General features: G+C 47.9%; 2 protein-coding genes and 3 long non-coding RNA genes across 6 annotated transcripts; 4 read left to right on the top strand and 1 right to left on the bottom strand.

Moving 5' to 3' along the window:
- The first annotated feature begins 2,128 nt into the window (after positions 1 to 2,128).
- LOC138843833 (uncharacterized) lies at positions 2,129 to 5,365 on the top strand. Its single transcript, XR_011378857.2, has 2 exons — positions 2,129 to 2,457; positions 4,828 to 5,365. It is a non-coding gene; the product is annotated as an uncharacterized LOC138843833 (long non-coding RNA).
- Positions 5,366 to 19,270: 13,905 nt separating this feature from the next.
- MEDAG (mesenteric estrogen dependent adipogenesis) lies at positions 19,271 to 43,294 on the top strand. Its single transcript, XM_002720574.6, has 5 exons — positions 19,271 to 19,991; positions 35,577 to 35,686; positions 38,753 to 38,865; positions 40,095 to 40,380; positions 42,249 to 43,294. Exons 1-5 carry the CDS (start codon positions 19,711 to 19,713, stop codon positions 42,371 to 42,373), a joined length of 915 nt encoding a protein of 304 aa, XP_002720620.3. The 5' UTR covers positions 19,271 to 19,710; the 3' UTR covers positions 42,374 to 43,294.
- Positions 42,750 to 49,866, bottom strand: LOC103352079 (uncharacterized). Its single transcript, XR_007913753.3, has 2 exons — positions 49,676 to 49,866; positions 42,750 to 43,647 (listed from the first exon to the last, which is right to left on the bottom strand). It is a non-coding gene; the product is annotated as an uncharacterized LOC103352079 (long non-coding RNA).
- Positions 49,867 to 50,725: 859 nt separating this feature from the next.
- TEX26 (testis expressed 26) lies at positions 50,726 to 94,812 on the top strand. Of its 2 annotated transcripts, none has more exons than XM_008273525.5 (7): positions 50,726 to 50,924; positions 59,494 to 59,575; positions 63,494 to 63,659; positions 64,577 to 64,733; positions 84,683 to 84,859; positions 86,519 to 86,680; positions 94,160 to 94,812. In XM_008273525.5, the coding sequence occupies exons 1-7, from the start codon at positions 50,864 to 50,866 to the stop codon at positions 94,219 to 94,221; spliced, it is 867 nt and encodes a 288-aa protein (XP_008271747.2). In that variant the 5' UTR covers positions 50,726 to 50,863; the 3' UTR covers positions 94,222 to 94,812. The 2 variants fall into 2 exon arrangements, with proteins under 2 accessions (XP_008271747.2, XP_002720654.2); XM_002720608.6 differs by having other exon boundaries at positions 59,491 to 59,575.
- A 28,235-nt stretch (positions 94,813 to 123,047) lies between these two features.
- LOC149124641 (uncharacterized) lies at positions 123,048 to 135,723 on the top strand. The gene is made up of 2 exons (XR_016213747.1): positions 123,048 to 123,212; positions 135,607 to 135,723. It is a non-coding gene; the product is annotated as an uncharacterized LOC149124641 (long non-coding RNA).
- Positions 135,724 to 137,829: the final 2,106 nt, after the last annotated feature.

Raw genomic sequence — 137,829 nt, 5'->3', positions numbered from 1 at the left:
GTGTCAGAACTTCAGTTTTAGGAAGCTTCCTATTCCTTCTTTAAATGTTGCTCTGCTCCCCCCTCTCAATTTTCGCCTTTGAGGACTCTTAAAGTTGGCTGCCCGGCCCCCTGAGTGGGCAGTGTGCATTCCTTACTTCTCATTCTTCCACTCTATTTAATTTTTTAAAATCCCTGGGAGGTTTCCCCCATTACCACTCGCATATTTGTCGCACGCACTGACTTCAGTGTCAGCAGTGGTATACGCTGACACCATCGCACAGACTGCTGGTAACACAGGTGGACGTGGCTGCCTCTTTCTGTCCGGCTCCATTCACGGGGACAGTCAGGAGGAATACGCCTACCGGGGTGACTGTGTTCTTTCCGGAACAAGCGCTGGCTCCTTGGGCCTGCCCCACCTACCAGGCGGCCAATCGCAGGCAGTCAGCCGATCAGAACACGCGCAAATAAGGCAAAGGCAGAGCTTCCCAGTGATCCTATATCAGACTGCCACCACGGAGCCTTCTGAACCTCTTCTGGTTCCGAGCGCCGCCCCGTGCACGCGTCATGCATCGCGCAGATAAGCTCTCTCACGTTCACCTTGTCTAACGTGTTTTCTTGGAACAGAGCTGGCATGTCTGAACTCAGTACGTTATCACACTACCACTGATGCTGTCGATCCAGTCCCTCTACTTCCTCAAGGTCTCTCCGATGACTTAGCAAGGTGGGTCCCCATAGCGCGGACCAAGATGTTTCAGACATGTGGTGGGCGCAATGATGCTGAGTTCCAGCTGTGGGGGAGCTGCTGCTCCATGGTCCCTGGATATGGGATTCTCCTGCCTGGGGGCATGGCCAGAGGCCTGCAGGGTGAGGGGCCTGTCTGTCTCAGGGCAGTGTGGTGGGGCATGGCTGAGTACAAAGGATGGCTGAGGTTTTGCTGGGTGTGAGATCTTCCTGGGGTCTTTGAGGTAGCTTCTTCGGGGATTTATATCACTTCAAAACTTGACAGGATGTGGATTTTCTTCTCTCCTGGGTATATGTGTGCTTGTGTAAGGCTGGCTTAAGGGTGCCCCCACCTTACCCAGATAACTGATTCAGAGATGAAAGATGTTTTCTCTCTTTATAGAAGTGAGCACTCATCATAGTGATTTGAGTAAGAGAGTTAAACAGGGATTTCTTTTTTTACTTTTTAGACCAGCTGTCATTAGTCAGGCAACATTTTAACAAGTCAAAAATTTGCTTAGGGGAGGGGCCAGCGTTGTGGCACAGGTGTTGGGCCGCTGCTTGATGCTGATTGCTATACTGGAGCACCAGTTAGGATCTTGGCTGTCTGCTTCCAGCCCAGCCTTCTGCTAAAGCTCCTGCCTGGGAAGGCTGGCCCAAGTGCTTGGGTCCTGCCACCCATCGGGAGACCTGAATGGAGTTCCCTGCTCTTGGCTTCGATCTGGTCCAAACCTTGCTGTTGCAGCCATTTAGGGAGTGAACCAGCAGAAGAAAGGTCGATCTTTGTCTTTCTTCCTCTCTCTCTGTTGCTCTTTCAAATAAAAAACTAATTTAAAAAAATTGCTTAAACTATCTAGCCATTTTTTAGAGTGAAGCTGTGGATTATGTCAATGATTCTGTTAATTATCTTACTTTTTCAGAGGCCTGTCACACTGGTCTACTCATACTTCCAATTTTCCCCAATATTCAGAATTTTCTAGCCCCTGAGAGGATCAAATGGATTCCAGGCAATACTATCGGTTGATTCTAGCTTCAAATCCATCTAACTTTCTACTAGAGAATCCATCCAGGAGGTTCCAGGAAATTTCACTCCCATCCCTGGGGGTGTGCCATGTGGTCTAGGCTGAGCCAATCAGTGCCTTCCACTTATTAGAACACAGACAGTGGTGACAGAGGCGGCTCCTGGTTTGCAGCCACAGCTCCAGGATGTGGGGGAGAAGAGGTGTGAGCAGGTGGCCAGGTGGCTTTTCTATTCAGTGTCCTCAGGATTTCTCCTGGATGTTTCTCTTTTCCTTGTAGTGAATTTATTAGGAAAATTAACTTTTTAGGATATGACTAGCAAATATTTTTGTTCTAATGTGCCCTTTGACCTTGATTAAGGCATTTCTTTCTTTCTTTCTTTCTTTCTTTTTTTTTTTTTTTGACAGGCAGAGTGGACAGTGAGAGAGACAGAAGAGACAAAGGTCTTCCTTTGCCGTTGGTTCACCCTCCAATGGCCGCCGCGGCTGGTGCGCTGTGGCCGGCGCACCGTGCCTATCTGAAGGCAGGAGCCAGGTGCTTCTCCTGGTCTCCCATGGGGTGCAGGGCCCAAGCACTTGGGCCATCCTCCACTGCACTCCCTGGCCACAGCAGAGAGCTGGCCTGGAAGAGGGGCAACCGGGACAGAATCCGGCGCCCCGACTGGGACTAGAACCTGGTGTGCTGGTGCCACAAGACGGAGGATTAGCCTACTGAGCTGCGGCGCCGGCCAATTAAGGTATTTCTTGATCATGTATAAACTGAACAAATTTTAAACAGCAGAACGTGTCCATAATTCCTTAGCTCTTATAGATGGATGCTGTTCTTAGGTGTAAGTATGTGAAATTTTTAGTGTCTGGGTCCTTTAACTTAATGTTTTCAAGGTTTGTGCACATTAGAGCAGGGTGCAAACATATCAGTCCTTTGATAGCAAAATAATCTCCATTGTTTTGATACCACCATACTTTACAGGTGAAGGCCATACGTAGATTTGAGACACCATCATATTGTAGAGTAACGGGGGGATTACTGACGGAAGATCACCGTGTGGCAATCTAACCTCAACTGTAGTTGCCCAGGGATTGAAACTAACAGAAGAGATGACTAAGAGATTAACTCATTACATCTAAGAGAAACCTACAAGGGGCCCTGCAGTGTGACTCAGCAGGTTAAGATGCTGTCAGGGTGCTGGTGTCTGATAGCACAGTACCTGTTCAAGTCTGGCTGCTCTGCTTCTGGTCTGGTTTGGGGTTAATGTGCTTGAGAAGGCAACAGAAGATGGCCCAAGTACTGTAACCCCTGCCACCCAAGTGGATGGATGAGCCCCTCCACTCCAACTCACATGGAGTTTCCAGCTCCTACTTCAGCCTGACCCAGTCCTGGCTCTTCCAGGTTTGAGGGGGAGTGAACAAGCAGGTACAAGATGTCTCTCTCCCTCTGTGTGCGTGTGTGTGTGTTGTGTGTGTGTATGTGTCTCCCCTCCTTCCTATCCTATTGCTCTGCCTTTCAAGTTAATAAATAAGTCTTAAAGATTTGTTTGTTTATTTATTTATATGAAAGGTAGAGTTACTGAGAGGAAGACACACGCACACATAGAAAGAGAGAGAGATCGTCCATCCACTGGTTCATTCCCCAAATGGCCACATGGCCAGGACTGAGCCAGGCCCAAAGCCAGAAGCCAGGAACTTTATCTAGGTCTCTCTTGTGGGTGGCAGGGTTCCAAGTACTTGGGCCACCTGCCACTGCTTTTCCAGGCACATTATCAGAGAGCTGGATTGGAAGTGGAGAAGCTATAACTCAAACTGGCATACATATTGGATGCCAGGGTCTCAAATGGTAGCTTAGCCCACTGTACCCCAACACTGGCCCTAGTGAATCTTAAAAAAATAAACTTCAGAGACTTAAATTCATGGATTGATGGGCAAAAATTGTTTTCTAAGTTTAAGAACTCAGCAAGGTTCCATTTACGCTTTTCTTGTCCTGATCAAGATGCAGAGAGAAGGTTAGAAATGCATTGTGGGTGCATTTTGGAGGTCAAGTTTAGGGAAAGCCAGCCTTGAGTGGTGGAAAGGGCAAATGTTTTGCAGGGAGACAGTGCAGGTTCAAATCCTATTTATGATTTATGAAATGCTTAATCTTGCTGGGATTCATTTCCCTCACTTGGAAAAATAATCATATTTAAGTTCCTAGGGCCAGACATGTAGAAAATGGTAGCTGTTATCTTGTACTTCTTCCATAAGTAGGACAAACTTGGACTCATTAAAAAAGTGTTGTCACGCTTATTTCTCGCTTTTCTTGAAAGGAAAAAATGACATGCCTCTTCAGACTCAATAGCTCAGAAAGGAAAAAGAAAATGAGCACATGGTACTTTCCAGAGAACCAAGATTTCTTACTCAAAATTCAATCATAGCCGCATAATGAGGGTGGGGCACTGCCTTCTTGGATCTCTTATTGCTAAATTTACTAGCTTTCATCTGAGAAAATGAGGGAGGCTTGGGCTCACCTCCTTGAATACCACTGCAGATGTCTCATGCCCCTGATAATGTCCTGTGCGACCTTGAAGAGACTAACAATAAGAGAGATGGACGCCAGTGGAACGCTCAGCACATTCTCTGCATCCTTTCACAAACTTTCAGGACAGTTTCTTCATTCTTCACTCGTAAACTTGGTGCTGCTTCCTCTCCGGCCATATTTGAATCCCCACAATAACGTGATTTATTCACCTGTAGGACCAGAGGAAGAGGGAAAATGGCGGAATACGGCTGGCTAGCTCTCACCAGCGCCCCCTCTGGCCACTCCAGCAATGGCGCCCTGGTGAACAAGGCTTGGGAGCGGGTACAGCCAGAGCCTGGAATATCAGGCTAGAGCTTGGTGGCTTCTGACCCATTTCCTATATGTGCTGTTCTGATCAGAGTAACAGTGAAAGTCTGCAAATACTGTGCAATAGAAGTGGTGTCTTGGGTAACACTAACAAGTTTGGCATGAGGTTTATGGAGAACCAAACCTGCTTAGAGAATGCCAAATTTTTTCAGCCGAAATGCTTGATAATTAACCACTTTTTATTTGTTAAGTTAAAACCTGAGTTTCGCTTTTCTGATTTTTTTGACAGTATAGAAGGCCGAGGCTGTGGTACTCCCGAGTGTGATGTGTCACTGCTACACTCAAGTTTCACCGTCCCCAGTGCCTGGCTGCCCTGACTTAGGAACTGAGTGCAGCTGTCAGTCACTCAGAATCAGAGCCACTCGAGCTGAGCACATTCACTTCTCCAGGTCATGGGAGAACTCAGAGCTTGACCTTGGGCGTCTCGCTCCTCTTACACCTGATGTTGAATTTGGTCGTATTCGTGTACACTGCTGAAGTGCTTGATGCTTCTCAAGAGGTGTTTCTTCACCCCACAAGAAGCAGAGGAGATTTCATGGTCCTCACATTGTACAGGAGAACGCTGGTGTCAAAAGAAATGGATGGGTTTTCTTTCATAGACCCTTTACCGACTTGGATAATAACCGGTTTATAGAATCACTGAGTCTGCAGGAGGTACCACACATTAGATTCACGCTGCAAAATAAATTTGAGTTACATTCAATTTTCAAGTGTAAAAATGACATCGTAAATTTGTTGGAAGACATTAAAAAAGAATATTGCCATAACTGGGGGAGGTGGTGGAAGACTTTATAGCTAGGACTGCCAATGGGAAAGTCATAACGGATACTGTTGCTGGGTGTGAGTACTTGAAGCACCTGTTCTCATGCACACACTCACAGAACCACCAACTAGTGAAAAATACAGCAAATGTAAACTAAAAAAAATTAATATATTTAATATGCAAATAACTTTTTTTTGACAGGCAGAGTGGACAGTGAGAGAGACAGACAGAGAGAAAGGTCTTCCTTTTTGCTGTTGGTTCACCCTCCAATGGCCGCTGCGGCCCACACACTGTGGCCGGCACACCGCACTGATCCGATGGCAGGAGCCAGGTGCTTATCCTGGTCTCCCATGGGGTGCAGGGCCCAAGCACTTGGGCCATCCTCCACTGCACTCCCTGGCCACAGCAGAGAGCTGGCCTGGAAGAGGGGCACCGAGACAGAATCCAGTGCCCTGACTGGGACTAGAACCCGGTGTGCTGGCGCCGCAAGGCAGAGGATTAGCCTAGTGAGCTGCAGCACCAGCCCAAATAACTCTTACAAACCAATAATTAAAAGATTAATCCATATGCTGACAACAGACATAAGTAACAAGTTCACATTGGAAAAAATAAAAATGGCCACTAAACATAAAGAAATACATTTTTAAAGCTTTATTTTATTTATTTGAAAACCAGAGTGATGGGGGAGGAGAGAGAGAGAGAGAGTGAGAGAGATTTTGCATCTGCTGGTTCACTCCCCAAATGGCCACAGTGGCTAAGACTGGACCAGGCCAAAGCCAGGAGCCAGGAACTCCATCTGGGTCTCTCACACAGGTGTAAGGGACCCAAGCACTTGGGCCATCTTCTGCTGCATTCCCCGGAGAAGCTGCTCAGAGCTGGGTCAGAAATAAAGCAGCTGTGATTCTAACAGGTGTTCTGATATGGATGTTGGCATCACAGGCACTGGTTTAACCTGCTACACCACAATGTCGACCCCAAGAAATATTTTTAACTTTCATGGCAACAAAATGAAAATAAGAAAACAGCAATAAAAGTCTCCTGTGTGATGGAAAAAAAGTGAAACAATGCAAGTCCTCAGTGCTGGCCAGGACTTGGGTAACTCAGCCCCTTGGTGCCACTCCTGGGAACTGGGGCATTTTGCTCCAAAATGCAGGAGAAAGAGCTTGGCATCTGAGCCTGTCTAGGCTTGAATCCTCAGCAAGTAACTGGACAAGCTGCCAAAGACCTAAGCGCAAAAAAATGTAAATGGTAGCATTTAGTTCATAACAGTGAAAAAGGAGAAACAGCTTAAAATACTGACAATATAGGCTCATATATTAACCCATAGAAAGAAAGAATACCAATACTATGAATAAGTTGTTGTAATTTTACTTAAGAAAGATGTGTATATGTGTATATGTGTGTGTGTATACAGTCATTATGTATGTGCAGTGATGTGTGTGTAAACACACCAGTTGTGCTGCCAGTCATTTAAAATATAGCATATACAATCACATACACAACTTGGCAATACTCAATAACAAACAACTGTGTTACTGGTGAATGTGTTTACTATACTTTCTCTTACTATTTCTTAAATATTTTTTTATTGGAGAGGCAGAAAGAGAAAGAGAGAGGAACAGAGAACTTTCATTTGTCAATTCACTCACCAAATATCCACAGTGGCCCAGGGCTGGGCTGGGCTGGGCTGGGGCTGAAGCTGAAGTCAAGAGCCAGGAGCTTACTCCAGGCCTCCCATATGGGTGGCAGGAACCCAATCATTCAAACTAGCACTGCTTCCTTCCAGGGTCTGCAGTTATAGGAAGCTGGGATCAGGAGGGGGAGTCAGGACTCAAATCCAGAAACTCTGATATAGGACATGGGTATCTTAACCGGCATCCTAACCATTAGGCCTGACGCCTGCCTCTATCCTTATTTTAGTGTTTTTCTCCTACTTATACAGAAAGTGTTTCTTGTAAAACAATACACCATGTTACACCAGCAGCAGCCTGAACATCCCTTGTTGACTAAATTTCTTGATTGTGTCACTTGATTTCATCCTGTGTTTTGCTTAATTGTGGCCATGGGAGGAGCAGGCTCTACCATATGTAAATGCCGTGTAGCCCAGTATGCCGTAGCCTCTATGTATACATTAGCTTCATGTGAGTCTGCTCCATGGTGTTCTTAATGGTGAAACTCCCTAACAACACAGCTCCGGAATAGACCCCCATCTTTGAGTGATGCATAATTGTAGACAGGTAGATGGATAAATAGGGCCAGGCACTGTTCTCATGCTTTACATAAACAGCTGAGTTAACCCCCATGAAGTGGGTACTGTCACAGACTTCATCAATGAAGGGCTGAGGCTGAGAAAGGGAGGCACTTGCCTAACGTTACACATTGGCTTCAAGGAGGTAGGATTCAGAACCAGGCACTGCGGCCTCAAAGTCCCTGGTTTCACGCAAACAACACTGTGCCAGAGGACAGAGTGCAATGCTCTCTCCATGCCCTCTGCTTTGCCTGGATGGAGAGAGGCCGGGGGACACCTGAGGTCCCACCTTCAGCACTCATCTCTTCATGGTAGGATCAGAGAGGGGGCTTTTGTTCATTAGTTGAAACAAATTAAAGCAGCAGTTTCTGCACTTAACACCAATCACTTGGTGGTAAAACACAGAAGTCTTGTTAAAGTGGCAAAGTTGAGCGAATGTTCGTTTTTCCCCTGGTTCCCCTGTTTAGGAAACTCACAGGTTAAGATAGGGTGAAGGGAGGGCAGCTTAGCTTTCCCAGGGCCTGCTCTCTGCCAAGCCCTTGATTGTGAAGCCTCATAAACAAGCAAAATATGTGCAGGGAGTTCTGTTGTTGTGTTTTTCATTCCATGTCTTCTGGAACATTCTGTGCCTGTCATGTGTTTGCCTCTAGAGGGATAACTGTGCGAGGCCCAGCATTCCAAAGCGCTGAGTCCGGAGCACGAGTTCAGGTCCCTGGTGTGATGGCTACCCTTCTCGCTGCTCTGTCGGCCCTGCATTGCCAATCCTTGTCATTTTTGCTTAGGGTTTGTTCAAAATCCCCAAGGATATCGGTGTGAGGAAAATGTGCAGATTTTTTTTTTTTTCTTACTCAGATCACTTTAGCTCTTGAGATGGTAACCAATGCCAAGGGAACTGGAAATACTACAGTGTTTCCTGGTGATAAATCAGCACACTTTGAGAAGGGTAACAGGGGTGTGTCTCCTGAAGTCTGGCCAGCTTTGTACCCCCCAAGGTGGACCTGACTGGACTCCTCAGTACAGTAGGAGTGAGGATGGTGGTGATGATGGCTGTTAGGGTTTTCCGAGTGTTGGTGCTGTGCCCCCTGCCTTGTGCAAAATGGACTGCACACAGTCCTCTGTGTACTGCCCCAACAGACTTTACGGGTGGGACGGGAGGGCATGCCCACTTGGGGCAGAACCTACTGGCTCAGTGGCCAGGTGCTAGCGCAGAGCTCCTAAGGGGCCGTACTGGGACCTGATTCACTCTGTCCAAGTTGAAAGTGTGTGCCTGACCATTCAAGTCAGAGTCCAAGGCCAGGGATAATTGAGCGTTTGGAAAGTGGGGGTCCATTTCCCCCTCTTTTTCTAGCCTTGGAAAGCACTAGAGACAAAGACTAAATCCGTGTTTGTGGAATAAATGAACAGAGAGCCACCACCCACATGACAAAGGGTGTGGACAATAGAAAAATGCTCATGATGTAAAATCACTTTTAATTATTTAATTTAGTGGAGGGCTGGGAGGAAGAGGGGCTGGGTTTTGGGGGTGATTTTGATCTGGAGTTTCTGGAAAGGTGGGGGTAGGGTAGGTACTCTAGGACCTGAGTGTTGCTTAGAGAACAGGAGCAGCTTATCTAGATCCTGGTCTGGATCCCAGAGCAGGGACTGATACGCTTTTTCTGGAAAGAACCATGCAGTGGATATTTTAGGCTTTGAGGGCCAAGAAGTCGGTGTTGCACTCAGCCTGCTGTTGTGGCACGGAAGCTGCCATGTGCAAATGCACGACTATGACTGTGTGTCAATAAAACTTTATTTTTATGGACGTGGAAATGTGGTAGTTTTTTATGTAGGTCATAACGTATAACTGTTTTTTTTTTTTTTAATTTTTGCCGATTCTTTAAAAATGTGTAGCAAATTCTTCATTGTGGTCAAACACAAGCAGCCCCACTGCTGCTCTAGGGGCCAGACAGATGGGAGAGGCAACTTTTCCATCTTTCACGTCTCATTGGCTTAGCCACGGCTACCGTCACTAGGCTGTGTATCCCAAAAATTCATATGCTGAAAGCAAGCCACCAGGGTATTAGCACTAGGAGGTGGGGTCTTTGGGAAGTGATTAGGTCATGAGGGGGGGGTCTTCCTGATGGCATTAGTGCTCTTAGGAAAGAGCCTAGAAGGAAAGGAGTCTCATCCCCTTCGGGCACGTGAGCTCACAGCTAGAAGGTTCTATCACTGAAGCAGAGAGTGAGCCCTCAACAGACACCACATATTCTAACCCTTGATCTTGGACTTCCCAGCCTCTAGGACTGTGAGCAATTACTCTCTGTGATTTACAACTTACTTAAATCTAAAGAGGTGCACGGAGGCACCTGGGGCCTCTACTTCCCTTCCATAAAATGGGACTGTGAGTAGTGCTGAGCCCGGAGGATTAAGTGAGATCATCCGCTGAAGGTGCTTCAATGTCACCCAGTGTCAGACACATAGAAGCCCTCACTAAATACTAGCCGTGGTCATCATTGTCATGCTTGATTCCCTCACTGGAGTGTGGCAGGCCGTGGAACCCCAACAACAGCTGGGCCCATTTGTTTCTTCCAGGAACAGCAATGATGCTGAGGGCATTACAGGGTTCCCTGGGTTTATCTCCTAGACCCCCCCCCCCACCCAGGTCCAGAGTGGGTGTCTTTTCTGCAGCCTGTGTCGCTGAGAGCCATTCTTCACGCTGTGTTCTTTCATCATGAGACTGTCAGTCAGGTACAGCCACGAGAGGAGACACGGGAGAGACCTGGGCGAATGGCCTTTATTACACTCACGTCCTAGAGACAGGAGGCATGGCGCCCCACACTGGGCCACGCGGAAAGACACCAGCATGGTCAACAGGCAGGAGCAAGGTGAAGTCTTAGGCCATGGCCTTTATTGGCATTTCCATGGGAAAGCTGCTTTGAGCAATTCTGATCAGGGCTTTGGGCTCCCACGGCTGCCCTGGGATGATTAAGGCCAAGAAACAGCATCTCCTGGAGGTGGGGGTTGCCCTGCACTGGCCAGCCATAGGAAGCCTGGCTTCCTGTTGGGTAATTTGCATATCAAAGGCACGCTCCGCAGATAAAGGCTGAGTCCCATAGGAATCTGCCAGCCCAGCCAGAAAACATCTTTCAAGATGTCAACATATTGTAATAGACAGGTCTTCAAAAACTGTAAACCCTTGTATATAGAAACTTGAAAAATCCTTACAGTATCCCCCCTTGAATGAGATTTCTCCTGCATCCAACTTCATTTAAGCTTCTGGAGTAGCCCTTGGTTGCTTGCTTGAGGCAATCAACAGATCTGTTCCTGGGCTACAAGACTCCCAACCCCGACGCTCACCTGCAGTATCTGCCTGTGCTGCTGCCCCACCCCCTCCCCCACAATGCTGCGAACCCCTGGTAGCTTGACTCTGAGACCCCTGGAGATGGGGAAGAGGCTTTAAGCACCTGTGAGTCCGAGCACCCAGCCCAGCATTCAGTTCGTGTCTGTAAAGCCGAAGGGCACCCCGTGTCCACACTTGATTCTCAGCCGCCGACTCGCTCTTCCCCGTGTCATTTGCACTTCCTGTCCCCATGAGCCAGATGCTCCCAGCTGCGGCCACATCCTGACCCACATTGGCCTCAGTGCCCCAATCGCTGAGTGCCCCACCAGCAATTAGAGGCTGAACCAAAGTGCCCGGGGAACATACGTAACCGGGTGCGAACGGCTGGCGTGGGCCGGCTTCCGGAGGCAGCCTGCCACGGCCAAGAGTGTTGATTTGAGCAGTGAGCTCAGAGTCACAGAGCCAGAGCCCAGTGAGGCAGGCACAGCGGTGAGGAAGTAAAATTTTCCATTCCCGTTCAACCGTGACTCAGGTTGTCAGGAAGCAGTGCAGTAACCATGGGCTTGAACTCTAGAGGAGATGGCTTTGCAGATCTGGCCTTTCCCGTCCCCATATGTTCCTGCTTGGGCTTTCACAAGGCTTCAGCAGTTATCACTGCAGAAAAAAAGGGGGGAATCAGGAGCATGTTCTGTATATTTTGTTTCTTTATTTAATAATACTCAATAGTCCTTATTTACGCCAGGCGCTGTTCTAAGAACAGAGACTGGATGCTGCCTTTCCTTCATTCAGCAAGAAGAACTTGGACATCGTTGATGAAACCTCATTGTGCTTGGCGTTAAAAGGCACAGGTGGAGCTTTTCTCTGTCTCTCCTGTGGCTCTAGTGGGGAAGGCAGATGAGGAAGTCAATGACACATCGCTCGCATCCATGATGTGATAAGGGCGGGCACAGTGTGTGTCACCGGGCCCATGAGACTGGGAGGAAGGACTTCTAGCACAGCCACGTGGAGGTGACATTCACACTGTGTCTGCAAAGGGGAGGCAGGCTCTGCAGGGCGAGAAGGGGGCCTCGGAGCAGGAACAGCCTATGCCCAGCCTTCAGGGCAAGCCAGCCGCCTCCCCCAAGCCTTGAGCCCGGCTGTATCTGAGCATGAGCCGGGTCTCGGTGAGCTGGGGCTGCTGTCTTGAAGCAGCAGAGACTGGGTAGCTTAAGAAACACAAGTTTTGTTCCCTCCAGCTCTGGAAGCTTGGAAGTCCACGGCCAAGGTGCGGGTTTGGTTTCCCGTGAGGGCTCTCTTCCTGGCTAGCAGTTGGCTGCCTCCCACTGCATCCTCTGGGGACCATTCATCTGCGCTTGCACACTCCTGGACTCCCTTCCTCTTCTCCCAGGGATCCAGTCCTGTGTGCTCAGGGCCCCAACCCTGTCACCTCATTTCACCGGAATGACTTCCCTAAAGCATCTCCCAATACGGTCACATGTGGTGGCACTGGGGTCAGGGCTCCAGTGTATGGATTTTGAGGACACCACGGAGTCACGGGACATGGAGAGGAGGTACGTGAGGCTGGGATAGTGGCTACTGAGAGAAGCCTGAGGTTTGCAGAAGGCAGAGTCAGCAGGTGGAGGTGGCCAGTTGGGTAGGAGCATTGGGGTGGAGGGGCGGTGGACGCAGTGGGAGGAGGTGAGAGCGGCCAGGATGCCTTTAAAGTTCTGTGTGCAGGGCTGGAGACGCCTGCCTGGGATGAGGAGCTCAGGAGAAGGAGCCAGCAAGGTAGGAGGGAGACAGTGGGAAACCATGAGGGGAGACTGAGCAGGGAGTTTGGTCTAATGGGCAGAGACACTGAGAAGCAACCTGGCCTAGAGCTGGAAACTCAGATCTCAGCAGCTCTTTGGCCTAGAGATCTGGCCAAAGCCAACCAGGGAAACGGAAGGTAGCCAAGGACGGAGCTCTGGGACTCTGGCCAAGGAGTGGCCTGAGAACAGAGAAGATGGCCATGAGAAGCGAGGGAACTGGCACAACTGGACGAGGAGTGCCAGTGTACCAGGCACTGTCTTAGATGTTGTGTGTGGGCTGCTGTCTTACGGAAGTCCCCTGGTGCAAACACGGAGCAAACTCCTCAACTGTCCTCACCAGGCACCAGGCACAGCTTGGAGTGCTTTGCAGTAGCTTGGTCAATCCTCGCCTCCCCCCCAGCTCCCACCACCAGCCCCACTAAGGAAACTGAGGCACACAGCACTGTTGCGTTCAAGCTCATGGGTGATAAGGCACCAAAGTCCATTGCTCAGTTCCACTTCTCTCTGCATTGCACTGACTTCAGAGATGAGAAAATGAAGGATCAGAGAGTTTGAGAAACTTGCTTAGGATGGCACATTAGCAAATGTCAGAGTCAGGCTTTTTTTTTTTTTTTTTTTTTTTTTTTTTTTTTTTTTGACAGGCAGAGTGGACAGTGAGAGAGAGAGAGAGACAGACAAAGAGAAAGGTCTTCCTTTTTCCATTGGTTCACCCCCCAATGGCTGCCGCAGCCGGCGCACCCCACTGATCCAAAGCCAGGAGCCAGATGCTTCTCCTGGTCTCCCATGGGGTGCAGGGCCCAAGCACTTGGGCCATCCTCTACTGCACTCCCGGGCCACAGCAGAGAGCTGGACTGGAAGAAGAGCAACCGGGACAGAATCCGGCGCCCCAACCGGGACTAGAACCTGGGGTGCCGGCGCCGCAGGCGGAGGATTAGCCTAGTGATCCGCGACACCGGCCTCAGAGTCAGGCCTTAAACTCTATAACCATTGCAGGTGTCCCCACATTATCTGGCTTTTTCGCAAGCTAAGGCAGGAGAGCATGGCAGGGAGCAGTGTGGTCAGGGCCATCAAAGCAGAACATGTCAGGTGGAATTGGCCACAGAGGTCACGGAGCAGTTTGTAAGGTCAGCTGCAGTGAGCCGTGGGCCAAGGTCAAGGTGTAAAGTCTTGAGGAGTGAGTGGCAGGAAGGAACTTAACAAGATTCTTTCAGGAAGGTTGACTAAAGACAGAGAAGAGAGATGCGAACATGGCTAAACAGAGAGGTGGAACATAACGATCTTTCGAGAACTCGTTTTAAGAAACCTGCAGCTAAGTGTGTGCTGGTAGAAAATCCAAGTATGGCGGTAGCAGTGGTGTATACTGATGTCCTGTCTGTGTGCGTTTGGTAAATGTGTCATGATCTCCACATGTGACCAACTTTGAACCTGCACAGCTGAGAAACACAGCCCATGAGCTGTGGGGTCTCCACAGCAGGGGCACCTGGGGATGGCACATCCTCATCGTGTCTTGTTCTAATTGCCAGCATAACTATGGACTCACCAAGGAGGGGCTGCTTTGCTATTAGCAGTCTGTAAAACTGAATGGCTACAGCACAGCTAAACTGAACCTCACTTGTGACCCAAGAACTACAAATAGAAATAGCTATGAAGCCTCCTACTCTGATACCAAAATTTAAAGCCACAGGAATTCCCTGCCAGAGAAAAGACGAACTGGTAGGATTATTTTGGAAAACAACACACTTTATGTGTTCCTAGAACCTTGCTCATTCTCATAGCACTTGTCCATTTCAGAGAGTTTGGATACGGAAGAAAGCTGAAGTGCAAAGATGTTCACTGCAGTGTTGTTTATAATGAAAAAAAAAAAAAAAACCTGTAAATGATCTACATGTTCAAAGTGAAAATATATCTAGACAAATAACGGTGCAGCCATTTGATGGAAAATTACTAGTTTACAATATGATTTACAAAAACAAAACAGTTTTAGAAACGTGATGTACATATAGTGAGAAATGAAAGCAAGTTGTGTAAACAAACAAATCAGCAATTTCAAAAAGATCTTCATTGGCAGTGTTGTGTTTGCCTGGTGGCTACTTTGATAATGAACAAGAAACTGAACCTGAAAACATCTCTGAGGCTGAATGTGGAGGAGCAGTGGCTGACATGACATGGAACACTATTTTTTTTTTCTGTTCACTATTTCGTGTCTTTCTCTGGCATTCTGGTCGTGCATAAATTTTCCATAAAGAAATGCAGGTGTTCTGCTGAAAATGCATCAGCCGAATCCTCTGGGTAACCACCAAGAAAGCATGTTTAAAATGCTTTTATTATGCCTGACATCGTTTTTCTGCACAAAACAGTACACATTCATTTGGAAAATACAAAAAAAACCACAAAAACTTGTAAAATTGGAGAACAATGAAGAAGCCAAGAAAACCTCACTTCATTCTTGTACACAGATAAGAAATGTTGGTACTTTACTGGGGGGGGGGGGGACCTGATTCTGACAGCAGTGACTGCCATGCTAATCGTAAACAAGTGCATCTAACTCTGACTTAGAACTGTGATGTGACAGCTTTACCTCCCAACGAGGCCTAATTGTGGCTAGACAACGCGGTGTAAGGATGACCAGCAGTTGCTGAGTTTGCTTGAGTGGGGGCTCGGACGGGGCTCTGAATGCCCTTACTGGACCTTACTTCTTGGAGAAGCAATTTTGTGGCTCTTATCAGTGACTCAGAGGCACGTTATAAGCAAAGTCTAATGAGATACCAGCCTGCTACTTGCCCGTGGTGCACGTAGAGTAAGAAGACGATGGATCCCGGCCTTCCTCCCTGTGGTTTGAGGATGAGCGCATCCTCTCGTCATTCACCTCTGTCTCTCCAGCACAGCCTTGGCCCTGGGACACAGTACATGATCCATAAATGTGTGTTGCAATATGCTAGTGGCCTGGGTTCAAACTCCTATCCTATCACTTTTTTCAAAAAAATATTTATTTATTTATTTGGAAGTCAGAGTTACACAGAGAGAGAAGGAGGGGCAGAGAGAGAGAAGTTTTCCATCCGCTGGCTCACTCCCCAGTTGACCGCAATGGCTGGAGCCGCGAGGATCCGAAGCCAGGAGCCGGGAGCTTCTTCTGGGTCTCCCACATGGGTGCAGGGGCTCAAGGACTTGGGCCATCTTCTACTGCTTTCCCAGGCCATAGCAGAGAGCTGGATCAGAAGAGGAGCAGCCGGGACTTGAACTGGCACCCATATGGGATGCTGGTGCTTCAGGCCATGGCGCCGGCCCCACCCTATCACTTCTTGGCTAGAGGATCCTATCCAGTCCCCTGGCTTCAATCCCCATCTCAGAGCAAAAGATTTTCAAATGTCAGCCGCTGACCCCACCTGCTCTTCACAGCTCCGGGCCCACCAGCTAGCTGCCTTCCGGACTTTTCCTCTTGCCTGTCCTTAAATAGCCGAAGTCAGGAGGACCCACCTTCACTCATGTGCTCTGCCTAAAGCTGCTCTTTGTCCCACAACCCTCTGCTTCACTAAGGGCATTCCTGTCTAGGTACCTAAGAGACACGCTGAATTTCTTTTCACACTCCTCGACAATGTCTGTCTGCATTTGCATCTCAGTTCCTGCAGCTGCTGTTAGTTCAAACCCTCCGGAGTCTTACCTGGACTGTTGTTACCGCTCTAACTGGTCCACCCACCTGCGATCTTCCTGTTTCCAGACATTGCACATGGTCTTAACCAAAGGTCTGTATCTACACTCAGACACAATTCTATTGCTTTCCTGCCTTCGCACTATTCAAAGGCTCCCTGTTGCTTTAAGAAGCCAATTTCCTACCCAACTCTGAAGACCCGTCACTATCTCGGTCCACCTTCCCTTTGGGTCTCATCTCTTATAAAACTTACTCCAAACACACACAGGCTGCATAAGCCACTCAAAGGTACTGCAGTACCTTTGTGCACAGGCTGGGCCAGGATCTTCTCCTCCAGAGTCTTACTGGTGGTGCTCTTCCACCTGGGTCGGAGTGCCCTCTCTTTAAGGTCCAGCTCTTACATGACCTCCGATTACTCTTGGAGGCTGCAAAGCAGACCCGACCACTTCCTGAACCTTGTTCTCACAGTACTTCAGCCATACATCTATTGTAACACTTAGATCTACAGGATACTATTTTTTAAAATATTTATTTGAAAGGAAGAGTTACACAGAGAGAGAAGGAGAGGCAGAGAGAGAGAGGTCTTCCATCCTCTGGTACATTCCCCAAATTGCCACAATGGCCGGAGCTGCACTGATCCAAAGCCAGGAACCAGGAGCTTCTTCCTGGTCTCCCACATGGGTGCAGGGGTCCAAGGACTTGGGCCATCTTCTACTGTTTTCCCAGGCCACAGCAGAGAGCTGGATCGGAAGTGGAGCAGCCAAGACTTGAACTGACGTCTATATGGGATGCCGGCACTTCAGCAGCTTTACCCACTACGCCACAGTGCCGGCCCCTCTACAGGATCCTTTAATTTGATGATGGTGGTGAAGAGGAAGAGGATGAGGAAGAGAAGGAGAAGGAGGTGGAAGAGGAGGAGGAGTGGCCTCAGAGGTGAACACCACGTCTAATGCATGGTAGTGACTATGTGTCAATGTGTGGGCAAAAATGAACTGTTGCACAGGGTGTGATGGATCCAGCTCTTGGCTCTACATCTCTCCCCTTTGAAAACAGCCCCAGCCTCTGTGTCCTGTCCACACTAGATCCATCCTCTGGGCACCGATCCTCAAACTTCACTTTGCAAAATAATTCTTGGAGGGCTGGCGCCATGGTGTAGTGGATAAAGCTGCCTCCTTGAAATGCTGGCATCCCACCTGGGCTCCTGTTCTGAGAACTGGCTGCTCCACTTCCAATCCAGCTCTCTGCTGTGGCCTGGGAAAGTAGTAGAAGATGGCCCAAGTGTGTGGGCCCCTGCACCCACATGGAGACCTGGAGGAACTCCTGGCTTTGGATCAGCACAGCTCCCACTGTTATGGTCATTTGAAGAGTCAACCAGCAGATGGAAGATCTCTGTCTGTCTCTCTCCCACCCCCTCTCTCTGTAAACTCTGCCTTTCAAATAAATGAATCTAAAAAAAGAATTGCTGGTACTCATTTCACAGGCAGAATCTGCTTCCTCCTTTGCATAGGACTGATTCAGCAGTGACTGGCACATCTTACTTGGAGGTAATCTATGGCTTAGCGAATTAGATCCGTTCAGAGGCCCAGAGGGAAGTAAAGGCTTGTCCAGAGGAAGGATACATATACTCCTAGAACCGGGGAAGAGAATGAAGCTCATTTTAGCCTGGAATTTAAATGAGATAAGGCAGAAGGACTCATTCAATTTGGCCAAAACTGTGCGAGGGTCCCTGTCCCTGTTGGTTGGGGGCACAGAGAGACCAAGCTATCTCAGCTTGACACCACTTTCAGGGTCTAGCATTCCTAAATGCAGTACCTCAAGAAGCCTCAGAACTGGGCTAGATTCCCCTCCCATATCACGCAGGCTTATCTGTACCCAGAGCTTTCCACATAGCACATTTTGCAATTGTTGGACTGCTTGCCTGCCTCTCTATTAGACTGCAAGTTGGGCAAGGGCAGGGATTGCATTTCTTTTCTTCTTTTTCTTAATTGAATTTATTTGAAAGGCAAAGAGAGAGAGAGAGAGAAAAAGAGAGAGAGAGAGAGAGAGAGATTTTCCATCTACTGGTTCTCTCCTCAAATGCCCACAACAGCTGGGCCCAGGCCAGGCAAAGCCCGGAGCCTGGAACTCCATGTGGGTCTCCCACGTGGGTGGCAGAGACTCAGGTGCTTGAACCATTGCCTGCTGCCTTCCGGAGTGTACATTAGCAGGAAGCTGGAATCGGAAGCCACCTGGGACACCAACCCAGGCTCTGGGATACGGCATGTGGGCAACGGATCCCAAGTCATGACTTAACCCATACCAAACACCTGCACAAGGGCTTGTGTTTCTCATCCCAGCCATCTCAGAGGTTAGCTTATTGTCTGTCTCCTCGAAGATGTCCCAGAAACTCATTGATTGGAATGAAACAGTCTTCCATTCACACCGCAGGGGACCACCGAACACCTATGCACCTGGCATTCAACTCTTCATAGTGCAACAGAGCAGAAGAGCTCTGGGTCCACTGGGGAGGCAGGGCAGGTCCGGCTGGCTCTCTTCTCTCCCGGCTTGAAGGCACGCTGTGTGCTAGGGTACAGCGCACCACAGTAGCAACAAGGAGAAGCAGGGCCCGGGAATCCACGTGGGGGGGGGGGCATTTTGGAAAAGTGAGAACCAGAGCCATTGGTAGGAGGGAGCGCCCCCAATGCGAGGAAGGCTGGGATGAGGGAAGAGCCGGATCTGGTCTGCATGGACCAGAAAAAGCCGAAAACAGGGTGGGAGGCTGTGGTTGGCCGCTGACCCTAACTCGGGGCGGGGCTTGGCCTGAGGACCCGGCTCCAATGCGGTCCCCTACATCCCTGGGGCAACACATGCGGGGTGGGGGGGAGCTGGGGGCCTCCTTCGCAGGAGGGATGCTGTGGCAGGCGTGGGCAGGTGCTGCGCTCCCTTGCCCGGGTAGGACCTTGGCCACCCCACGCCCCAGCAGCGTCTGCCGGGCAGGGCGGGGTGGAATAGCTAATAGGAACCGGAGGGGGATGAGTAAGCCTTGGCTTTGAGCAGGCGCCGCCAGGCAGGAGCGCGCCAAGTTCGGAGGCAAAGCTAACCCGGCCCTGAGCGTCGGAGGTCCGGCCCGCGGTCCTGGGAGGTGCCTGAAGAGAAGATAAAACGCGCAGAGACGCGCTGGGGCCGCTTTCTGCGCTCGGTGCCTGCAGCGCTCCTGGCCCAGGGCGGCAGCTCGGGACGGGCAGGCCGTCGGGGCGGGCAGGCGGGCCCGGGGCCAAGCGGGCAGCCCGATACTCCGCGCGGCGCACACGCAGGCAGGGTGCCTGACCCCTCTCGGGGACGTTCAGGTGCGGGCCCAGACCGCCGGGGCATGGCTGCGGCGGCGGTGTGCGAGCCGGTGGCCCGGCCGAGCCTGACCTCCATCTCGTCGGGGGAGTTGCGCAGCCTCTGGACCTGCGACTGCGAGCTGGCCCTGCTGCCGCTGGCGCAGCTGCTGCGCCTGCAGCCAGGCGCCTTCCAGCTGCGGGGCGACCAGCTGGTGGTGCCCAGCCCTGGGGAGCCGGCAGCCGCGCGCGGGGGCTTCAACGTCTTTGGCGACGGCTTCGTGCGCCTCGACGGGCAGCTGTATGGCCTCAGCAACTACGTCAAGAGGTGGGTGGCCTCGCCGCGCGCCCCGGGCCCGCCACCCGGTCCCTGCAGACTCCCCGCACCCCCCAGGAGAGCCCTGACTGGCCTAGTCTTCCCCTTGCTGACTTCCCCCAACCCCGGGGAGCCTGCCAGCTCTCCCCGCCCTGGCTCGTTCTGCCCTTCTCTCTGACATGTTGCAGCTGCCCAGAAGGGTGTCTGCGGGGCGCAGCTGGGCGGGCAGGGCATCCACCCGTACCAAGCACGTAACTGGTGGTGGGCGCTCTTTCCACTCCGACTACCTAACTGGGTCAGATGAGGTCAGATTGGGGGCACACCCTCTAGGGGATGTTTGCAGCTCAGCGGGGGCTGAGAGACTCACACCCTTGGCTTGAGATTTGGGATGTGTCGGGGTAGGGCGGCGAGGGAGGGAGGGTGCACAGTGTTGAGCGCAACTAGCTGCTCTTGGCAAGAAGACCCCCTTGGAGGGGGCGGGCAACGTTTCCCACCTTTGGCGTCCCTTAAGTGTGTCACAGATAAAGAATGGAAGACAGAATTCTTGGCAGAATCTGGGGAACAAAGCTTGAGAAAGCCTAACAGAGGGCCACGGGGGCTACTGGATGACCAGATGGCTTCTAGCTAAACAGGTGCAGTCAATGTAGCTTCTGGGAGCCTGGCTCTTGGGCCAAACCTTTGGCTTTCCTGGAAGGAAGGGCCTCCACAGATGCTTAATGGTTGTGGCCAAAGTGACAGAAGCACCTGGGCAGAAGTGACAGCAGCCGGGGTGTGGTGCCTCTGTCTGAAGCCCTCTGTGATCAGGTGGTGTTGCCAAGGAGGGCATGTCACATCTGCTTCTACTTGACCTTGGGGCTCCCAAGGTCACCGTGGCCGGTGTTGTCTTTGTGCTTGGGCAGTGGAGCTGAGTACAGAAAAGGGCTGAGCAATTTGATTCAAAGCTAAGGAAGCTGGCCAGTGCTAAAGATGCCTGGGACAGCCAAGCTGTGACGCCCCGTGCGTGGGACAGAGCCAAGAAGCTCCAGCCAACAGAACGAGATACTTAAAATGCCGCCTTCAAAGCTGTCCCGAGAAAAACCTTCATTTTCCGAATCAAGATGGTGAGGGCTTTGCATACCTGGAAACCCTTTTCCTGGCAAGAATGTCTCCTGTTTTTAGCGAAATGAAAATTCTGATCCAGAAGCAGAGGACTGTGGGCGGAACTGAGTCATAAATCAGATGTACAAAAATTTAAAAAGAAGATGCAGGGGCTGAAAAACGGAAAGGCCTAGATTTGAGGGTGTGGTTTGTGGAGAGAGCCACCTCCTCCACCTTTGGATGCTGCAAAATGCGGCGTGATTTTTGAAGTGTGTCACTAACCTGGACATCTCCCGTACAAAAGAAAATCAGAGAGTGTGAAGCCGAGAATCCACAACCAGGGGCAATGACTGGGTGACAAAGGGCAGTGGGCACACACAGCCCAATAACAGGTTCTCCTGGCTAAGCAATGGTGTGGGGGCTTTGCACTCTGCAGAGCCTCTGACAGCCCTGCAGGTGAAGGGAGGAGCAGGCGTCTTCCTCCCAGGGGACACACTGAGCAGGGGAGGTGGGCTTTCATAACTAGGCATGCAGCCCTGAAGGGCAATGGGGAGGGACCCGAAGTCTCCAGGAAGACACAGAGGACTGGCCAAGGGCAGCAGTGAGAGGCGTGGCTCTCGTAAAGCAGGCAGTGGAGGGCATGCAGAAGCGAGAGTTCACACACCTGCAGCTGCTGTGCTTCCGCCTGCCACAGCAAACCAGCTGTCTTTGACCTTGAGGATGGCTTAGAACCCCCGCCCTCCAAATGTTGCTCCACATATAGCCATGCTTCTTTTTATTTTCCTTCCTCCTTCCCTTCCCTCCTTCTTCCCTCCCTCATCGTCTTCTCCTTCTTCTCCCTCCTCCTCCTCCCATTTCTTCCTCATCAACAAGCTCTGGTCAGTTTCCTCAAAGAAAAGGTTTGCCTGATTGACTTTTCATGGTCTGTTCTGGACTGCTTATGAAGATCTCAGTATCTCCCAGATTGGGGACAGGCAGGTGCACACCCTATGGTATTTTTCCACCTGCTGCACCCAATTCAGTTGTGAGGATGCCAGCTTCGCTTTGCCTTGTCTATTGTCTGCAGAGTCAGCCTGTCCCTCAGCACGCTCTTTGCACTTGTCACAATGAGTGGATGGCACCTGGAGTTGATGGACTCATGCAACCTTTTTATCTGCCATTGTGTTCCTGCCTTTGGTGCAGGGCAGTCCCGAATCAAGGGCAGCCACCAACATGGCCAGGGATCGTGAAAGGCAAATTTCTCAGGCAGTTGGATCCCAGAGCTTTTGAGAATCGTAGGTAGAATTTTTCTCTGGAAATACAGATACGTGGAGTCTTCGAAAAGTTCAGGAAAATGTGTGTTGTGAAAAACTACGCATGAATTTCAAAGCTTTCCTACCAAAATATACTTATCTGATTTGCAAATTTCACAGAGACAGAGACAGTGAGCAAGAGAGCTCTTCTCTGCTGGTTAACTTCCCACATGCCTGCAACAGCCCCAGGCTGGAGACTGAAGCCAGAAGCCAGGAACCCAGCCCAGGCCTCCTATATGGGTAGCGGGAACCCAAATATTTGAGCCATCACTGCTGCCTCCCAGGGTATGCATTAACAGGAAGCCAGAATTAGGAGAGGAGTCAGGACTCGAACCCAGGCACTCAGATGTGGGATATGGCTGTCTCAATGGGTGGCTTAACTCCTTGGCCAAATGCCTGCCCCAAGCTTATCTTTTAGTTCCGTCTGTTTAGGAAATCTTGGAATTCAGCTCCCATGTACCTAATGTACCTGGCCATCCAGGTGGTTGATGAGCTTCTCCAATGCATGTGAAGAATCCTTGCTCTATTAACGCATTTGGATTTTTTTAAAATTCAGTTTGTATTTTTGGTGTGGAATAAGCCTACATTGTATGTAAGATTCCTTTCCTGGGCCTCAGACGTGAGTGCTGTGACTCTTTGAGGTTCTTTCCCGAGGAACCCTGGGAGACCAGAGCTACTGCCTTTGAGGGTCAGGTGATTCATTTACTCAGAGAGCGCACATGTGAGCCCAGTGCTCTGCTCAGGTGCTTCCTCTGGCCCTTGAACACTGTTCTGAAGACATATGCACTAAATAAACCTAGCATCCTGTGCGTGGGGAGACGGTGTAGTGGCGGCCACCACAGGACTTAAATTTCCTTCGCGAGCCTGCCTTAAAAATATTTGCCCTACTTTATGAGATTTATAGCAAGACTTTTGTTGGCATTGCTCCCTTTCAAGCTCAGAATTTCTAGCCATGTTGCAAACAAAACCTGCTCAGGACATCAGGTGTCTGTCATAGCTACTCAAGAAATCATTCATTCAATACAGAAAAGCCCAGATCACCATAAGTTATCTCTCTCCCTCTCTCTCTTTCTCATGCACACACACACACACACACAAACACTGCCCTTTTTCTCTATAATGTAGCCTCTTAGTGAAATATAATGGCAAACATAACCTCTTATGTCCTTTTTTAAAAAGATTTTATTTATTTTTTTGAAAGGTAGAGTTACAGACAGTGAGAGGGAGAGACAGAGAGAAAGGTCCTCCTTCTACTGGTTCACTCCCCAAATGGCTGCAGTGTCTGGAGCTGAGCCCATCTGAAGCCAGGAGCTTCTTCCAGGTCTCCCACATGGGTACAAGAGCCCAACCACTTGGGCCGTCTTCCACTGCTTTCCCAGGCCATAGCAGAGAGCTGGATCAGAAGTGGAGCAGCTGGGACTAGAACCGGTGCCCATATGGGATGCCCGCACTGCAGTGGAGGATTAACCTACCGCTCCACAGCGCTGGCCCCTCTTATGTCTTCTTTCAGCAGTCCCATAGCATGAAAGAGATCGCCTGGTAATAAATCCAAATCAGCAATAACAGTGGTGGCTACTGATATTGACGCGAAGGCTAGGGATGGTGCAAAAGCGGGTACTACCTCGCAGAAACTTACCAAGTCACACCCTTGCTAGTTCCTCTTTTTTTTTTTTTTTCTTTTCAACAGATGAGAGTACTGGGACTTGGAGGGATTAAGTAATTTTCCCAAATAAGCGGCTGCTGAGCTGTAGAATGAGGGCTCCTGAGCAGCACTGTCTGCTTTTAGCAGCTGCCCTTGACCCTGAAATCATCCTGACTTAACTTGGACAGCAGCAGCTTTCTCACCCATGTGCAGAACGTACAAGCAAATACCTGGAAGTCCATCGGCCACTCAGCCTCTTGTACAGAATCATCCCGAAAGGGGCAGTGAGCACAGTGGTTTTAAAGGAGCTGCTAAAAGCAGACGAGAGCTGCTCCCCTTGCTAGGTAGATGGGGTGTGGTCACACCCACCTTGAGGGCAGCCACAGTGGGCAGGAGACTCAGTCTCGAGGAAGTATGGATAACCATGAGCACCAGGTTCCGTTCTTCGCCAGCTGAGTGACTTTGGGAAATGTAGTCTCTGTGTGACTCAGTTTCTTTAGCTGCAAAATGGGTATAACAATACCAGCAATCTTACAGGGTCATTGTTCAGCATTGAACTTTATAAAGTCTTTAAAAACAGTGGTTGGCACTCTAATGGCCACTTGACAGATGTTAGCTTTCTTATATATTGTTGCTATTACGTAGCCTATTAGCCAAATGCCTTACCTACATTATTAATCTGTTGGCCACTTCATGCGGCTCTTGTTGTCAGCCAGATTTTACCGGTGAGGAAGGTGAATTTTAGCAAGGTTAAAATACTCACACTTGGATCTGATAATGGGAAGGCCGTGAGCCAGCAGCTTTTTCCTGGCTTCCTTGTTTGGGAGCCTTGCCCTGGACATGCAGCCGTCCACTTCCTTCTTGCTTGGAGTTCACCTGAGCCTCATGAAATGCCTGCCTGTCTGCACAGGGACAGCTAGCTGCAGTCCCCAAGGCTTGGCTAAGCGGGGACTCCTCCTGGGGTCCCCCTTCCTCTTATTCTTGCCTACCCCTTGATGATGTACTTGGTTTGACACTCTCTCTTCCAGTACCTGACTCACCTCTATACATAGCTCTAATTCCAAGCCCCGCCCTCCCCTCACCCCTTCACACACACACACACACACACACACACACACTCCCTTTTACGGAAACAAGTGCGTCTCTATCTGTCTCTGCCTCTCAAATAAAACCCTTTTTTTTTTTAATAAAACAAAGAGCAGGTATTCAGCCTAGCTTTTAAGACTCCTGCATCCTACATCAGGGGGCCTAGGATTAGAGCTCCAGCTCCTGACCCCAGCTCCCTGCTGATGCAGACCCTGCGAGGTGGTCCTGTTCCTGCTACTCATCTGGGAGACCTGGATTGCATACCCTGCTTCTGGCTTGGGCCCAGGCCCATCCCTGGCTATTGCTGGTATTTGGAAAGGGAATCAGGGGATAGGAGCTTGGTGTGTGTGTGTGTGTGTACCTGTGTACCTGCCTGTCTGTCTCTCTGTGCCTCCAAAATAAGTTTTTAAAATTATGATTTAAATGACTAGGACATAACGCAGTATCGCTCAGACACATGGATGCAAAAAAAAAATCAAAAAAAAAAAAAACCTGCGATTTCTCTGACTTTTGATTTACCAGTTTGGATGGCAGAGACTGTACCTTAGATGGGGCACAAGCCTCCTGGGAGTCACCTGAAATGCAGAGTCTGAGTGAGAAAAGTCAGGAAGGGGCTGGAGCTCTGCATTTTGCAAGCCCCCTGGTGAGGCCCATGCTGTTCCTATGTATGCCTCATTTCATATTGAAATGGTCTGTTTGCCTATCCTGTCCCCACTGCGGGTGGACGAGGTGGGGGAGTATGTGGAGGGGCTGTGTCTCTGGGCAGCAAGATTACTTCCGTTCTCATGAGTAATTCTTTGCTCCTTTTCGGAGTTTCACACACTACACATCGAGAATTGCCTAATGAGCGGATGACTGAATGTGTGTATTCCTGAGTCAAGCCACGGACACCCGTGTGGTAACTGTGCTTAAATTCACTAGAGCCGGGGCAGGAGGAGGAGGAGGGCAGGAAACAGTGGGCAGCCCCGCGGGGGCATCTTGCTTATCCGGAGGAGAGTGTCCCGGCCAGCGTTTGCTCGGCGGGCATTGCAACCACGGTTACAAATGCTCCCTGCAGAACCTGGGCCTCCTCCGCAAAGCCTATGGCAGTGTGTGTCCTGCTTTGTCTCTGCTCTGCCCTCTGTATTTTGTCTTCTTGTTTTACTTTTCTCTTTAGTTATAACAGACACACATCGTATACAGTTTCCCACGTGAGCCATGTTTATGTGCACGGGTTAGCGGCTGCCTGGGCAACCACACCCTGGTGCAGCCAGCACCATCATCCATCGGCAGGATTTTCATCTCTCAGAGTGAAACTGCGTCCCCGCTACACCCTAACTTCCGCTCGCCCTCCCTGCAGCCGCGGTAATCATCGTGCTAACGTGTGTCCCCGTGAATCTGATGAGGCCGAGTCCATCATGTAAGTGGGATTACACGATCCTTGTCTTACCATGGCTGACGAGTTTCACTCAGCGAACCTGTGCGATGGCATGTATCCGTTTCCTTCCTGTTGGTGACTAATATTCCACCCTGCTTCTCTGCTGCATTCCATGTACAGGTTCCTCTGTCAACAGACACTTGGTTGTTTCCACCTTTTGCCATTGCGGATAATTCTGTTATGAGTGCAGGTTGTCGCTCCCCCTCTTCGTGGAGGAGCAACACAGGACCCTGCGCTGTTCTTTCGTCTGCTCGGCCCTCCCCGGGTTTGCTGCTGGTTCTTCCCGGGTTGGCTACTATCCCTTCCACCTCCGTGGAAGGGCAGTTCCCCCTGGCCGCATTCCCCACTTCCGCAGGGGAGCGGCACACTGCCAGCCAGCTTTCTCGGGGGCTGCACGGGTTCCCTTAGATGTTCCCCATAGATGTTCCCGGTGCATGCCGTCTCTCTCCTCCTTCATAGTCCTCCTCCGCCAATCCCAACTCGGCTGAGTATGCTGCTCTCCAATCAGGAGCAAGTCCTACAGTTAATTGGTTGAACTGGAAGCAGCTGTGCGGAAGCTGCCTACTTCTCTCCCAGCGCCATATTGTGGGAGAGCAGATGCATAGAATAAGTCCTAATTCGAGTAACTTAGTCTAGTCCGGATTGCTCCCCACAGATCCCCCTTTCTTTTTATTTTTTAGCGTTGATACGCGCCTGTCTTCGGTGTCCCGCGGCACACACTCTGCTCTACTTGCTAGAGTTGCCACAGGCTCTTACAAGTCCTATCAATCAGGAAAACCGAATCCGGGTCCTCTCTTCGCCATTGTGAGGAGGTTTTTAGGCGCTGATGCGTGCCTGTGTTCGGTGCCCTGCAGCGCATGCTCTGCTCTGCCCGCAGGGGACTTACAAGACCTATCAGGCAAACCGAATCCAAGCCTTCTCATTGCCTTATTGTGGGGGAGACTTATTAGTGTTGGTTCGTGCCTATCTTCGGTGACCTGCAGCTCATACTCTGGTCGAGCTTTGCTGGCGCTTACCGCCTTAAATCAGGCAGACCGAATCCAAGCCTCCTAATTGTTACATTGTGGGGAAGCCTTACTGATGTTAATTCGTGCCTGTCTTCGGTGACCTGCGGCGCATAAGCTGCTAGCCGCCGCAGGTGCTCATCGTGCTCATCGCCTCACTTAATCAGGCAGACCGAATCCAAGCTTTCTTATTGCCATGTTGAGGGGAGGCCTTTCTATTTCTCTATTTCTCTATCTCCGGGCATTCCTATTTCTCCCATTTTACTTCTATCTTCCAGCATTCCTATTTCTCTCACTTTACTTCTAAAACTTCTGTTTCTCTTATCCCTGCGGCTTTCCGGCAGCGCTCGCCCCGAGGCTGCTTCTCGGCACCTCGCCCGCGGCAGCTTCACGGCTCTGCGCGGCTTCCCGGCGCCTCGCCCCGCCGGCGCCCGCCCCGCGGCGGCTTCACGGCTCTGCGCGGCTTCCCGGCGCCTCGCCCCGCCGGCGGGTTCCCGGCTCTGCGCGCACGCTCCGCTGTCTCCACGCACTTCGCGCCCGCACCACGGCCTCGCGCCAACGCCCCGTGCTCTCTCTGCACGCGGCGGCTTCCGCGAATGTTTCCGCCACCACCGGCATTCAGTCCAAGTTCCCCGGACTAACCTGGCGAATTCTGGCGGCCCACGTCTCTGCCTCTGGTTCCAGATCTTCGCCTCTTGCTTCCCGGGGTGACCTGAAGAATTCCAAGGTGGCTTATATCTCCGCCTCGGCCTGCACTCGCGGCTTCATCCTCCCTAACATTTCTCTCTACCCGGTATGTTTCCTTAAGTTTTCTTCCAACAATATTCCTCTCATTTCTCCTGGCTTCTCCCCACAGTCCGTATCCGAGTCCAAGCCTCCTCCAGGTTTCACTTTCGCTTTCAGTCTCCTAGCTTCCCCGCCATAGTCCGCATCCGAGTCTATGAAAGCTTTCACTTTCGCTGTCAATCCTAACTTCTTTCCCACAGTCCATATCCGAGTCTATGCCTAGGCTTTCAATAGCTTCTTCCGGCACCTAGGCTCTTTGCTAGTCTCTCTCTCCGGTATTTTCCCATTTCTTCCCGTTTCTTCCCTCCTAAGTTTGCTATCCGTCCTAGGTTTCCTATCCGAGTCAGGTTTCCTATCCGAGCTAGGTTTCCTATCCGAGTCACGGCACCATTATGTCGCTCCCCCTCTTCGTGGAGGAGCAACACAGGACCCTGCGCTGTTCTTTCGTCTGCTCGGCCCTCCCCGGGTTTGCTGCTGGTTCTTCCCGGGTTGGCTACTATCCCTTCCACCTCCGTGGAAGGGCAGTTCCCCCTGGCCGCATTCCCCACTTCCGCAGGGGAGCGGCACACTGCCAGCCAGCTTTCTCGGGGGCTGCACGGGTTCCCTTAGATGTTCCCCATAGATGTTCCCGGTGCATGCCGTCTCTCTCCTCCTTCATAGTCCTCCTCCGCCAATCCCAACTCGGCTGAGTATGCTGCTCTCCAATCAGGAGCAAGTCCTACAGTTAATTGGTTGAACTGGAAGCAGCTGTGCGGAAGCTGCCTACTTCTCTCCCAGCGCCATATTGTGGGAGAGCAGATGCATAGAATAAGTCCTAATTCGAGTAACTTAGTCTAGTCCGGATTGCTCCCCACACAGGTGCGCATTGTCTGCCTCATGTCCCTGCTTTCACTTTTTTGCTATACTCAGAAGTTTGAGTGTCATTTTATTATTTTATTGTAATTGACAAGCAACAATTGCCTATATTATATATTTATTGGGTACGATGTGATGTTTTGATATATGTCTATAGATTTAAACATTTTTTAAAGTTTATTATTTATTTATTTGAGGTGAGAAAGAGACAGCACAACCCTTCACTGGTTCACTTCCCAAATGCCAGAAATGGCTGGGATTGGGCCAGGTCTAAGCCAGAAGCCAGGAACGCAATCCAGGTCTCCCAGGGAGAGGTGAGGATCTCATCATTTGAGCTATCACCTGTTGCCTCCCCCAGTGCACATTAGCAGGAGACTGGGATAGGACTGGAACCCAGGCATTCTGATATGAATTCAGGCATCCTAACCTGTGTCTCAACCACTAGACCAAAACCCACCCCCATACATTTTATTCATTCATTTTGTTTATTTGAAAGAGACACAAGGAGAGATCTTCCATCTTCTGGTTCACTCCTCAGATGCCTGCAACAGCCAGAGATGGGCCAGACCAGAGTCAGGAGCCTGGAACTCAGTACAGATCTCCCGTGTGGGTGGCAGGGACCCAAGTACTTGTGCCATCACCTGCTGCCTCCCAGGTTATGTGTCAGAAGGAAGCTGACTTGGAGGTGCAGCTGGGACATTTTAATACACACACACACACACACTGTCCTTTAGGGGAGGGCCATGACATTGAATTCCTGTTTGTCTTTGAGCAATAAATTCCTAGGATCAAGGGAAATGTAGGGCAACTTTCCAGATCATTCTAGAGATGACAAGGAAACTGCAGGAAGTCCTGGAGAATGGTGGGCATCTTAGAGGGCAGGGACCTCAACCACTGCTGCGTAGCTGGAAGCAAAGCCCAGTGCTTCCCGGAACCCGCCTCCCACGTGTTGCACCCACTGAGCTGTTCTCTGAAGCATTGCAGCCTGAAATAAGAGGAAAGAAACGGGAGCAAGAAAGGAGATGTTCTTGTTCAACTGTCTTTCCACCATTCTTCCTGCCTCACTCCCTGGTAACTGAGACAAACGCAGCCCTGGCCGGGGTGGGGGTCAGAGCTCATGGAACTTCACCCTTCGTGCCAGCTCAGTGGGCAGCATGAGACACAGTGCTTACGGAGCCTCACTGGGGGCCAAGTGTGTGCGTCTACCTCACGTACGCCTCATTTAACCACCACACAGAAGGCAGTGGCGTCCTGCCCCTGTTACCACTGAGGGACCACAGGTTCAGATAGGTTAAGGAACTCACTCAAGGTCACGGTGAGTGGGGGCTCTGAAACTGAGTCCACATGCCCAGTACCTTAGGATGCGAATTTATACACATACGTGTGTGAATTATGTATTTTATTCATGTATATAAACTATATAAATGGGTTGCTCTAGATTTTTTTTTTTTTTTTTGGACAGGCAGAGTGGACAGTGAGAGAGACAGAGAGAAAGGTCTTTCTTTGCCATTGGTTCACCCTCCAATGGCCGCCGCGGCCAGGAGCCAGGTGCTTCTCCTGGTCTCCCATGGGGTGCAGGGCCCAAGCACTTGGGCCATCCTCTACTGCACTCCCTGGCCACAGCAGAGAGCTTGCCTGGAAGAGGGGCAACCGGGACAGAATCTGGCACCCCGACCGGGACTAGAACCCAGTGTGCCGGCGCCGCAAGGCGGAGGATTAGCCTAATGAGCCGTGGCGCCAGCCTAGATCGTTATTTTTAATTGGTACCTAATAAATATACAGATAAGGGGGTACTATCTGACATTTCGACACAAGCTCATGATGTGTGATGATCAGATCAGTGTAACTGGCATAGCTATCACCTCAGGTGTTCATCATTTCTTCCTGTTGGGGACATTTAAAATCTTCTCTGCTAGCCGTTTGGAAATATTCTATCAGTTGCTGTCAACCATAGTTGCCCTACTGTGCTGCAGGATGTTAGGGGTTATCCCTCCTCTCCAAGGGTTCCCTGTGCCCGTTACTCATCCTCGCTCCATTCCCCTGCTGACCCCTTCCCAGGCTCTGGTCTACTGAGCCTGGTTTACTCTCTACTTGCATGAGATCCATTTGCTGGTGCAGTGTTTGCCTTCCCGGGTCTGATCTGTTTCACTTAACATAATGTCCTCTAGGTGCATGACGGGGTTCGTGAATTAGGGCTCTGACTTGGAACGCCATGCTTCCCGTGACACGGCCGTGTCTTCTGGGGGAGCCAAGCCAGGCTTAGGAGGTTTCAACCTAGGAGCACTTGGGGGAGAGGGGGTGCGGGCAGGGGAAAGCAATGAAGAAACAAGGGATGAAAGAGACTGTTTTTCCTCCCTAATGGTAACTTGTGTGAACAGAAATAGTCAACACACAGAGGCGATATTGGCCTTAGCCACTCTGAAATATTTGTGAATAAAGATCAAATAACCAGATTCTAATGTAGCCTGGTAAGGCTCTTCTTAAACTAATGATTAAATGTCAGATACTTAAATACCGGTGTGATTTCACAGCTAAAGCCTCTGATCATTTTGTGCTGTAGTGCCTCATGTAACCAAGCTTTATAGTAGTGGATTTGAAAGGAACAGTCACATTCACTTACTTCTCTGGAACTTGAATGGTCAGATCGTAAGTAGGAGGCTGGACACACAGGGATTAGTGAGGTGCCGTTAAGCTCCACCCCCCTTATTTGCAGTTTAGCTTTTGGTAGTTTCGGTCGCTCACGGTCAAGCGAGGTCAGAAAATATTAAATGGAAAGTTCCAGCACTAAATCACTTGCGGATTGTCACCGCCCTAAGTAGTGTGATGAAATCTGTCACCAACCTCTCCATGTCAGGGCACGTGAGGCATCCCTCTGTCCAGTGCATCCGTGCTGTACAAACTGCCTGCCTGTGAGTCACTAGGTAGCCTTCTTGGTGATCAGATCAACATGCTGGGTGTTACAGTGCTTGGGGCAGGGGCAGGCACCTGCCGGGGGTCTCTGAGGGCATCGCCTGAGGATGACGGGCACAGCTGTGGTTCCCGTTTGTGGCCTGGGGACAGGGAGGGACACTGCCACCATCTCTGGTCTGTGAATCCTGGCCGCCGGGCCCTGGGGTGGGAGTGTCTCACACAGCTGCTCACATGAGGAGGTTTATGGACCAGTACAGCCCTTCAGGTGGCTCTGAGTCACCGAAGGTAGGTTTTGTCATGTTGCACAGAGTTTTATCAGTCAAGTCATTCTGTTCCATTCGGGCTCTCAGATGGGTAATTCATGTGTAGGTCACACGTTCCACTCAGTATTCCTCCCTTCTCTGATCTTGCCAAATGACCATTTTTTGAACTGTCCAGAGTTCAGAAATGTCTTCTACAGAATTCTGGGGAACGTGATTATTCTCCCAATCACTGGTCCTTTCTAAACTGATATCGCTGTCTTTGTCTTTAAACTTGTGGGGTTCAGTGGGAGAAAACCGATGATGTCAAAATCAGGTGATTTTTCCAATCAGGCAGAGGGAAATACCACACTGTCCTTTGTGCCATTATAAAAGCAATCAAAACTGCAAATTCCCTGGGTGGCCTGCACACAAACACCCAACATTTACCCCAGAGAAATTCAGTCACACAATGGGAGTAGGGAGAATCGAGGAATTGTCTTGAGCAAAAGAATAAAGGTGCTTCACGATAAGCAAGCTTGAGGGAGAGTGTGAAACTCCCCTTGGATGAACCCCAGATGGGGTCCGACTCTGCTCCCACCCCAATCAGGCACCTGCCCTTCTGATGTTGATGCCAGCTGAATAGATGGATGGAAGAGGGGTTACAGGATGACGCAGAGAGACCCTTGTCCTGCTCTCCTCCCACCCCCTGCTTGCTAGGTTCTGAGCCCCTCACATATAAGAAGACACCTGTGCAAGCCCACCTGGTGCCAGCACATCTTTGTGGCTTCATGAATATTACTGAATGAATGAATGAGAAAGAATGAATGAACAGTGATTCTCTCTTTCCTCAATCTGTTTTCTTCCTTCCTCTGGTACCATTTGACAGTTGGCCACTTGGGAAATGCCCCTCCCAGGCTTCCAAGGTGCCCCCACCTGCCCCATCCAGGTGAGGGTGTGGGTGGGGTTTAAGAAGAAACCTAGCCGGCGCCGCGGCTCACTAGGCTAATCCTCCACCTAGCGGTGCCGGCGCACCGGGTTCTAGTCCCGGTTGGGGCACCGGATTCTGTCCCGGTTGCCCCTCTTCCAGGCCAGCTCTCTGCTGTGGCCCCGGAAGGCAGTGGAGGATGGCCCAAGTGCTTGGGTCCTGCACCCCATGGGAGACCAGGAAATGCACCTGGCTCCTGCCTTCGGATCAGCGTGGTGCGCCTGCCGCAGCACGCCAGCCATGGCGGCCATTGGAGGGTGAACCATCGGCAAAAGGAAGACCTTTCTGTCTCTCTCTCTCACTGTCCACTCTGCCTGTCAAAAAGAAAAAGAAAAAAGAAGAAGAAACCTACAGAACCTGCCTGGCATCCTCTTAGTCCCATCCCTTCTTACACCCTCCAGGTCCCTCCTCGCACTCTGCTGTTTCTAAAGCCCCCTGCCCACACCTCCAGGACATCAGCACCTTCACCTCCTTTCATTCTCTGGAATACTCCAACTCTGTGCGCCCTGCCCCCATCCTAGGCCCAGCCCCCCAAGCCCCACTGGTGCAGATGTCTTGGGAGGTGGAGAGTGCTTTAAAAGCCTGATGAAAGCAAAGGCAGGAAGTGTGTTAGAGTCTCCATCAGGGGTCGGATTTAAAAGCTCTCAAAATCAGGTCTGACAATCCCAGCAAAAAGATAATGACATAGGTTTCTAAGAAACCAAGCTGAGAGACAGGGAGTGGATGCTGTGTTTTTCTGCCTCGGGGTAGATGGTCTCCCTTGTGATCTTGACCCACACATGGGTCACGGTCTTGTGTGCTGGCCCCTCTGAGGGGGTTGAGGGAAGCAGGCTTGGGGAGAGACAGCAGAGGACTGTGTAGTCACGGCCCCCTGCAGCAGCTGCTTGTTCTCTGAGATTGTGATTTTCACATCAGGCACTAGAAGGACAAGCAGTCGGGAAGAAATGCTTGGAGCTGTCCCTGCTCGCGATTGATGTAAAACACGCATGCTGCCTTGTAGCGCAACAGCTCAGCCCCGCTATGTGCTCTATACAGATGCTCACAGCTGCGGCAGCAGGAGCCGGCTCTGCGCTTAAGAGGGACCAAGGCAGACGCATCCTTCAGCCCATTAGATACCACTCAGCCAGCCGTTGTCCACACCATATTTGAGCTTGGCTGTAGCTAGAAAATCAGCCTTCTGCAAAAGCTAACTTGCAACTGGATCTTTTTGTAGCCATGTGAGTAGAGACTTAGAAAGGCTACTTGGAAAATTTGTAGGGCAGGGGAGAAAAGCTTGCATGCTGGATGACACAGTCGAGATTCAGAAAGAGTTTTGCTAAGCTGGAATAATGAACTAAAACCAAGGTGACTACATTTAATCAGCATAGGAGCAAAAGTCTAATTTTTTAAAATTACATGAACTCGGAACCAGGGAGATGTGAATTGGTAATAGTTTGTATGTGTGGTTGTTGCTGTGGATTCATTCCTGAAAAGAGGAGCGTGGTAGGGGCAAGAGGCGCGGAGTCACCACACAGACCCCGGGAATCCGGTGCAAGCAGGCCAGAGGCGACCAGCGTGCAGATTTGTTTATTTCAGTTGCTACAGCTGCTTATATAGCCAAGGCAGCCAATCCGGTCAAGGGGTGGTCTATGCCCTAACCAATCACAGCCTGTTGCCAGGCAGTATCCAAAGCCATCCAATCACAGCCTGTTTCCAGGCGGGCTCCGTTGCCAGGTGGGATTCAAAGCCATTCCTGAGTAACTGACGCTTGCTTGCCAGCGGCCATCTTGGCATGGCCTTCTCATTCCACCACATGTGGTGGTTGATTGAGTCATGTGAGGGGGAGCTGGGTTTGTCTTGGGATTGGAGAGGAAAAGTGGGGAGGAGATGGGAAGGGAAATTGCAGATTCACTGGTCACCAGACAGTGACTCCACTGAAGAGGACTCACCCATTACACCAAGAGTGAATTCAATCCATCCTCTGGCCAGACGGGCTTAGAGCTTCAAATGGTCTCCTAGAGCCCAATTGAAAGATGGTTGTCATTTGTTAAAGGTTACCACTGAGAGCTAAGCACGAAGCCAGGCCACCCCACGGATCATGGCACCCCTGGGTCACACTCTCTTCCCTCAGTCCATGAACTGTGACGAGGGGAAGCAGATTGATCGATGTGGTACAAAATATGGTGACCTCTGTAAAAGCACATTTTGGGGGCTTCCCTCCAAGGTTCATGCCTGTGGAAGGGACCTGACCAGCAGCACGTCCCACTCCTGACTTAGGTGCGAGGGTGTGTTACATTTGCAATTATCTCTGCTTTTTTGTAGATATGTGGAACTGACCAACTACTGTGATTATAAGGACTACAGGGAAACCATATTGAGCAAACCCATGCTGTTCTTTGTGAACGTCCTGACCAAAAAAGACACCTCAAAAGGTAGGTCTATAAACATTGTTGCTTTGGTCCTGCCTTGCTGGGTGTTGGGCCGAGGCATGCTGAGGGGTAGGAATGGGGCATGAAGAAGACAGGTGGAAGTCAGCTTCTGACCAGGCCAGCAGTGAGGAGCCTGGTCTCAGAGGGCATCTGAAGCACAGCTCGAGCCTATGGAACCAGTCTCTAAGTGATCTTAGAGCAGACACCACCGCTCTCGGAGCTTTCTTCCTACTTCCTGTGTCGGTAAGAACTGACCTGACATCCTGAGCCTTCAGAGGTTCCACTTCCTGTCTAGGCAGGAAAGTGAGTTGACATCCCGAACCTTCAGAGGTTCTACTTCCTGTCTAAACAGGAAGTGGTCTGATGTTCTGAGCCCTTCAAGGTACCCAAATGACTGGAGCTCTGAGGATGATTTATAACATGCTCTGTCACACCTCTAACACTATGCTTGAGGCTTGCTTTAATGTAATTAAGCGGCACAATGGCCCTACAGGTTTAGCATCCAGGTGGGGACATTGTGGAGTATGAAAGTCATCACAGTCCAGGTCTCCAGCACAGGTGGCAGAAACCCAACCATTTGCGCCATCACCTGTTGCCCCGCAGGTCTGCATTGGCAGGAAGCTGGGGCCAGAGTGTTGAACCCGGGCACTCTGCTATGGGGTGTGGAAATGTTACTGGTGTCTTAAGCACTAGGCCAAATGCCTGCCTGCCTATTTTATAGATGGGGAAACTAAGATAAAGAAGTAGCACTCGTAGATGATTTCATGTTTCAGCCCCTGGTGTTAGAATTTCACATTTTGACAGATACATCTCTTTATTATTTCTTCCAAGAAATCATATTAACCGATAAGGTTGACTATTTTATCTGATTAGAGTTTTCCTTCCTACTCTTGCTCAAAGTGGTGTGAGGAAAATCATGGGCATAAAGTTCTATGATACAGGTAGAACTTCTTGAGCTTGCTTCCAAATAGCTTTCTTAAAATGAGAAATAATCTATCCATTTCAAAGAGACTTCCTCAGACATCCACACCACTCAGATTCTGCGTAGTCCGTGGTTCAAAGTCACGATGCTCTCTCTGCAGGCAAGGCTGGGTACAGAATACACAGGAATCAGCGGTGCTTGTTAGAACAGCTGAGCCCTCATGTTCTTTGGCTTGATGATGACCAGAAAGCCAGAGAGTTCTCCAGGCTGTGTCAAGTACACCCCACGTCCATCTCTCAGAATGAATCAAAGGAAAGAATCAGGGACCTCTCCTTCTTGACATTTTAATTAAAGTACAGGGAGTGATACCAGGAGATCTTGGTGCTGTAGGACAACCATTGTGGAAGGAGGTACAGAAGTAAGTTCTATGATGCAGAAACTTAAGACAGTCAAGTTTAGACTGTGATCAAGGCAACATGTCCAGTCCTGTCACTATTCTAAAACTTCACTTTTGCAAAAAATCAGAAAAGCTACCATTTTCTCCCAACAAGTACGAATGCTTTCCAGAACTTTGTCATAATAAATATACAGAGAGACGATGGAGCTGTGCAGTACACAACCTGCTCAACCAGCACAATTGTGGAATAGGATAGCCCTGAGTATTTAATGACCCTAAAAGTTTTGTGGGTTTTTTTGCTGTGTGAAACTTAATTCAAGGGATGGATGTTCTGTGGCATGGCAGGTTAAGCCACCACTTGGATGCCTTCATCCCTTATCTGAATGCTGGTTCAAGTCCCAGCTACTCTGAGCTTCTGATCCAGCTTCCTGCCAAAGCACCTGGGAAATAGCAGATGATGGCTCAAGTATTTGGGTTCTTGCCACTGATGTGTGAGATCTGGTTGAAGTTCTTGGCTTCTGGATTTGGCCTGGCTCAGCCCTAGCTGTTGTGGGCTCTTGGGGAATGCACCAGAGGATGGAAAATCTCTCTCCTTCCCCCTCTTTCTCTTACCCTCTGCTTTCCAGTAAATAAATAAATACATACATAAATCTTTGAAAATGTCTTTAAAAGGAGGCAATTCAAGGTATCAAATACCTCGCTTGTTTTATTTGCTTATCCATCTTTTATCTCAAAGAAGATATAAAGTAATTTATACATAAAGTGTCCCCAAAAATAATTTGGAAGAAAGTAAAACAGGGATAGGAGAAAGAAGATGAACAAGGTTAACTCAAAATGCATTCCTTGCAAAGGTAAACCCTTCTTATTGGAAAAACCACAGGTCTGGCTCTGAGGTGTCTCAAAACCACACCCTGGCTGGCACAGACGGAGGGGGGACAGAGGTCTCGGTGGGCCTCCAGGTGAAGTGCTTGAGCCCATGGAGCTTGATGCCGGGGGCTGGGAAGATGAAAAGGTTGCTTGCTGATGCTAATTCGCATCTCCTAATGAGTCAGTGCTTCCATCATGCAGAGTTGGTCAGAACAAGGCATAGGGGTTAATAAAACAGCGACAACAGAAAAACTACCACTAGGACACACACATGGTGTTATTTAAACAGTGGGAGGTGCTTTCCACATCTGGACTTGTGATAGGGCCAAGGGCACAGAGGAGAGTCTGTCTCAAACCGCCTTGGTTCTTAGAACCCAGAGAACACTGGTTGGCTGGAGAGGCTGGGGAGAGATGGAGGAAGGACAGACAACATGGAAACCCTGGGCAGCTTTCTTGCTGGATTGGGCTGATTTTCTGCTTTGCAAATGAGGAAATGTCAGAGAGAGCCAAATAGCAAGGTGAGGACGTGAAGCCAGCCGGCTGGATTTTGCACACTTTTGTCCATGCCGTGCATATCTGCAAAGATCAGATTGTGGAAATCGTGACGTGTGAGACTTCTGTGACAAACTGCCATCCCGGGGAGAAGCTGGTGTCCTGAAATGCTTTCACAACAGCGTTCAGCTGGGTCCCCGCAAATCTGGAAAATCCTTGCAAACATTTCTAGAAACCTGGTCAGGCTTTGCAGTGAGGGTCTGAGGGAGTGGCCAGAGAGGAGTGAAATTTGCAGCGAAGGGGGGAAGCACTGTGTGGGCAGCCCCTCAGAAAATGCTTATGTCCCTGGTGCACACTTCCGTCCATCTGAATTCCACCCGCTGGTTTCTAGAGAGGACGTATGCCTTCCTTGTGAACACAAGGCACCCCAAGATCAGAAGACAGCTGGAGCACGGCATGGACATGGTCATCTCCTCAGTGATTGGAGAAAGTTACCGACTCCAGGTAAGCCTGCGCCTGGCTGAATCCCGAGCCGCCAAGCTCCCGGGGGGACCTGTAAGTTCCATGCTAGGAACCAGCCCCAGCGCCTTTGCGTAGTTCCAGGCGACCCCATTATCTGGGAATCTTTTGGATTCCTGAAACCGCAGGTTGTACCAAACTCAGCTCACATGGGGACTTCCAAACTTCATGGCCAGTAGGATTAAAAGATAAGATTATTTTGGGGCCAACTGAATTGAAATACATGCAGATGAGAAGGCCTGCAAAAAGCGGAATAATGCCTATTCTGAAGATATGCATGACTTTCAAAGCTTACTGGCACCAAAATCAACATATCGTTTAATTCAGTTGTTTCACAAGCTATTTGAAGTATTCATATACCATTTGATCCCATACATGCATACATATGATAAGGTTTAATTTATAAATTGAGCACAGGAAAAAGATTAGCAACAGGAATTGAAAATGGAACCGTTATCATACAAAATAAAACAATTTATTTAAGACTCTGAAATTATTCTTTTTTAGAATTTCCTGTTTAATATTTCTGGGCCCCTGGTGACTAAGTCTGTGGATGTGAGAGCACAGATAAGGTGGGACTACATATGCCAGTCGCTTTGTTCCCTGGTGCATCACTATTGCTACCAATAACATCACTCAGTTTCTGGCAACTTATTAGAAATGGAGTAAAAATAAATATGTTTGACCACACAGTTCAAAATCTTTAGATGGAATATGGAACACAAAGGTCTATTTTTTTTTTAAAAAAAAGACAAAATTTAAGAATCTTTTTTTTTTGACAGGCAGAGTGGACAGTGAGAGAGAGAGAGAGAGAGAGAAAGGTCTTCCTTTGCCGTTGGTTCACCCTCCAATGGCTGCCGTGGCCAGCGCACCGCGCTGATCCGCAGGCAGGAGCCAGGTACTTTTCCTGGTCTCCCATGGGGTGCAGGGCCCAAGGACTTGGGCCATCCTCCACTGCACTCCCTGGCCACAGCAGAGGGCTGGCCTGGAAGAAGGGCAACCGGGACAGAATCCGGCACCCTGACCGGGACTAGAACCCGGTGTGCCGGCACTGCAAGGCGGAGGATTAGCCTAGTGAGCCGCGGCGCCGGCCAAAATTTAAGAATCTTTGTGAATGAGAAATAAGGGGTGTGACATTTTGGATAGCAGGGAGCTGTGAGTTCTACAACACCTAAGCGCATGCACTTGATTTCCTGCTTCTTCCTCTTTTTCAGTTTGATTTTCAAGAGGTGGTGAAGAACTTTTTCCCTCCAGGAAATGAGGTGCTGAATGGAGAAAACCTGAGCTTTGCCTATGAATTCAAAGCTGATGCACTGTTTGATTTCTTCTATTGGTTTGGCCTCAGCAATTCCACTGTCAAAGTGGATGGCAAAGTTCTGAATTTGTCAAGCAGCAGTCCAGAGAAGAAGGAGACGATTAAGCTATTTCTGGAAAAGATGAGCGAGCCTTTAATTCGAAGAAGCAGTTTCTCAGACCGGAAATTCAGCGTCACTTCCAGAGGTAGGGTGAAAATTCTCGGGAGTGTGTGGGATGTGGTTATGCAGAGGGTAGAAGGACGCCATGGTGGGAGAGGACAGCCAGGTAACTGGAAAGGCAGGCCCTACTAATAAAAGAGCGAGATCCTACCACGTGAGGCGGAAAATAAGGAAAGTTCACCACCAAAAAGAAACACAGTGGCTTTTCTGTAGGTTTTTCTTAACGTTCAATATTTAATTATGGCTGTTTATTATTAATGAATGCGTATCAATTAGTTCATAAGCATTTGCAATATTAAAGTGCCTATTTATACACATTTAAACATCATTGGCAAGAATTTAAACATGATGAAAGAATGCTGCATTCCCTCTGTGTGTGTTCGGGGTGAAAGACTGTTATCAGTTATCAGCTGGGCGTGGAGTCTTCACGCTCCATATGCACCTCTAACAACATCTGGAAAGGCTCTCCGGATCTTGCGAGATCACGGAAGGATTACGGGAGGTTTCATTGAAAGCTGTCACTGGCATGTGGGGAGGGGGGGTCCTTGGTTTTGAAGCCCAGTGGCTCAGGCAGGTGGCGCCCACCCCCTCTCCTCCGGAGGTGTCCCCCACAGAGCCGGTTCTCTGACTCCTGCTGGGCTGGGCTGCAGAGCAGCACCTTGATCAGGACTCAGGCGCTGTCTGCAGAGAGCCAGTGTCCTCCAAGGTCACGTGTAAAACTCTGTCTTTGTTGATTGTATTTAATGGCAGTTGCTTCTTCCAAAGCTTACAGCAATAATGCTTACTCCCAGCGACTTGTTGTCCTGGCCGTGATCTCTCTCTCTCTCTCTCTCTCTCTCTCTCTCTCTCTCTCTCTCTTTCTCCCTCCTTCCTTCCCTCCTCTCCTCTCTGTCTCTATGCTTCCCTCTGTCCATCTGTCTCTGTTCCTCCCTTCCCTCTCCATCTTGGCCTCTGCCCATCTCTCTCCCTCCTTCTCTGTCTCCTCTGTCTAGCTCTCTTTCCTTCCACGTTGCTTGAGCTTGTTCAGTCTCTGTCTCACTCTCTGTGTCTGTCTGTCTCCGTCTCAGTCTCAGTGTGTCCCTCTCCTTCCACGATGTGTTAATCCCTGTCTGTAATGCTGCTGTGCTCTGCCTCATGCAGCAGTGGTGGTGGTAGGGGTTACACTTGGGTGCTTTGTGGGAAAGATTGACTGCTGCCCTGTTCCAACAGTATCACAGATACCCAATCCTTCCTCCAACACACTCAGCCTCACCCCTGGGCCGCAGCAGCCTCGGCAAAGTCCACCTGGTTCGCCATGGCTTACGCATGTCCCATAGGCTGCCATCTCAGGGGTGCCACGGAGCGGATGAAGTTGGGCAGTGCTTCCTTGCAAGTTTGCCCTGAGCCAGCCCTGGGGCCATTTCAGCCCAGGAGCAGTGCGACAGCATCCCTCTTGGAAGCTGTTACAGGCACTGCAGATGGCACAGCCAAGACACACCTGCTGCTCTGGCTGGCAGGCTGAGCCTGGCTCCCAGCCCCTGGGCACATGGGCAGAGCACAGGGGCACACTGCTAACCAGGCTCCATCCCCTTCAAAAACTGCCCTCTGTCCTGGGCCTCTATTCCCCCATTGCGGGCCTTTTGCCATCAGGTGAGAGAGAGTTCGTGCCGCTCACTGCAGACCTACTCCAGCCTGTGGGAAACCAAGTGGCAACCACATCCCATTGGTAGACAGAGAGCAGTGCATTTCTGTTCAGCTTGTGGAGTTCTTCTGAGGAAGCCAGGCTTCCCTGTTAATTCTTGAAATGGTTATGCTGTGCGAGTTTTAAAGACACTGTTGGTTTTTTGGATTTTGGATTTTTGTTTGTTTGTTTTTGCCATGCTAATAATGCACGTCTTATTTCCTACTTTTTAGGTTCGATAGATGACGTTTTTAACTGCAATCTGTCACCCAGATCATCCCTCACAGATCCCCTTTTGGTAGAATTCCCATTTCCCAGCGTTCTGGAAGCGGAAGAGACGCCCAAGCAGTTGGTCTGATTGGACTGAACTTTCCAGCAGCTCCTGCGCTCCAGGCCTGGGCGAGACTGCAGGGTGAGGGGACAGGAGGAGGTGGGAGGCAGGCCTCTCCACCTGCTTGTCGGCCCCTGGCTCCCCCATGGCCTCGGCAGAGGGTCCTTTCTTGCATTTCTCTGCATGTGATGCCTTGGCAGGCCCAACACACTTGACCCTCTTAAAGGTTATGGCTACTGGGATGGAAGGGCTGTGGGCCCCGCTCCCCCGGCATAGCTGGCTGGCTGGGTATATCCTCTACTTTGAACACTTCTCCAAAGAGGCAGAGAAACTACACTTGCACATTTTGCTTGGGACCCTGCCCCCCTGGGAGTTTTCCTGGCAGCCATTGTGGGTATTGTCTGGTCTGGGTGTCCACTGAGTATGGGTTGGGAGGATTTGACCCTCTGCTTGGGACATCCTTGAGTCCACCCACACCTAGCAAGCCTGGGGTTAGCTGTGCTGTTCTCTTGTAAACCTGAATGGGCACAAAGCCTGTGGCATCTTTCAAAGGTGGGCAGGTATGTTTTTTATCCTGCCCATGTGTATACATTCAAGGTAAGGCTTCCTGGGGTATGGCCAGGTTAGCAGGAAGGTGACCTTGCCCGCCCACTGCCCCAAGTGTGAACTCCTTGGGCCTCCAATGGAGGAGGCAGCCAGGTGATGTGAGACCAAGTGGCGATGCCAAGGATACTACAGGTGCACTGTCCTCCTTGGGAAAGCACATCGTGTGAGCTGAGTATGTTAAGCAAGCTTTTAGCAGTCCTAACACAAAAAGCAAACTAGCCGAATGCTCTAAGGCTACCATAGCACATTGTTACAGCTGTACGTTCTTCACCACATAGCCACAGTGGAATTCTTCCAAAGCAAAAATAAATAAATAAAAATCTTATCAACTTACCAAAAAAATGAGTCACTACTTATGTTTGTAATGAGAAAGATTTGTAGATCCTGAAAACAATTCTCTCCTTTATAGAAGTGCTCCTGTGTGACACATTTCACTAATACGACTGTGGGTCCTGCCATTTTTACTGGAACTGGATACAACATTGGCACGATTACAACTTTTCTTAGTGTTCAACCTAGAAGTGCTTAACTGTGTTGTCAAGTGTGTGGGCGATGTTTCCGTTGCGGTTTGTGAGTGGCACACTTGCCTTGTCACTAAGTTGCAGTAGGAATGGTGGTTTTCACAGACATCTTCTCAAGAAGAGCCTTTGGAAGCACAGAGTTACAGAGGACGTGGAGCACCATTTGAGAGTGACCTTCCAGAAAAGAGAAGGGGAATCCTATTTAATAATAGGTGAGAATAAACATTTCAGTGAAAAATGAATAGTAGCAGCAATAAAGTAAGGTTTATATCAGTGCAAACAAACCTGAGGTAGATATCAAGTATTAAATACTTTCCATAGGAAACTCTACAGACAAAATTGACCAAGAAGAATTTTTAAAGTTGCTAAATTGAGAAAAAATACCCCTAATTGCCCCAGGAATGGACTAACAGCTGGGCCGATCCTCCTTCCTTCCTTCCTTCCTTCCTTCCTTCCTTCCTTCCTTCCTTCCTTCCTTCCATTAATATTAATTTTTTTCAAAAGGCAGAGTTATAGAGATTGAGGGAGAGACAGACTGAGAGATCTTCCATCTGTTGGTTCACTCCCCAGATGGCTGCAGCTGGACCAATCTGAAGCCAGGAGCCAGGAGCTTCTTCTGAATCTCCCATGTGGGTGCAGTGGCCCAAGCATTTGAGCCATCCTCCACTGCTTTCCCAGGCCATTAGTAAGGAGCTGGATTGGAAGTGGAGCAGGTGGGACTGGAACTGATGCCTATATGGATGCCAGTGTCACAGGCAGAGTCTTAACCTACTATACCACAGTGCCAGCTCCAGCTGAAGGTGTTTTAATCATTAAAAACCTTTTTAGGGCCAGTGCTGTGATGCAGTGGGTAAAGCCACTGCCTGCAGTGCCGACATTGCATATGTGTGCTGGTTGGAGAGCGGCTGCTCTACTTCCGATCCCACTCTCTGCTGTGGCCTGGGAAAGCAGTGGAGGATGGTCCAAGTCCTTGGGCCTCTGCACCTGTGTGGGAGACCCAGAAGAAGCTCATGTCCATTTGGGGAGTGAACCAGCAGATGGAAGACCTCTTTCACTCTCTCTCTGTTTCTGCCTCTGCCTCTCTGTAACTCTGCTTTTCATATAAATAAATAAACCTTAAAAAATACCTTTTCTAGGGGTGGGTGTTTAGCCTAGTGGTTAAAACACTTTGGATGCCCGTATCCCTCATCACAGTAGCTGGGTTCAATGCCCACTTCCGGCTCCTGGCTCCGGCTTTCTGCTCATGTGCATCCTCGGAGACGTGGTGATGGCTCAGGTAACTGGGTTTCTGCCGTCCATGTGGGAGGCCCGGCTCTGGCCAGGCCCAAGCCCAGCCAGGGCAGGTATCCTTGGATTGTAACAGTGGCTGGGAGTGCCTCCCTCCCCCCGCCCCCTTCCCCATCTCTTTGCCTCTGGAATACACAAATGAATAGTTTAAGAAACAAACAATTTTCAGTTGGCTCTGAACCAAACGCATTCGGTCATTCAGTATTCACTCAGCAAAATTCTATCGACTGTCTAAGGGAATATACACTGTGTTAGTGTGTTTTATTGGCAAATATCACAAAGAAGTGATGCTGGCCAATCTTTAAAATCAATGAAAATTCTAGGAACAGACCTTCCTGAGTAAAAGAGTCTTCCATCTGGTATAAATGGGGACTCCTGCAGATATTTTCATATTTATAAGATCAATAGAAATGTGTAGGACAGTGACCTAAGCAGTTCATCCAGTCCTCATATATCTCATTCGTTTAACACATGGTTACCCTGCGCCAGGCCTAAAAAGATGCGACCGGCCGGCTCCACGGCTCCCTAGGCTAATCCTCCACCTTGCGGCGCTGGCACACCGGGTTCTAGTCCCGGTCGGGGCGCTGGATTCTGTCCCGGTTGCCCCTTTTCCAGGCCAGCTCTCTGCTGTGGCCAGGGAGGGCAGTGGAGGATGGCCCAAGTCCTTGGGCCCTGCACCCCATGGGAGACCAGGAGAAGCACCTGGCTCCTGCCTGCGGATCAGCGCGGTGCGCCGGCCGCGGCTGCCATTGGAGGGTAAACCCCATTGGAGGGTAAACCAACAGGAAAGGAAGACCTTTCTCTCTGTCTCTCTCTCTCACTGTCCACTCTGCCTGTCAAAAAATAAAAATAAAAATAAAAAAAATAAATAAAAAGATGCGACCTGGCATAAAAAGATGCCTAAGCATTACCCTTGCTTTTGCTTCCACTTTTATTTATTTCATTTTATTTGGAAGGCAGAGAGACAGACACAGAGAGCTTCTCCCTGCTGGTTCACGCCATGACCAGGTCGATCTGGTTCTTCCACGTGGCTGGCAGGGATCTCCAAGCACTTGGGCCATCACCTGCTGCCTCCCAGAGTGTGCATTAGCAGGGAGCTGGATCGGAAGCAGAGGAACCAGAACTTACAAAAGGCGCTCCAATAAGGGATGCAGGCATCCCAAGTGGCAAATTAACAGCTGTACCAGACACTCGCACTTTGCGTATTTTTAAAATCATTCACATATTTATGTATTTGAGAGGCAGAGAAACAGAGTGCTGGCATCTGGTTCACTCCCCAAATGCCCAAAACAGCCAGGGCTGGACCGGGCTGAAGCCACGAGCTGGGACCACAAGCCAGAGAGGCAGGAACCCAACCACATGAGCCATCAGTTAGCGCCTGCCAGGGTGAGCGTTAGCAGGAATCAGAAGCAGAGCCAGGACTCACACCCAGGGTACTCTGAGACAGGACGCAGACGCACCAGGCAGCACGTTAACCCTAGGCCAAGCGCCTGCCCCAGTCCTTGCATTCAAGGAGTTTCCAGTCTTGTGAAAATATGAGAGGTGTGCAGGCTAAAGAGCACAATAAAGTAAGTGCTAGGAGGACAATGCAAGAAGGGAAATGGCTAGCAGGTGTGTGATCCAGTTTTAGAGGTAAAATTGATGAAGAGTAACTACAAAATTTATTTCCAAAACAGATATATAAGGATGGATGTAGCCAGGTGATTGACTTAGGCAAACTCTCAGTAACCTTGAAGGCTATTAATTTATTCCAAAAGAATGCAAGTCTGCAAGTTATTTACAGAATGAGGGGAGGGGGTAGCTCCTTGTGGTTTGCCTTTTGGCTAAAACTCCTGCTGGCCTCAGTCCTTAACCTTGGCCTATGAACTTGTTTACTTAAAAAAAAAAAAAGATTTTATTTATTTTCTTGAGAGGTAGAGTTACAGACAGAGAGAGGGAGAGACAGAGAGAGTGAGATCTTCCATCTGCTGGTTCACTCCCCAAATGGCTGCAACAGCCAGAGCTGGGCCGATCTAAAGCCAGGAGCAAGAAGCTTCTTCTGGGTCTCCCAAATTGGGGCATGGGCCCAAGGACTTAGACCATCTTCCCCTGCTTTCCCAGGCCAACAGCAGAGAGCTGGATCAGAAGAGGAGCAGCTGGAACTCGAACCAGCACCCACATGGGCTGCAGGTGCCACGGGTGCAGGCCTAGCGCACTGCACTAGCCCCTTTCTCTTCCATTTTAAGTTGTATCACTCCTACCTGAGCCACTCCCTCCCGGCCACTTTCTTCTGAGAAGCTAACACTTGAGTACCCTACACTTGCTGTCTGCCCGCCCTGTCTTTACAGCTTCCCATCACGTTCCGTGGTGTGTGTGTGTGTGTGTGTGCCTGTGTACATGCAGAAAGACAGTGATTTGAATCATTTCCATGGAAACAGCCAATTAACACTTAACCCACTCAATACAACTATTCTCAAGGGTTTGGGAGCAATCCAAAGCTTTGTGAAACGCATGTCAGTACGCTAGAGGTTTTAATTTCTGAAGGATTAACCTGGACCGGCAGCGTGGCAAGGCTCTTAGCCTCCCCTCCTGCTTCTGGGGAAAAGAGGCCAGGATTTACCTGGCCCTTCACTCCACTGTGGGATGCAATCAACGACTCACCCCAGGCTCAGATAAAGCCCCAGCCACTTGGTGGCACAGCCTGCGGGGACTGGTTCTCAGTGCCCCCTCTGCAATGTGACAACCCAAACACACCTCTTGGACACTGGGTGGCCTGAGGTCCCTGCTACCTGGGACCCTGATCCATCCATATCCCCTCTCCCTCCTCACCTGACTGCGTGCATCCATCTCAGGCATTCCTTTCCCAGGAAGCTGTTCTCTCCTATGACGTCCAGAGCGTTGCTCTTAATATCACATACAACCCATACTCAGTGCACACCCAGTACTTGTCGAGAGCAGGAAGGCAGTCAGACAAACCAGCAATCCCTTGGATGCATGTGGCTTTACAGTGGACGGATTATAGTTGGGATTATTCATCTCACAGCCCCACAGGTGGATTGTACTATGCTTGTGTTGCAGTCCGGGAAACCAGGGGCCAGCGATGCAGCCGCTGCCTCCCAAGGGCCCTGGGCAGACAGGGACAGAGAGCTCTCCCAGCTCATGCAACTCAGTGCACACCCCCACCACTCCCCAGTGTTGAGACAGATCAGGATATTAATATGAATTCACTTTTTATATGCTATGTACTTGCTGCTCTATTTTAAAAATATATTTATCTGAAACTATGCTATGTTAATTAGCTCTACCATTTCCAGACAGTTAATCTGTTATTGGGTGCTACTTTCTTAATTTAGACACCACTACTAAATCCTGATTTAGATTCATTCCTTTTAATAACATCAACAGAAGTCTATGCCTTCCGATGTGTTTCACCATTCATGGCTTTACATTTTGAGAGTCTAAAATCTATGCTATTCCTTCCATTACAGGGATCAGACTGTACCACAAGATTCTAGCTTAGCTCTTTATTTTTAAGAAATTCCTTGCATTATGTCTGTGGAATATTTACTTCCATGCCTGTTCTGTTTCCTTGAATAAACTCCTGCTTTGTTACGCTTCCTGTTCTCCTATGGCCCTGTATTGGGATGACCCTCCTTCAAAGACAACCTTCTGCTGCTAACTGCACTCTAAAAATGTTGTGCGGGGCTGGCGCCATGGCGTAGTAGGCTAAGCCTCCACCTGCAGTGCCAGCATCCTATATGGACACCAGTTCAAGTCCCGGCTCCTACTCTTCCTATCCAGCTCCCTGCTAACATGCCTGGGAAAGCAGTAGAAGATGGCCTAAGCACTTGGGCCCCTGGCACCCACATAGAAGACCTGGAAGAAGTTCCTGGCTCCTGGCTATGGGTCGGCCTAGCTCCTGCCATTGCAGCCATTTGAGGAGTGAACCAGCAGATGGAAATTTCTCCCTGTCTCTCCCTCTCTCTGTCTGTGCCTCTCCCTCTCTCTGTCTGTAACTCTGCCCCTCAAATAAATAAAACTTTGGAAAAAATGTCATCAGCATCATCCAATGCACATTTCTTGTCTTCTCTTTTCACTAACTGGCCAATAGCTGTGCTGTAACCTGGAGGCACCCAGGCCTTACTAAGCCCTCATCACTATGTGTCAAATTGCCAAGAACACAGAGTATGGCAAAATGTTTGTGGGGGAAAAATAGGATTTAAAAAGAAGTTTATGTGGGTGCAAAAAATTGAAATGCATGCAGGGAAGGAAATCTTCAAAAATTCAGGAAAACCGGGTTCTGCACCAAAAGAAGCTTCTCTTTTTAATTCTTTTCCATGAACTTTGGTTTGTTTTTGAGAGGCAGAGAGACAGACATAGAGAGTTCCAATCCACTTGTTCACCCCCCAAAATGTGGCAACTGTGGGAGATGGACTAAACTTATAACAGGAGCTGGAGGGGCCGGTGCTGTTGTGCAGCAGGTAAAGCCTCCGCCTGCAGTGCCAGCATCCCATATGGGCGCCAGTTCGAGTCCTGGCTGCTCCACTTCCGATCCAGCTCTCTGCTATGGCCTGGGAAGGCAGTGGAAGATGTCCTAAGTCCTTGGGCCTCTGTACTCACATGAGAGACCTGAGAGAAGCTCCTGACTTCAGACCACTGCAGCTCCGGTTATTGTGTCCATTTGAGGAGTGAAAGAACTGATGGAAGACCGATTCCCACCCTCCCCCTGACCCCCACCGCCTCTGCCTCTAATTAATTAAAAAATGATCCAGGAGCTGGAACTCGATCCAGGTCTCTCACATGAACGGTAGGAACCCAAGTGTCTGAGCCACCAGTGCTGCCTCCCAGGGTCTGCTTTAGCAGGAAGCTAGAGTCAGGGGCTGGACTGGAGCACAGAGCCGAGGAACTGCCATGTGGGAAGGAGGTTCGCCCTCACCTGCTGCTTAGCAGGGCCGTTTTGGTGCTCGCTGGGTTGAAGATGAAAGCCCCTCTCTGCTCAGTGAAAACGCAGATGCAGCGTAGCTCATGGGTGTAGAAGTGCTATAGGCAGGCACAGAGGATAAAACTGATCAGGTGTGTGAGCTGGAAGACCACGCCTCCACCATGTGGTCCTCTGTGTGACCTCATGCCCCTGCCTGACCACACCTGTATGCACAGCTGCCAAGCAGGGTAATTAACCACTCCCCTTTGGAAGTGGATTAAAGGCCGGAAACACAGCGGGCCCAGCCTTTTTGCCTCTTTCACCACTTTTTGCCCTTGCTGCCCCCTCGCCATCGGGCCACCTGCTCCATGCTTTCTGGCCTGCATGCTCCTCCACGTAGCTGGCTCCTGGTACTGGGTCTGAATCCAGATTTCCCTTTCTTTCTTAGACAGGGCCCTCACTCTCCGATGCATTTCTCCCACTGATTGAAAACCTTAAAAACTTATCATGGTGCCTTTATTTGTGCCAGTATTCAGAATTCTTCTCTAAGTAGGAGGCAAGAACCCATAGGCTTATTAATATTTCGGATATCTTAATAAGCACCCAAAGCAGAAGGACATGGAAATCAGCAGTCAAAGCGCCCCACGGTTCGTGGCAGGAGGGACACGGAGGGCCCTGCGTCCTGTGCACAAGCTCACTCTCCGCTTCTGCTGGCTTCCTAACCCCTGGGCCTGGCGAGCCCTGCACAGCCCAGACTCTCAAGGAAACTCTGCTTGTGCCCCCTCCTTACACCACACGTCTAAGGTTTTGTCTTCTAGTTTGGTTCTTATGTCTTGTGAACATCATGATAGCTTTACCCACGTGTGCTTGAGCCCGAGTTACGGGTAGATGCAAATTCGCAGCTGCAAATATGAAACCATGCATTTTTGGTCAATCCTCCACTCGCTTTGCCCGTCTTACTGCGGGGAGCGATCATCGCAACGGCGTCATCCTTTGGGATCAGAATTACTTCTGTGTGCTTTCTGCTCCGCGGCCTCCAACGCCCCGCACACCTGGGCCAGCAGGCGCTCAACCACTGAGAATGCGAGCCGCGTCTCCATGGCGACGCGTCTCTGAGCCGCCAGGCGTCACAGAGGCCGGGGCGTCTCCCGCAGCACCCAGGCCCACTGGAGCCAGGCTGCGACTGCCTCCCGGGGGAGCAGAATGGCTCAGCCTGGGCTTGAGGCTGCCTGCCCTTCTCTATGCGACCCCAAGCTGCAGACAAGTAAGACTTCGGACGGCGGGGCGGGGCGCAGTTCGGCCAAGGGTGCTCTGGTCTTTAAGGACGATGCCTCCCTCTTACGGATGGGCCCGATGGAGAGAGAGGTGGGGAGTCCTGGAGAAGGGCAGATGCCCGTGACCTTGCTCCTCTCAGGCGCTTCCGCGCCCTGGCTGCCAGGTCCCCTCCCTGAAGCCCGCAGGTGCTTACATCTTTGGGAAAAAGGCCTGGTTCCAGAGGGGCAGGAACAGGGATGCACTGGTGCCTCCCCAGGAGGGAGGGGGCCCAGGGCAAAGGCACAGGTCTGGGGAATAGCAAAGACATCGGGGGCTGGGCGTGCAGAAAGCAGGCCAGGTGGATGAGTAGAGAGGCAGGGCCCCCACGCGGCTGTGGTGGAGCTGGGCCTTGGGCCCCCAGCAGCTGCCTTGAATCTGGGCTGATTTCCTTCTGAGAGACCTGCAATTTAACAGGTGGACTGCTCTGGGCCCTCCTTCCGCTTACAGATGCAGCAGGTTTACCAGCTCGACTTTGTGTGTGTGTGTAAGGAGAGCCACTGGTGGTGGGCTGGCACCAGCACTACCGTGCAGTCAGCTCCACGTGGTCTTTCCCAGCCACACCCTGGCTCCAGAGCTCCAGGTCACCTAGGACTGTGCTCCCAAGAGAGTGAATGATATGTGTATTTTTTTTCTAATTCACTCCTTTGTAAATTAAGACAATCAATAGAAACAACTAGTATAGAGAAACAAATACACTCGTTTTCTAAATAACCACAAGGTTAGCAGAGGGATGGAGGGGGGATGTTTCACCCCAGACTTCCTGGTGTTCATTTTGAATGCCCTCTTCCATTTCCTGCCACTGTGTCTTGGTTTCTTTCTTTTAAAGATTTATTTGAAAGGCAGGGTTACAGAGAGATATAGAGATAGAGATAGAGATAGAGATAGAGATAGAGATGAGGGAGAGGGAGAGGGAGAGGGAGAGGGAGAGGGAGAGGGAGAGGGAGAGGGAGAGGGAGAGGGAGAGGGAGAGGGAGAGGGAGAGGGAGAGGGAGAGGGAGAGGGAGAGGGAGAGGGAGAGGGAGAGGGAGAGGGAGAGGGAGAGGGAGAGGGAGAGGGAGAGGGAGAGGGAGAGGGAGAGGGAGAGGGAGAGGGAGAGGGAGAGGGAGAGGGAGAGGGAGAGGGAGAGGGAGAGGGAGAGGGAGAGGGAGAGGGAGAGGGAGAGGGAGAGGGAGAGGGAGAGGGAGAGGGAGAGGGAGAGGGAGAGGGAGAGGGAGAGGGAGAGGGAGAGGGAGAGGGAGAGGGAGAGGGAGAGGGAGAGGGAGAGGGAGAGGGAGAGGGAGAGGGAGAGGGAGAGGGAGAGGGAGAGGGAGAGGGAGAGGGAGAGGGAGAGGGAGAGGGAGAGGGAGAGGGAGAGGGAGAGGGAGAGGGAGAGGGAGAGGGAGAGGGAGAGGGAGAGGGAGAGGGAGAGGGAGAGGGAGAGGGAGAGGGAGAGGGAGAGGGAGAGGGAGAGGGAGAGGGAGAGGGAGAGGGAGAGGGAGAGGGAGAGGGAGAGGGAGAGGGAGAGGGAGAGGGAGAGGGAGAGGGAGAGGGAGAGGGAGAGGGAGAGGGAGAGGGAGAGGGAGAGGGAGAGGGAGATACCCATCTACTGATTCCTTCCCAAATGGCCACAATGACTAGGGCTGGGCCAGGCTGAACCCAGGAGCCTGGAGCTCGATCCAGGTCTCCCCTACGGGTGGCAGGGACCCCACCACTGGAGCCATCACCTGCTGCCTCCCAGCGTGCGCATTAGCAGGAGGCTGGAATCAGGAGAGGAACTGGGACTCAAACCCAAGCATTTCAGTGTGGGCTGTGGGCATTCCAAGAGATGCTTTAACCACTGTGCCAAACTCTCGCCCAAGTCTTGGGTCTTTAATAGCCACCATGTGCTATCCCATCCTCCTTTGCTGGGAGAGCCATCCTCCAAGTGAACTTGGTGCATTGCTGCCCAGCTTTGGTCCGCAAATAGGAATTGTTTGTTGATGATCTTGACAACAAACACTGAAGTGTTGCTATAGACAGGACTCTCAGTGGCTGTTGTTAGTTTCTTGAGTCTGCTATACAGAGCCACAGCCCGGTGGCTGAAAACATTAAGAGTTTATTTCCTCGCATCTCAGAAAACCAGAAGTCCAAATGTCAAGGTGTAGACAGAGCTTCATCCCCTCTGAGGCTCCAGGGGAGAATCCTTCCTTGCCTCTTTCAGCTTCTGGTGGCTGCTGGCATTCCTGCCATGTGGGCGCAATGCCCTGTCTCTGCCCCCATAATCACAAACCTTTATTCACTTCTGTGTGTGTCAAGTCTCCCTCTGCCTCCCTGTTAGAAGGCCACTTGTCATTTGCATGTAGGGCTCATGTAGACAGCCCAGGATGGTTTCCTTAGTTACAAAGACCCTTTCCCCAAATGATGTCACAGCCATGGGGATGGATTGTCACGTGGACATATCTTTTTTGGGAGGCACAGATTCTGCACACTACAAGGGCTTCACGTTTATAAATGCCTTTAATTCTCAAAACACAGGCTAGAATTATTAGGTACTGTTACTACTTCTCTACCAGGTTATTGTGAGAAAAAAATATTATATGTGAAAACACTTTGTCAAGTGTAATATAATGTATGTATTAGCTACTATTGTATAATACATTCAGAGTTTCATAGTAGGAGGGTATACTTCAAAAAGTTTGTGGGAAAATGGGATTAAAAGACAAACTAATTTTGGTGCAAAATTAATTTGAAACCCATGCATAGTTGTTTATTTATTTATGTATTTGAAAGGCAGAGCAGTAGAGGGTGTATGGAGGAGGCAGAGACAGAGAAAGAAATCTTCCATCCACTGTTCACTCCAAAAATGGCCACAATGACTGGGGCTGGTTGAGACCAAAACCAGGAGCCTGACACTCCATCCAGATCTCCCATGTGGGTGCAGGGGTCTAAGTACTTGGGCCACCCTATTTATTTTTCCAGGTGCATTATCAGGGAGCTGGATCTGAGACAGAGTAGCCAAGACTTGAACCAGCACTCCCATATGGCATGCCTGTGTAACAAGTGGTGGCTTAACCCACTGCACCACAACACTCACTCTTGCATAGTTTATTAGTAGTACGCATTTCCACAAAATTTAAAATCCGACATGTGCATGGGTTTCAACTGTTTTGCACCAAAATATACTTATTTAAAAAAAAGATTTTATTTATTTGAGAGGTAGAGTTACAGATAGAGAGAGGGAGAGACAGAGAGAAAGGTCTTCTATCCACTGGTTCACTCCCCAAATGGCCGCAATGGCTGGAGCTAAGTTAATCCGAAGCCAGGAGCCAGGAGCTTCCTCTGGGTCTCCCACATGGGTGCCGTGACCCAAGTGCCTGGACCATCTTCTACTGCTTTCCCAGGCCATAACAGAGAGCTGGATTGGAAGAGGAGCAGCCGGGACTAGAACCGACACCCATATGGGATGCTGGCGCTGCAGGTGGAGGATTAACCTACTGCACCAGAACGCCAGCCCAAAAATATATTTATTTTTAAGTGCCACTTCCTACAAGGGCTTTGGAATGCCCTTGTGTGTATTTTTTAATGGCAAATACCTCCAGTGGGGTCCAAGGTTAGCGGGCCAAGAATTTAGGGGGTAGCAGGTGCCAGGGCAAGTGAGGCCTCGTCTGCCTTTCATGAGCCCTTTCTTTGCTTCAGTCACATTGGCTTATCTGTCTCAAGTCTGACTCTCATACCTCCTGCTACTTCACTTTCTCTGTAAAGTACTTTATTCCATGCCTTCCTGTTTCTCTGTCAAACTCCTACTGTGCTAAGTCTCAGCTCGGATGCCACCTACTGGATGGAGTCCCTCCTGGACCTACCCTTGCTGTCTCCTCTTATCCAAGCAGGAAGAGTGGGAGATTCCTCAGGTGCCCAAGACCTGCAGGATAGCAGCACAGACTTGTGTTCATGCATACACAGTCCCTTCCTAGCTGGGGTCTTCTCCAAGGCAGAGGTCCAGGCTCTGGATCCTGGTGCGGAGCACAGGGCTTGCTCCATGGTAAGGATCCAAGAACAAGAAAGGAAGAGACAGAATCATGGGAAAGATGGACATGAAGCTGCCGGGAAAGACACGTAGATACTCACCCCTGGGGGAGAGGCGGAAGCAAGCAGTGACACCCAGAGCACACACCCAGGATACTTTCCAATCTTGTCATTACGGATTTGTCATAAACTTGTTTTTGCTTATTAAAAGGGAGAGCCACACACACCCACAGATCGAACCAGTGTGGGAGGGAGAGAGAGAGAGAGAGCGAGCGAGCGAGCGAGCAAGCGAGAGAGATCTTCCTTCTACGGATTCACTCCCCAAATGCCTGCAACAGCCAAGCCTGGGCCAGTCAGAAGTCAAGAACCCAGAACCCTATCTGGGTCTCCCACACGGGTGGCAGGGGCCCAAGTACTTGAGCCATCGTCTGCTGCTTCCCATGATGCATTAGCAGAAAGCTGGTTGGGAACCAGAGTATCGGGGACTGGAACCAGGCCCTCCAAGATGGGATCCGAGCATCATAAGGGGCAACTTAACTCACTGCACCAGAATGCCCACCCCTTTTTAAAAATAATGCTTAATATTTATTTGAAAATTAGAATGATTGGGGAGGTATATTACGGATTTTTAAAAGAACATTTCTATTGATGAAGAGGTTCAATTCCCGTGGCATATTTTATCTTCAAAAGGATTTCCAGTAGATGTAGAATGCAAAGAAATGCAGACCTGGTAAGAAAGATTGTAACAAAAAATCATTAATACAAAATTAAAGGGAGTTTCATTGTGCATCCTAGTAGATTCAGATTAGGGAGTGGGAGGGAATAGGAGTGTGTCCTTAAGTGACATGGGGCGAGGGAGGACCCGGGGGCAGGCGGCCAGCTATGACTCTGCAGACTCCTAGAAAGGGAACAGGCACTGAGCGATTGACAGATGCCAGCTGCCAGCCCCAGCCTCTCCCGAGAAGGGGAGAGACTGCAGATGGGGCCCCGGGAAGGGCAGCTTGCTAGCCCACTCAGCTGCTGCCAGGGTGCCACGGGCAGTGCTGTTCCTCTGGGGCTTTTGAAGCATATTTGAGCCAACCAGGAAAGTCCTTGGCCTGGGTTTGTGAATAAAAGAAAAAGAGGGCCAAAGGACTCATGGGCTCTGTGCTCAAATTCCTTCCTGACCCTCACAGAACTCCAGCCTACAGACCCTAGTCCCGTTAGCTGTCGGCCACAGCGCTGCTTCCCATACTGTCCACAGGCAGAGTTCCCACCAGGACCTTTACTTCTGATGTGGGAATAACGTGATTCCCACTCCACCAGGAGTCTGAGGAGACAGCCAGAGTGGGGTCAGCACAGGCACAGGGTGTGGACACTGGAGCCAAGACCTCAGTTCTCTGGGAGAAATTTTTTTTTCTTTTCTTTTTTTTTTTCTGACAGGCAGAGTTAGACAATGAGAGAGACAGAGAGAAAGGTCTTCCTTTTCTGTTTGTTCACCCACCAAATGGCCGCTACGGCCAGCGCGCTGCGCCGATCCAAAGCCAGGAGCCAGGTGCTTCCTCCTGGTCTCCCATGTGGGTTCAGGGCCCAAGCACTTGGGCCATCCTCCACTGCCCTCCCAGGCCACAGCAGAGAGCTGGCCTGGAAGAGGGGCAACCGGGATTAGAACCCGGGGTGCCGGCACTGCAGGCGGAGGATTAGCCAAGTGAGCCGTGGCGCCGGCCCTCTGGGAGAAATTCTGAGTGGAGATCACACTTGAACTGTGGGTAGGCAGTAGGAGGGAGTCACAGATGGGCAGATCCGACTACCTGACTGGATGTGAGGGTCTGTGAAGCTATCAACACGCAGCTGTCTAGGCCACCTGCAATGCCAGCATCCTGTATGGAAGCCTCAGTCCTGGCTGCTCCACTTCTGATCCAGCTCCCATCGCTAATGCACCTGGGAAAGCAGCAGAAGATGACCCAAGTGCTTGAGTTCCAGCCACCCATGTGGGAGACCTGGATGGATTTCTGAGCTCCTGGATTTAGCCTGACCCAGCCCCTGGCTATTGCAGGCATTTGGGGAGTGAATCAGTGGATAAAAGCACTCTCTCTTTCTCTCTCTCATGCTCTGCCTTTCAAATAAATAAGTAAATCTTAAAACAACTATCAACAAGAGATGGGGGAATGAATATTAAGAAGTTCACAGGTGAGGGTCATAAGCTTTTCAAAATGCTGGGAAACTGAAGAAAAATACTTTGTGGCAATTGTGATAGGCTACAGGAGGAGAGACAAATGCACAGGCAGTGAGGTGGCCACAGTATTCTAGGAATGAGGGCCCAGAGCCTAGTCAGCACCGTTTGTTCACAACGTAGAGATACGTTGCCAGGTGTTGTGGCACATGGGTGAAGCTACCACTTGGGACACCCACATCTTACATCAGAGTTTCTGTTGCTACACCTGATCCAGCCCCTTGCTGATGGACCTGGGAGGCAGCAGATGATGACCCAACTACTTGGGCCCCTGCTGTCCACGTGGGAGACCCAGACAGCATTCTTGGCTCCTGGTTTTGACTTGCTCAGCCCTGGCTATTGTGGCCATTTGGGGAATGAACCAGTGGCTGGAAGATCTCTCTCTCCCTCTCTCCCTCCCTCCCACTTTCAAATAAATAAATAAGCACATCTTTTTAAAAATGAAGACATGTTAACCCGGGTTCCTGTGGAAAGGAGAGAGTGATAGGTAATTGACCAGATGTGAAGAATGAGATAGTGAGTAAACTGTAAATTTTAAATATGCATAGTGAGGACTATGTTCTAAGACTTCCAGGTGGATGTGTGATTCCATGGATAGTACTGGATCCTAGATACAAACACTGCGCTACCTGCCAAGTGACTAACGAGTGGGTGGGTAGCTTCCACAGCGTGGACACTCTGGATAAATGGATGGGTCACATCCTGGGCAGAACTGAGAGACCTGGTGAGACTTCCTTTTACCTAAGCAGAATGGCAGCAATTTAAAATGATTAATTTTTAGAATTTTCCATTTAATTTTTTTCTTTTCTTCTTAAAGATTTATTTACTTATTTGAAAAAGTTACAGAGAGAGGGACACACACACACACACACACAGAGAGCAGGAGAGAGAGAGAGAGCAAGCTTCCATACACTGGTTCACTCCCCAGATGGCTGCAAGGAGCTAGGAGCTTCTTCCAGGTCTCCCTTGTGGGTCTCCAAACACCTTGGGCCATCTTCCACTGCTTTCCAAGGCCATTAGCAGGGAGCTGGATCAGAAGTGGAGCAGCCAGGATATGAACTGCAACCCATATGGGATGCTGGCATCTCAGGCAGTGGCTCTACCCACTCCGCCACAGTGCCGGCCCCCATATAATCGTTTTCGGCCACAGCTGACCACCAGGTAACTAACACTGCAGAACACTGCAGAACGGGACACCGTAGATGAGGGGGACTACTATATTGCCAAGCTGTTTGGTGGTACCCTGTGGAGAGCAGGAAGCAGGGGCAGAGCAGCTATTGTTGCTCCTGTCCACCTAATGGCACTTACTTCCTCAGGAACCATCTGGGAGCATTTGCCGTGGGTGATCCCCCCTCCTCTGAAACCCTTGCTTCCTCTGCCTTTAGGAGGCCTCCCACTGCGGGCTTCTCCTCGCCTTGCTGACCCTTCTCCTCGGCCGCCTTTGCTGGCTGCTCCTCCTCCTCCTCTCCAAGAGGCCCAGGCATCAGCCTCTGGACTTATCCTCTAACTCAACTCTGTCCCTTGTTGATCCCGCCCAACTCATAGACTGAAATGACATTGACACTGAATGACTGTGCAGACATTCCAAAGAATGAATTAGAGCCACTCCAGATGAGCTGGAAGTTAATTCCATAGGACACTGTTAGTAACAGATACAAGAACAGGATACTTGGTGTCATGGGAGCTCAATTTTGTCAAAAAAAAAAAAAAAGGCCAGAACATTTATATATGTCTATAAAATCTGCATGTGATTACATCCATATGTATACAGGGATGGAAAGAGACAAGTGTGGTTGTTAGCAAGGGCTGCCTGGGATGAGGGTTAGGGAGGAGGGTGATAACAGGTAGGAAGAGGAAGAAGCAAGGAGAAGGTGTGTCCCTGATGTCCAGGATAGAACTTGGCAAGTCTGAAACGCTTCCCTGTTGTCACATCATTTCCTGTGTAACACAGTTAATCTAATGTGGTGAATGAAAAGCTGATAGGTTCAAACACACCAGTGCCCACTGGTACCTTAAGTAGGCATCCTGAGATAGAATTTGAAATGGACGACTGCCTTCTTTATATATTTAATGTGCGGCTTGAATCCCTTAAAATAGCCTGCAGGAGTGCTCAGGAAGAGCAGCAGGGCCTTTTTCCCATGAAGTTGAGCTTCCCTTATTTCCTATTAGATGCTGGGAGTTGCCTTTTGTTTCCTTGGACTCTAACGTTAAATTACTATCCAAGGTGCTTCCCCTCTTGCACAAGTGATTTTGATTGCCAAACAAGAATTCGATCAAAATATCCTGGGTCACCTCGTCTAGAACTGCTTTATCTTTCCTTTAGCAGGTGAAAGCCACTGGGATTCCTATGCCACCACCATGCGGACTGCATTCACACCGAAAACAGGAGCAGCGCCTGCATTAATCCGGTAGATCTCTGCTTGCGTCAGGTTGATATACACACTCTACATTGTTCACTTGTTATTCAGAATCCAAAACAAATAGGCTAATTAGAGAGGACTTATAAAAATGCACTAAGGTGGGAGCTACGGTGTGCACAGCTCCCCAAGCACCAGAGAGAACATTTCCCCTCCTCAAATAGTATCCAAACCTCTTAGAGGAAAGCCAAGAAAATTCTCATATTGTGTGTTGTGGGTTACAACTGACCCAGTGTATTGGTCAATAGGATTGTGTTACCGAAACATTAGGTATGACTTGAATCCATTCCCTTCTGTATGTATAGTAGTAGGCAGGCCCTGGCCATTGAACACGTGGTTGAGTGGTTGAGTCTTTATCACAACCACCCCCAGCCCCAGTCTTGGAAAAGGGGAGAAAGCCACAGTCCTGTTGTCAGTACATCCACTCCTCCAGCGATGGCCTTGTTGGCAGCTTCTTGTCTCGCCCAATTCTACCTGACCCGAGGGTCCTTCAGCTGCCTGTCTAAGTTCATCAACTGGGGAGTGCGAGAGGGACTGGTGGAGCCGGTCAACTTTCCTTGCATTACCAGTAGGTGTGAGACCATCCCTGAGCGACTCCAACGACCTGTGGTTCCTCTGTAAATTGTTTCCAATAAAGAGGATCTGGGCAGGAAGCAGGCATTTGGCCCAGGGGTTAAGGCAATGGTTGGGACACCTGTGTTCCATAATGGAGTACCTGGGTTCACTCCCCGGCTCCCTCTCCTGACTCCCAGTTTCCTGCTAATGCAGACCTGGCAGGCAGAGCTGGTGGCTCAAGTAATTCAGTTCCTGCTGCTCATGTGCGAGGCCTGGATTGAGTTCCTGGCTCCCAGCTCTGGTCTCGACCCAGAGCCAACCATTGTGAGCCTTCCGGGGATGAACTGGTGGCTGGGAGCTTTTCCTCCCTCCATCCCTCCCTGCCTCCATCTCAAAAACAAAATGAACAAGTGCATGTTATTGAGAAGTTAAGTGGATTTTGGCAAGAACGTGGGTGTGGAATCAGCCGGAACAGAGTCTAACCTTAGCTCTCTGCTGGAACCCTACCTAGCTTCCCTGCCTTAGACAAGTCACAGAGCATCTGAGGCTGTTCACGGCTGGTGGGGGACTGCTGAGCCCTGCCTGGTGGTGGTGGGGGCGCTGTCTCCACCAGGACACAAAGCCCTGGTACTTGTGCAAAGAACTCAATAACCTTCATTAATTTTCCCCTCCGTGTTTGATTGACTTCCCAAAAGCGCAAGGCTCCCAGACCCTGGTTTCTGAGCTGCTGGTCTTCCTGCTGAGCTGCGTTGTCTCCCTTCACTGGGGCATTGACCCTCTGACTGCAGTGAATGGGCCGGGTTCCCTGACAGTAGCAGTGTCTGAAGAACTGTTTGGGAGGAGAGCGAGCCAAAACCAGATTCTGGGCCAGTGGTCTTCAACCCCATTATGTGGAAGGGTCTCATAAAAGTTTTCAGCATAAATTTTTATGGTTGTAAAAGAAAACTTCCAGCCCATCCTAAATATTGACTTTTCAACTACAACTCTTAATAGAACCAATGGGTACTCTAAATGCCTTGGCAAATTAACACTCGCAAACCCCTTTAAAAAACAAACACTCTCCTAATTGATTTATTTCATTCTCTTTCCTTGCTGAACTCATTCCCACTCGACTTCCTCTGTAGACTTTTCTCCTGCTGTAATAAATTTTATGTTTGAAAGTAGCTTATTGATCAGTCTATTATACCACTTTGCAATTATTTTCATATATTAATTGAAATTAATTTTTAAGCATGTTAGATGACTAAGTATTGAGTTATCACAATTATTTTTAGATCACAATTGCTCAAAGCAATAAATACATTTCAGTGTTAATAATTACTAACTACAAAGTATATTTTTTGGAACTGCACTTTAATGAGCTAAGTGGGGCCGTTTTGTTTTTCAATTAGTTCACAGAGTCAGTTTTGAGGGTTGTTATTTTTAGAATGAGACTGCAATCAGCATCCGTTTTTTTCTGCTGCTCTTTTGTTCAGTTGATAGTGCTGAAGAATCTTGCTCATGTCTCTCTATAGATGTGAATGCAGGGAGTCTTGGTGTAGCAGTTTTTTGCTAAACACTCTGAACTCTGACTTCCACGCCAGAAATCATGAAATGAGTTTTAATGAATGATCAGCTGACAACAGGGCGACTGGGTGCCCCTTCTGTTTTCTTGGAAGCGTCCAATGTGATGATTTGTCATCCAGATATTGAATTAGCCCCATATCAGTTTCTGAGAAATATACCGGAAGGCACACCTTAACAAATGACGGATAAATTACACCTGCTACTCTTCCACTTGGAGTAATCTGTTCAACACTGTACACTTAAAAGAACTTGCAAAGTGAAAACATTAATTTTAACAAATATTTTCTGATACCATATTTTTGAAAGCTTTTTATCTTCACATGCTTTCAGTATATTTTTATCAAAATCTTGGAACTGCAGGTTATTTAGCTCATTCAGTCGACATCTTCTTTACCTTATTGGCAGAATCAGTCCTTGTTGTCAAACAGATGAGCGAAAGTAGGTTTCTCTCTCGCCAAACTAAAATCTTAACTACACTTCTGGTTCAAATAAATGTTAGCATATTTTAAGGAAAATTATAGAAACTACTGAAAACTACATTATAGGATGCATACTTCAGGGAAGATTGCTGTGAGTAGACAGAGGAAATGTAAGAAAGATTCAAGTCTGGAATGATTAATCATTTCCAAGTCACAAAAGTATGCCGTGAAATGTGCAGCTAAATGTGAAAGTTATCCGTGAAGTGAGGAGTATGATAAAAAATACATAATGTCCCTTAGTTAATGTGTTCTCATGTATATAGAACTCTGGTGCTTGACTTTCTGGAGTAAGCAATAATCATGTAAAAATCTCAATTTCATTAGATATCTAATTGAGCATTCGCGATGATTTAATGAAAAAGAAAGTTATGTACAGGGAAGATTAATTGATCTGACAAACCAAAATATACTTTGATTTATTATTAAATTAATAACAAAAATAAAATGAACATTTGGCTATGTTGGAGTAAATATTTTATAATGTGATCAGACTAAAAATACAGTTTAAATACCTTATCGAGTGATGAAAACAAAATCTGAAAAAAAAAAAAATCTCAAGAGTTCTATCTACCAGCTTTATGCAATGAATCTTTATAAAACTTGCTGGCCAGGACTGGACCAGGGCCAAAACTAGGAGCTCAGTCCAGGTCTCCCACATAGGTGGCAGGAACCCAGTCACTTGATCATGCCTACTGCCTCCTGGGGTGCACATTAGCACCACGCTGGTATCAGGAGCCTGAGTCGGGTATCAAACCCAGGTACTGCAATATGGGATGCAGGCATCTTAACCATCAGGCCAAATGCCCATTCCTCAGGTCCCAAATTTTGGTCAAATATTCATAGGTGATGTTCTGTGCATTCATCCAGAAGCCCACAATACGTGGTGGCTCCTCTTTTAGTTGTAAGTGATCACTGTTGGTCATTGCCCTGGTGCATGATTTCACTAGAGGCTTGCAAACCAGTTATATGCTAATTCTCATGGCTTTTCCTTTTATTAGTTGGAATACTTCAGTTTTCATTTTATCAACTGGACTACTTTGCACCAAATTTGATTGCATTGTATAGGAGAATATCCAATTTTAAAAAAAAATTAACAAAATCAATTTCAGGTAGTTATTATTTGTTATTTCAACTTAGGCATCTCATACTTACGTTAAGAGCCATCCTAAGACACAGGTTATTTCTTTTCAAGGGAATCTTAAGTCTGTCAATTTTTAAAAACATCTAACAAGTAAAAGGATTTGGGATGTATACTATTGTGAGATTTGGCATTTAATCACTTACTGTAACTTCTACTGTTTCCTTATAGTCAAAAAAGTATCCGAAGATTAGGATATACGTATTCACTTAGTGACCCTATACCCAATCAGACCCTGTACAATGATGAATATGTTTGGAAATCATATTCTAAGGAAGACTTGCTTACAACCGGGACTTCAAGAAGAAGCAGGCACCACAAATCTCACCCCAATCAAGTAAGATGCTACCAGCATATCTGTTGTACAGTGTCAACATCCCATGAGCATGACTTTGAATATATTGCCAAGATCTGTCATCTACAACCATGGGGTGCATGGTCCTTCTCCCATTTATTCCTAACCACTTCTCTATCCACCAGGGGGGTTTTCAAAAAAGACCTTTAAAAAGTTCTCCAGGCTGCCCCTGAGGCCTCTGCAGGGGACACAGGGTTTCTCTCTGGGGCTCCCAGGGGAATCAGCCGCAGTCTCTGCCAGGTCTAGAATTAACATGAGTTTTCTTCCCCCTTTGGTTTTTCTTAAATGATTGTTTATTTTCACCCTAGTTAAAAGGCAGAGAGAGAGAGAGAGAGAGAGAGATGGAGATGGATATTCTATGTGCTGGTTCACTCCCCAAATGCCTGCAACAGCTGGGGCTGGGCCAGGCCAAAGCCAGGAGGCTGGAACTCCATCTGGGTCTCCCATGGGAGTGGCAGGGGCCCAAGTCATCATCTGCTGCCTCCCAGGATGCAATAACAGGAAGTGGAATGGAAGTGGTGGAGCCGGGACTCCCTTCCAGGTATTCCAATATGAGATGGGGGCCTCACAAGTGACGGCTTAGCCTGCTGTGCTACAACACTGCCCTCCTCCTCCAGTTTTGTCTGTGAGGGAATTCTGGTTGGAATCACAACTCTTTGGAGCTGGAATTGCGTTTCCTTGTCATCAATATGGAAAAGCAAAGATGTGCATTGAATGCTTGGATTATAGCTAGGGAATCCCACAGCTCCCAGTGACAGGCTGCCTGCATGCATGCGCCAGCAGTATGATGCTGGGGTGTAAAGGATTCCAAAGACTCTGTATTCTGAAATGCTGATATTCTTGATCTATTGGGTGAACCCACATGGATTTTTTTTTGAAAACTGTGTTTGCATTGATAGGACTTGTTTCTTTGGACACTACCTAAAAGTCAACCAAGGACAGCACCAAGTACCTGCCTCCCTTGGAAAATCCCTGCTTCCGTGGAAGAAGTTCAGAGGGCACTATCAAATCAGTTTGTTTCCTGTACTAAGAGAGACTTTGTGGACATATCAAAAGGTAAACCTGTTTGTTCTTTGCCTTTCCCTGGTCGTGTGCTGGCCCTGGAGTCATAGTGGTTGGCTGCAAAGAATCTGCAGTGTAGACATGACACAGGGCACTTCATAAGCAGTCAAGAGTCAGAAGCTGCACCTAGTCAGAAACGCAGGTTGCTGTGGGTGCAAGAATGGAACATGTGGCCCACTGGGGTGAGGGAGCCAAGTATAGCTCAGAAAAGACTTCCCTTCCCGGGCCTGACTGCTGAAGAGACATTAGCCAGGCAAAGGCCCAGGGGAGTGTGCTGTGCTGGGGCCCTGAAGGCTTCAACAAGCATTTGAGGAACTGAAAGAACTTCGGGATGCATAGGGTGGACTTGGGGGCGAGGATGGAATGAAAGAAAGGACCCGTGAGAGCAGAGGGAATGCAGTCTTGAAGGGTGGCATAAGGCATGCTAGAGTTTGGGGTTCATTCCAGGAGCAACTCAAAGGTTTTTACGGGGCGGGGGAGATGACACAGTTCAGCTGTGAGCTTCAGAAGCTCCCGCCCCACCCCCACCGGCTGCAAATGCAGAAGGAAGGTGGCCCTGGCCGGAGGAGCAAGGCCAGCCACAGACTGCTCCAGCAGCCTAGGGAGGTGCGTGGTGACGTGAAGCAGGGCAGTGGGGGTGCATCTCCAGGCGTCACATGCAGGGTGTTGGGGTGGGCGTCGTGGGGGATAAGCCACTTCATGGGTGGGCACTGTGGCTCTTGGCTCACCAGCACCCATTCCAGGGGGCTCACCCTATGTGATGAAAAGAAATGATTGAACAAATGAAGGAATGATAAGGGCCAGTGATTGACAGGTGCTAGGGAGAAGGGAATGAGAGGAGCCAGCTGCCTGCCTTGGGATGGGATGGTGGTGAAACAGGGTCTTCTTATTTTCTGCCTGTGCAGAGACAAAACCCAGCACTCTCTTCATCTGCCTCCTGAAACAACATATACCTCCTGGGATGGGAGTTCTGCTATTCGTATTTTCCCCTGGAAGGGTCTGGATTGTTCTGTGATTCACCTGACCCTGCCCCCTTGACAGTTTTCTGTAGCATAGAGATGACGGCATAACTTTGTCACTGCTTTGTGCCCATTTTTCTCAGGGGCCCAACACGCATTTGATGCATAAAGATACATTTTCTAGAAATGTCATATTTGCTGATGCATTCTGTTCGTGTATATCAGGATGCAAGGCGCTTCACTGAGGATTCGTGAAAGTTGATTACAGGTAGTTCAAAACCCAGAGGAGCCTTGCTTTCCCTCAGTTTTGGAGAAAACAGCGCACTCTGGTTTCTGCTGCAAGCCTTGTGATCAATTGGCTCCAGGTGGAGCATGGGTGTTCTGTCTGTGACAATGCAGTGGCAACAGCTGAGGGCTGGCTGCCATATGGGATCTGAACACAAGCAGGGAACGTGCAAGTCCACAGCTTCCTGGGACTGAGAGACGCGGCAGGACAAGGCTGAGCCTCCCAGGGCCTGTGTGCTCCGCCCCCTGCTCAGGCCGCAGGCGCCGAGGCTCTGTCTCCCCTCTGCTGTTTCTGCTGCATCATCTCTCCCTCTCGGGGATTACTCCTGCACTCCTGGCACACACACTGGCTGCAGTGAGCACCATTGAAAACCAAGGCAAGAGCGTCCCTGGACCCTGTATCTCCCTGGAGCCACTCCACATTGCTCTGCTCCCTCTTTGTAGACTGCTGTTGTTTACTGAGCCCTTGACAGCAACCCAGGGAGCTGTACTCCCAGCCCTGGAGCAGGACTCTGAAGCTCAGAGGGTAAGCCACCCTCACGGGGTCACCCAGCTAGCGACAGGCGGACTCTAGGCTTGGAACCCAGGCAATTTGGCTCCCCTTGTCAAAACCAAGCTTCAGCTTCCTCACAGCTGAAATTCCATTACACATACTGCTTCCCATTCTTAACTTGTTGGTTACTGAAAATGATAATTTACTTTTATGAAACCCTGATTACTCAAGAGCTTATGAAGAAATAGCAGCTGTTCTTTGTGCCCTGCCCCACACCCCAGCCCTAACCCAGCTTCCCATTGTTAACCAATTTCAGTCCTTTCAACTCTTTGTTCTTACGTGATCCTCCATCTTTTTAAATAATCGCTTCTATAGCACTTCCTTGATTCATCAATTTTAGGAATTGTTTCATGTGCTGTTATGGTAGTGGAGGACTTGGCCTTTCCATAACTCCTTCATACTCCCCCTCCATCCATCGTCTCAATGGACTTATGTTACATGTTTTTGGCAAAACTTGATTGGTAACACTTATCTTTGGATGATGATAATATGACATATTGGGATCACAATATGCTAGATTACACTTATGTAACACACACTGCTGAGTTAGGTTGCATTTCACAATTGTTTATTTTACTTTTCTTTTTATTTCTTATTGTCAGAGTTAATACCTTTTCCCCATATGCTTAATTTTCTATGTGCCCTCACTAATTTTCCCAAATATTTGTCACCCATTTACTGAGATTTTTTTTTTCCCAAGCACAGTTTCCGACATTCCAGCCATTCGAAGGTTTTTGCTGGAGGTCTTTTCTGATACCCTTCCTTCTTGGCCTCTAGCCTGGACTTGCTCTGCAGGTTGTTGCCCACTCATGCCCTGTGACTCGCTTTGTCATTATTCTGGGAACTGCTTTTGTCTCTCTCCTGCCTGGGATCCCCAGCTTCCTGAGTCCACATCTGCCTCCTCCTTTCCCCCCTCCTCCCTCAGTTTACTGAAGCACATCTTCTTGTAGCTTCCTAAGAAAGAGCGCACAGGCGGACATGTTTTGAGTTTGTTCTTGCCAACCTAAAGATGCCGTTCTCCTCATTACATTTAAGTGATAGTCGAGAGTCATTTCCCTCCAAAGGCATTCTTCCATATGTCTTCTAGCACCCAGCATTTCTACATAGGAGACCGATGCCGTCTCAATTCCTGGTCCTTTTATAGGTTCCCCTCTTAGAAACACTTTATTTCTGACTTTCTGAAATTTCATCATTATTTGCCTTGGTGAATCTTGTCATTATGTTGGGCCTTTCAGGGCCCCTTCAGTTCACATCCTACAGTTCTGAAAGATCCCCCCACCCCCACCCCGCATCAGTCCTTTGTTCTTCTCTCTTTTCTTTTCTCTGACTGCTGCTAGTTGGATTGATCTTCTAATTACCTTTTCTCTCCTAGGGCCTTGCTATTTGTACTTTTGTTCTATTTATTTGAAAATGTTTTGCTTTTTAATCCAACTCTTCTATTGAATTTTTTTCTTCTTCTATTGAATTTTTAAAAATTTATTTATCTGAAGAGACAGAGAGATGAGGTGAGGGAAAGAGAAGAGAAGAGAAGAGAAGAGAAGAGAAGAGAAGAGAAGAGAAGAGAAGAGAAGAGAAGAGAAGAGATCCCATTGACTGGTCCACCATCCAAATGCTTGGAGTGGCCAGGCTTGGGCAGGACTGAATATGGGAGCCAAGAACGCAATCTAGGTATATGGTATTGGTATGAGGGACCCAAGTAATTGACTGATTACTTGCTGGCTCCCAGAATGTGCATTAGCAAGAATCTGGAGTCAGGAACCAGAGCGAGGAATCAAAACCAGGCACTTTGATGTAGGATGCAAGCATCTTCACCAGTGTCCTAACTGCTAGGCTCAGCATCTGCCCTTGTTGAATTTTCAGTTCTCCTAGTTTTACTTTCTAAGCTCTTTCTTCCTCTCTCTCATTATTTTTTAAAAACAGCAACCTGTTCTTGCTTTATAAGTACAGTAATTCTCTTAAAATTTTTAGGGCATTGATGATACACTAAATTCTTAGCATTTTCATCTGTTCCTTGCATTGCTCCTGGTTCCTCTGAGTATCCCACAGACTAATGGAAATTTGGCTACCTGTTCGTATTTACAAGGGAGCAGAGGTGGAGCTACTAAGAAGCTAACCAAACTTAAACTTATTTCTGTGGGCTCTTCTCTTTCTTTCTTTCTTTCAGATGGATTTATTTATTAAAAGAGTTACACAGAGAAGAAAGGAGAGGCAGAGAGAGAGAGAGAGAGATCTCCCATCCACTGCTTCACTTCTCAGTTGGCCACAACAGCTGGAGCTGTGCCCATCCGAAACCAGGAGCCAAGAGCTTCCTCCGGGTCTCCCACAAGGGTGCAGGGCCCAAGGACGTCTGCTGTCTTCTACTACTTTCCCAGGCCATAGCAGAGAGCTGGATTGGAAGTGGAGCAGTCGAGACTTGAACCGGTGCCCATAAGGGATGCTGGCACTGCAGGCGACAGCTTTACCTACTACACCACAGTGTCAGCCCCAAGGGGTCCTTCTTTTTCTCAAAGTGGACGCACCCAGAACATTAAGCTCCAGAGCTCAGAAAACCTACAAAGCAGGAAGGTACAGCACTCACATCTGCTTGTTAATTATGCAGAGACTTGTTGGTTGGTGATTGGTTTAGGCGATGAGGAACTCCTGAGTGCTGTGTTTGCGGGCCAGTGAGAAGGAAACACATGACTGTGGACATCCTGAGAGCATGACTGGGGAAGGGTGGGGCTTGGGTCTTCCAGCTGGTGTGCAGACTGCCCATGACCCCTCTTCCCCGACCCAACATCCCATTCCTACTGTGGCGAGCATCCCTGGGTCCAGAGCATCTTTGGTTCAGTTTTGTGGGGGATAAACTGGTTAGGAAGTGTTTGAGCCTCATTTTTTCTGCTGTAGCAGAAGCCACATACTGGGTAAACCATAAACACTAGAAGTTTATTTGGCTCCTTCTGGAAGCTCAAAGCCAAGGTTGAGGGGCTGTGTCTGAAGGGTCTTCCTGCTGCAACGCAAGATGGTGACAGCTCCTCAGAGAGGAAGGGTGAGGGTTGCACCTACACTTTTATCAGGAGCTCACTCCGGAGAACACTAACCCCCTCAGTGATCTCCTTAACCCATTCTCAGGGCAGGACCCTCACGACCTAATGACCCCTGCAAGGTCCCATCTCCTAACACTGTCAAAACGGCAACTTAATTTCAACCTGAGATTTGGAGGGGGCATCCAACCACAGCAGGAAGGGCCTCATATGGCTACATGGGCTTAATGTGGTGATGTAGGGAAACACTCTGTGCATCCCCGCTGGCAGCCCAGCCTGTGCTTCCAGCCCCGAGCCTCGCTCCCCGCCTTCCACTGCACCTGTTCTGTTTGGGTTTGCATCTGCTGGAGTTCTGCAGTGTGGTTCAGTTTGCTTCTTTGTTCCTTTCTGAAGTCACCTACGTTTCAGCTTCCTCAGCTTGGCTCATCCAGTTGCTACATCCCGATTTGATCTCCATCCTGCAGAAATGTGTGGGACGACCACTTGTCGCAGCACTTAATTCACCGTGTATGACACCTGCATTCCATGCTAGAGTGCCTGGTTCCAGTCCCTTCTCCTCCACTGCCGATCCAGCTTCCTGCTACTGCTCCCCCTGGGAGGCAGCAGTGATGGCTCCCGGATGTGGGTCCCTGTCACTCATGTGGACTGAGCTTGGAGATCCTGACTTCTGCCTGGTCCAGCCCTGGCTGTTGTGAACATTTGGAGAGTGAACCTGTGGATGGATGACCTTTATCAGCATTCTCTGCCTTTCAAAGGAAACCAAAGTTAGTGAAGATGTGTCGTGTTTGTAATCTGTGATCATTCTGAAGTTCTGCAAGGGAGGGGTCCTAAATGAGTGGATTCGATCCACTGGGTTGAATGGACGCGCCGCTGACCCTTCAGCTTCTCCGCTGCTTCTCATCTGCTTTCGCGTCCCGTCCAGTCATTGACCGCATTCCTCCGTGTCCAGCTCCTCCTGTCTGCGTCCTGCCCAGTGCTCACGCGTCCTTGGAATGTTCTTCTTTCTCTCTGTGCTCTGTGCTTCACACTCGCCCCGTTCCCCCATTCGTTCCTTCTTTCTGGTCATTTTTCTATTTGCCTGCTAACTAGTACAATTCCTGATTCCATTAAGAGCAAACTCTGCCGGCGTACTCCTTCCCCAACCTCTCCTCTGACCCTCAGTCTCCTGCACTGTGGTACTGAGTAGAATTTCCATGAAGCAGCCAACTCACCACCCTTTCCTTCCCTGGCAACTGGTCCTCCTGTACCTTTACCCCATGGCACCTGGAAGACTTTCCAGTTCTCTAAATCGGATCACACTATTCTATTGCTTCCTTTCGCTGGCTGTCCAATTGCACCTTGGGGAAAAACCCGAATTCTAGTTCCTTCTCTGGATTCTCAAGGTGCTGTTGGATGGATCCTTGGAAGCACCTCGCCATCCTCCCTTGCCCATCCTCTTCACTTGCTGCTTTCCGGCCACAAGGGCCTCATTCAAGTTCCTGTAAGATGCCAAGCTCTCTCCCACCATATGCCCCTGTGCACCCTGTCCCCTTGGTCCCCAGTGCTCTTCCCCAAAGCCTTCTGTGGGTTCCCTTTGTCATTCCGTAGATCCCAGCCTCTATGTCCCCCTCTTTTGCCAGTTTCTTTCCTTCTTATTTTATCTGAAGAGACGTGTCACTGTCCCATTGGTTTTCGCCCGGTGTTTCATATTTTGAAGTCGTGTGTTACCGTTCCCGCCTTTTGTAGTTTTAATTTTGCTCTTGCTTCCACTATTCGGCAAGCTCCCCAAAGGCCTTCATTCCCTCAGGGTCTGGTGTAGCGCCTGGAACAAAGCAGTACTTCTCTGCTGAATGATGGGGAGGATGTATGGGGGTATCTTTTTTTTATATATATTTATCTGAGAGGCAGACAACAGGACAGACAGAAAAAGAGAGCAATGGACGATCTCCTGGCTCACTCCCCAATGCCCACCATGCCAGGGCTGGCCTGGGGCTGAAGCTGGGAGCTGAGAGATTGCTCCAGCTCTCTCATGTGGGTGGCAGGAACCCAATTACTTGAGCCATCACCTCTGCTTCCTTGGGTCTGACTTGGCATGAGCTGGAGTCAGGACTCAAATATGGCACATGGGCATCCTAGCCAGCAGGCTAAATGCCTATACTGGGAAGTGCCCTTTTGGAAGTTAGATGGCTACACAATGAAAAGATTTCTGCAGACAAGCAGTACGGTCATGGAAGCAGCACATGAAATGTCAGCATTCTTAAAAGATGTCTTTGAGCTTCTGGTCAAAGTCACTCATTCAGCTAGAGTAAATTACGATTTCCCCATGCGTAGGTAAATACCCAGCACCTGCCAAGACTCCCTCCTAAATCTCTCAGCTCCATCTGCCTCTCTCCCTCCCCATGGCCCCGGTTTAATCAAGCTACCAACGCCTCTCTCGGGGATGACCTGCCATCCAGTTCTGGTTTCCAGTTTTTTCCCTTCTGTCCCATGCTACTGTCATAGTGAGTTTCTGGATGTGCTGATGGATGTCCCCTTATGACCTACACGCCCTCATGGAGTTCCTGTTGTCCTTGGGATGAAAGCTAAGAACCTTCACCTATAAGATCCGTAGCGCCTGGTTCCTGCCAGCATTCTTGCTCACCTGTGCCAGCAACTACGTACGCAGAGAAGGCTGTATTGCTGTTCCTCCTCCAGCCTCACTGCACCCCTGCGGGCTCACTGCTTCCTCCCTGGGGAACGCCTTTCCATTCCCCCTTGCAGCCTATGTCCCCCTGTAATTTCAACCTTAGACAAGGGCTCCTGTTTATCTCCCAGAAGCCTTCTCTGAGCCCCAGCTTTGGGTCAGTGGCTTTGCTGTGGGTCCTTCCCTCCCTGGTAGGACTCCTCACAGGACACTGTCATCGTCATTTTTGTGTGTAGGTAATTCTTGAAGTTTCTGATGCACAGCTTTGCATCCTTATCATCGGATTTGTGCAGATGAGTCAGAGCACTGGCAGGTGCATGTTTCTACATTCAGGCCTGACGAACCTGGCTTGGGTGACTTAGATCAGCTGGTGAAGGCATCAGAACTACTTCCCGCTTGGCTCTTGATTATGCACCCACAGTCCTAGTGAATCAGAATGGTCCTTGCTTACGCCTTGCTTTTAAAATAGGTCTTTCTACAAATGCCATACCTAATGTTTTTTTAAAAATATATATTTTATTTGAAAGAAAGATGAGAGAGAGACACAGAGAGAGTACTTATCCATTGGTTCACTCTCCAAATTCCTGCAACAGCCTGGACTGAGCCAGGCCAAAGCTAGGAGCTGGAAACTCAATCCAGATCTCCCACATGGATGGGAGGGTTCCAGCTACTTCAGCCATCACTTGATATTGCCCAGGTGTGGGGAGCAACTCGGACTAGACTAAGTTACTGGAATTAAGACTTATTCTATGCATCTGCTCTCCCACAATATGGCGCTGGGAGAGGAGTAAACAGCTTCTACGCAGCTGCCTCCAGTTCGACCAATAACCTGCAGGAACTGATCCTGCTCCTGATTGGAGGAGAGCAGCGTGCTTGGCGTGTGGGTAGCAGAGTTGGGATTGGTGGAAGAGGACTATAAAGGAGGAGAGAGACAACATGCACCAGGAACACCTAAGAGGAACATCCGGATAACATCTGAGCAGCCCCCGAGAGAGCCGGCCGGCGGTGTGCCGCTCCCCCGCGGAAGTGGGGAAAGTGGCAGGGGTAGCCGCCCTTCCACGGAGGTGGAAGGATCGGCAGCCAACCCGGGAAGGACCAGCAGCAAACCCGGGAAGGGCCGAGCAGACAAAAGAACAGCACAGGGTCCTGTGTCATTCCTCCACGAAGAGGGGGAGCGACACCCAGGGTGTGCACTAGCAGGGAGCTGGAATCAGGATTGGAGCTGGGACTAAAACCCAGGCACTCTGATACGAGATGTTGGCTTCTCAAGCAGCTTCTTCTTCTTTTTTAAAAGATTGATTGATTTATTTGAAAGAGTTACACAGAGAGAGAAAGAGAGGCGTGGGGGGGGGGAGGGGAGAGGGCTTCCATCCACTGGTTCACTCCCCAGTTGGCTGCAACGGCCGAGCTACAGTGATCCAAAGCCAGGAGCAAGGAGTTTCCTTTACATCTCCCTTGTGGGTGCAGGGGCCCAAGGACTTGGGCCATCTTCTACTGTTTTCTCAGGCCATGGCAGAGAGCTGAATCAGAAGTGGAGCAGCTGGGACACAAACCAGCGCCCATATAGGATGCCGGCTCTGTGGGTGACGGCTTTACCCGCTACACCACAGCACCGGCCCCCAGCTTCCTAATCTCTGTGCCAAACCTCCACCCCATACCTTATTTTAAATGGGCTGGTTTCCTTCCTTGTGATAAACTAGTGTTGTAGTTTAGTTGGCAGATGAAAAAGAAAGAGACCAGGGAGTGAGCCCTTGGGGGGCAGGGAAGCTGTCTGGTAGCAGCTCAACCCTTGGGGGTACTGCTGATTTGGGGCAGGTACTGCTGACTTTGGGCAGTGTTTTTCTCATCTATGATGTCAGCACTGCTGTGGGGGTTGGGGTTCAGCTTTCGGTTGGATCTCTCTGAGTTGGGAACCTCTCTTCTTTATGATTCCTGAAGAAGCTCAGTTGCATGAAGTTTTAGAACAGCAACCAGAGCACTAGCTGGAAAGCCTTGCCCACACTATGGCATGAACACTCTAGTTTACTAGGAGTTCCCTGAAGCGTGCATCACACAGGCCATCAGTAGAGTGCGCCTCGGGTATGATTAATCCATAGTGATTAACGTTTCTAGGCTTCTGTTGTTCACTCATTATCTTAGTAAATATTTAATGGGATCTATTCATGTGATAAATACTGGGCATCCATGAAGAATAAGACTTCATCTTTGACATGAAAGCAAGCCTGGGTCCTGACTTTGCCTTTCCTGGGTCTTCCTCTCGGATGGTCCCACTCCCCACGGGCCCAGCCTGGTCTGTGTGCACTAGACATTTGGGACCTTTTGCAGCCTGGTGTCAGCTTGCCTCTGCTGTTTACCCATGCTGCTCCTCTCACACCCTCACACCTTTCAAATGCACACTGTGCATTCTGCCTCCGGGTTGACGCACTGTCAGAGCCCTTGGCTGTGTCTGTCTTTGGGTCCTGTCCCTCCTCTTCCCGTCTCCCACACAGCCCCTCTCTCCCTCTCCCTGGGCTTCACAGCTCCTGTGCAGAGAGCACATGGGCAGTCTCCTCGCAGCCTAAGCCCCCAGAACCCACCTTCACACAGCCTGTGTCTGGGGTGTGGTGCAGCAGGTAGAGACACCCTTCCTATAGAATACCAATTTCTCCATGTGGGAGCCACAATTCCCAGGGCTAGGGTTGCAAGACTTGTCCCATTCATTGTTGGCTTGTCCTGCACCTAGATTTCTAGCCACACTAGTTTTAAGGTCATCTTAAGAGCCAGTGATGCTCCATTATCCATAACCTTGGCATATCACACAGAACACTTATAGGCACTGGAAACATGTGCTACTGGCTGGTAGCTCTGGGGAGTCACAAGTTCCAAGCATTTCAACAGAAATTTTTTCCCTAAAAGGCTACAAACATTAGTCAACGACAGAAACCACGTGGTAGGTGGGAGTTACTGGGAACAATACCAGATGGTTTTCAGAACTATCTTTAAAAAAAAAAAAAAGATTTATTTGTTTGAAAGTCAGAGTTACACAAAGAGAGGAGAGGCAGAAAGAGAGAGAGAAAGAGAGAGAGAGAAAGAGAGAGAGAGAGAGAGAGGTCTTCCATCCGCTGGTTCACTTCCCAATTGGCCACAATGGCCGGAGTTCTGCCTATCCGAAGCCAGGAGCCAGGAGCTTCTTCTGGGTCTCCCACGTGGTGCAGGGGCCCAAGGACTTGGGCCATTCTCTACTGCTCTCCCAGGCCACAGCAGAGAGCTGGATCGGAAGTGGAGCAGCCGGGTCTCAAACCAGCCCCCATATGGGATGCCAGCACTTCAGGCCAGGTCGTTAACCCACTTTGCCACAGCGCCGGTGCCTCAGAACTATCTTAAGGGGTGCCCTGAGTCTGAGCCTTTGAGCTGCTTCTCCATGGGCAGTGTCTGAGGTGGCTGTGAGGGCCCGGGGGTTCCTGTGTCCTCTCTCCCCGCAGTAGCTAGAGTAAGTGGCAGCAGGCCATCCAACCCTCTCCTCTTCTGCGAGTCCAGCCAGGGATCATTTTATTTTTTAAATCAATAGTAAATGCTCTCAGCTGCTAGTAGATGTGATTATGCACCCTTCGATATATAATGTACACCAGTAAATCCCATTGCAAATCATTTGATAAGCAATGCATATTAGGACTTATTTTGCAAAGGCATATTGAAAAACTAATTAGGAAGAGAATTGAGTTCAGAGTCAAAAGTAATTTGCACTTTTTGGACATCGCTCCTAACATCCATGTTCTTAATATCTTTGTCCTTTTGAGCAAAGAGAGTGTTAGTCCAGTGGGCCTCTGACCTGAGGCTCTGTTGCTGAACTTGGGAATGAACTCATCCTGGGTGAGCTGCCTGGTGACTCTCTCTTTGGAATCTGGTAGTGCTTGTGGGCCTGCTGCTTAGCCAGTGCTTCATAGATTTCAGTGAGCTTATATTTAATGGGTACTTTTTTGCAGAGATATTTCGAACAAATAATCATGTTATTGCCTACTAATGATGATGATGTGTCATGTACCCCTCCATCAATACGGGCTCAGGCCCTAGTGGCTCTTTTCCAGGTATGGGGGATAATATATGTCACTCCCATCTAGAGCTGCATGATTAGGCAAATAAAAATACAGGTGGCCCAGTTAAACTTGAATAATGATATTCAGTAGATAATGGATTCTTAGGCATAATTATACACACGAAAAAGGATTCATTGTTTATCTGAAATTCAAATTTAACTGGTGTGGCTCCCCCAGCCCAATCCAAAGCTCTCACTCTGCCCTCCCATCCCTACTCAAGAGACCTGGTAGTCTTGGTGCCGTGATCAATGCCTTCTGTGCCCACTGAGCAGAATAAACAAGCACTCCTCCCAGGGACACAAATGCATCTATCAGAAGCCACCACTGAGGGGCAAGGCAGTGGTGCAGTGGATTAAGCCACCACTTGGGATGCCCACATCCCACATTAGAGTGCCAGTTCAAGTCCTGTCTACTCCACTTCGGACCTGGCTTCCTGCTGATGTGCCTGGGAAGCAGCAGATAATGGCTCAAGTACTTGGGTTCCTGCCACCCATGCAGGAGACCTGGATGGAGTTCCTGGCTCCTGGCTTCAGCCTAGGCCAACTCTGGATGTTGTGGCCATTTGGGGAGTGGATCAGTAGGTAGAAGGTTTCTTTCTATCTATCTATCTATCTATCTATCTATCTATCTATCTATCTCTATCTCTATCTCTATCTCCCTCACTAGTCTTTCAAACAAATAAATCTTAAAGACAATGAAACCATAAATAATATTTTTTAACACAAAACATTACTTATCAATGACTTCATTAGGACAGCAGTGAAAACCATATATCCATATATTTGGGAACATATCTTTTATTTTTTGCATTATATATTTTTATATTCTACTTAGATTTAGGAATCTAACAAAAACATTAAATGAAAATGGAACTTTAACAATTTACAATCACTAAAACAGTATGCTTTCTTAATGATTATTGCAGTCCAATGTAATATTATATATTACTTAATTTTTTTTCAATTTCACCCATATATATTGACTTTTTGTACTCTCTATATTAATTACCACAAATTGGAGAAAACATGATATTTGTCTCTTGGGGTTTGGCTTATTTCTCCAATTACATTTTATTGCAAAAGACAGGATTTCATTCTTTTTTATGGCTGAGTAATATTCCATTGTGTATGTAAACTATACTTTCTTTATCCAGTCACCTGTTGATGGACACCTGGGTTGATTTCGTATCTTAGCTATCGAGATTTGAGCTGCTATAAACATGGGGATACAAGCAACTCTTTCATATAATAGCTTCATCTCCTTTGGGGAAATTCTCAGGAGTGGGATGGCTGGGTCATATGGTAGATCTATATTTAGATTTCTAAGGTATCTCCATGATGTCTTCCATGATGGTTATACCAGTTTTCATTCCTATCAACATTGTCTTAGGGCCCTCTTTTGCACCAGGAATTTCTGACTTCGTGGTTTAAACATCTGCATGGAGATAGTTTTTAAAAAGTGGAGACAGTGCACTCTCAGGGAAGAGTTAGGGAGAAAAATTAAAGAGGAAACTCCACAAAAATTAGAGGAACACAGCAGACCTATGTGAAGGATGTAGACACGCACAAATCAGGACCCCGGCAGCCTAGAGCCTCCACACCAGCTTTGGAGAGTGAGATGTGACCAGACTGCAGTGGCCCAAGACACTGGCAATAAAGCTGCAGGAAAAGCCTGGAGGGAATCTGGCTTGGAGCCCTGTGGGGGTTAGCGTACCTGCCAAACTAGAGAAGAAAAAAAGGGGGCATGTTTCTTTCTCCCCAGCACCCTGCAACAGCGCCCTGTAACAAACCAATAGAGAGTGGGTGCCATTTTGGGCAGACATAACAGCTTCGCCAGCTCATGTCCACACCCAGCAACCAACTAAGCGGAGACTCCCATGTCTAGCAGGGAGAACTGATTGGGGGTGGGGTGCTCATGACTTTGGGAGGCTTGTATGCTGAGACTGTGACAGCATGAGTTTGCAGGACGGTGAAAGCATTGAGTCTTTGTGGGAAGCCTCAGGATGTGGTTGGGACTTTGGGCAGTCACTGTGGGAGGCTCCAAACACTCAGAGCTCCCAGGTTCCCTGGTGAGGAACATTGCTGGGGAATCTGTGCTTACACTGAGGACTGCACATTTCCTTTGTGTGGTCATTGTGGCAGCACAGATGAATATTATACCCGATGGGGCTAGCACCCAGGCACTGGTCTCCTTTGAGGGAAAGAAATGAGCTGAGTCTACACAGCCAACAGAGCAGAACAAAACCTCCCCTTTGATTAAAAAAAGAGAGAGAGATATTAACCATGCCCAACCTGGGTGTCACTTTAACACTCCCTTCACCCTGGAACACAGAATAGAGCTCCCTGGCCACAGCCACCACATACCTCTAGGTATTCATTGAAAGCAGACACTCCACTAATCCACAAAGACAAAAGCCACAACAGAAAAAGAAAAAAAAGAAGGAACTGAGTATCTTCACAAATGCCAAATAATAAACACACCAATTCAAGAAACAAGAATAAGAAAGACAACATAACGGCCCCAAAAGAATACAACACTTCAATACTAGATTGTAAAGATGAAGGAGATTGAGGAAATGCTAGAAATGGAATTCAAAAAATTGATCATAAAATTACTTAGAAGTAATCAGAAGCAAATGCATGAACTAGTGAAATCCATACATGACATAAATGAAAATTTCTCCCACGAAATTGAGACTTTAAAGAAAAAACAAAATGAAATCTTGAAAATGAAGAATTCAATAGAACAAGTAAAAAAATCAGTGGAAAGCCTTAACAACAAAATCGGTCAAGCAGAAGAAAGAATATCCAACATAAAAGACAAATCGCAGGAAATTATACGGTCAAACCAAAGACAAGAAGCAGAAATTATAAAACTAAAAAACAATGTTGGGAATCTATAAGATACTATCAAATGACCCAACATATGGTTCTAGGAGAACCTGAAGGCATGGAAAGAGAAAAGGGATTAGAAGGCCTTTTTAGTGAAATCATAACAGAAAATTTCCCTAATTTGGAGAAAGAAAGGGACATCCAAGTACAGAAAGCACATAAAACTCCTAATAGACATAACCAGAGAAGGTCTTCACTACATCACATTGTAATCAAACTCTCCACAGTAAAACATAAAGAAAAGAGTCTAAAAGATGCACGAGAGAGATGCCAGATTACTTTCAGAAGATCTCCAATTAGACTCACAGAGGACTTTTCATCAGAAACCCTACAGGCTAGGAGAGAATGGCAAGATATAGTCGAAGTCTTAAGAGAATAAAACTGTCAACCCAGAATATTATACCCAGCAAAGCTCTCAATTATGAATGAAGGTGAAATAAAGATTCTTCCATGACAAATAGAAATTGAAAGAATTTGTCACCACTTGTCCAGTCTTGCAAAAATGCTTAAGGATGTGCTACACACAAACAGAAACATGGTCATTGCTATGAAAGAAGGGAAAGGCAGAAAATCTCCCAGTAAAAGTACAAAAGAAATCCAAAGTAAACAATAGGAATATTTATGGAAAAATGGCAGGTCCAAATCATTACTTGTCAATAGTTACCTCGAAGGTGAATGGCCTCAACTCTCCAGTTAAAAGACACAGACTGGCTAAATGGATTTTTAAAAAATCATCGATTTGCTGCCTATAAGAAACATATCTCACCAACAAAGGTTTCACACAGTGAAAGGATGGAAAAAGATAATCCATGCCAACAGAAACCAAAAAAGATCTGGTGTAGCTATTCTAATATCAGATAAAATAGACTTTAACACAAAAACTGTTAAAAGAGACAAAGAAGGGCACTATTTAATGATTAAGGGATCAATTCAATAGGGAGATGTAATTATTTTAAATGTATATGCACCTAATTACAGGGCACTTGGCTATTTAAAGGAAATTTTAAGGGATCTAAAGAGAGACATTGACTCAAATACATTAGTAATGGGGGATTTCAATACCCCTTTTTTAGCAGTGGACAGATCAACCACACAGAAAACCAGCAAGGAAACAACAGAGTTAATTAACACTATAAACCAAATGGACCTAACAGATATCTACAGAACTTTCCATCCTACAGTTGTAGAATACACATTCTTCTCACCAGTGCATGGAACTTTCTCTAGGATTTACCACATGCTAGGCCATAAAACAAGTCTCAGCAAATTCAAAAAATTCAAAACCATGCTGTGCATCTTCTCAGACCACAATGCAATGAAGCTGGAAATCAGCAATTCAGGATGCAAACACATGGGGATTTAGCAACACGCTCCTGAATGAACAGTGGGTCATGGAAGAAATCAAAATAGATATCAAAAAATTTCTAGAAACAAATGAAGACAATAATACAACATATGTCATGGCTATAAGAGAGCGTCTAAGATCAATCCCATTCACAATAGCTACCAAAAATATCAAATATCTTGGAATAAATTTAACCAAGGATGTCAAAGATCTCTAAGATGAGAATTACAAAACATTAAAGAAAGAAATAGAAGAATATACCAAAAAAATGGAAAAATCTTCCATGTTCACGGATCAGAAGAATCAATAGCATCAAAGTGTCCATAATACTGAAAAAAAATTTACAGAATCAACATGATACTATCAAAATACCAAGGACATTCTCAGATATAGAAAAAATGATGCTGAAGTTCATATAGAAACACAGGAGACCCCCAAATAGCTAAAGCAATCTTATACAACAAAAACAAAGCAAGAGGCATCACAGTACCAGATGTCAAGAAATATGACAGGGCAGTTATAATCAAAACAGCCTGGTACTAGTACAAAAACAGGTGGAAGGCCAATGGGACAGAATAGAAACACCAGAAATCAATCCAACCATCTACAATCAACATATTTGACAAAGTAGCTAGAATCAGTCCCTGGAGCAAGGACAGTCTCTTCAACAAATAGTGCTGGGAAAACTGGATTTCCACATGAAGAAGTATGAGGCAAGACCCCTACCTTACACCTTACACACAAAATCCATTCAAAATGGATTAAAGACCTAAATCTATAACTCAATACCATCAAATTTTTAAATAACATTGGGGAAACCCTGCAAAACATTGGCACAGGCAAAGAGTTCTTGGAAACCCCAGAGGCCTAGTCAGTCAAAGCCAAAATTGACAAATGGGATTACATCAAATTGAGAAACTTCTGTACTGCAAAATAAACACTCAGGAAAGTGAAGAGGCAACTGACAGAATAGGAGAAATTGTTTGAAAACTATGCAACTGACAAAGGACTAATAACCAGAATATATTAAGAGATTAAGAAACTCAACAAAAACAAAACAAACAACCCAGTGAAGAAATGGGCAAAGGACTGAAACAGATATTTTTCAAAAGAGGAAATCCAAATGGTCAACAGACACATGAAAAAATGCTCAGGATCACTAGCCATCAGGGAAATGCAAATCAAAACTAGAGTGAAGTTTCACCTCACCCCCATTAAAATGGCCTTCATACAGAAATCAACAAACAACTAATGCTGGTGAGGATGTGGGGAAAAGGTATACCAATCCACTGTTTGTTGGAATGTAAATTGGTAAAGCCACTATGGAAGACAATATGAAGAAACCTCAGAAGTCTGAATATAGACCTATCGTAAGACCCAGCCATCCTTTTCCTGGGAATTTACCCAAGGGAAATGAAATCAGCATATGAAAGGGTTATCTGCATGCCCATGTTTATTGCAATTTAATTCACAATAGCTAAGACATGGAATCAACCCAAATGCCTGTCAACTGAAGACTGGATAAATTATGGAATATGTACACTATGAAATACAACACAGTGGTAAAAAAAATGAAATCTAGTCATTTACAACAAAATGGATGAATCTGGAAAACATCATACTTAGTGAAATAAGCCAGTCCCAAAGGGACAAATACCATATGCTCTCCCTGCCTGTGATAACTAAGAGAGCACCTAAAAGGCAATCTGTAGAAGTGAAGTTGACACTCTGAGAAGCAATGACTTGAACAGCCCTTGTCTTGCGTGTTGAGCAACAGTTTATATATATACATATGCGTATGTATATATATATATACATGTATATATGTTGAATGCTTAACATAGTTAATCATATGTGTATAAAGTCAATTGAAAATAGATCTTAGTAAAAAAATAAGAGTGGGAATAAGAGAGGGAGGAGGAAGAGGGGTAGGAGTTTGGATGGGAGGGAGGTCATGGTGGGAAGAATCACCATGTTCCTAAAGTTGTAATTATGAAGTGTCTTAAGTTTATAACTGTAAAACTATGTAGTTCTGCATACATTCCTATGGACTTACTTCTAAGGGTACAGTTTAAAAACTTGTTATGGGACCTCAAATCCCCTTAGGCTGGGTGGTGAAAATACCATCTTCATTGTGAAAGTAACCATATGGATAGGATTAAGGGTCCTGTAATAATAACAGATAGAATTACAAAGGAGTGAATGCTCCAACATGGGAAGCAGTCCATACAATAGACTCTTAGAATGACAATCGTTTTAAGTAGCACTCTGACCTCAGAATCAACCCTTAAGGCATTCTGGCCTGGCTGAAAAGTCCATAAGAGCATTTCAGGCATGGAAAGCCAAGGCACTGTGGTAAAAATTGTCCTATATGAAGGACCTCATTGGGTGAGACCCCAGTGAAAAGAACTGGTCATCAAAGAAAGAAGTACTTTTCTCTGAAGGGAGGAGAGAACTTCCACTTTGCTTATGGCCCTGTCTAAATACCGATGGAGTTGTGGACTCAAAAGTCTTCCATAGGCAGCTCATGTCAAGGGCCTGGTGTGATCACTGACATCATACTTGAGTGTTAATTGTTAAATTAACAACAAGAGTCACTGTGCACTAACTTCCCATGCAGGACATCTGTCCTCAAAGAGTTTTATTATAATTATGTCTAAGTGCTTCTAAAAGATGTATCATGCTTGGGTCTTCTTAAAAGTTAATTAAGTTTCTAAAAAAAAAAGTGAAGTTAACTTCAAGATGCAATGACTATTGAGGAACAGTTTTTTGTTGTTGTTTTTGTGTTTTTCATGCAAATTGTTGAACTCTTACTTAGTATTGAGTTGGTCTTCTGTTTATAAAGTTAATCCAAAATGGATCTTAGTGGAGAATAGGACTGGTGATAGGAGAGGGAGGATGGGGAGGGGTTGGAGTGGGTGAGAGGGCAGAAATGGTGGGAAGAATTACTATATTCCTAAGGTTGCATTTATGAAATGCATGAAGTTTATATTCTTTAAATAAAAGGTTTATTTGGGGGAAAAAAGTCTGCAGTGAAAGTACAGTATTAGGGGGCCTTTTTCTTCACATCCTTGCCAGCATTTGTTAATTTTTGAATTTTTGGAGTAAAGAATGTTTTAAAAGAGAGAGAGAAGAAACCACTCCTAACCATGTGGGTATCCGAGAGTAGCTACAAAAGTTCATGGAAAATGGAGTTAAAAGATTAGTATAGGGGCTGGCTCTGTGGCATAGCAGGTAAAGCCACTGCTTGCTGTGCCAGCATCCTGCTGTTTGGGACCTGGCTGCTCCACTTGCGATCCAGCTCTCTGCTGTGGCCTGGGAAAGCAATAGGAGATGGCACAAGTGCTTGAGCCCCTGCACCAGGTGTGGGAGACCCAGAAGAAGCTCCTGGATCCTGGCTTCAGATCGGCCCAGCTCTAGCTGTTACAGCCATTTGGGGAGTGAACTAGCAGATGGAAGATATCTCTCTCTGCCTCTGCTTCTCTGCAATTCTGCCTTTCAAATAAATAAATAAATAAATTTTTTAAAATAAAATAAGATTAGTATAATTTACTGCAGTAATTTTGAAATCCATGCAGATGGTTTTCATAATATGCATTTTATGAGCTTTTTTTAAAATACAAAAATAAACTTCATAAAAATTTATTTTTATTTGAGAGAAAGAAAGAAAAAAAAAAACCCATCCACTGATTCATTTCCCAAATGCTCACAACAGACAAGGCCGGGAGCCAGGACCTCAATCCAGGTCTCCCATGTGGGTGGCAGAATCCAGACTACCTGAGCTATCACTGCTGCCTCCTAGGGTGCAGATTAACAGGACACTGGAATCAGGAGCCGGAACCGAGAACTGAACCCAGGTACTCAGATGCGAGATGTGTGCCTCTTAATTGGCATCTTAGCTGCTAACTTCATGTCCCTAAACTCATCTTCTAATTCAATTTTCTGTGCACTTCTTAAAGTATTTTTTGCATTCTTCCTGTGGCTGGTAAAGCAGAAAGTTAGTTTTTGGTTAACATACGCACAAAAACTACACCTGCAAATACAAGAAGAGTGGGATTTAGTGTGAGCAGTTGGAAGCTGCTGCCACCAGCACAGCAGAGTGGACAGCTATCTGGAAATAACTATTGCCTTCTGCTTCCACCCCTACCCCAGCTCAGAAGGTTAAGAAAAGTTCTCCAGTGTCTCTCGAATGGAAAAAGTTGATTCCCAGACCTCTTGACACTGAATTTCGACGCAATTACCAAACTCCAGCTAAAATCCCAGAGCTGCAGGATTTTAGCTTCAAATATGGATGCTATTCAAGCCTGCCCATTGCTTCTCAGGGTCTAGGTAAGTACGCCTGTAGCCTGGAACCAGTTTCACAGAACCCACGCCTTGTTCCATGATTCCTCAATGCAGAAGGCCCTGGCAGCCAGTTTGGACTGCAGGCAGGGGGAAGCCGTGGTCTTGGAATGGAATCGGAGCCTGGGCTGTGGATCCCAACCTCAAACCCAGGAGAGGACTGATTGATTGCCTGTGCTGTGACCCCAGCAGAGCCCTAGCCTGGAAGGGCAGAGGTGGGGGTTGGGAAGACTTCCTCCTAATGAAAGGAAGGATATGATTGCTGTGAAGTGAGAGAGAGAGAGAGAGAGAGAGAATTGGGTAGGAGTCAGAGAGGACTTGTCAGTTACTCACTGGAAGGGTCTGCACAGGGCACACCCAGCAAATCTTTCCAGACTTGGCTCCCGCCATTGAAATGAATGTTCCTTTGTGGTTCTCAGTCCTAGTGCTTCCAACATGGAAGTTTTAAAAATTCCATGATTAAGTCACCTCCAAGCACTGGTTAAAAAGATAGCTGGGTGTGCATCTGAGACTGATCTATTCCTGGAACACAGCTGGGGTCAAGTCGTACTTGAGACTAACATTACAGAGTGGAAGTTCAGCAAAGTGGGGAGACAGGGCAGCCAAGAAGTCACTGGTCTGGAGTCTTGGGTTATCTGAGGACCGCCTCCATCCCATCCTGCCAAGGGCTGACTCTGTTCCTGGTGCGCTTCAGCAGGGCGCCTCCTCCCCCAAGGCAGCTCAATCCTTGTCAGATGTCCCAACTGAAATTCCAACAGTTGGAAGATCCCTTGCTCCACTGCTACCCATTGGCTCTGCTTCTGCCAATTGAAGTTCACTAGTGTAACTATCGTTCTATGAAAACCCCATCACATGCCAGCAAAATACACTGATAGGACATGCATATGTGTTGCCTTTTCCAGTTCAGACAGTTCCACACCCACAGATACTGTCCTAGGGATGTAGCAGTAAATCCCTCACCAGTCTGCTCCCTCCATTTGACCAATGCCCCTTTCTAGGGGACACTTGGAACTAGACATAGCGGTTAAGGTATTATAAAGGTTTACAAAGACAGAGAAAGCTGTAGAAGTTAGGTTTTCATAACACATCTTCATTATTATTTTTCATGATGGGTCTATAAATATTAAATGAACAATATTCAGAAACAAATACGAGCGAGCTGGGGATGCCTGCACCTCACACTTCCAGTGTTGAGCACATGTAGCATCGTTCTTCCAAACGGGTCATCCTAAGGTGCCCAGGTCGTGGGGGAGGTCTCTGAGTGTGCCAGATGATGTCCTGATAGACAAAGGAGCTTCTCCAAAGGCTGGTGTGTGTTAGATAAGCAGCTGGCGGCAGTTGCCATCCTAGCCCGCTGACCTGCAGAGGAGGGAGAACTCCCATTCCGAACACAGCGGTCAACCTCGCCCCCCAGCCACTGCCTCCCATTCCTCGCATTCCCAACAGCGGGAGTGCCGGCTGCTCAGCACAGGCCATCCCTGGAGGCATCAGTGGAGCCTTGGTTTGCAGTACCTCGACAGTACCGCGAAGCCTGCTGGTGACACTCCAGTCGGGCTCAGGGCTGACAGGTGGGCGTCTACGCAGTCAGGACAGGCGGTCTTGGCTGAGCTGGCAGCCCAGTAGCTTGCTCACCTGTGTCTTTTGCAGTCCCCTCTGTGCTGCACAGTTTCATGAGGAATCAGGAGCGCACCAAGAAGCAGAGCATATACCAGAGCGACTACGGGAAGGCCTACCTGGACGTCCTAATGATTTTAAACTCCTTTACTCCATCCCAAATCAAAGACTACCTGCAGGGTGTTTCCCCCAAAGGTAAGAGGAGTTTTTAAGTTCCTGTTTGTGTACTTATAGATCATTTCTTGACACTGAATAGTAAGTGCTCCAATTTCTTTTTGTTTTTAAGATTTATTTATTCATTTATTTGAAAAGCAGGTGACAGAGAGGGAGGGAGAGAGACAGAACAAAGGAGATCTGTCTGTTGGCTCTGTCCCCAGATGGCTACAAAGGCCACGGCTGGGCCAGACTGAAGCCCAGGAACCTGGAATTCCACACAGGTATCAGGCCCAGGCACTTGGACTGTCCTCCACTGCCTTCCCAGGTGTATTAGCAGAGAGCTGGATCAGAAGTGGCGCAGCTAGGACTTGCTGGTGTCAAAAGCGGTGGCTTAACCAGCTGCACCATAACACTGGCCCCAACTGTTCCAATTTCTAGTCATTGGTGTTGAATGTCCACAGAAAAGAAAAATATTGACTAAAAAAAAACTCATCGAGTTGTGCAAACGTGAAGCCTTTCTTAAAGGAGGCCCTGGTGACTGTGTTACTGTACGCTTAAAAGGAGTCACATAGCTTTTCATTCAGTTCGCATCTCCTTTTGCCTGTGGTTGAATCGCTCTGCATATTTCTCTCTGTTACCACTAAATGATTTCTCCAGCAGGCATTGTGCTAACTCATAGTTTCACTTTACTCTGTTGAATTTTGATTTCCTGTTTGGTACAATACTTTCTGGGGACAGACTTTTTAAGGTCCCTGAAAAATCTCCCATGTATCATCCCTTCAAAGAGAGTAAGTGACCTTCTCAGGATGATACTGCTCCTTGTGTTCGTTTCTTAACTTCCTCCTGTAACAGTTTGCATGTTTGTCTTCTATCTTTTTAAAAAAGATTTATTTGTTTATTTGAAAGGCAGAGCTACAGATAGAGGGGAGAGAGAGAGAGAGAGAGAGAGAGAGAGAGAGAGAGATGTGGTTCACTCCCCAAATGGCTGCAACAGCCAGGACTGGGCCACGTCAAAGCCAGGAGCCAGGAGTCAGGAACCCATCCTGGCTCCCTTGTGGGTGACAGGGGCCCTCATCTGCTTTCTCAGGTGCATTAGCTTGGACCTGGATTGGAAGTGGGGTAGCTGAGACTCAAACTGGGGTTCTGATATAGGATGCTGGTGTTGCAAGCGGTGGCCTACCCCAGTGCACCACGTCGCTGGCCTATGTTCGTATGTTTTCTAGTGAACATAATATATGAGTTTACAAAAACACGTGCTTTTACAGTGGCGTGTGTGTGGCAGAGTGAGGAGGGAGTGGCGTGTGACCCCTTGCAGAGGTGCCGGGAGGCAGCTGTGGGGAGAGTCTGCTTCTGAGGTCTTCATAAAGCTCATGGCAGACATGTTTTACAGAAAAACAAGGCAGAGAGTGGAAAGCATTTTTGTATGAAGATAAATTGATCTTTTGACTTCACATTCCATGAACTTTTGAGCGACGCTGGTGTAAGCAGAGGTTCTCGTTGTTCTGCACCCAACAGCTCATTTCACACACCCCGACTTGTGTTCTAGGCCATGTGGCAGCTCTAGTTGGTTTTTCTGCCCAAGATGAGGTGTAAGAGCAGGACGGCCCCCAGAGCCCTCTGACTGCCCTCACCTCCCACCTGCCTCTCTCAGGTCCCCAGTTGTTCTCTACTTGTTTCCAGCCACAATGAGAAGACCTTTCTCCTCTGTGGTCCTCACTGAAACCCTTTTGTCTGGGATGTCCTGTCTCAAACAGCACTGTGGGTGAGCCTGAAATGGAGGTGTGTGTGTGTGTGTGTGTGTGTGTGTGTGTGTTAGGAGGAAAAGGATATATATCCCACCTTTGGAAAAGCTTAAATGAGGGACTGTAGGAAAGCACAAGCAGCAGGTGTTTCACCTCATAGGCAGGCAGAAGTTTGTGTTTTCTCCTGCGAGTCCCTCTGCTCTAAAAAGACATCTGTGAGCCAGGTGGACACGTCAAGGGGAAACCAAGATGCTCCTTGGGATGTCTGCCGGCCCCATCCTCCCGAAAGGCAGAGCGGAGGCTCAGCACCTGCTCGGGCTGCCCTGCCCCAGCGTTGGTACACGTATGAAAACCAGGGAGCCCTTTCCGTCTTCAGTAGTCCCGTTGTTGGACCCCACAGAAAGACGGCTTCTGCCTTCCTTAAGCAGGTGCTGCTATCTGCCCAGAGACTGCCATGCAGATGTGCCTGTCACTGCCTGGCCTGCATGGACCCCGGTGGCTGCAGAGCACCTGGTCTCCGGTAGTCTTGTCCTGTGTAATCGGAGCCCTGGTGGCATCCCCTACAGGTGAACTGGGGACTCTTCAATGGGTGCTCTGGCAGCCTCTGCTCCACCTGCACCTCCGTGACCTGCATGCTCCACAATCCTCAGGCAAGCTGACCCTTCCAGTAACACGCTCTGTCCACCCAGCCTGGGTTCCTCCCAGACCGTGAGATGTGCCCTCCGAGCCAACAAGGCGAACGAGGATGGACTTGGATTTTTGCCTTCTTAGCTCTCTGGATTTCCTGGTTATCTTAGCACCACACTGGAGGCAGGTGCCTGAGGCTCATGCCCCTTTGCTTTTCTGGACTGTCCTGGACTGGTGACTGTGTAAGACCTGCTTTCCCTGGGATTAGCTTCTCTTTCCTAGCCATGCTCTAGCTGGCTCCCTCATCAGTGCTGCTATTCTGGGGGCTGACTTGCCAGTAGGAAGTTCTCTTTGAATTCCTGTGCCTCTGTCATTTGCCAGTATTAAAGATGACACTAATGCTCTTTGCCTGGTGAATCTTTCAGCAGAGTTCTTTGGCAGCAGGGCTGAGCAAGTATGAGAGAATAAGGGACCTATGTCATAGGCTGAGTTAATATAGACTCAGCATCAGTCATTTTCCTAGGGTAGGAGGCCCTGAGGGAGTAAGCGCCCAGGACCAGAACTTGAGAGAGACAGAGAGAGAGAGGACCAGCCTTCTCCTTAAGGCAGCGGCCTAAGTCAGGATAGAGAAATAGCCTGGAGAGGCTTCAGGGTGGGATGGGAATGGAGAAAACTCCAGAAAGACAACAGACAGGGAGGGAACAGCTAAAGGAGAACCTTCTGCTCCCACTACCCGTGTGTGTGGTACCAGTGTGTGGTACAGGTTGAGCATCCTCTGTCTGAACCTCTGAAATCCACAATACTCCAAAATTGGAATCTTTCTGAGCACTGAATGATGCCACAAGTGAAAAGTTCCACACCTGCCCTTGAGTCACAGTCAAAACACAGGTGCACCAAAAATATATAAAATTAGCTCCAGGCTGTGTATCAGGGACATGCAAAACATCCATGAATTTTTGTGTTTAGACTTGGGTCCCATCCCTAAGGTGTCCCATTGTGTATGTGCAAATATTAAAATATCTGAAAGCATTCAAAAGCCAAAACACTTCTGGTCCCAAGCAGATAGGATAAGGAATTCACACCCTGTATCGAGTGGCTTTATTTATAACTGGAGGGGACTGAACTGCATGTCTTTAGTAGCTGTTCTACTTCCAGAATTATTTCCCAAATCTGATTCAGACCACCAAAAACTTAACTCTTCGGTCATTAGTATCCATGGGTAGTGACCCAGTTTCTTGACACCTGAGAGAGAAAACTGCTTGGACTCTGGTTTTCTGTGAGCTTTTTCAGGTAGGATTTCCCCCCCCCCCCCAATCTCTTCCTCCAACTGAAACTCCTGTGAGTGCAGCTGTCTAGAAGGCACTTCTTCCTGGCCTGAGACTCAGTAGTAGGAATACGTTTACTGGGGGAGGTGTTTGGTCTCGTGGTTAGGATGTTCACATCCCATGTCACAGTATCTAGATTCCATTCGCAGCTCCAGCTCCAGCTCCTGACTCCAACTTCCTGCCAATGCGGAGCCTGGGAAGCAGCAGGTGATGGCTCAAGTCGTTGAGTCCCTGCTGCCTGTGTTGGAGACCGGATTGAGCTCTCATCTCCCAGTTTCTACTCAGCCCAGCCCTGGCTGTTGTAGGCATTTGGTGAGTGAACCAGTAGGCAGGATCTCTTTCTCTCTCTGTCTCTGTCTCTCTCTGTCTCTGCCTCTCAAATATATGTTTAAAAGGTTTTTTTTTTTTTTTTAAAGAATGCATTTACTCACCCACTCATTAAATTTCACTGATTGGATACCTATCATGTTCACTTGAGTCAACGGTAAGCAAAAAACAAACACATCTTCCCTGGGAACTCATTGCTGGGTGTGGCAAACAGAGTTACAGTGTCATGGGTGCAGTGCTAGAGATAAGCTTTGGGTGAACAAGAGGCCTGCAAGGGCCATTTCCAGCTCTTTGGATTGGCTTGGGCTGAGGGAAGGCTGCCCAGAGAGATGTCCTCCATGTCTCAAAGAGGGATCTGTGCCAGCGCCATGGCTCACTAGGCTAATCCTCCGCCTTGCGGCGCCGGCACACCAGGTTCTAGTCCCGGTCGGGGCGCTGGATTCTGTCCTGGTTGCCCCTCTTCCAGGCCAGCTCTCTGCTGTGCCCGGGAGTGCAGTGGAGGATGGCCCAAGTCCTTGGGCCCTGCACCCCATGGGAGACCAGGATAAGTACCTGGCTCCTGCCATCGGATCAGCGCAGTGCGCCGGCCGCAGCACGCTGGCCGCGGCAGCCATTGGAGGGTGAACCAACGGCAAAGGAAGACCTTTCTCTCTGTCTCTCTCTCTCACTGTCCACTCTGCCTGTCAAAAAATTAAAAAAAAAAAAAGAGGGATCTGTTTGACAAGGAGAGGCAAGGCCATTGCCAGCAGGGGGAACGTGGGGACACGATCTGCATCTGCATGTAGCAAACCTGGGTAGCATTTAAACTACAGGTGGCAGCCTTGTTGAACAGTCATTTAAGTTGACATTAAATTGGACACAATCTCATCTTTTTTCTATTACATGCCCAATGTGATTCCTCTGGATTACCTATCTTTGACGTCAGAAGGGAGAATTTTTTTTTTGCTTATTTTAAAATAAAATGTTTAGCACAGGGTGTAAAATAGAGATGCTGCTTAAACGGAAAAGGATCAACAATAGCAACTGCTGGCGATAGCAAGTCTTGTTCCCGGGTACTGCAGCTGGGAATATCGAAGAGTACGATCCCTTTGGAAACAGGTCTGGCGGTCTCCTGTAGGGTTAAACATGAACCCGTTCCACACTCAGAATTCTGCTTCTGGGTATTTTCCCAAGAGAAAAGTAAATGTGCGTCCACAAAAGGACTTGTACAAGAATATGCATAACCACTTTATTCTTAAGAGCCCCAAACTAGCCACAACCCAAATCTCTATCAACAGGAAGAGAGGATTAAATGAGCTGGGAGATATTCACATAGTGAAATGTTGCTCGATAGCATGGAGAAACCAGTGGTGGATGACTACAACAAATGTCTGAACTTCAAAAGCATTATGCTGCGTGAGAGACGCCAGACACCGAAGGATGCCTTCTGTGTGATTTCATTTATTTGAAGTCTGTGCAGGCAAAACTTTCAGCTGTGATGAAAGAACTCAGCGCAGGAGGTGTTGTCTTGGGGCAGGAGGTGTTGGCTGGGAAGCAGCTGGACGGGTCTCCTGGGATGGTGGAAATGACTTGTATCATTGTGCGTTTTATGGGTGTGGATGACAGGTACGCATGTTCCAGTTCACCAACCTATCACATAAGATCCATGCGTTTTACTGTTTGAAAAGTATACCTCAATTAAAAATGCTGGGCCCCACAAAGATATGGAGTAGGGTAGGGATGGTTCAAAATTAAACACAAGCTGTGATTGTCTGGCCTAACAATTACGACACAGGTTCAGATGCCCATGTCTCACTTCAGAGTACCTGTGGCTGATCTCCAGCTCCTGACTCCAGTCTTCCTGCCAGTGCAAACCCTGGAAGGCAGAGGTGATGGCTTGAGTAGTTGGGTCTCTGTCTCCCACATGGGAAGCCTAGAATAAGTTGCTGGCTCCCAGCTTTGGCCTTAGTCCAGCCTTAGGCATAACCGGCATTGGGAGTGAACCAGTGGACTCAGAGCTCTCTGTCTTTCGCTGGATATCTGTCTATATGTATCAAATAAATAAAATTTTTAAAAAGGAAATCTTTTTAAAAATACAAAATTAAACATGGCATTGTAAAAGCAAATAAATGCAAATACAATGAGAGAAAACTGGGACACACATGTGCATGCATACACACACACACACACATACCCCTGCTCTATTAGCCTCACCTGGCATTTGTGACATCGAACAGAATGACATACACATTGTACATGGTAATGTGTTATCACTTGCATTTACTTCTTTCTGCTTTGGGCTGTACAGATGACAGTTTCTGGAAGTGAGCAAAGTTTTACAACAGTTCCACTCCGTGCCATTAAACAAATATGTACAAGTGATTAGGATTAGGGGATCAACATGTTAGTGGAAAACTGGAATTAAAAGATGTTTATTTTGTTAAAAATATTTTGAAATCCATGCATATCTTTTCCATAACATGCATTTTCCATGAACTTTTGAAGACCCCTTGTAGATGTTCAGAATCAGATAAGAGTCCTCCATTCTACAGGTGAAGAAATGGAGGCCAGGATCTTTTCAGAGGCTAATAATTCAAGAATAGCAAAGCCCAGCAAGCGCTATGGCACAGCAGGTTAAGTTACAGCTTGGGACACCTGCATTTCATGTTGGAGTGCTGGGCAGAGCTGGACATGCTGATCCAGGTGCACATTGCTTGGCTCCTGAGTCCAGCTTCCTGCAATGTGCACCGTGGGAGGCAGCAGATGATGGCCCAAGTACTGGGTCTCTGTCACCCACGTGGGAGACGTGGATGGAGTTCCTGGATCAGCATGTCCCAACCCTAGCTCTTGCAGACATTTGGGGGAGTAAACCAACAGATGGGAAAATCTCTGTGTGTGTGTGTGTGTGTGTGTGTCTCTCTCTGTCTCTCTCTCTCTCTGTCACTCTACCTTTCCAATAAATTAAAAAAGAATAAAAAAGAAAAAACTGAACAATGTTGTTGGATGGAAAAATATCCCTAAGAAAATTTTGGAATAATAACCTCTATTGTTTATCACCATTGTCTGCTACTGGGCACCAGTAACAAAAGGATAAAGCTACTATTTATGGAGTGTCTTCGATAGGGTAGTTCTGTCCAGGTGCTTCACACAGAGCATCCCTCCCTGGTCCATTCCAACAACCGTGCAAGGTACGGACTGGGAACTGACTTCCAAGGTGAACAGCTGAAGAAGCGGAGGGGTTCAATGGCCTGTTAACGCACGCCAGCACAGAACTGAAGCTGTGTCTGCTTTGGTCTCAGATCCACGTTGTTCTCAGTGAGCCTACTGCTCTTTTGAAAATTAAGTTTACTCTTGTCAGTAATTGTGAAACTGCCTCTTAGACAAAATATCCTTTGATAATATTTGATTTCTTATCAAATCTGTTTATATAGTACTATATTATCATATTTTCCACCTCCTCAGAATTTTCCTGTTTAGCATTTAAATACTCATGTGGAAATTGTCATCCTGTTTTGCAGACAGACAAATTCTTGAGCGCTTTATTCGTTCTCACTGTAACATTGACAAAGGTAAGAAATGAAAGAGGAAAATAATTCAAGTGAAGAAAATCTCCAAATCACTGGAAGCACGGGGGCCTGCCTAGTCGTTCTCTTAATAATCAAGGAAAAATAATATGGAAATTGTTTCAAATGCATTGTGATAGTCATGAGTTTGTATATTTTGTTGTGTTTCATTTTTAAACAATAAAATTATTTAAGGCTACAAATATTCCCCTGAACACAGCTTTAGCTATATCCAAAAGGTTTTAATGTAATATTTTCTTCTTTTCCCTTTTGGATCCTTAATTTGCGGTTTCAATTTTGATCTCTCTAAGAAGGAAGAATTATGTGGGAGAGATTTCTTAATTTCTCAATAATTAGAGGATTTGAAAATTTTATTGTTGATTTATTTTTGAAATAATTGAAGGAAAAAATCTCTGCTTTGAAAATTTACTCAAAGTTTTCTCTAATATTATTAATCAAAATTATGTATTTGTGTTAAGTGAATATAAGAGAAAAATTTTTGTTTGTTATGTATTTTAAATCCCTTATATCATTGTCTTGTATACTTGAACTGCCAAATTCTGAAAGAATATTAAAACTGTTCTACAATGAACTTTTTTTTGTCAATTTCTCCCCGTGTTTCTGAGATTTTTGCTTTATACACACACACAGAGTAATATATATTTATATTGTTTATAAACTATATATATATATATATAGTTTATCCTATCAAGATTTGTGACTTATACAGAGCTTCCCCAATTGGCTAACTTTTCCTTGTTACATGTTCTTCCTCTGTGCCCTGGTTGTGGGCCTAGAATTGGATTTCAAATGATATAAATGCCGCCATTCACGCTCATTCATTTTTCTTTTTCTTACTTTAGGATGTCCTGGCCTGTCCTTAATGCCCAGTCTTTATCACTTTTTAAACAAAAATACATGCATACAAAATACATAATATATTTCTAGAAACGCATTCTACCTGAATTTTATATTATAATTAATATGACAATTTTTGTCTTTTTTTCAATATCTATTTATTTTTTATTTGAGAGGCAGAGTTACAGACACAGAGAGAGGTCTTCCATCTGCTGGTCCACTCCCCAGATGGCCACAATGGCCTGGGCCAGGCCGATCCAAAGAGCCAGGAGACAAGAGCTTCCTCCAGGTCTCCCACATGTGTGCAGGGGCCCAAGGGCTTTGGCCATCCTCCACTGCCTTCCCAGGCTACTAGTAGAGAGCTGGATTGGAAGTAGAACAACTGGGACTTGAACCAGCGTCCATAAGGGATGCCAGCACCACAGGCAGAGGCTTAGCCTGCTACGCCACAGTGCCGGCTCCAATCTTTGTCTTTTGATAGATGGATTTAGTACATTATAATTGTGATGTTTTACTTCCTTGGTTTTATATTTTCTATATTTTTCACTATTTTTCATTTTGCTTCTTTTGGCTTTGCTTTCTCTGATTTTCTGCATTTTTCCTCCACTGTTAATTTTTAAAATATGCTATTTTTTTATCATTCATGGTTATTACTAAATTTGTATTTCTCTACCAATAGGTAAAAATCACAGTCCCTATGCTGCCAGTTTCTTTTACTTCTCCCATTCTTCTCTTCCTTGAGATTTTCATTTCCCCATTCAATTTTGTATTTCCCTCTCTGTTCCTTGCGTATGCTCTTGTGCACACACACATGCGTGTGCACACACACACACGCATGCACACACATACACAGGCACACACACAACTTTGACGCTAAGTAGTTTTGGAACTTCATTCTATTAGGAATTCCCTTTTCTACTTAGAAAGGCTCTCAACATTTTACAGATTTTTAGTCACATTATCAGTATCTCCCCCTTTGTATAACCATCCTTGTTTCCTGTACTTTTTTTTTTCCAAACCATGAGCTCCATAATCTGATTGATCATCATTTGGTTAGAATACATTCCAAGTATTTCCTTGGATGGGTGACAAGGACTGCAATACTCTAAATCCTTACTTGTCCAAAACACATTACTCCTCTGCTCTAACCGATGTTATCTCAGCCAGGTATACAATTATTGGTCTTGTTTCTCAGCAGTCCATAGTCATTGTTACACTTGGTTTCTGGTTTAGAGTATAATTTGCAAGTCACCAGTGTGATTCTACTATGACTGTAATTGTTGTACAGGGGTATATTTTGCCTCTCCATTAGCATTTGTCCCAACCCGTTGGGCCAATGCTTGAACATCAGATTGCTTTCACGCATTTGTTAGAATACTAGTGGCCATAGCAGGAGCCAGCCAGGAAGTTTGCATGGATTCTCCTAGTTTAATCCATATGGAGGGGGCCAGCGCTGTGGTGCAGTGGGTTAACGCCCTGGCCTGAAGTGCTGGCATCCCATATGGGTGCCAGTTTGAGACCTGGCTGCTCCACTTCCTGTCCATCTCTCTGCTGTGGCCTGGGAAAGCAGTAGAAGATGGCCCAAGTGCTTGGGCCCCTGCACCCGCGTGGGAGACCCGGAAGAAGCTCCTGACTCCTGGCTTTGGATTGGCTCAGCTCCAGCCATTGCGGCCAACTGGGGAGTGAACCATCGGATGAAAGATTCTCTCTCTCTGCCTCTCCTCTCTCTGTGTAACTTTGACTTTCAAGTAAAATAAATAAATCTTTAAAAAAAATACATGTGGATATGTGATGTGGGACTTTCTGGCTGTCCCCACAGCACCCACTCCCAAGCAGAGGTCCTTTCAGGGTCAATGAGTAGTCCTTTCATGCCATAAAAACCTATGCAGCACCTGCTATGTGCCCAGGCAATGTTTTAAGCATTGGGAATGACATGCTAATGAAAGACAGACATGGAGCTCACCTTCCAGAGGAAGGGACTGAAGAGGTTCCTACTGAGGAAACATCATTTAAACGGAGACTTCAAAAGCAGAAAGAGCCACAGGAAGGGATGGGGACGTAGCTTTCCAGGCAAGGACAAGGGCCCCAAGGCAAGACAGAGCTTGTGTTGTAGGAGCCAGCAGAAGGTGGAGCAGCTGATGTCTAGTGAGCTGGCTGGGGACAGGGGGCTGGGGGCAGGGGGCACTCATGCAAGAGGAGGCCGAGCAGGCCCGGGTGCCGTCGTATCCCTGACAGCCCAGGCTCGTGCACTGTCCTAGTTCTTGTGTTTCAGAATATTCAGTAAAGTCTACTGATTCAAATCACAGATCACCTGTGAGCCCAGTGTAGGTTTATGCTAATTCTCTCTGTCAAACTCTGGCAGCAAAGCTCGGTGCAGGACCAGAGTTTTCAGCTACTGTGTCTAGGATGCATCAAACTTTCCACCTGCCCCACACCTGGGAGTCCCGAGTGCAATCCCTGACCTCCTAGATGATTTGTTTTCAATGCTCATGCATTGAAGTTCACTCTGCAGTAACGTTCTATGGGCTTTGACAAAAGCATCCCCCATTACAATACTGTACAGAATAGTCTCAGAGTCCGAAAACATCCTCCATGCTCCACCTATTCAATACACCCCACCTCCCCTCAAACACATGGTTGCTTCTTTGGAGTCTTTGCCAGGGGTGGGACAGTCAAGAAAAGCCAACATCCTCCCTTTCCACAGAGCAGACCACCTATGAATGTCTATTGCCATCCATCTGGACTCAGCCCATCCTACACAGAAAGTTCTAGAACTTGCCAGTGACTGGCCACTGTAGAGCCAGAAATTCTATTTGCAACTGCAGTATTGAGATGTACTCTCTGACATTTTTTACTTGAGGCACTGCAGTAGTAAATTCTTGTTCCAATTCTTTTTAAAAAAAGATTGAGGGGCCGGTGCTGTGGCACAGCAGGTTAATGCCCTGGCATAAAGCACCAGCATCCCATATGGCGCTGGTTTGAGACTCAGCTGCTCCACTTCCCATCCAGCTCTCTGCTATGGCCTGGGAAAGCAGTGGAAGATAGCCCAAGTCCTTGGGCCCCTGCACCCACGTGGGAGACCCAGAAGAAGCTCTTGGCTCCTGGCTTTGGATCGGCACAGCCAATCAATCCATTGTGGCCAACTGGGGAATGAACCAGTGGATGGAAGACTCTCTCTCTCTGTAACTTTGACTTTCAAAAAAAAAAGATTGAAAGGCGGAGTTACAGAGAAGGAGGGAGGGAGAGAGAGGGAGAGAGAGGGGGAGAGAGGGGGAGAGAGGGGGAGAGAGAGAGAGAGAGATTGTCTACCCACTGGTTCAACCACAAATAGCCACAAGAGTCATGGCTGGGCCAGATGGAAGCCAAGAGCCTGGAACTCCATCTGAGTCTCCCCATGTGGATGCAGGAACCCAAGGATTCAGGTTTCTTTTTTTCTTTTTTCTTTTTTTTTTTTTTTTTGTAGATTTTTTTTGAAAGGTAGAGTTATAGACAGTGAGAGAGAAAGGTCTTCCTTCCATTGGTTCACTCCCCAAATGGCTGCTACAGCCGGAGCCGCTCTGATCTGAAGCCAGGAGCCAGGTAATTCTTCCCGATCTCCCATGCAGATGCAGTGGCCCAAGCACTTGGGCCATCCTCCACTGCCTTCCCGGGCCACAGCAGAGAGCTGGACTGGAAGAGGAACAACCAGGACTAGAACCCGGCGCCCATATGGGATACTGGCGCCGCAGGTGGAGGATTAACCAAGTGAGCCACGGTGCTGGCCCAGGATTCAGGTTTCTAACCCAAGGATTAGACTTCTTTCCCAGGCATATTAGCAGGGAGCTGGATTGGAAGTGAAGCAACCGGGACTCAAACCAGTATCCATATGGGACGCTGGCTTTGCAGGCAGGGGCTTAACCCACCGCATCACAATGCAGGCTCCCAATTCTTCACCTCTCCCAGTATCTTTACCTTTGTGTCACCTGGCCAGTCCCTTCTACCATAGATGGACTCTTAGCCTTCGACTGTAACACTCAGCCAAGAAACTTTCTTTGACCAGGGGGCTGTTAGCAAACACAGGCCTGAGCTGTCTGTTGATCCCAGAAGGGAGGATGAAACACCCTGAGGAGAGCCACTCCAGCTGATCTGCCCAAGGAACCCACAAAATGTGCGTGAGAATAAACACTTTCAGCCACGTGCCATTGAGGCACCAGCTCACTGCTACAGGCACAGTGCTTATGGAGGTGAGAGACGTCTGGACCCCTCAAAGTGAGACACAAATTAAAAATACTAAGATATGCAATCATTTAGAAAGGGGTTGTGTTTGAAAACAGGAGAGAGTGGTCGTGGTTCTTTTGCATTTCAAGACCTTCCACAGGGTGAAGGCATTTTCCCTGTTGGACATGTCAAAGGTGCTGATGAGGCCAGAGCCACTGAGTGTTGCAACGTGCAGAGGATGCGAGTGCTCGCTTGAACAGAATTCCTTCTCAGGGCAGAGTAGCCATGCCCCTGGTGTGGGGAGCTAGCATGAATTTCCCTATTATTAATTTCAAGGAGAATTGTTTCCAACACACATTATTATTCTGGAAGTTTCTCTTGTGTGGTATCCCCTCCAGAGCTCTTTGATTTTCTTTATACCCTCCTGCAAAACTTACCTGTCCCCCCACACATCCTATCCAAAAAAATAATAATAATATAGGAAATTTTTATGCTTTCCAGAAAAACCTGTTCTTTATTTTAACCTTCTAAAAAAACCCCTATGATGTGTGTTTAAACTTTCTGTATGTTGTTTTAAAAATGCTTTTATGAACAGAAGAGTAGAAAACAGCATCACTTGAAATTAAAGACTGCAATAATTGGCTTTAAAAAGTAGGAAATAGGGGTTGGGGCCGTGACTCACTTGGTTAATCCTCCGCCTGTGGCACCGGCATCCCATATGGGCGCCGGGTTCTAGTCCCAGTTGCTCCTCTTCCAGTCCAGCTCTCTGCTGTGGCCCGGGAGGGCAGTGGAGTCTGGCTCAAGTCCTTGGGCTCTGCACCTGCATGGGAGACTGGGAGGAAGCACCTGGCTCCTGGCTTTGGATCAGCGCAGCGCTGGCAGTAGCGGCCATTTGCGGGGTGAACCAACGGAAGGAAGACCTTTCTGTCTCTCTCTCACTCACTGTCTAACTCTATCTGTCAAAAAAAAAAAAAAAAAAAAAAAAAAGGAAATAAAGCACTGTGGCTTATATGCAGTTGGGTTTTCATTCTGGGCTAAAATCTCCCTTCTGTCCAGGTGCGTGTGTCAGACGCAGTACTTCTAAACTTAGCTGCATTATGGGATGACCTGGAGAGGTCTTAAAATCCTGATGCCCAAGCCACTCCTTGGACCAATCATACCAGAAATGCTCGGGACAGAACCAGGCAGCAGTAGGTGCTCAAGTTTCCCCAGGTGATTAAAATGCACAGCAAACAGAGCTACTGAACCAGAGAAAGGATCCAGGAGGTAAAATGCACCTGCTGAGGTCAGGTTGGTAAATTTGTCAACACCTAGGCAGGGAGTAGGATCCCCTCCATTTGTTTCAAATGATGAGACCACCTGTGATGACATAATATGGGGCAGGGCTCTGAGGCTGGCAGCAGAAGAAAACTTACTGTTTCTAGGCCTAAATGTACCAGGGCACTGGGGCCCAAACAAAGCCAGGGCTTGGCCGGAGCTGCTGCCCCTTGGGAACCATACCAGGGAGGGACAGAGCCACTGGGGAGCCGTGACACGGGAAGAGTGGGGAAGAAACCCTCTGAGAAAATCTGATCTCCCCGACAAGCCCAGCTCCAGGCAGGGACACAGTCCAAAGGGCCGGGCTCCTGTGGCACAGAGTGGACTGGACATGGTTGTCAATGGGCATTTGTGGGGCCAGTGCAGTGGTGTAGCAGGTTAAAGCCCTGGCCTGGAGCTCCAGCATCCCATATGGGTGCCAGTTCGAGTCCTGGCTGCTCCTTTTCTGATCCAGCTCTCTGCTATGGCCTGGGAAAGCAGTAGAAGATGACCCAAGTCCTTGGGCCCCAGCACCCACATGGGAGACCCAGAAGAAGCTCCTGGCTCCTGGCTTCGGATCAGCACAGCTCCAGCTGTTGCAGCCATCTGGGGAATGAACCAGCAGAAGGAAGATCTCTCTCTCTGTCTCTACTTCTCTCTGTAACTCTGTCTTTCAAATAAATAAAATAAATCTTTTAAAAAAGAGGGGGGACATTTGCAAGCTACACGGAATATGACCTACATAGCTGGTCAGGCTGCTGCCCTGAAACCCAGAGCCAGAAACTGAAGATGGTCACTGAATGGAATTTCACAAGTGATTTTCACAAAACCAAAAGGGAATTCACTCATGTAAATAAAATCTTATTTTAAAATAATCATTTTTCTGGGGGCAGGCGTTATTGTACAGTGGGTAAGCTGCCACCTAGGGTGCCAGCATCCCATATTGGTGTGCTTGGGAGTTGTGCCTCCACTTCCCATTCATCTTCCTGTTAATGTGCCTGGGAGGCAGCAGGTGATGGCCCAAGTACTTGGTCCCTGCCACCCATGAGGGAGACTTGGATGGAGTTCCTGGCTCTTGGCCCCAGCTATTGTGGACATTTGGAGAGTGAACCAGTGGATGGAAAAAAATTTTTTTCTCTCTCTCTCTGCCTTTCAAATATTTTTTTAAATAAAAATGTTAAAAAATACTTTCATTCATAATTTATTTTAAAATATTTGTTAAATATTTTTATGCCAAACACCACATTGTATTAGATACAAAAGCAAAAGACACAATATCCATTCTTCAACAAGAGTCTAGTGGATAATGAGTATAGGCAAATTAACAAATGTAATGAAATTCATTATTTTGCCAGCCTAAAGCCGTGCGCCTTACTGCGGGTGGCACGTTCCCTCCGCCCTAGCTCCAGCCCTGTTGTTCTGATGCCGGCTGCAGGCTCAGAGCTGTGCCTTGCCCAGGCCAGACACTGTGCCGAGTACGACCCCTTTCATGTTCGGGTTCATGCTGTTGGGAAGCAGAAGCAGCCACGTCCAAAGCCACCTGTGGTCTATCTTCTGGCCTCACACAGGCACCCAACCCTGAGGTGGAGAAGTGACAGATGACACACGAAGGTGGGAATTCTGGTGAGACGGTAAGACTGCAGTATCTGAACTTGACCCCCTGCCAACCCTGGACATGACCGAGTCATCTCTGCATTTGGCGACAGCTGCATTGATTCAGCTCTAGCTGATACAGGAATTTCGGTTAAATCTGAAGAGACGTGCCATGGAGACATGTGCAGGGTGCCGTGTGGTTTCAGAGGATGCTTGCCTAACCCAGCCAGAGGATCAGGTCTGGTTTCTGGAACAGAGTGAGGCTCTGATCTTTACTGGAGGCAAAGGCACTGTAATTATTCTATTTTTAAAGGCAAGAGTCTCCTACTTCAATGCCTTTAGGGGAAAACAGGAGGCGGGAATGCAGGCTTGCTTTCTACACTGCTTTACTGCTCTCACTCAAGACAGAGCACTGCTGGGAGCAGATACGTGTTTTTCCGCACACTGAGCAATTGGCCGATACCAGCCAGGTGACCTGCAGCACAGTGGCACTGTGCTACTCACTGGGATCGGTGCAGACCCTGCAGGTCCAGGAGTGCTTGGAACTTTTGCCCTCTCCCTTTTTGATTGGGTTATTTGTGTTCTAATTGTTGCGTTTGGGACATTTTTTAGTTTTGTACATTTTATTATATTCATCCACTCAAAAAAGCAGAGTGACAAAAAGAAAGAAAATCTTCCATCCGCAGGTTCATTCCCCAAATGCCAAGCCAAAGCCAGGGGCCTGGAATTACATCTGGATCTCCCACTTGGGTGGCAGGAACCCAAGTACTGGAGCCCTCATCCACTGTTTCCTAGGTGGTTAGTAGGAAGCTGCATCAGAAACAGAGTAGCCAGGGCTTGAACTGACACTTTGATTAGGGCTGCAGGCATTGCAACAGGTACCTTTACAAACCACTGCACCTCATGCCTACCCCTGGGAATTTTTTTTTAAAAGAAATGTGTTCTGGATACAAATGCTTAGGTAGAAATGTGGCTTGACACTTCTTCCTCCCAATTTGTGGCTTGTTTTTTCATTATCGCTGTTCATTCCCCAGATGGCCACAATGGCCGGAGCTGTGCTGATCCAAAGCCAGGAGCCAGGAGCTTCTTTCAGGTCTTCCACGTGGGTGCAGGGGCCCAAGGACTTGGGCCATCTTCTACTGCTTCCCATGCCATAGCAGAGAGCTGGATCAGAAGAGGAGCACCTGGGACTCAAACCAGCAGGAAGGGATGCTAGCACTTCAGGACAGGGCTTTAACCTGCTATGCCACAGCGCCGGCCGCTCACATGTAGTTTATAGACCTTTTAAGAATGTGTATCTTAGGCCGGCGCCGCGGCTCACTAGGCTAATCCTCCACCTTGCGGCGCCGGCACACCAGGTTCTAGTCCTGGTTGGGGCGCCGGATTCTGTCCCGGTCCAGGCCAGCTCTCTGCTGTGGCCCGGGAGTGCAGTGGAGGATGGCCCAAGTCCTTGGCCCTGCACCCCATGGGAGACCAGGATAAGTACCTGGCTCCTCTCCTGGCTTTGGATCAGCGCGGTGCGCAGGCCGCAGTGCGCCGGCAGCGGTGGCCATTGGAGGGTGAACCAATGGCAAAAGGAAGACCTTTCTCTCTGTCTCTCTCTCTCACTGTCCACTCTGCCTGTCAAAAAAAAAAAAGTGTATCTAAATTTCTCTTCATGTCTGTGTTATTATTTTCACACATTTTATTTATTGTTTGTTTTAATATTTATTTATTTATTTGAAAATTAAAGTTATAGAGAGAAAAGGAGTGACAAAGAGAGAGAGAGTTTCCATCTGTGTTTCACTCCCCAAATGGCCACAATGGCTGGGGCTGGGCCCTGCTGAAGCCAGGAACCTGGAGTTTCACCCAGTTCTCTCACGTAAGTACAGGGGCTTAAACAGTTGGGCCATCTTCCCCTGCTTTCCCAGGCACATTACCATGGAACTGAATAGAAAATGGAGCAGCCATAATTCAAACCGGCACCCATATGGGATGCCCAGCATCGCAGGTGGTGGCTTAGCCTGCTACACCATGATGCTGGTCCCCACACATTTTATTTTTACACATGCTGTAAATATATAATATCTAGTTATTGCTTTTAGACATTCTTCTCTTAGAAAAATTATTTTGAACAGCCCTTGTCTTGACTGTTGAGGAACAATGCTTTTTGTTTGTTTTTTTCTCTCTTTTCATACTATTTGTTGAACTCACTACTTAGTGTAGGGCTAATCTTATGAGTATAAAGTTAGCTGAAAATAGACCTTTGTAAAAAATAAGAATGGGAATAGGAGAGGGAGGAGAAAGAAGGGTGGGAGTATGGTCAGGAGGGAGGTTGGGTAGGAAGAATTACTATGTTCCTAAATTTGTATATATGAAATGCATGAAGTTTGCATTACTTAAATAACATTTAAAACAAAGAAAAATTAAATTTTGTATCACCTGCTTTACTATATTTCCAGTAATCTCCATTTCGTCATATAGGTCAGAGTATCTGTGTGACGTAATAATCCCCTGTCTAAAGAATTTCTTTGACATTTCCAAGGACTTTCCTGCTGGAAGCCTTGGTGTATAGTCAGGAGCTGGGCTGGGTTTGTGGCCAATTGTTACTACTCAATGCCCCAGAGCTTTCACGTTTCTCTTAACTTTTGGTTTGTCTTAAAATGCCTATATTTCTCCTTTGTTTATAAAAGATGTGCTTGTTAGTTATAGAACTTTTCCTTGACAGATATTTTTTTCCTTTAAAACTTTTTTAAAGTGTATTGAGTTTCTTCATTTGAGAGATAGAGGGAGAGCTCCTATGTGCTGGTTCACTCCCCCAGATGCTCACAACAACCCTAGGCTGAGCCAGGGCCAAAGCCAGTAACTAGGAACTCAATCCAGGTCTCTCACATGGGTGGCAGGGACCCGAACACCTGAGTTTTCCCATGCTTCATCCCAGCTGTGCATTAGCAGGAAGCCAGAATCAGGAGTGGAGCCAGGACTCGACCCCAGGCACTCTGATACGGTATGCCAGCCTCCCATCTGTGATCTTAACCAAGAGGCCAAACACCTGCCCCTGACAAGTTTTGTGGGTTTTTTTTTTTCAGTCTTTTAAAGATTAAAGATTCCATTGCCTTATTATTGCTTTCATATTTTCCAACAAAGAATGTGCTGGAATTCTTTGTTCCTCTACTGTGATGTGTCCTTTCTCTCTGGCTGCCTTCAAAACTTTCTGGCTTTTGTTTTCAGCAATTTGAATATGATATGATACAGTTTTGTTTCCTTGGTTTTGGTTTTTTCCTTCTTGGGTGTTTTCTGAACTTCTTAAATCTGCGATACGTTGTCATTAATTTTGGAAAATTCTTAGCCATTGTTTCTTCAAATATTTATTCTGCCCCATTCTCTCCTCTTTGTCTGTTTCCAGTTACCCATAATTTACATCATTTGATGGTCAGCTCTTAGAAGCTTAGTCCATTTGTTTATTTTTTCTGATCTTTTTTCTTGTGTTTTAGTTTGGCTAACTTCTTTTGACATATCAAGCTCCTTGATTCTTTGTGTCAAGTCTGCTGTTCAGCCCATCAAAGGGATTCTTTACCTCAGTTGCTAACATTTTTTATTTCTAGCATTTCCATCTGATTGCTTCTTTGGTTTCCACTGTGTACTGAAATTATGTATCTGATACTGCATATTATGCACATTCTCATTACAAATTTTAGCATGTTTATTATAGCTATTTAAAATTCTCCCTCAATTTCAAGATCTGTCCCCTAGATGTTACACAAGTTCAGAGTCAGTTCTTTGTCTCAAGACGATGAAAATTACATCACAGACAATAAAGGGCATGAGCAAACCAAGTGAAAGTAGACTTTATTAAGAAACAGAGACTCCTACTTGCCTGGAGGGGTCTCCAAGAGAGGGGTCCATCAAGGTGTGGGTATTGGGATCTTAAATAGGGACTACATATCAGTTGCTCAATTCTTCTACACGTTGTTGTGTTTTTTTTTTTTTTTTAAGATTTATGTATTTATTTAAAAGGCAGAGTTACAGAGAGGCAGATGCAGAGGCAGAGATCAATGGCTTCCATCTGTTGGTTCACTCCCCCAGATGGCTGCAATGGCCAGAGATGAGCTGATCCGAAGCCAGGAGCCAGGAGATTTTTCTAGGTCTCCCACATGGGTGCAGGGGCCCAAGGACTTGGGTCATCTTCTACTGCTTTCCAAGGCCATAGCAGAGAGCTGGATTGGAAGAGGAGCAGCCAGGACTCAAACCGGGATGACTGCACTGCAGGTGGTGGCTTTACCCACTGTGCCACAGTGCCAGCCTCTACCCAGTTTCAATACAACAGGGGTCTGCCTTGTTTTTGTCTATGTTTCTTGTGTGTAGCGGTCATGGGTCCTGACCAGTTAACAAAAGGTAGCATGTTGACTACCTGGGACATGAGACAGCTGAGAAACATTGTTGACCTGACCAGTGAAGGTGGTTGTGTCTACCTGATCAGTCACCAGGCACTTGAAACATGCTGCTTTGTGGTGGGTTCTGATGCTAGAGCCTAGTTTCTCATATGGTTGCTATGGGTACGGGACCCATTGTGTTCCCTAACTAGCAATCTTTTCATCTTCTTGGGCAATGTCATATTGTCTAATCCACAGATGGCAAGCTTCACCATCAATAAAGAACACCTTCTCGCAGAGGCCTTTCCCGACTACCTATTAACCCTTCTAACTCACAATCGCCTGGTCTGTTTCCATTGATTACTTTGGCACTTTACATTGTGTTTATTTCTTAAATTATCTTTCCACATGCCTCATAATTTCGTTGAAAGCAGGACATCCCGTGTGGAATAACAGAGGCTGAGATCAATGGCTTTCCTGCCACTTCATGAGTATAGGTGTGTAGTTAGTGTCAGAAGTGGAGCTGGCTTTAGTGTGTTGTTGCCATGGGTCTTTGCCTACTCAGATTGTTATACCACATACCATCAACTGGGCTATCTACAAATAGCAGAAATTCATTTTTCAGTTCGAAAGACTAGAAGTCCCTCATCGAGCCACGAGCAGATTCTGTGCCCAGTGAGGAGCTGTTTCCTGGTTTCACTGCACTTTCACAGGGGGGAAGGGATGGAGGAGCTCCATGGGGCCTGTTTGACAAGGTCACTATTCTGTCAGGAGGGCTGCACCTTCGAGGTCTCATCACCCATCTTAGGCCTCACCTCTTAGTACAATTACCTTGGGGTAAGGATTTCAACACATGAATTTGGAGATGGGGAGGACACAAGCACTCAAACTCCAGCACCATGATTACCTTCGGAAACCACGGGCTTCGGACCCCTGTAACAGCACCTTTGTTTAGGGTCCTGACTGGTATCCTAGGCTTTTTCCTCGGTGTCTGCTCTGGTTCTGCCTCTGTGCTTTTGCAATTCTCCCTGCAGTATTCTACTATTGCTCGTTAATTACTCAGTGCTTGCTAACTTTGCAGTGAGTGTGTGCTCTGTTGATTTGGTTAGGCCTTATTTTTTTTAATTTCGTATTTGTTTTGACTTTATTTGAAAGGCAGAGGAAGAGACACAGACACAGAGAAAGAGCTTACATCCACTGATTCACTACCCAAAGGCCTGCAACAACCAGGGCTGGGCCAGAACTCAATCTGGTGTCCCCTATGTGGAAGGTAGAGACCCATATACTTGGCCCATCACCACTGCCTCCTAGAGCACACATCAGCAGGAAGCTGGATCAGAGGCAGAGGAGTTGGGACTCAGGCATTTCAATATGGGATTAGAGACATTCCAAGAGGCATTTTAACCACTGCACCAAACACTTGCGCCTGGTTAAGCCTGTCTCTTGAGCAGGCCCTGCATTCCTGGGTCTCACAGTGTGGCCTTCTCAGGGGTCCTGCCTCTTGCCAGCTGTATTTCTAGATCCTTTATTCCCCACATTAAGAGGGTGCTTCTATTCCCTTCCCCCTGCAGCATTCAGTGTTCACCTGTGCCTTAAGGGCAATTGCATTTCCCTTCTCCCTACAAATGAGGACTTCTGTTCCATAGGCGATAGGAGATGTGTGTGAGTAGGATTTTGTGTTCCTCTTGCCCAGGGAACTGCTGCACATCAACCTGTGCCAGTCTGGGGCTCAGGGGTTCTCTAAAATAATTTTGCTTAATAGGACAATTCCTACCTTACTGCTTAACTCTTTCTAATTTGTATAACTATTTAGCATTTTATGGTTAATTGGCTATTAAATTTTTTTAGCTTTTTACAAAAGATTTACTTATTTGAAAGGCAGAATTAGAAAGAGGATGAGACACAGAGAAAGAGAGAGATCTTCCATCTGTTGGTTTATTCCCCAAATGTCCTCACTGACCAAATCCAGGAGCCTAGAACACCATCTGAGTCTTCCGTGTGAGTGGAAAGGGCCCATGCACTTGGGCCATCTTCCACTGCTTTCCCAGATGCATCAGCAGGGAGTTGGATCAGAAGTGGAGCAGCCAGGACTCACCAAGCACTTACAGGAGATGCCAGCATCACACATAGTGGCTTAACCTGCTGTGCCCCAACTCTGGTCCCTAGTTCTACTTACTAGTTTGATTTGTATTCTTTTTATTGTGACTATAAACCCCAATAAAACATTCCAGATAATGTTTAATTAGAAATGTATAAGAAAAGTCATGAAACGCAGTATGGGACACAAAAATGGCCTCGAGTAATAAAGAGCTTTAAGTGGGAAAGTTCAATATTTCAAAAAGCCACTTCTTCCTAAATTGACCTGTAAATTTAATACAAATACAGTTTCCAACAATATTTTCTCGTGAGATGTGATTTTGTGTGTGTGTGTGTGTGTATGTATGTATATAACTTCACAAGAATTTCTAAAGATCACCTGGAAGGAATAAATATCAAGAGTAATCAGGAAATTTTGATAAAGAAGATGAACAATTAGGGGAAATTTGCCCTTACAAATATTAAAATGTGTTATGAAGTTGTTATACTAAGCATGTTTCAGGTGTGACAAATGGTGAGCAATTTAATGGAACAAACATAGGCTCCAGAAAAAGACTGAAATATATATATGGAAACTCAGTATTTGAGAAAGGTGTCAACACAGAATTATGAGGAGAGAATAAAGTATTAAGTAAATGTTATTGAAAAACAAACTTTTGAAACAAAAAAGATCTGTATGTGCATACTGCTCCTCAATATAAATTTCAGGTGGATAAAATAAATAAATGTTAAAAAAGAAATCATCCAAATATTTTAAAAAGTGTGTTTTAGATCTGTAGCTAAGGAAGTCCTTTCTAAACATACTGTAAAACCCAGAAACTTAAACAAAAAGGCAGCTAAATTGTTCCTTTTTTTAATTTAAGATTTTATTTATTTGAATGACAGAGTTACAAAGAGAGAGGTCTTCCATCTGCTGGTTCACTTCCCAAATAGCTACAACAACCAGAGTTGGGCTGATCCAAAGCCAGGAGCTAGCAGCTTCTTCCAGGTCTCCCACATGGGTGCAGGGACCCAAGGACTTGGGCCATCCTCCACTGCCTTCCCAGGCCACAGCAGAGAGCTGGATTGGAAGTGAAGCAGACAGGACTAGAACCGGCGCCCATATGGGATGCTGGCACTGCAGGCTGGGGCTTTAACCCTCTGTACCACAGTGCCACTCTGTGAGCTAAACTGTTCTACCAAAGCATTGAAGCCTTCACTATGGCCAGAATAACATCTCCTGAGAGCCCTGAAATACCAGGAAATTTTAGGAGACAAGTAACTGAGCAAGCATTTGCATTGCATATAGCAATCAGCTGCAGTAGCAGTAACCTACTCAATGGAACAAGGGTGGAGTTTTGTGCCATTGGCAGAGGTGAGGGAGATACTACGGGTGAGGCTGGGGAAGGGGTCGCTCATGCCTGGCTGGGGTGTGTGTGTCTCCCAGGGCTGCTGCACCAAGTGGCTACACGCTAGCCACTCCAAATAACAGATTTGTTGTCTCCCGGTTCTGGGGGCTACAAATGGACAATCAAGGTGTGGTAGGCCCATGCTCCCCCCCCAACACTATATATAGTCCGTGCCTCCCTTAACACACAGAGTCTCCACAGCATGGCTCAGCTCTCAGCCTTGACATAGTCACTTTCCTTCGTGTCCAGAGTTTTCTCTTCTCATAAGGATTTCAGCCATCTTGGATCAGGGCCCCCTCTCCTGCAGCATTTCCTCATCTTCACATCATTGCATCTGCAAAGACCCCATTTTCACATAAGGTCCCATCCACAGGCAATAAGGATTAGGAATTCCACAAACCTTGATGGGGAGACAACTCTACCCACAGCAAGGGACAGCTTGGCAGTAGGCTTCAGGGACCTTTTATAAATTTACCCTAATAAGATCTTTCACATAAATGGGAAACGTTACACAGCCAGGTTTTGCTGTTATTGTTGTTGTTGTTGGTGGTGGTGGTGTTAATGGGAGCACAGTATGAAACCACAGAGCAATGTCAAAAATCTTGATACATGTTAACAGAAGACTGTTAAGTAGATGGAGAATGAAGCAGCATACACACCCTTGGGTCTACATTTGTTCATATGGGAACATAGTCCAGATACCTTGCTAAGTGTAAAGAGTGCATTACAAAATTGTATGATCCCATTTATATAAAATCATAGACCTTCCCCTAGAGAGCCTGAAAACAAAAATGGCGAGTAGGGGAAGAAGTGAGGCAGAGAGAGGTCAGCTGCACCGACCTGGAGTGGAGCAAGGCTTTTAACAGGAGAGAGTTCCTATGAGCCGAGGAGGGCTACTGAAACAAAGCGAGCAAACCAACCAACCTCCGCAGGTGCACACCACAGTTCCCTTGTCCCGAGGAACTGGTATCAGAGTTCTGTATTAGATGACATCTGACAGGCAGTATTTAAAATCAGAGCATCGCTTTTCTTTTTATAAAACATCAGGAGAGGCAGTGTTACTTAGCTTTGCATACTGCACTGAAACTCCTGAGACATCTAACTTTACATGTGAAAGTGTTTCTAGCTCTCCGTTTTGGAGGTTTGAGGGCATGGCACCTGTATTGGCTTGGTTCTGGTGCGAGCCCTGTTGCTTCAAGGCAGAAGGCCTTCTCACTGGCAGAGTGCCGACGGGGTGCAGAGTGTCACGTGACAAGATAAGGAGCACGTGTGTCTGTGTGTGTGTGATCTCTGCCGCTCTTCTAATGCCCTAATCACTCCAACCTAAGACTTCGGGAGTTAAATTCCTGCATGAATTCTGCGGGGCATGGCAGGTCGAGGGGACAAACCACATTCAAGCCATAGCAGAGGCCACAGGTGACACAGCTGTAGTGAAGCTCAAAGGACTCCACACGTCAGGTCAGAGAGCTCAGCAGGCCCTTCTCAGTGTCACTAACTCACCTGAAGTCTCAGGTGAGTCACCTCCTCCTTCCTGGGCAAGTGAGGATCACAACACTCTGTACGCTTACTACAAGGATTCCGTAACTGAAGCATTTGGGAGCAATTAGCAAACCAGAAAGTGCCAATCACTCATTCTTCAGCTGCACCACGGTCTGGCTCTGGGAATTCTTCAGGAAAAGAGATAAATTTACATTCATGGGACTTAGGGTATGAATGGAAAAAGCATAACTAATGTTTAACAAATTCAGTAAGCTAAAGAAAAACGTAGAAAACATAGAACACAAATACATATTTCATATATAATATACCATGTAACTATATAAGACAATGTTGGGTTCAAAGACATGAAGGAAAATGCATCAGGCTACAGGGATGGAAAGGCCTGAGCGGTTGTCACTTAGGGAGTGTTGCAGGAAGGCCTCTGGATGAGGTGGCCCTGAGCTCATTCCTAGTGCAGGGAGGGAAGGGGAGAAGCATGTGACCTCCTGGGGGAAGAGCCCTGCGGGTAACAGAAACAAGCATGGAACCTTGTATGTTCTAAGAGATCAACACAGTCCCAGAGAAGCGAGGGGACTGGTAGTCAGTAGGCCAGGCAGCTCGACAGGCAGGCCATGTGGCTCCTCCTGGGCGGTGGTAGAGGCTCTGGACTTTGCTTTGCATGAGATGGGAAGTATGACATGGTTTTGAGACTTGATGTTACCCAAATTCTATTTTAAAGAAGTCATTGTCTACATGGGATGAATGTACGGTCGGGTGGCAGAGATGAGAGCAGGAAGAGCCATCAGGAGGCTCCTGCAAAGGCCAGGTGAGTGACATGGGTGTCTTGGACTAGGAGGTATTGATGGAGAAAGTGAGCAGTGGGTGGTGGATCCCAGATAGACAATGTACAATAAAGGCAGAGCTGGCCGGGCTTGCTGATGGACTGAATGAAGGTCTGGGAGAGAAAGGCAGGAGGTGGATGACTCCATGAGTTTTCCCCTAAGCAATTGTGGAAGGGTGGAGTCACCATGTGAGATGAAGAAGTGGAGGGGGAGTGGGGTGAGTAACCCAAGGTCCAGTTCAGATGGCAGATGGCACCCAACTATAAGTTGTGCTTATTATTGACTGCACCCTGTTTGGGCAGGACTTGGAGGATGCTTTTAAAACCAAAGTTGTTTTCCCCTTTGTTTACTTTGTGACATTTCCTTCCCTCCCTACAACCTCACATGGGTATCAGTTACCTTCACATGTGATGGGATTAACAGCCCTGGGTGAGGGTGGAGGAGGCATGGAGAGAGAAGGAACCTACCCTGGGACTCCGGTTGCCAACCCTGGCACAGACTGTGCAAGGCCAGCCTCCACCATGGGGAAACCTCTTCAGCAGTGCCTGCTCCTAATGAAAAATTAGCATGCTTTTCTCCAACCAGGCTTCTCTCTAATCCTTAGTGATTCCTCTGGGGACCAGGTAGACACGAGTCTAATCAGTAGAGGAGTTCCCATGGGGGCTTTGCTGTCTGATTCCACGAACTGGAGAGGAAGAAGAGCAAGTTCTGCTTTGGGAAGGTTAGAAACATCTCAAGTTGACAGGTAAGAAAAAGTTCTCTTTGTTCTTTGGTTTTTTGAAAGTTTCTAGAATCTTCTACAGTTCTGCTAGCTAGGGTTAGAGACATAGAGCTGTTTGCTGTAAGAATGGATGGTACCAGGTGATGGCTTATGTTGTTAAGGAACCAGGCTTTGCTAGTTAGGAAGAAGATAGAGGAAATTTTGTCCCATTCATTGGCGCCTGACCACACTTGCCCTCAGCCTGGCACCAACAACGGTTCATAGCAATGCATCCAGCTCCGTGTGTTTAACTGGCTGTTGCTATGGAATTCTGTCCTTGTAATCAGAGCCTCTGGCTTGATAACTTAATTGCACTTAAAGGAAAAAAAAAAAACTCTTGAATTTGAGTAAATCCTGAGAATATCATGAGAGTTTTTGATTAATGTAAAATTAAAGCTCTTTTTGAAGCATTAATTGAATAAAGAGAATACTATTCCAAGAGCTGTGAGGACATCCCAACACATTTGAAGATGTAGATGCTACAGTCATTATCTCAGAATCTGGCTAATTAAGGCACTAAATGGCACTTCAAACATTTTGACATCAGGGTACTTTATATTTCAGCTTCTACCTAATTTTTTTGTTTTCCCAGCCATAAGACATCTACTGTCACCTCATGTTGCCCTTTCACAAGTCTTTTCTTGTTAGCAGGAAACAAAGCTCTGGAAGATTTCTGACTTAGTCTTATCTTACTCCATCCTTCTTACTAGCCCAGCACAGATGAAATGCCATAAATAAAGATGATCCATTTCTTGTTTGGCTTTTTTTTTTTTTTTCCATTTACTTGAAAGACGAAGAGACAGAGAGAGACAGAGAAAGATGTTCCATCCACTGGTTCACTCCTCAAATGTATGCAACAGCTGGAGCTGGGCTGAAGCCAGGGGCCCAGAACTCCCTCCAGGTGTCCCTCATGGGTGGTAGGGGCCCAAGTACTTAGATCTTCATCCGCTGCCTCGCAGGGTGTGCACTAGTAGAAGCTGAGTCAGAAGCAGAGCAGCTGGGAGTCAAATCAGGCACTCCATTATGGGAGTGCAGCACCCCCACTCCCAGCACCAAATGACCTTGACCCCTGCACCAAATGCTGACTCTCATCTATTTCTGCTTCTAAGATGACCAAGCTAAAACTATGCTATTACTTGGAAGAAAAGAATTGCTTTTTGATTGTTGAAGAAAACAAACTGTAAACATAATATTGTCGTGCTAAGATTGACAAACAATACTTTAAAAGACTGGGTGATTGCCGTTCCCCCAAATAAGGAGAAAGAAACTATTAAGAGGCATGTGCTGTTGTATATCAGGTAAAGCCGCCACCAGCAGTGCTGGCATCCCATATGGGCACCGGTTCGAGTACCTGTGGCTCCACTTCCAATCCAGCTATCTCCTACAGCCTGGGAAAACAGTAGAAGATGGCTCAAGTCCTTGGGCCCCTGCACCCACATGGCAGACACAGAAGAAGCTCCTGGCTCCTGGCTTTGGATTGGCTCAGCTCCAGCCATTGCAGCCATCTGGGGAGTGAACCAGCAGGTGGAAGACCTCTCTCTCTCTCTCTCTTTGCCAATGCCCCTCTGTGACTCTGCCTTTCAAATAAATAAATAAACCTTAAAAAAAAACCAATATATCTATCCAACTAAAAAAAAGAAAGAAATCATTAAGTTATAAATTAAGCATCACCTTCTGGTCTCTCACCGTATGTAAACATTTATAAAATTAATTACTTTACAATGTTAATTGGATGGTACAGAATTCTCCACAGTGGTTAATTCAGTGGGCTACTTAAGTCCAATATTCTTTTTTTTTTTTTTTTTGACAGGCAGAGTGGACAGTGAGAGAGAGAGACAGAGAGAAAGGTCTTCCTTTGCCGTTGGTTCACCCTCCAATGGCCGCTGCGGCCGGCGCACTGCGCCGGTGCACCGCGCTGATCCGATGGCAGGAGCCAGGTGCCCCCCCCCCCCGGTCTCCCATGGGGTGCAGGGCCCAAGGACTTGGGCCATCCTCCACTGCACTCCCTGGCCACAGCAGAGAGCTGGCCTGGAAGAGGGGCAACCGGGACAGAATCCGGTGCCCTGACCGGTACTAGAACCTGGTGTGTCGGCGCCGCTAGGTGGAGGATTAGCCTATTGAGCCACAGCACCGTCTATTAAGTCCAATATTCTTGCTATCTTCATTGTTTGGGCTTTTGTCCTGGTTATAAGCTGATGGCAACTTCTTCATCCAGAGGCCATGTGTAGGCAAGAGAGGAACTCAGTTCCCCCCACCTCCTTTTCTGGGGGAGGGGGAGAAGGTGGCTGGATTAACAGCATAGAACTGTTTCCCCAAAGTCACCCAGTGGACTTTTTTCCACATCTGATTGGCCAAGGTCGTGTCACATGCTCGTGACTAACCCCAGATCAGCAAGGAGAGTGCATTAGCCCTTTCTCTCATTAAGGGCATGACCCCTGCCACCTAAACGAAACAGGGTTCTGCTAGCAGGGAGAGCTGGAGGACATGAGTGCTGGAGAGAAGGGTAGACAACACCCGTGCCTTCCGTTACCCACGCTCCTGCCTTCCTCCCTTGTGCTTCCTTGGCTTACTCCCCTTCCTCTGCTTATCCTGTGGGTGTCAGGATTCCTCACAGCTCAGCCTGGGTCCTCTGCTCTCCGCTTAGGAAATCTCTTCCGGTCTTTGGGTTGAAAGGCCATCTCCAGGCTGGCAATCCTCCAAACTGATACCCTCAGCCCAGACCTCTCCTCTGAGCTCCGTCTCTGGATATCCAACTGCCCACTTGACATCTCTACTTTGATGTCTCAGAAGCATCTCAAATCTGACAGGCCTCAAATAGAACTCTGTACATCAACTCCTCAGGCCTTCACATCCCTGCACATGGCACCTCCTTCTGCCCTGCTGTTTAGGACAAATGCCTGGGAGTCAGTCTTTACTCTCACCCTCCCCAGTTACCCAACCAAACCCTTTTCTTGTGTCCAGCTGGGTGTCCAACATGTAATTCCAAGTGCCCAGACCATAAGGGATGCTCCCTAAACATTGGTTGACAATTGAACTCATCTGGATCATGCATACCCTAACTGAGCAGTGGAAACAGAGGGCAGAAAAAGCATGAGGGTGATGTGTGGAATTCTGAGAAGGTACTCATTCTGGGACGAAGTGCAGGCTACGTTGGCAATGCCTTCTGAGAGGTCTAATGCATTTCTTCCCCCATGATGCAAATATATTCCCACCCATCTTTTGATGAGCACTAAAGCAATGAGGAGGCAGAGTCTTAGCTTTTACTTGGAGCTTTCACAGATGCACTGACTCCAGAATGCTCCTGGAAAACATGCTTAATTTGCCGCACAGCACACGATAGGGCCAATGTGGAACATGATCCGTATTTTCTCTCCACGAACCTTGTAATCGGTGAGGCTGAAAAGGAGCTGAGGGATATCCCTCTTCTCTCCTCCATCTTCAGTGACATTGATTGCAACGATGTTTGGGAGACAGGATTACTGCTGCAGAACAAGCGCCTCCAAATCTTGTTGGCAAACTACAATGAGCATTTCTGCTACGTGCATCTGCAGCTGGCTGGAGTGACTTATGTAGGCTGGGGTAGTCATTCAAGCTGTCCATCATTTGGCTGGGTCTGACAGCGATGCCTCTACCCTGTGTGGATGCCTTTGAGTCCTAGATGAAGGAGCAGCAGCTACCTGAGGCAGGCTCTTCTTATGCTGGCGATGAAAGCACAGAAAGGGAAATGGAGACTCTGGAAGCTTTTTAAAGACGAGATCAAAACTGACACGCTGTCACCTCTCCCAGTTAGTCAAAGTGAGCTGCAAGCCCAGACCCAAAGTCAAGGGCAAAACATGATGCCGTTTGTGGAAGGCTCCACAGACGCATGGGGCGAGGAGTGTGGATCCAGAGACGATGTGGAATTGGGCCAATGCTTCCCCCTTCCTGGGAGACAGCTCCCCAAGGCAGAACCCAGAAGAGAAAGCCTGGGCTCAGGATGATCCCACCAAGTCCAGGGTGGGGCTGGCGTTTCCTTCTATTCCTGGCTGCTTGTCGCTGTAACTCACACTCACCTTAGGGTCCCTTTGGAATAGACCACCAGATGCAGCTTCCATCCCTCCCCTACCCATTCGTTATTCCTTCAGCGACATCCGGACTACTTTCCGGGTGGGTGCCCTGGATGTTGATTCCTCTAGAACGGTTGTTATGGGAAACATTTCATTTCACATCTGCTGACACAATTTGCTGCCTAAGATTGAAAAAAAAAAAAAAAAGGAAGGAGAGAGGCTCCTACTCCTATGGCTGTAAGGGATAATGAGTAATTTATTCAGAGCTATATACAAATCAGACTATCGTCTTCCAGACGGAATCAATAATATAATTTTAAGCCCACACACATTTACAAATGCTAGCACTCCGGCGCAGCTGGGTTGCTATGGGCAACCAGGGCATGCCAGCTCCTGATCTGAAACTGGCGCTGTCTCCCAGGCCTGCCAGCGCGCTCTGCAGACAGGATCCAAGGGAGCCCAGGGCGTTCGTGTTGGCTCTGATCTGGCCGCCGCACAAATGCACCCCTGTGATGGTCTGGATTAGTCCTTGTCTGAACCGCTCAGCTTTATTTCAACTGCTATTTGCACAGGACTTCTTCCATATCCCTTCTATGCCTGTGTCTAGGGAGGTGGGGGTGGAGGCGTGTGAAGGAGCCTCAGGGCAGACAGCAAGTAACTAAAACTCCAGCCACAGGCGCTGGTAGTCAGGGACCAGGGCCAACGGCTGCAGGGGCAGGCTGGTTGGTGACCTGGGAGACTGAGCACCGTGCACCTTCCCAACAAGAGAGCCTGATAGGATGCTGGGAACTGATGTGTGTTGACTGGGCAAAGAAGAGCAAGAAACAGAAACGCACGAAGGGCAGAGAAGGTGGTGAGAGCCAGGTGGAGGGCAGGCAGGCCCCATGAACAGGGCTGGGGAAGGGGAGGGTACACAGGCGTGACCAGTGATGGTCCCATTTTTGACATGTAAATACAACCTAAGGCCATTGTCAAGGGAGTCTGACTTAGGGAATCTCCTGGTAAAGAAGCCACTGACACTCACAAGGACCAGGAAAACATTTAAGAAAGAATGCAGGCATTTTTAGAAAAGATTAGGTTAAATGATGTGATCACATGACCTGTTCCCCCAAAGCAGTCATGATTAGACACAAAGGACAGCAGACAGAGAGAGGGGCCTGAGCTGTACCCCACGCCCACCGCTAAACCCAACCTGACTTGTAATGTGGGCTTCTGCCTTAGTTGATGCACCTGCTGCTACAATGGTGAGGGGCCTCAGCTGGCAACAGCACTTGCAGAGGTTTTAGGTGGGACGTGGTTGGTGCAGAAACCCGGAAGCCTGGAGTTTGTGACTTGCAAGGGGGACCTGAGTCTTCAAAGGCAGCAGAGAGAGGGTAGAAAGCATCCTGGAGATCACCTGCTCCATCCACCCCATTTTACAGACAAGACAAGAACTTAACTGATTTGCACAAGGTCAAAAAAACAGAAAGGCTGGCGTGAGACAGGCAGTCAGCACTGCGCCCGTGACCTGGACTGGGGGCGGAGCAGAGCATGAAGAAAGGAGGCTTTGAGAACATAGATGTGGGATCCAGAAGGATCACAGAGAAGAGCAGCATGGTCAGAGAGACACGGAAAGTCCCAGGGTGGGGCTGTAACAACAGGACAGGAGGAGGAAGGTTGGAGGGCTTGGTTGGAGAGGGTAAGGCGTAACAGGGATGGATGGAGAGAAACAGCAAAACACATGACCGAACTTCTGAGTTTGGGCAGCTGGTCCACGGTAGTTCTGCTTCCAGAGGAATGGAGAGGAAGGAGGAAGGAGCAGCTACATGAGAGGCTGGGCAGTTGGCCGGACTGCAGGCTCGTTCCCAGGGTAGAGTGGCTGGGCCAGCTTGTGCACGTGGAATGGCAGGAGCCAGCCAGGCACTGAAGCTATGCTGGGCATGCTGGAGAAGTGGGGCCCCCTCTCTAAACCCTCACCCTACGTGAGCCCTGCTGCCACCGGCTCCTGGGGGTGCCTCTTGCTCTGTCTTTTTACTAAGTCCTCTGGCTTTGTAGTTCCCAATATCTGCTTCCAGGCGCCGGTGCCTGTTTATTAAGCTGCGTGCACAGCCTCCTCTGATTCACTAACCGTGGCCATCACCATCAGACACCTGGCTTCTTGTGCACGTGGACTTCAGCAGCACTGACATATCTGAGTGAGACAAGGCACTCGCACCCCAGCCTGTCGCAAGGGGCCCCTTCCCTGAGCAGCCTCACCCCACTGCGACCTCAGCTATAATGCCTCTCCCCTGAGCTCCAGGCCTATTTTTCCACTTGCTGGAAGGATATCTCTGTACCTGGGTATTTCCAAAGGAGCTTTGATTCGACCTGCCCCCAGTGGAATATCTTAAACACACCTCCTGTTATTTCCTTATTTTTCTGATAGCCTTGTCCCTTTTATATCAGCCAGATCCGTGGAGCCATCCCTCCTCACCCCCTACTTCCACAGTCCCAGAATCTTGTGATTTCGCACGCCCACCCCCCATCTCCATCCCCACTACCTCTGCCTGCTGAACCTCTCCCCTGACTGCCACCCACAGTCTCTGGCCCTTCCAGGCTCTCCTTGCTGAGCTGGCTGTCTGTTTCCTGGAAGACAAATTCCAACCTCCTTTGCACAACATGCATTTTCCTTTGGGATCTGACTCCCATGAAGTTTTTGGCCTCATCTCTCCCCCACCCCCGCCCCCACCACCACCAGCAGCTGGCACAGAACTGCCTCCATGCTGAACAATTTCCAGCTCACGACTCCAGCCGGCACCCATCTCACTGTTGCCCCTGCACTGTTTTACATGCTCAGTCTCTTCCTGTAGTGCAGTCTTTCTTGTCTGCCTGGGATGATAATACTTATCCTGCCAATGCCTTCTCCTTGGGGAAGCACACCTCACCTGGCCAGTCAGAGATAGGCACTTCCCCTTTGGGGTGCTGTGGAGCTGACACGGCACTTACGGCAGTGTTAAAGTCATCGGCCTGCCAGTCTGTCCTCTGTCTTGTCTGTGTCAACTCAGCACCTAGCATGATATTTGAAATAGACAATGCACTAATAATGCTGGCCCAAGGAAGGGAAGCAGTGAAGGTCAAGTGGAAGGGTTCCAGCTGTGCACCTGTTGCCGCACCTGCTCCCATTCTGACTCAGGAGCAAACCACCCTCATGGGCTGGCTGAGGCTCTGAGGGACAGATTCTGCTAACCTGAGTGTTAAAGCCAGGATGGAACCTAAAGAGTCCTTGGCTCAGTTTCTCATTGCAGAGACAAAGCTCAGAGGGCCAGGGAGCCTGGCCAAAGTCACGTGACCAGATAATGAGAAAGCCACTGGAACACAGATCTGACCTAGAGCTCATTGGTCTTTCCCATATGAACTTCTTGTGGTTACATACCCAGTGGTAAGAAAAGGGTGGTTACTTTCTGGTTCTAAAATAAGTAGTAATTATGGAAAATTATAAATCGACTACATGGAGTCACTGTAGAAAGAGACAGAAAAACATAGAGGAGGAAATGGGAACCATGTGTGGACTCTTCACTAGAGAAACAATTAGTGCCTTCGATTCGGCTTTCTGGATTGTAGGGAACAGAAATCCCCTCCCGGTGTTCAAGCCAAGGGCCATTGGGATGGGGACACAAGGTGGAGAAATCAGAAGTCTTGTGGGAATGCCAGAACAGGAAGCTGTCTCGGGGCTGGATTCACCGGGCATCTAGGGGCTCCGAGAGCCAGTGGCTGAGATCTCTGGAGCTCTACTCTTCACACAATTCAGCTCACTCCTTGTGTCTGCTTCTTACTGCCCTGCTTCCATGCCCTGGACATTCTCCCAATGCCCCAAACAGGAGAGAGACCACACAGGTCCCGCGCATCTTCCCAGAGTGCTCAAGCTGATGGACATCCTCTGATCCTCCCCTGATCAGCTATGGGCAAGAGTCAAGGGCACCTGGCCAGCCTCGTGTAGGACAAGAGGAAGTAGCACTGGCGTAAGTTAGAGTCATTGTCATCATCATAGCAGACATGCATGGAGCACCTGCCGTGTGCCTTGTGCGGCTCACAATACTGAACACAACGTAGCAGTTGTTACGTGGGGAAATTCAATATTAGTAACCAGACAACTGTATCTCTATACATTACTGTCCTGAGAACAAAGGGCAGGGGTACACCTGCAACATTTCTTTTCCTGTCCCTTCTCCCCGCTACCCAAATCTTACTGCTCTCAGTTTCCCGTCTGCTCTGATTCCACCCCCCCTCCCAACCTTGCCCCAGAAAAGCCTGGCTTGGGTGTTTCGTGAATAGGTCCCACTATTAGTACAGGGGTCCTTCCTCTGGAACAGACAATGGTTTTTGACACAATGCAAAAAAAAAAAAATTTCAGGGCACTAAGAGTATGAGTCTTCCAAGGTTTTCCCAGGTTCCAGAATGTCAACCCCTACATGTAGCTTCCAATAGCCAAGGGTTACCAAGATGCTTCCAGCCTTCTGCCTAAAGGGGGCGCTCGTAATCACCCGAAGATCCTGAACCCTGAAGCTCACATCTTTCTCTGATGTGACCTTGAGGGGGGAAAAGACCCCTAGTCTGGCCTATGGCTCCCCGCTGAGCCTGACAACAGGATAACAGGTCTACCCGTTAGCATTTTTCCCTAGGGAGAATATTATGGCCAAGATGAAATGAGATCAAAAGCTTCTGTTGCCTTATTTGGCAACCAAGGAGATGAGCTCCTCCTTAGTCCCCATATTTCAAAAAGCTCCAGCGAGCAAGATCTTTCAAGGGAAGAAAGGTAAGCAAGGGGCTAGCAGGGGCTACTCTAAGTACAGATAACAAAGGGCTCAGGACCTAAGGCATCTAAAATCTATGAGCCCCCTTTCATAAAGCTCATGGGAAAGGGAATTAAAAGATCAGTTTGGGGCCAGCATGGTGGCATAATAGGTTAAGCCACAGCCTGCAATGCCGGCATCCCATATGGGTGCCCCTTAGAGTCCTGGCTGCTCCACTTCCGATCCAGTTCCCTGCTAATGGCCTGGGAAAGCAGCAGAGGATGGCCCAAGCCCCGGTACCCACGTGGGAGGCCAGGGTGAAGCTCCTGGCTCCTGGCTTCAGCCTGGCCCAGTCCTGGCCATTTCAGCCATTTGGGAAGTGAACCAGCGGATGGAAGATCTCTCTCTCTCTCTCTCTCTCTCTGTGTGTGTCTGTGTGTCTGTGTGTCTCTGTAACTTTGGCATTCAAACTTTCAAATAAATAAAAATAAGTCCTTTTTTAAAAAAAAATCAGTTTATTTCAGTGCATAATTTTTTAGATCTACACATACAAGCAGTGGCCAAAAAGCCTATGGGAATGAATATTATGAAAAAGCTATGCATGGATTTCACAACCTGAGGCACCTAAATAAACTAAGTTCTAATTCCATTTTTCTCGACCTTTCTGACCTCCTTCATAGTATCACCCCCTTTCGATATGAAGGAAATAGCATCTCTCACACACCCCTGAGGAGTTTCCTGAGCAGCTCATCACACCGTTATAAAATTAGCAGTAATTAGGATTATTGTGTAAACAACTTGCCATTCATATCTAATTACCCTGTATTACAATACCAATTAGCGCGACGCACATGTCAGATTCACTCTGTGGTGGGCTTTATTTCATCCTTAAGTTCTGTGCATGTTGCTTCATAACTTCATAGCTTCCTTGTTACATTATCTGCTCCGCACGGAAGATGTGTAAGACGCTAGGGGTACTGGGGCTGGTATGGGGGGGGGGGGGCGCTGCTTTTTACCGGTTTAGGATTTTTTTCCCTCAAAGGACAACGTGGGGGGGGGGGCAGTCAGCCTGCTGTCCCCCACACCCCCAAAAGGTGCTGTCGGCTGCCTGAGGGATGCGGTGGATGCGGTGGGCCCTGGTCTCTGTCCCAGATGCCTCTGGAGACGGGGTCTGGGGTGGGGTCCACGCAGCTTCCCGGACGCTTCGGGCTCAAACGGGCCCCGCGGGGCTTCCGCCTTCGGAGGAGCCGGGGCCGCCGGGAGCCACCGCCCGGGCCTGGCTGCTGCTGGCCGGCCTCACGCGGCAGAGGACACCTCGGGCCGCCCTGGCGCGCAGCCTGAGCGCGGTGAGGGTAAGCGGACGGCGGCAGGGCTGCGTCTTCGCGGACCCGGGGCGGGCTTCCGGGCAAGGCTCCGGGACCGGGCTGGGATTCCCGCGACACCGCCGAGAGGCAGCCTGCGCCGGCCGGCCGGCCAGGGAGCCGGAGTGGCCGCCCGCTTCCCCAGATCCCACCCGCACGGTGCCCCTCACACACCGCCCAGAGTGGCCCCAGGAGCCGCGCGTTCCTTCCTCTCTCAGCCTCCGTTCCCCTCAACATTTTCCTGTTAATGGCGAATTCCTTTCCATGCCTTGTTTTACAAGGTGACAATTGCCTCCTTGGACAAATCAGATTCGTGCTAATTACGGGTATAAGGAAATTACAACGATCATATTTCACTTAAACCCAGCCAATATTTAGGGAACAATAGTAGGTACTAAGCCCTAGAGAAAAATCCAACTTAAACCAAACCAGGCCCCTCCGCCAGAGCAGTTTTTCCTCAAAGGAGATGTTTTTAGGTAGTATCAGCATGAGATTTTTTTTTTTTTGAAGTTATGTATTTGAGAGGCAGAGAGAGAGAGACAGAGGACTTCCACCTGCTGGTTCACTCCCTAAATGGTTGCCAGGGCCAGAGCTGAGCCTATCCAAACCCAGGAGACAGGAGCTTCTTCTGGGTCTCCCATGGGGGTGCAGGGCCTCAAACACTTGGGCCATTTTTTTAGTGCTCTCCCAGGCCATTAGCAGGGAGTTGGATTGGAAGTGGAACAGCTGGGACTCGAACTAGTGCTCACATGAGATGCCGGCCCAGCAGGCACCAGCTTAGCTTACTATACGGCTGGCCCTGAGATTTTTTTTTTTTTTAAGAGTGTATTTATGTCACTGTGCACCAGGAATATAGCAAGGACATCAAATCTGGGATTTCATGATTCCTCTTGTTTAGAAAAGGGTTAAAGAGGGTATGTGAGGCTGTTTAATGACATTAGGTAAACCACACAGAAATGGCCAGTTGAGGGGGTCATGGCTAATTTGCAGGAGGTAGGAGTGCAGTGGGAGAGGATGACGTGTGCTCCTGATGGGGACACAGGGGAGCACGCTGGCTTCTGGGCTGGGGACAAGGAGGGCTTTATGCAGGAGGTAGGACTGGCGATGGGCCTTGAGGAGGCGCTCCACGGCTGTAGGAAATGCAGGCCACTTGGTGGGAGGAGTGCAGGGGAGGTCACAGCAGCGGTGCTGGCAAAGCAGAAAGGGGACGGGTGCTGAACTGGGCGGTGGGAAGGGGACCAGGAGGAGGTGAGCACTGAGTGTGGTTCTTTTTGCCTTAATGATCTGTGCAGATAATGGGAGGGCACTTACAAAATTCTTGAGAAATGGAGTGCCTCATTTTTCATAATTTGCATTTTCTATGAACTGTTTTTTTTTTTTTTTAAGATTTATTGATTGATTTGAAAGGCAGAGTTAGAGAGAGAGAGAGAAAGAGGTCTTCGTACACTGGTTAACTCCCCCAAATGGCTGCAATGGTCAGAGCTGAGCCTACCAGAGGCCAGGAACCAGGAGCTTCTTCTGTGTCTCCCACTTGGGCACAGAGGTTAATGCACTTGGGTCATCTTCCAGTGCCCTCCCAGGTGCATTAGCAGAGAGCTGGACCAAAAGTGGAGCAGCAGAAACTCAAACCAGTGCCTATCCCATATGGGCTCATATGGGGCAATGGTGCTGCAGGCGGCAGCTTTACTCCCTAGGCCACAATGCTGGCCCCTCCATGAACTTTTCGAAGACCGCTTCATATGCATGGATTTCAACTTTTTTTTTTGCCAACATCAACTAATCTTTTAATTCCATTTTCCTTGAACATTTTGAAGCGACTTTGTATATCCTAAAGGCCAGATAAATTCATGCTGTGGATGAGATCAATGGGTCAGGAAATTCACCTACTGGCATATGATTGGCATTTTACAAACAACAACAACAAAAAAGACAACATTTAATGCTAGAGTGTGTCTCCCAGCACAGGTGCAATTAATGAATGGTGAAACTTTTGTTTTCTGCATTGAGTGTTGAGTCTGATGTGCAGTGGTTGTGGTCAAGAGATCTAACACCTGTGGCCCCCATGTGCTGAGACTCCCAGCCACAGAGGGCCCCACAGGAATCTATTCCTGGTCACCTCTTGAGTCTGTGCCTACTAAAGCCATCTGTGTAGGCTCTGCCCTTTGCCCATCAACCCCTTTTTCAGTCTTCAGGGATTAAGTGAGGAATGGTGACCTTTGTGAATCATTTCCTAGTTGGGGGGTGGTGGGGTGGGGGTTAACTGGTGGCCACTCAGAGGTTTCGTTTTGTTTTGATTTTTAATTTGAGAGAGAGCACGCGAGAGCGAGCGATCAGGCAGTGCTATCCACTGGTTCAGTCCTCAAATGCCTACAGTTACTAGGCCTGGGTCAGGGCTGAAGCCAGGAGCCAGGAATGCCATCCAGGCTCCCACATGGCTAGAACCCAGTTGCCCTCCTCGGGTGCACATCAGCAGAAAGCTGGAGTCAGGCATCAGAGCTGGGCATCAAATCCAGGTATTCCTACGTGGGACCTACGTATCTGAACTTCTAGACCAAATGCCTGCTCCCACTTTTGTTTTACAGCTTTGTTGAGGTGCAACTTACAGACAAGAAATTGTATATATCTAATGGGTGCAATTTGATGAGTTTGGACAACCGCACACACATGGGAAACCATTACCAGAATCGAGGTGATAGCCGTCCATCACCTCTAAGTGTTTGCTTGGGTCCTTTTGCATGTGTAAGTGATGGAACACTTCGAGTGAGATCTACCCTACTAACCAGTTGCTAAAAACAGAAGATGCTGAGCTGTACAGCAGATCCCTAGAGCCAATTCATCTTGCCAACTGAAACTTTATGGATGTGCCTCAAAAAGTTAAAAATAGACCCCCGTTTGCTCCAGAGACCCCACTTCTAGGTTTATACCCCAAATGATTGAAATCTGGATCCTGTGTGCACACTAGTGTCATTCACGGTAGCCAACATACAGAAATAACTGAGTCTGGCTTTGGATTCTTTACGAGTTGGGTTAACCAGGGCAGTGAGCACGTTTCCTCAAGCTTGCCGTGCCTGGACTGTTTTTGGCCGGGTGCCTCTGAGGCCTTGAGGCTCCCTGCGGCCATCGCAGCATAGTGACAGGATCTGAAGCTCCTGGTGAGAGATGTGTGGGCAGGTCCAGGCTGTGCAGGAGGATGCGAATGATGCCACTTCAAAGCAAGAGGCTTGGCCTCAGTGGCACATGTTTAGCTGTGGGGAACTATTTTTAATTAGCGTTAGAACATGCAAGAGCCAGAGTTGCTCATAGAGCAGAATACTGGCTTCAGATAGGAGATGAAGCCGGTTTCAGCTTCCCCACTCACTTCTTTGTTGACAGCAGGAAAGAGCCCAGGGAAGGCAGGAGGAGGTGGCAGAACTGGCCCACTTACGAGCCATTAGAGTTTATCACCAGAACCTCAAGAATGCTTGCATTGCCAAGGACCCCAAATTGGTTCTCCCCATCACTCTAAGTCAGCCTCTTCATATAGTACTCTTCTCGTTTTCAAGGGAAAATTCTGGAAGTTTCTCGGTCAGGAGTGAAAAACTCAATAATAGCTTCCATTTACTTTTGCAGGTGTTTTTGTATTTCAGTAGAGAGCACAGCTCCGGCTGGATCATCTCATTCTGGTCTGGAGTCAGGAGCAGAGTCAGGACTGGAACCCAGACATTCCTGTGTGGGACCCGGGCATCCCAAGCGGCGGCTTAACCGCCACACCCAACACCCAACACCCACCCCAGAGTTACCGAGCTGGAAAGAGTTCACCCATGGGTCAAGAAGTCAGCTTAGTAGATGATAAACACAAGTTGTAGGGGGAGAAAAAGGAAATAGAGGGTGAAAAAAAAAAAACAGGACAGAATATAGACTTCAAAAAGTTCATGGAAAATGGAATTTAGAAAGGGAGCCTACAGGTGGTATTGTGGTACCGAGGGTTAAGCCGCTGCCTGCAGCGCCAGCCTCCCATATCAGTGTGCTGGTTCAGGTTCTGGTTGCTCCACTTCTGATCCAGGGCCCTGATTATGCACCTGGAAAGGCAATGGAAGGTGACCCAAGTGCTTGGGTCCCAGCCACCCATGTAGATCTGGATGGAGTTCCTGGCTCCTGGCTTCAGATCAGCCCAGCCCCAGCCATTTGTGGCCATTTAGGGAGTGAACCAGCAAATTGAAGATATCTCTCTCTTTCTCTCTCTCTCTCTCTCCCCGCCTCTCCTTCCCTCCCTCCCTCCATACTTCCTTTACTTTTCTCTGTAACTCTGCCTTTCAAATAAATAAAATAAATCTTTAAAAGAGAAATAAAGTAAAAATAAGTTTGTTTTGATACAAAGCATTTTTGAAATCCATAGTTTTTTCATAATACGCATCTTTTATGAACTTTCTGAAGGGCTCTCACATGTATGGATTTCAGATAGTTTCTACACCAAAATAAACTTATCCATTTTCTGTGAGCTTTTTTAAAAAAAATATTTATTTATTTATTTATTTGAAAGTCATAGTTACACAGAGAGGAGAGGCAGAGAGAGAGAAAGAGGTCTTCCATCTGGCCGGAGCTGCGCTGATCCAAAGCCAGGAGCCAGGAGCTTCTTCTGGGTCTCCCACGTGGGTGCAGGGGCCCAAGGACTTGGGCCATCTTCTACTGCTTTCCCAGGTCATAGCAGAGAGCCAGATTGGAAGTGGAGCAGCTGGGTCTCAAACCAGTGCCCATATAGGATGCTGGTGCACCACTTCAGGCGAGGGCATTAACCCGCTGTGCCACAGCACCGACCCCTCCATGAGCTTTTTGAAGCACCCTTATTTATATGTTTATATAAACAAAACCTGTAGCTTGCCTGTGGATATGTTGAGTAGAGTCATGCTAAGGGTTGTGGTATAAAAGAAATTTTGAAAAGCTGATGTTGTGGCACAGCAGAGTTAACCACCACTGTGATGCCTGCATCCCCTGTTGGAGCTCCAGTTAAGTCCTGGCTTGTATGCTTCTGATCCAGCTTCCTGCTAATGCACCTGGGAAGCAGCTGATGATAGCTCAAGTACTTCACCCCTACCACTCGTGTGGGAAACCTGGATGGAGTCCCTGGCTCCACCACTGGCTGTTTCAGGCATTTCCGGAGTGAACCAGTAGATGGAAGACACCTCTCTGTTTCTCTGTCTCTCCCTTCCACCCCCATCTCCGATCAATACTTAAATCTTTAGGGGAAAAAGGAAAGTTCAAAGGCCATGATCTATAGTACCTAACCTTGGCTGGGATGTTTCAGGCTCTGTGCCAGCGGTAGACCCAAACAGCACAGGAGTTCATGGTGTTTCAGCTCTCTACTGAGGCAGTAATGCTGCCTCACAAGTAACCACAAAACCTCAGTGGCATCGCACTGTGAAGTAGGCTAGACAGCACTGTTCATTGGCATTAGCGGGCTCCCACATCTGGAAACCAGCAGGCTGTTGACTGATCCAACTTGGCAGGGCTGCCTCTGGTAATCTGGCCTGCTCTGCGTGCCTCATCTTCTAGCAGCTAGCCTGGTTGTGTTCTCATGGCAATGGCATGGGTGTGATGATGTGCCTAGCTGTATAAACACTTTTTAAGCCTCTGTTTGTCACATGTTTTTAAAATTTCCAGAATGGGTTAGGCCTCTTCCTGAGATGCTGGTTCAAGACCTGGCTGCTCCACTTCTGATCCAGCTCCCTGCTAATGTGCCTGAGAAATCAGTGGAGGAGGCTTTGGCTTGGCCCAGGCCTGGCCATTGCAGTCATTTGAGGAGTGAACCAGTGGATGGAAGATCTCTCTCTCTCTCTCTTTCTCTCTCTCTCTTTTCTCTCTTTCTCTCTCTGTAACTCTGCCTTTCAAACAAATAAAAAATAAATCTAAGATTTCTAGCAACCAAAGTTATGTGGCCAAGGCCAGAATCAGGATGGGAGGAATTACAGGACAAGAGATGTAGGCCCTTAGTGTGTGGATGGGTAAATTCTGGTTCTTTTCTCCAGTGCATGAAGAAATTAAAGGACAAGATGTAAATAAAAGAGGGATAAGACTTATTTGTAAAGCCAAAGTACATATTTAAGATGGAGTACGGGCATACTGTAGAGTTAGCTGCAATCTATGAGGTTTGAGGCCACCTTTTTATATGATCTGGAGACATTTTGGGTTGTGTTTTGCATACTGTTTTCCAAGAAACAGTGAGGATTTCCAAGAACTTTGTGACCTCCAAATCTGGCATTTTTTTTGAATTCTTGGAAGTGTCCTGGCATCAGGTGCATGATGGGAGTAGGAGTGTCAGTCTTGGTAATTCTGTTCTGATGATATGTAATTAACTGTAGGTCATAGTGGAAACAAGGCAGGCAGCCATGTTGGATATTTTTGGCTGGCACTGGTTTTGAGTGGTAGCTTTGCAGCAGAAGTGATTTGAGGTTGCCAGACATGGGAGAAGTTTTAGCCACAAACCTGGGTAATAGTGTGGTTGCATAGTTCCTTTGGCTCTTTCTCTGATCCCTGTCTCCTTACATCTTTTTTTTTTTTTTGACAGGTAGAGTTTGAGACAGTGAGAGGTAGAGACAGAGAGAAAGGTCTTCCATCCATTGGTTCACTCCCCAAATGACCACTATGGCCGGCGCTGCTCCGATCCGAAACCAGGAGCCAGGTGCCTCTTACTGTTCTCCCATGCAGGTGCAGTGGCCCAAGCACTTGGGCCATCCTCCACTGCACTCCCAGGCCACAGCAGAGAGCTGGACTGGAAGAGGAGCAACCGGGACAGAACCGGAACGCTGCAGGTGGAGGATTAGCCTAGTGAGCCATGGCACCGGCCCTCCTTGCATCTTTAACCAGCACAACAGTGAGCAGAAGGGTTGGATTTATTTTGATTGATCCTCTCCCCAGGCTTCTGGCCTTCTCTGGTATTGGACCCAACATCTGGTGTCCAGACCTCCAGAGGGTATGGCAAGAACGTTTCAGTCTTTGCAACCTAACAGGTAGGAAAGTCACATGGGGTAAGCAAGGAGGTGCCCTCAGGAGACAGCCTAGAAAGGGGGTATAAGACGCAAGTGTAGGCACTGGCACCTCATGGCAGGGCACGACCTGGAGGAGAGGGCAGCTAGGAAAGAAGGCAGGAGGAACCCACAGAAGGACCCTGACAATGTCCCTTTTCTTCCCGCTTCTGTATGTGTTTCAACAAACTTGTACAAAGAGGATGAGTTGGCCCCACTCGTAACAGAAAGAACGAGGCTTCCAGTCTCACCACTTGCCAGTGATGTGACCTTAGGCAAGTCATTCGTCTTCTCCGGGCGGGCCTCAGTCTCCCCACAGGAAAGAAACAAGGGTGCCTCTTGGGTTGTAAGGTGCTTTGCTTTGTCTTTTCCATATGATGATGAAGCTCTCCCTCCGCCTCCAGAACTCTTAACAGAAAGAGCTAATCTGTGCTCTCAGCATCCTGGTCAACACAGTACTCAGTGTAGCAACAACGGAGCAATGTGTGTAAGCAAAATGAGCTTTGGGTAAGGCTGGAGGAAGCACTTTCGCTCTCTCTCTCTGTTCTTTTTCGAGCCATTTCCAGCCCATGTATTGTACTCAAGCAGCTGGAAAAGCAGCCATGTCTTCATTTTAGATTAATTTAGAGAAGCGAGCTGGGAAATGCCTGGGCTGCTTGGGCCCCTGCACCACGTGGGAGACCCAGAAGAAGCTCCTGGCTCCTGGCTTCAGATCGGCGCAGCTCCAGCCATTGCGGCCATTTGGGGAGTGAACCAGTGGATGGAAGACCTCTCTCTCTGTCTTTCCCTCTCTCTCTCTGTGTAACTACGTCTCAAATAAATAAATAAAATCTTTAAAAAAAAAAAAGAGCAATAAAGGAAGAATAGTTCCAAGTAAACAGAAATTTGAGGTTCACCTTTTAGGGGATACGGCACTTGAGATGAAACCATCCACTGATTTTTAGATTGTATGGATGCAAGAGACCTGAGCGATGACGGCCATAGGAGAGGCCTGGAAGTCTACAGCTTCTGCCCCTGCTCATCCGTCTGGGTTCTGCTTGGACCAGGCTGGAACCTTAGGCAGGGGTTGGAGAGCAGACAAAGAGATGGGCTTGAGTGACCCACAAGACCCTGTGCCAGCCCTTAGAAGCTGTGGGATGCCAGGCAAGTCCGTTAACCTTGCGTGCCTGAGTTTCCCAACAGCTGAGGCAATGCTGGCCTCTCCCTTGTAAGCATGAACAGAAACCTGCCTGTAAACCAGCCAGCACCTGGTCAGCTGTTAGTGGCAGGGCTGCCTCAGCCTGCGTGAATGACTTTAGAATGGAAGCCACTCGTCTGATCTTCCAGCTCCTAACATGGCTAAAGGACAATCTTTTTAAAACCTCAGCTTATGGTAGATTTGAAAATTCCTGGCACCAACGCCCAGGCCTCTCTTCTGCTCTTCTTCCATTGGTGATGTCACAGTTTTGTCTCTGTTTTTTCTTAAACGCAGGAGCTTTCGGAATTTAGGCTCATTGAAGAACTGCCTGCAGCTTCCCCTTAATCAGGCATGGAATCCTCTCCGTTTCAACTCAGAGACCTCCCCCTAAAGCCCCCTGAGTGACTTTCTCTTTTAGAATCTTAAACCCACTGGATCACGTCTATTTCCTGAAGCTGTAGAGACAGCCACTCAGGAAACAGATTTCCAAAAGGATACTTTATTCAATCAATTAGCCAATTCCCTTGTCTTAGATGTGAAATTATCCCTAAGCCACCCAGACAGAGGAGACTCTTAGAATGAGAAGCAAAGAGATGTCGGGGTTGTAACAATAGGAGAGCTCATTTGCAATGCAAATGAGCAACCAGCAGGCAAATGAATCCTTATGGGAAAACCACTCTAATCATAAAACCGGCTTGCTTTGGGGAGCCTCCGATGTAAGGACAAGCTGAATCATTGCTCCCTGAATCCCCTCTAATATAGTCTATTAGGGAATTATCCAGGTAGTTTTCTATGAAATTGCATTTGAATGGAACAAAATGCATTGCCTGGCAGTAGATAATATCTTTAAAAGTCAAGTCCACGATTGCAGGCTGCGTTAGTTATGGTTGTCACTATAGCTGTGACAGTTTGGATGTGAAATAGTCAGCCTTTTCCCTCTGTTTTCGTTTGTAGGAAAACAAGTCATTCAAGCTTTTTCATGCTACAGTGTGACGGGCTGTCCATGGCAGTTAGGAATTTTCAAGCTCTGCCAAGCACACGAGCACCCAGAAGGGACATATGTTTTCTCTGCTTTGTGTTCCAAATTTGCCTTTAAAACATGCAATTATGTGAAGGCCTGATTTATAATTTCAAGGAAAAGCACAATAACGGCCCTGTTTTGTAGCTGTGTCTCTCCAAGACGTATTTATGTGGCCGCCTTTTCAGAAGAAGTTGGTAATGATCGCTCTCAGGTGTGATCAGTCCCGGGAGACTGTTTTCTGCAGAACAATGGAAAGTTAGTTGACATAGTTTGGGACCCAGAACTTGAGAAATCTGTAGTTGCCTCTCCTCCACTGCCTTACTTGTGTAGAAGTTGGGAGAGAGAGGCAGGAAGCTCACTGTAGCCAAGGAGGGGAAGATGAGCACGTTGACCAAGAGGAAGAGCAAGGCTTGCTGCGGGTGTGTCCTGCTGGGGAGATGGAGGTGTGGCCAAGGGCAGTGGGATGGTTGTCGGGGTGGCACTCGGGAGAAGCAGTGCGGGGAGAAAGTGAGCCTCGTTGGCTGCCTGTTGTGCTCAAATGGAAATCACGATAACCCCTTTATAAATTATAAAATCATGCTGGCTTAGATTTCCTGCCTCTCACCGCTGTTCTTGATGAGCACTTTTGCTCCACTCTCAGCAGCATTTCTGGTCAGTTCATCCAGAGAGGTGAGTTAGTCTCTTTCTGGATTGGGGAGCCCTCTCCTGGGAGGTAGGGCAACTTTTGTTGTTGTTGTTGTCATTTTTCAGTAATGGAGGTAGAGGGAGGTAAAAAGGCCAATGCCACGTTATGAGATTGTTAGTAGACAAATAACTATCATGGCCGAACATTTTAGGAAATAGTGACTCTTAGAGAAAAAGACATTCGGCGGTGGCAGAAAGATGGGAGTTAGCAGCAGGGGTAATATACGTGCTATGTTTGGAATACATTTTACAGATCCACAGTCACTTTGTTATGCTAGGAATAAACTTGTGTAGTTTATGGGCTAATCAAGTATTCATATTGTATATTTAGAATTATAAAGGTTCTGAAAAATTGAGATAATAGTATTTTGGCTCAGGGTTTTGGAGGTTCACAGTGTAAGTTCAGGCAGCCCTGCTGGTCTTGTGTCTGATGAGGGCAGTGAGTGGTGAACCCGGTACGTGGAGAGAGAGTAGTGAGGAGAGGCTCTCCTGCTTCTGTAACCAGCCCTCTCAATGCAACTACTCTCCAGGGGCCAAGCTCCCAGGGACCTAAAGACCTCTATGGGCCCACCATGGACACCATGGTTAGATCCTATTAACCATTACCATTCATCCATTCAGCATTAAAAAAGAGTTTGGGACCAAGAATTTAACCCATGGACCTATACAAATTATAGCTCCATTCTTCCCTGTAACTTGTCAGTTTCAAGGAAAATAATTTTTAAATCCTAAAAAAAAAGAAAATCTAGTCCTTGAACTTCACATCTAGGGTTTAGGACAAGAAGTCACATGCATACTCTTAGAGACATCATTGCCTTGTTAAAGTTTCGACCACTATGTCTTCTTCATATGTGTTATATGTGCACCTAGTAAACTCTCTTCTGCTTTTTCAGATTTTAGAGGAATTCTTATCAAAGAAAACTTTGACTTTGTCCAGTGGAAATGTCTTTTCTCTGGGAAGGGATATGGCCCCTCGGTTTGATGTAGTTGTCTTTTGAGTGCATTTAACCACTACTGCCATCTTTTCCTTCAGTCCAATTTTGTGTGTTACCTTGTAGGTTCAGGTCTTGCCAGAAGAGCCCTACAAGGAATTTCAATCTGACACTCCAGATTATTTCTCTACTCTTGAACTGGGTTTCCGATTTTATTCCTTGATGAGCAAAAACAAATTAAAAAGGAAAAGAGAATTGTAAGGTGCTTCCATCTGGCAAAACGGGGGTCCCGATGGCTTTGCTGTGAGTCTGACTGCCAAGGGGGCAGGGGTGGCGGTCCCACCTTGGAGGCTGGCACACAGGGATTTCAGAAGATGATCCTATTGGGGAAAAAGCCAATTACCTCCTTTGCTGATCTTCCTGAGGCCTCATGAGAGGGGACAAAAGCATCAGAGTTTAACTTGACAGTACCCATTGGTGACAATTCATTCTAAGCTGCAAGTGTGGGGTTTTCGTTTATGAACTCCCAATTGTCGGGATCACGGCTAAGAGACTTGAGTGAGGAGAAGACATCCTCTGGTCACCTATTGAGGCTGAGGGCGATGACTAAAAGGGCTAAGACCTCGTTTCCCCAACACCCAGGGAGCACAAGCCTCTAGCCAGAGCCTCAGAGAATTTACCCCAGGAAGAAGCGGCAGGTCGGTTCCTTCCAGGCCTGTCCCAGGTCAGCCTGGGTGAGGTGGGATAGGGCGGGGGATGTGGCAGAGGTGGCTGAGGGGAACAGGACCCCAGGAAGAGAGATCAGAAAGTGACATCACCATATATCTTCAGCCTCCCTTCTCCCATATCAGTCCTGCTTCTGATTATTATTAATATTATTATTATTATTACCTTCCTCCATTCTCTCCCAAGTAAATGCCTATCCTATCCTCCCTTTCCTCCGCTGATTTCCTCACCTCCTCCTTCTTCCCAGCCCAGTCCTGCCAACCTAGCCCAGAATTCAGGGCCAGGGAGTCAAGTGAACTGGAGTAGAGATTTGGAACAGTAAGGGTTGAAACATCTTCAGTGTTCATTGGAGGTTCTGCTGTTCACTGGCCTCATATAGAGAGAAATGATGGGTCTCTAGAAACTGTGTTTTGTGGGCATTATTGTTAGCATGATGCTTTTAATTTCTTTTCTTTTTGTTTTTAAGAGATCAAACATCAAGTGACCCTTGAAGAGCTGTGGCACTTGCATGTGCTTTTTCAGGCAGGAATTGGCCAGGTGAACTTTCAGAACATCCATGTGAATAATTTGACTTTCTCTTTGATGGTTGCTTTTTCAGTGAAAAGAACAATTCTTTTCATTTCTATAAGATAACGAGGAAGAAATGTCTAATTGGCACTTCTTAGTGGAATTAGAAACAAATTGTGAATGTATCAGAGAAATGAACAAAAGAGATAGCGTGTGAGAGGTTGACAGAGTTTAGGTAAGTCTAATTAGGCTTCCAATTCTTTGTGCTCTTGATCCTAGACTAAACAAAATGCGACTGTGTTCATAGCTAATTATTCTTTTTTTTTTTTTTTGCTTCCAGGAGTATGAAAAGAGAGGAAGACAGCTGTTGGATATGGAAACTTTCACATACATAATGAAGCAGAGTATGAGGTCACAGAATAAAGTAAATGGATTTTACAACGTGCGATCATTGAAACCACTGTTAAAGCCTTAACCATAGAAACCAATTAAGCTTAATGATCTATCTAGAAGATCACTCTCAGCCTGAACTATAATTTCTACTAAGACCTCTCTGATTTATAGGATAGTCTATATGGGAAAAAATATTTTCAAATTACCTATTACAACAGGCCAGCAAAATATTTAGGGTCTTTTCTTGAAAAGGGGGAGAAAGCTGCTTGTTAGATCACAGTTATTGGTATATTTGCTTTTTCCAAAGACTTTGTGACTTTCCCCATCCCCAGTCTTCAGCAATGAAATACTTTAAGGGTTCTGCCATCTTGGTGAGCCCAGCTGTTAGCCAAGAATATGAATAAGGTTGAATTCATAAGATAAAAGATAAAAATGCCTTTTATAAGGAGACAAATTGCTTAAGTTCTATTGGTTAAAGTTCAGGTTACATCTTAAAGTACAGAACAACATTCTTCAAGGTAAAGATCTATGATGCTGTCCCTGGAGTTTAAATAAAACACACCTGGGAAGCCGTGGGCTGGTGCAGTCACCAGCTGCCCCTTCCAAGGGCAAAGCCCCCCGACTGCAGTGGAAGTTTCGATGTGGGTAGAAGTTCACCTGCTCTAGGAAAGGAATCTTAGGCACCTATATGTAAAATGTCTCCCCTCCTGGCTTGGTCTGTTCACTCCATGAGAACAAAATGCCTTAGACAGGGTGGTTTATAAGCAACAGAAATTTATTTCTCAGTTCTGAAGGCTGGGACGCCCAGGATCAAGATGCTGGCCATCCACTGTCTGATGTGGCCGCTCCCTGGTTCCCGGACAGCGTTTTCTCACTGTGTGCTCACACGGTGAACAGGGTGAGGGGTCTCCCTCAAGCCTCTTTTACAGGGGCAAGGGCACTAATCCCATGCATGAGCTCATCACCTCCACAGGCCCCAACTCCTAATACCATCTCCTCGGGGATTAGGATGTCAATTTAGAAATCTGGGGGAAGCACAAACATTCAGACCATTGCACCTCTGACTGCATAAAGCTAAAGGACTTCTGCTGGGAAAAGAAACAAGGGCTGTAAATGGTGAATTGTTAAATATTGTAATAATATCCCAGATCTTTACTATGAAGCCATCGAATCGCCTGTGTTTCAGAGTGCTGCCTGCCTAGACATCTGCCCGCTCTCTTGTTCCTCATTCATTGAATCAGTCTGTCCTGGGGCAGGCTCTGCTTTAACCTCTGTGGTACAAAGGCTGTCGAGAGGCCCTCTGTGCCCCGTCCCCACGTGGGAGATGCAGATGAAGCTCCTGGCTCCTGACATTGGCCTGGCCCAGGCCTGGCTGTGTGGCCCTTTGAGGAGTGAACCAGCCATGGATGATCTCTGTCAGTGTGTGTGTGTGTGTGCATGTATCTCTCCTCTATCATTCTGCTTTTCAAAGAAATAAATAAATCTAAAAATTACTGATTTATGAGAGAGAGAAGGAGAGAGAGAGCACACACATGCTAGCTCCAGCTGCTGAGTCACTCCCAAGTGCCCACAGTGGCCAGGGCTGGGCCAAGGCCAAAGCCAGGAGCCAAGAACTCGGTCCAGATCTCCCATGTAGGTGGCAGGAACCCAACTACTTGATCCATCACTTGTTTCTTCTCAGGGTCTGCATTAACAAGAACCTGCAGTTAGGAGATGGAGCCAAGCACTGAGCCCAGGCACTCCTAGGTGGGACAAAGGTATTTTAACCAGTCGTAACCACTAGGCCAAATACCTGCCCTTAAAGTTAAGTTTTAAGGGGCCGGTGCTATGGCATAGCAGGTAAAGCCATGGCCTGCAGTGCCAGCATCCCATGTGGGTGCCAGTTTGAGTCCTGGCTCCTCCACATCTGATCCAGCTCTCTGCTGTGGCCTGGGAAAGCAGTGGAACATGGTCCAAGTCCTTGGGCCCTTGAACCCATGTGGGAGACCCAGAAGAAGCTCCTGACTCTTGACTTTGGATTGGCACAGCTCTGGCCATTGTGGCCATTTGGGGAGTGAACCAGTGGATGGAAGACCTCTCTCTCTCTCTCTGCCTCTCCTCTCTCTCTCTGTGTGTAAACCTGACTTTCAAATAAATAAATAAACCTTTTTTTAAAAAAGTTAAATTTTAA

The sequence above is a fragment of the Oryctolagus cuniculus genome, chromosome 9, assembly GCF_051225735.1.
Source record: "Oryctolagus cuniculus isolate XC-2025 breed Fujian yellow rabbit chromosome 9, ASM5122573v1, whole genome shotgun sequence".
Taxonomy (NCBI): Eukaryota; Metazoa; Chordata; class Mammalia; order Lagomorpha; family Leporidae; genus Oryctolagus; species Oryctolagus cuniculus.
Note: the sequence above shows the minus strand (reverse complement) of the source record. Positions and strands in the feature narration are given on the sequence as shown.

Bases quoted from the DNA above. Each gene is read 5' to 3' on its own strand.
- TEX26 (XM_002720608.6), top strand. From the start codon at position 50,864: ATGGCTCAGCCTGGGCTTGAGGCTGCCTGCCCTTCTCTATGCGACCCC. The intron at 59,576-63,493 runs GTAGATCTCTGC...GTTTCCTTATAG, and splicing joins GCAGCGCCTGCATTAATCCG to TCAAAAAAGTATCCGAAGAT. The intron at 64,734-84,682 runs GTAAACCTGTTT...CCCCTACCCCAG, and splicing joins CTTTGTGGACATATCAAAAG to CTCAGAAGGTTAAGAAAAGT.
- MEDAG (XM_002720574.6), top strand. From the start codon at position 19,711: ATGGCTGCGGCGGCGGTGTGCGAGCCGGTGGCCCGGCCGAGCCTGACC. The intron at 35,687-38,752 runs GTAGGTCTATAA...GCTGGTTTCTAG, and splicing joins CAAAAAAGACACCTCAAAAG to AGAGGACGTATGCCTTCCTT. The intron at 38,866-40,094 runs GTAAGCCTGCGC...CCTCTTTTTCAG, and splicing joins GAGAAAGTTACCGACTCCAG to TTTGATTTTCAAGAGGTGGT.